The sequence below is a fragment of the Neoarius graeffei genome, chromosome 4 (genome assembly GCF_027579695.1).
Source record: "Neoarius graeffei isolate fNeoGra1 chromosome 4, fNeoGra1.pri, whole genome shotgun sequence".
Taxonomy (NCBI): domain Eukaryota; kingdom Metazoa; phylum Chordata; class Actinopteri; order Siluriformes; family Ariidae; genus Neoarius; species Neoarius graeffei.
Genome location: NC_083572.1, coordinates 46,873,713 through 46,982,165, shown reverse-complemented (window position 1 = coordinate 46,982,165; position 108,453 = coordinate 46,873,713). Strand labels below are relative to the sequence as shown.

General features: G+C 41.2%; 2 protein-coding genes across 3 annotated transcripts; one reads left to right on the top strand and one right to left on the bottom strand.

Moving 5' to 3' along the window:
• The first annotated feature begins 7,865 nt into the window (after nucleotides 1-7,865).
• Nucleotides 7,866-24,026, top strand: gnat1 (guanine nucleotide binding protein (G protein), alpha transducing activity polypeptide 1). Of its 2 annotated transcripts, XM_060918221.1 has the most exons (9): nucleotides 7,866-7,899; nucleotides 8,825-8,940; nucleotides 17,722-17,764; nucleotides 17,932-18,073; nucleotides 18,208-18,365; nucleotides 19,972-20,100; nucleotides 22,373-22,502; nucleotides 22,638-22,791; nucleotides 23,836-24,026. In XM_060918221.1, exons 3-9 carry the CDS (start codon nucleotides 17,760-17,762, stop codon nucleotides 24,024-24,026), a joined length of 909 nt encoding a protein of 302 aa, XP_060774204.1. In that variant the 5' UTR covers nucleotides 7,866-7,899; nucleotides 8,825-8,940; nucleotides 17,722-17,759. The 2 variants fall into 2 exon arrangements, with proteins under 2 accessions (XP_060774204.1, XP_060774203.1); XM_060918220.1 differs by lacking the exons at nucleotides 7,866-7,899; nucleotides 8,825-8,940 and adding an exon at nucleotides 16,286-16,391.
• A 4,864-nt stretch (nucleotides 24,027-28,890) lies between these two features.
• Nucleotides 28,891-105,972, bottom strand: edem1 (ER degradation enhancer, mannosidase alpha-like 1). Its single transcript, XM_060919281.1, has 12 exons — nucleotides 105,376-105,972; nucleotides 84,137-84,209; nucleotides 83,680-83,783; nucleotides 69,025-69,196; nucleotides 67,915-68,098; nucleotides 49,625-49,799; nucleotides 36,511-36,631; nucleotides 35,747-35,917; nucleotides 35,023-35,096; nucleotides 34,790-34,886; nucleotides 32,477-32,638; nucleotides 28,891-31,949 (listed from the first exon to the last, which is right to left on the bottom strand). Exons 1-12 carry the CDS (start codon nucleotides 105,828-105,830, stop codon nucleotides 31,860-31,862), a joined length of 1,878 nt encoding a protein of 625 aa, XP_060775264.1. The 5' UTR covers nucleotides 105,831-105,972; the 3' UTR covers nucleotides 28,891-31,859.
• Nucleotides 105,973-108,453: the final 2,481 nt, after the last annotated feature.

Genomic DNA, 108,453 nt, shown 5'->3' with positions numbered 1-108,453 from the left:
TATTCAGAAAATTGCTTTGTGCAATGGAATCGACCCCTAAGGTCTGGGAAAGAAGGATTTGTCATATGATCTCGAAAACTACCCTTCAGTCGAGTTCCCAGACATCTCGAACTATCTGGTGTTGCAGACATCCTTCTACACCGCAAAACAGATGAAAGCGTGGAAGAGTATGGAGGCTTACAACTTTTTTTTGTATGTGGCTGGGTAAAGGACCTCGGTATCAAGTCGCTGCCGAATGAATCCTGTATTGTTTTTGCCCGTGTAAGTATGTTTTTTTTAAGCTTTTCATTCACGTCTTTACAGCAAAGCGCTGCAAGTTGAAGTGTAAACAAACAACAGATCACTTGATTCTCACTTGTGTTTGTGCTTATCTCTCTGGTAAATCATTCACAAAGATCATCAGAAACCCATTTAAAGACCTGGATCTTAGTTAAACAAGACAGAGAAGTGATCATGGCACATTGTAACTGTATGGCTTCGTGACTAAAAAAAAGTACCATAAAATAACGACACATAGCAAGAAAAGTACTTGGAAAACACTAAGGACATAGCTGAGAGGGAGATACAAACCTTTCACGAAGTGATCACTGCAAACTCGAACATGCTTCAACTTGGCTCCCTTCGATTTCAGTGAGATGTTCAAAAGCCACCTTTCTCGACATCTTTTTGTGAAATCCTGTGTTTGTTCACCCTTTTTGATGAGTTCACGGGGAACCTTGAAGAAACTTTTATCAGTTTCACCGTTAGATCGATTCAAACAATTTAAAACATTGCAAGCGTAAGGCATTTTTCATGGAAGTTATGCACCTTCTTTGTACAAACACTTTGTCAATTGAGCTTTGGTAGACCACCAGCTAAAGTTTTGAATAACTAATGAGGCAGATGTGACACCATGTGAAACCCAAGAATCACAAAGCACAATTTACATACACATTTGCATACTCAATTGCACTTACAGAAAATTTAGAAGTTTAGAGGAAATTTACTAACATGTTTTTGGGAGGCGAGAGGAATATGGAGAACCCAAAGAAGAGAAAGTCAATCTCAAGAGTGAACCAGGAACTGTAATGTTATGAAGCCTCAACGTTAACTGCTATGCCACCACACCAAACCATATATAGCTCTGGAAAAATGTTAAGAGACCACTTCAATTGCTTCTTAAATCAGCATCTCAATGCATGGTAGCCATTTCGTTTCTGTGCTGGAATTCCAACACAAGCACACCTTAATTTACTTAATGAGGTACTGATTAGGTGATCACCTGAACCAAATCTTATTTAACAAGGAAAAGTATAAAAACCACTGCTGTGGTCATCACTATCCTCTTGCAATAGGACAAGTTTGGATGGCAAAAACAGTGCTAGTAATACCTTAAATTTAATTGGAATACAAAAATATCAATTCAATATGCAAAAAGAGTTAAAAAGAAATGTTTTGAGTGACAAAAAGAAGGGATCAGTTCTGGCTTTACTGGCAGAGGGATACAGTGAGGGTCAGGTTGCTTCCATCCTCAAAATTTCAAAGACGGCAGTTCATAAAAACAAGATCAAGCAGCAGACATTGGGGACAACAAAGTTACTGACTGGCAGAGAATGAAAACAACTCTTGACTGACCGGGATGATCATCAGCTCTTTCAAATGTTGCTCAACAACTGTAGGATGACATCAAGTGACCTACAAAAAGAATGGCAATTGGCAGCTAGGGTTAAGTGCATGGCAAAGACAGTTCAAAACAGGCTCCTCTGGGCAGGGCTGAAGTCATGCAAAGCTAGAAAAAAAAAAGCCCTTTGTCAATGAGAAGCAAAGAAGAGCCAGGCTGAGGTTTACTAAAGACCATAAGGATTGGACAGTAGAGGACTGGAGTAAGGTCATCTTCTCTGGTGAATCCAATTTTCAGCTTTTCCCATCACCTCATTGTCTAATGGCTAGACAGAGATCTGGAGAGGCCTACAAGCCACAGTATCTTGCGCTTATTGTGAAATTTGGTGGAGGATCGGTGATGATCTGGGGGTGCTTCAACAAGGCTAGAATGGGGCAGATTTTTGTTTGTGAAGGGCCTGTGAATCAAGTCATATAAAAGGTTATCCTGGAAGAAAACTTGCTTCCTTCTGCTCTGACAGTGTTCCCTAACTCTGAGGATTGGGCTTTCCAGCAGGACAATGCTCCATACCACACAGTCAGGTCAATCAAGGTGTGGATGGAGGACCACAAGATCAAGACCCTGTTATGGCCAGCCTATTCTCCAGACTTGAACCCCATTGAAAACCTCTGGAATGTGACCAAGAGGAAGATGGATGGTCACAAGCCACCAAACAAAGCTGGGCTGATTGAATTTTTGCACCAGGATTGACATAAAGTCACCCAAGAGCAACATGAAAGACTGGTGGCGAGCATGCCAAGATGCATGAAAGCTGTGATTAAATGTCAGGGTTATTCCACCAAATCTTGATTTCTGAACTCATCCTAAGTTCAAACATTAGTGTTGGGTTGTTTAAAATTGAATATGATCTTGATTTCTATGCATTCTTCAAGGTCTGAAAACACTTCATCTTTTTTGTTTTTTTGACCAGTTGTCATTTTCTGCAATGAAATGCTCTAAGTGATAATATTTTTTGTGTGGAATTTGGGGAAAATGTTGTCAGTAGTTTATGGAATAAAACAAAAATGTTCATGTTCCCCAAACACATACAGTACCTATAAATAGTAAAACCAGAGAAACTGATAATTTTGCAATGGTCACTTAATTTTTTCCAGAGCTCTCTGTGTGTGTGTGTATGTATGTATATATAAATATGGTGGCACGGTGGTGTAGTGGTTAGCGCTGTCACCTCACAGCAAGAAGGTCCTGGGTTCAAGCCCCAGAGCCGGCGAGGGCCTTTCTGTGTGGAGTTTGCATGTTCTCCCCGTGTCCGCGTGGGTTTCCTCCGGGTGCTCCGGTTTCCCCCACAGTCCAAAGACATACAGGTTAGGCTAACTGGTGACTCTAAATTGACCGTAGGTGTGAATGGTTGTCTGTGTCTATGTGTCAGCCCTGTGATGACCTGGCGACTTGTCCAGGGTGTACCCCGCCTTTCGCCCGTAGTCAGCTGGGATAGGCTCTAGCTTGCCTGCGACCCTGTAGAAGGATAAATCAGCTAGAGATAATGAGATGATATATATATATATATAGGGGAGAGCGGGGTAAGATGAGCCAGGGGGTAAGATGAGCCACCCCCTGTTTCTAAGAAACAGTACACAAATGTGACCATGTGACCACATTCAAAGGGGGGCGGGACCATTTACTTACACTTGTGGAGAGGAGCACCACATGTCAAACTAGGTGAGGGAGATATTTATAAAAATGTGTTTTTGTGCTTTCTAAGTCAATTCCATGTTTGTCCACAGTGAAGATGATTTAGAGAAGACAAAAGTAGAATAATATTTAGACACATTAGGGTTAAGTTAGTGGCTTTCTAAGCTATGATATGAATGCTAATAAAAATAATTTTGATTAGCCTAATCCCCTTTATTAGCATTTTTCTACAAAATGGTGGCCACGGGGTAAGATGAGCCATTAGATGTGGGGCAAGTTGAGCCACTGGCTCAACTTACCCCATTGGTGGCTGAGCTTACCCAATATGGATGACACTTAAGTTTTCACATTTACTGGTCATATATGACAACAACATACATATATATATATATATATATATATATATATATATATATATATATATATATATACACATACATATATATATATATATATATATATATATATGTATGTGTATATATATATATATATATATATATATATATATATATATATACACACATATATATATATATATATGACATCAGATGAGGAAGACCAGTTGTTAGATGTGGGGGATTATGTTGTGGCAAAATTCACAGGGAAGAAGAAAGTGCATTTCTTCATTGGCCAGATAATCAAATTGGATGTCTTCGAAATAGAGGCAAGATTTCTCAAAAGAAGCCGGTCATGCCATGGCTCTGCAAGAAAGCCAACCTTTGTCTTCAAAGAGAAAGATGAGGCTGTCCTGTCAAGACAGGATATTGTGAAAAAATTGCCCCGCCCCTTTACTGTTGGGGGGACAGCACGGAGGGAGAGGCAAATGGTGTTCCCTTGCAATTTGAACGCTTGGAACATTGAATAATGATGAAATTATTATGGATGGAATGATTGCTGCATGTTTTAACTTACTGAAAGAAATAAGATTTTTTGGCACTGTTCTACTGTTTTAGTAATTTCTATAATATAGTACATCTCTCATTCCCTCTCTAACCATCCCTCTTTCTATCTATCTACGCATATCTCTCTCTCTATCCATCTATCTATCCCTCCCTATCCCATCTCGTTCTATCACCTCTCTCTTCATCTCCCCTTCTCTATGCAACGGCCCTATCCCCCACTTGATTGACTTGACTTGATTCACTGATTGCATTTCTAATAATAAAAGTTGTTTACTTTGTTAACCTAACATGTTTTGTGTTGGCTCAATTTACCCCACACAGTGGCTCATCTTACCCCGTGCATGGGGTAAGTTGAGCAACTTGACATTTTTTTTTCAAGAGGTAATATCACTCTAACCATAAGAGCTTATCAATTATTTTTTGCTCAGATAGTAACAGTACACTTTGAAATTTGGTATGGTGTGTAGACTGGAAGCAAAAATGACTTTAACATGTAGTTATGTTGAAAAATGTAAAAAGTGGCTCATCTTACCCCGCTCTCCCCTATATACCATAAAACCATATATTCACACGGCCTGACCAAAATACTTAAGAGCCTTTGACTGGATGATTACTCCAGCAATTAATATGCTTCAGCTGCCAACAATTCTTTTAACCCGAACTGATGCAGTGAGTAGCTTCTCATTTCTTTAACAGCTATGTTGGAAACGTATCACATGGTCTTGGAAAAGATGTTACTGTGTTTCAGAAGGATCAAATTATTGGCCTGGATCAAGCAAAGAAAACAAGTAAGGAGGTTGCTGAAGTTACTGGAATTGGGTTAAGAACTGTCCAACACATTATTAAAACCTGGAAGGATAGTGGTGGACCATCAACTTTGTGGAAGAAATGTTGTCGGAAAAAGATTTTGACAGACCGTTACTGGAGATCACTTAAACACTTGATGAAGTTGAATTGTAAAAAAATCAACAGTAGAACTCACGGCTATGTTTAATAGTGAAAGTAAGAGCATTTCCACATGCACAATGCAATAAGAACTCACAGGATTGGGACTAAACAGCTGTGTGATCAGAAGAAAACCACTTAATAGTTAAGTTAATTGGAAGAAAAGGCTTCAATTTGCTAGGGAGCATAATGATTGGACCCTGGAGCAATGGAAACAGGTCATGTGGCCTAATAAGTCCAGATTTACCCTGTTCCAGAGCAATGGGCATGTCAAGGTAAGAAGGGAAGCGTTTGAAGCGATGCACCCATCATGCATAGTAGCCACTGTACAAGCCTCTGGAGGCAGTGTTATGATCTGGGGTTGCTTCAGCTGGTCAGGTTGAGGCTCAGTAATGTTATGTGGGAATAAAATAAAGTACCTGAATGGACTGACTTACCTGAATAACCAGGTTATCCCATCAATGGAATTTTTCTTCCCTGATGGCATGGAAATAAAATTAAAGCTCAAATTGTGAAAAAGTGGTTCAAGAAGCATGAGGAATAATTTTCACACATGAATTGGCCACCAAAGAAGCCTGACCTTAAACCCATTCAAAGTCTTTGGGATGTTGGAGAAGATTTTACAGAGTGGTTTGACTCTCCCTTTTTCAATACAAGATTTCTGTGAAAAATTACCACAACTCTGGATGGAAATAAATGTTGTGACATGACATAAGATTGTTGAAACAATGCCATGAAGAATGTGCACCATGATCAAAGCTAATATGATCAAAGCTAATATGTACAATTGTGGTCAGAAGTTTACATACAGTGACATGAATGTCATCTTCGATATGAATGTCATGGCAATATTTGGGCTTTCAGTAATTTCTTTGAGCTGTTCTTTTTCTGTGGCAGAATGATTGTACAGTATGCATCATAAATGTGACATGAATCTCATCTTCAAGATTAGCAGACATGATGCAAACAGTATCCTGTTTCTAGGCAGTTGCCATTGTAGTTCAATTGCAACATTATCTAGTGATTTTTAGAGCACTCAGTGTGATAGATATAATAGACCTAAAATAGTACTCGTATATAAGAAAATAATGAATAATGTTTTGGAAAATCAAAAAGTCCTAAGTCACAGAAAGATTTTTTTTTGTTTTACAGACCACCAAATAGGTTTGGTTGAGACTTGCAAACTAAAGGGTTGTGTGATTCTAAGAAAAGAACATATGCATATCAGGGAGTTTGCTGCCTCTTTGTAGCTCACTGTGGGTGTGATGATCTTGCTGCAGCGCCAGGTTCCCTGAGCACATTCTGATCTTCCATTCACAACACTAACCCTCTCCCCTTTAACCCTTGTAAGGTCTTCAGGTCGGTGTTGACCCGTTTTCAGTTTTCATCTTAAGAAAAATGATACAAATAAATATTTTTTCAAACTGAGATTCATTGGCCTTGGCTCATTTTCTGTGAGGAACATAAATCAGGAAAAAAAATAATTGACCCCCCACACACACCCCCTTCACATTTGTATTACATACAGGGTCTTCGGGTCCACTGGACCCAGGGCTAGTTAAAGTGTGGAAATCATAGGTCCTGTGTACCCTCATTTCCCCTACCTCCTTTCTGGGCCTTTCTGTGTGTGTGTGTGTGTGTGTGTGTGTGTGTGTGTGAGAGAGAGGGGGAGGGAGAGAGTGTGTGTGAGAGAGGGGGAGGGAGAGAGTAAAGCAGGTGAATGATGAGCTTAGTGTGAGCCACCAGTGCTGTTCCCACACTAGGTTGCAACATTTCTTGCAACATTTCACCCTCTGCCCTGCGGGAAAGAATCTTGGGGAGACAGTATAAATATCTCGGTCAGTGTGGTTCCATACCACACAAGATGGCAAAGCGATTTTCAGTTCAAACTGCTTTGGAATTGATACTGGAAGAGACAGAAGGATTTGAAGATGATGCAGAGGAAGAAGTTTCAGAAAATGAGGATCATATTTCTGAAAATTCAGAGTCTGACACTGAGTTTGAAGAAGAGGATGAGCATCAGCCAGGTCCAAAAAGTAAAATAGCCTCAGGACCAGACCTTCAGCAGCCTGGACGATATGAGCGGCGAGGACAACCCTCTGAACAGTTGGCGCCAGGACCAGCCTGTGTGGAGCCAGCCGTAGGACCAGCCCGTCAGCCTGCATCAAAATGAAAGAGAACTTCAGGACCAGCCCGCCAGCAGGAAGTCACAAGATCAGTCACTGAGCAGCCAGGCATAGGATCAGACTGTCAGCAGCTTGAAAATGACAACATATGGATGTCAAAATATGCACACAGTGAAACTCTGCTCCTCATGTGTGGTATAGCCTGGCATGAAAATGGCCGTGTTCAAAGGGCCTAGCAGTCCCAGCATTTTTCTGTCTACCTAGAAGACCCACATAGGGGCCATTTGGCCCGACCGCTTTTCCCCAATACACTAATCACTCGTTTTGTTATGGTAATGAGGCTGTTAGTGGCAGTGTGTGGGGTGAGGGGGTCACATTTCTCACACTTCAGTGGTGAAGTCATGTTGGCTACTTCTGTGTGAATGTGAGAATGAGGAATAAAAACACATTCTATTCTAAAATGTGAACATGTGAATGTCCCATGTGACCATAACGACTCATGTGACTGCAACCAGACAATTGTTTGCAGACAAGTGCACATGGACTATTGCTTCAGTTCCCTCAAGAATTTTGTGGTGAAAGAAGCTCCTCTCCAAGGAACGAAGATGCAGAGATTCAACATTCAACAGGCATTGTAAGATTTCATTTCTAAGCTGTAAGGTAACTAACAGCCACATTTCCATAACAAAATGAATGTCTACAGGGAGGACTTGGGGCCAATTGGCCCTCTTGTGGGTTTTCTAGGTAAAAAGGCCAAATGGCCCCTCTCTGGGACTTCTAGTTTAAATGTTGTTCAGGCAGATATAGTGTAAACTGACCTGATAAGGTTAAATTTCTGATGAAATAGTTCTGGGCAAACTTGCTTAATTTGTCAATTTGTTGATAATTGTCAGTTGTGGCTGTTTTATGATGCAATTCCTTATGTTTTTACATTTTAATAAAAAAATAAACAAAAACGAGTAGCATTTCTATTCATAATCATATGATTTAACACAGGTGAAGGGAACAAATGTAACAAGTTTTGTTTATATTACTTGCAAATGGGATGAAGTAAACATCTGCTGAGTATTTTAACAAAAAAAGGTTTCAATAGGTTGAATTAAGGACCCAAAAATGCCATGGGCCAACCCGACCCAGCAGCTACCCCTGTGTAGCACAAAAACGAAGACCCTACAAGGGTTAAGGCCAAATAGTTTGAATTGAATAAAAGAGAATGAACTATGTATGCATTGCCCCTCTACATTTCTTCGCTTTAGGATAATGCCAAATTATCTTTCCAAACCAGACTTGCTTCCTTGAAGCCGCTCTTCAAAAAGGACTACCTACAGATCTCTACCTCCTCTGCCCTCCATCCAACAAGGGCTCATTTTCATCTCTGTGTTTTGCGGGCCCCTGTTGTTGGTGGCCCCTTAACCAAGCCTGGATCGTGCCGTGCTGCTGCTGTTGTCTGTGGCTTTTCTGGCCGAAGATGATGTGGCAGTGCCATGTCTCGGCCTCTGAGTGCCGCTGCTACAGGCTGAATGGCTTCTCACTGCTCAAACGCCTCCCTCTTTCAGCAGATGCTGCAGGAAGCCGGGTGCTAGAGCAGTCGGTGGGGGAGTGGCTGGAACACATGGGCTTTCCTCAGTATGAGAGTAAGCTGCTACTAAATGGATTTGATGACCTGTGCTTCATGGTGAGTCCCTCATGACCATTCCACCAGTTGAATAAATTAATTGAAAAGTCAGTTATGTTAATCTTGGTGAATGTTAGGCGGACTGTAATTCACTGTGCTTCTGAATTTTTCCACAGAATGCAAGAGGTAAATGCCTGTGAAATAGTTCAACAGTTAGACTAAATAAATGAAGTAATAATTAAATATTTTAATAGAGGAAGTCAGATAATTATAATGAAAATAATAGGATAATTTATATACAGTTGTGATCAGAAGTTCACATACAGTGACATGAATGTCATCTTGGATATGAATGTCATGGCAATATTTGGGCTTTCAGTAATTTCTTTGAACTATTCTTTTTCTGTGGCAGAATGATTGTACAGCATACATCTTTCATGAAAAAAAACCCCACTAGAATTTAGTGCACAAGTTTTAATTTTCTTTGGGTTTTCTTAAATCAACACAGGGTCAAAATTATACATACAGGTCAAATTTTACATCCACTCACTTAGATTATTAATTCAGAGGTGCTGAAACTTCCAAAATGTCTCTTATCTTGCCAAGGCCTAGGCCTCTTAACTCCCTGTTAGTGATTATGATTGACTACAGCTGGTAGCTTCTCTGTGCCTTCATAAAAAGGGTCTGTTTACAGCACTCATTGGATTGACCAACACACAGTAAAATGGGAAAGTCCAAGGAGCTCAGTGCAGATCTGAGAAAGAGGATCACAGATATACACAACTCCGGAATGTCTCTTGGAGCCATTTCTAAACAACTGCAAATTCCAAGATCAGTTCAAACAATTGTATCCAAGTTATTGTGAGGTGTAGTCACTTTGCCAAGCCACTTTGCTTCAAGAAAATCCAAACTGTCACCCTCAGCTGAAAGGAAATTGGTTTGGATGCTCAGGAACAACCTGGGAACCACCATGGCACGGCCCTGCCATGAACTGGAAGCTGATGGATAACTGTCTACAGTTTAGTGAGTTTTACATCACCATGGACGAAGCGGCTGCTATCCAAGAAATAACCCCCTGCTCCAAAATTCACACCTTCAGGCTTAACTGAAGTTTGAAGCTGACCACACACACAAAGAAAAAAGCCTTCTGGAGGAAAGCTGTATGGTCAGCTGAGACAAAGATTGAGTTGTTTGGCCACAAAGACCACCATGTACCAAGGGACACTGTACCAACTGATGGTAGGATCATCATGCTCTGGGGCTATTTTGCTACCAATGGAACTGGTTCATTGTACAAAGTGGATGGAATAATGAAGAAGGAGGACTACCTCAGAATTCTTCAACATAAACCATCAGAAGCTTGAACACAACTTGGGACTTGGGAGTTATAACAGGACAAGGAACCCAAACACGCATCAGAGCTGGTTGTGGAGGATAAAGCAGGCTCACATTAAGCTTAAAACAAGCCCTGACTTCAACCCTATTAAAAATATATGGACCGTGCTTATATGTCAAGTCCATGCCAAGAATTTTTTTTTTTAATTGAACTCTACCAATTCTACCATGAAGAGTTGTGAAATATCCAACCAGAATTCTGCCAGAAGCTTGTTCATGGTAAACAAAAATGTTTGGTCAAGGTGAATCTTGTGAAGAGACATTTTACCCAAATATTAGGTGTGCTGTATGTCACTAAAAGAGGTCATTGTTGAAGAATGGAAAAAGATTGATGTTGCAAAATGTCACCAACTTGTTCATTCCATGCCTAGAAGACTTGGTGCTGTCATTAAAAATCATGGAGGCCATACAAAGTACTAGATGTAGTAGTTTTTGTCGTGGGGTGTACTCATTTTTGCACCACCCTAATTTGAGTAAAATTGAAAAATGTGTAATCTAAGTTATATTATTAACCTTACTTTCACGTTATAAGTTAAACAGATGTTATATTAAACTTTGTCTTTTCAACATTTTGGAAATTGTTTGTGTTCATTGAGATATTGTTTAAAATGTTACTTTTCAAAGGGGGTGTACTCATTTACGCTGAGCACTGTATTACACAATAGTGTGAAGATATGAAGTTTATCTTTGAGTGATGAAAATATTTCACAAGTGAGCAAAGCAACACTTTATTTCAACACGAGAAGATAAAGTTCATATCTTTGTGCCACCATGTAATATCCTTTTTATAATATAGACACATCCTCAAAATAAAATACGCAAGTTAATCAAAAGAATTTTAATTCTAAAACGGTTCGCCATTTTGAAAACGTGAGTCTAGTTAGCGGGAAAACACTGGGAGTGATGTCATCGATATCCTCACGAGTGAAGATATCGGACATTATGTTACTCAGGTCCGGGATGTATTTCGTAAGAAAAATATGAGTTTTTCAACACAAAAAGATAAACTTCATATCTTCAAGCCAACATGTATTTTTCTTTATATTATATTTACACATTCACATATAAAAGGTATGCAAATTTATCAAAATAATTCTTTGATATCATCATGAGTGAGGATGTTGGAAAAGATGTTACTCATTGTCCTGGATGTAGTTTGAATGAAAAAGTGGCAAATTTCCCAGGAACACACTTGTGTCTATATAATAAACAAACAAACAAACACATACATACATACATACTGTACATACGTACTGCCTGGCCCAAGAAAAGTCACCATCTGGAAGAACCTTTGATTGGATAATTACTGCAGTGATTAATGCTTCACTGATGCAGTGAGTAGCTTCTCATTTCTTAAAAAATGTCAGAAGACATATCCCGTGATCATGGAAAAGATATTACTTTGTTTCAAAACGGTCAAATTATTGGCAAGAAATTCCATTAATGAACGTTTGACAAGGCACACTTGTTAACTGAAAAGCATTCCAGATGACTACCTCATGAAGTTGGTTAAGATAATGCCAATAGTGTGCTAAGCATCATCAAGGTAAACGCTGGCTACGCTGAAGAACCTAAAACAGGAAACATTTTTTTTAACACTTTTTTGTTTACCACATAATTCCAAATATTTTCCATATGCTATTTCATGGTTTTGATGTCTTCAGTATTGTTCTACAATGTAGAAAAATAGTCAAAATATAGAAAAACAGACGAATGAGTAGGTGTGTCCAAACTTTTCACTGGGTAGAATGTAAACACAACTGAAGTTGCTGGGAGCACTATTACATAAGCTTTGATGAAACTGGCTTTATAAATTTGATACGGCTTGATCAAAGTAGTGTGGTAGTTTGGTCAATGTGTATTTTTTTTTTCTTTGTTAAGATGAATGATAAGATAATGCCTATGTGTAGCCTGTACTAAAGTTGTAACATTTAGATAAAAAGATAGTGTGTCCATATGGTGTCAAATGCATATATATTTATACACGCGTACCTTGATTTGTCAAATGTATGCATAAATCTTGTGTTTATAGATTTTCATTGGGCCTGAAACACATCGGCAAAATGTGCCTTACATCATAACAGAGCCACATTTTTTTCCCTTTGTCACACACCTGGATATATAGTACAGTATATGGAAAACTTCTAGAGTAGTGCACAGATGGAGGAGGGTCTCCACCTGCTGGTTTTCTCTTTTAATTCTTGGAACACAGAGCAAGCCAGCACCCAAACACATAAAATGCATGGTTCCAAGCTCGTACTTCTGGTAAACAATGCAGTGCCAGGCCACATAAGTCTTTGTAAGTCAGTGACAGCAATTTGCCCATCCATCCATCCATCCATCCATTATCTGGAACCGCTTATCCTGTTCTACAGGGTCGCAGGCAAGCTGGAGCCTATCCCAGCTGACTATGGGCGAGAGGCGGGGTACACCCTGGACAAGTCGCCAGATCATTGCAGGGCTGACACAGAGACAATCAACCATTCACTCTCACATTCACACCTACGGTCAATTTAGAGTCACCAACTGACAGCAATTTGTAATCAATCAAATTTAATAAACTACTCATGGCTGAAACTGATCCTGATCTTACCTCATCTGTTTAAAAGGATTCCTGCAGTTTCTCTACCAAATAACTGCATATATCCACTACTGTTGCAGTGTTATATGTCATTGAGTAGAATGTGTCAGCACAAAAACACAAACACTCGGCTCCTAGAGGAGTTTCAGTATGACAAACACTACACCCAGTTTTTGGAAAATGAAACAGGACTATGATAATAAATATTTTGAATGGTTTGGTTTTAATGTACAACCCCGATTCCAAAAAAGTTGGAACAAAGTACAAATTGTAAATAAAAACGGAATGCTGTGGAATGATGTGGAAGTTTCAAAATTCCATATTTTATTCAGAATAGAACATAGATGACATATCAAATGTTTAAACTGAGAAAATGTATCATTTAAAGAGAAAAATTAGGTGATTTTAAATTTCATGACAACAACACATCTCAAAAAAGTTGGGACAAGGCCATGTTTACCACTGTGAGACATCCCCTTTTCCCTTTACAACAGTCTGTAAACGTCTGGGGACTGAGGAGACAAGTTGCTCAAGTTTAGGGATAGGAATGTTAACCCATTCTTGTCTAATGTAGGATTCTAGTTGCCCAACTGTCTGAGGTCTTTTTTGTCGTATCTTCCGTTTTATGATGCGCCAAATGTTTTCTATGGGTGAAAGATCTGGACTGCAGGCTGGCCAGTTCAGTACCCAGACCCTTCTTCTACGCAGCCATGACGCTGTAATTGATGCAGTATGTGGTTTGGCATTGTCATGTTGGAAAATGCAAGGTCTTCCCTGAAAGAGACGTCGTCTGGATGGGAGCATATGTTGCTCTAGAACCTAGATATACCTTTCAGCATTGATGGTGTCTTTCCAGATGTGTAAGCTGCCCATGCCACACGCACTAATGCAACCCCATACCATCAGAGATGCAGGCTTCTGAACTGAGCGCTGATAACAACTTGGGTCGTCCTTCTCCTCTTTAGTTTGAATGACACAGCGTCCCTGATTTCCATAAAGAACTTCAAATTTTGATTCGTCTGACCACAGAACAGTTTTCTACTTTGCCACAGTCCATTTTAAATGAGCTTTGGCCCAGAGAAGACATCTGCGCTTCTGGATCATGTTTAGATACGGCTTCTTCTTTGAACTATAGAGTTTTAGCTGGCAACGGCGGATGGCACGGTGAATTGTGTTCACAGATAATGTTCTCTGGAAATATTCCTGAGCCCATTTTGTGATTTCCAATACAGAAGCATGCCTGTATGTGATGCAGTGCCGTCTAAGGGCCCGAAGATCACGGGCACCCAGTATGGTTTTCCGGCCTTGACCCTTACGCACAGAGATTCTTCCAGATTCTATGAATCTTTTGATTATATTATGCACTGTAGATGATATGTTCAAACTCTTTGCAATTTTACACTGTCAAACTCATTTCTGATATTGCTCCACTATTTGTCGGCGCAGAATTAGGGGGATTGGTGATCCTCTTCCCATCTTTACCTCTGAGAGCCGCTGCCACTCCAAGATGCTCTTTTTATACCCAGTCATGTTAATGACCTATTGCCAATTGACCTAATGAGTTGCAATTTGGTCCTCCAGCTGTTCCTTTTTTATACCTTTAACTTTTCCAGCCTCTTATTGCCCCTGTCCCAACTTTTTTGAGATGTGTTGCTGTCATGAAATTTCAAATGAGCCAATTTGGCATGAAATTTCAAAATGTCTCACTTTCGACATTTGATATGTTGTCTATGTTCTATTGTGAATACAATATCAGTTTTTGAGATTTGTAAATTATTGGATTCCGTTTTTATTTACAATTTGTACTTTGTCCCAACTTTTTTGGAATCGGGGTTGTAAGTGTTATGCAGTGGGAGATGTGAAAAAATGAAAATTCACTTTTCCTTCACAAAATCAGCAAATACAGGATCACATTACATAGCAGACACACTTATGCAGAGCAACGTACAACATTCCCAGAGCAGCCTGGGGTTAGGTACCTTGCTCAAGGGCCTTTTAGCCATTTCTGCTGGTCCAGAGAATTGAACCGGCAACCTTTTGGTTCCAAAGCTGTTTCTCTAACCATTAGGCCATGACATACATGTATAAACATGTAATGTAAACAGATAATATTCTGTATAACATGAGAATAACATCTATCATTTTGGGGCACTTTTGTTTACAGTGTAATGCACATAAAGGAATAGTAAAATAATACAAAAATAGCAAAATAACTAAATCAAAATATCAGAGGAAAAGTTATAATGCAAGTTAGGAGCAGGTTTTCAAAAGCCAGATAGATAGCGAGGACCTGAACTGGTATTGAATATTCACTGTGATGACAGTTTAACAATGAGATAATTCACAGGTTGAATGAAAGCTGTTCAGATTCTCATAGGCCTTTTCCAGATTTTACTTATAAAAGAGATTTAAAGGTTTTTGTTGTCACAGATGTCTGAGCTGCTAGCTGTTAATCAGTTATTTTTTTTCCTTTCAAGGATATGAACAATAGTAAATAGTTACAAAATATCTTTCATGTAGAGAGATATACTTAATAAAGAAAGTAGTTAAAATGTCAGTGTAGGAGTGGCTGAGCATTACTGTAAATCCAAGAACTAAGTGTGCTATCCCATTCTTCAAATAGCCACTATATCAGACACATAGATGCACACACACACATGCACACACGCAGTATTTTTAGATTAAAGTTAATCTCTCAAATGAAACAGGACATGCATAAATAACAAGATGTTATTTGTGAAAGTGGTCTGTGATATTAAGAACCTGTTGATAGGGCTAAAGCGTAATGTTAAAATTAATGGCATCATTGGACATTTTAATAACCATTCATTTCATTTTTATAATGCTAATATTGATTCTTTGTGTGTATAAATTATATTGACATAATTTTCAATCAGAATGTAATTTTTTTGAATAAAATTCAGGATACTAGTTCTGCTACATCTTTATATAGGCCTGATTAAATTGCCCAATGACATGCTATGTTAGTGGATTTAGTTTTATTATTTTCCAAATATGATCCATCAAAGCTTCAATATTTATATAATCACTGTTACTAAGATTTGTGAACATGCAGAATGTATTAGCATACAGCATCTTATAGCCTCTCTTCAAGCAGCCTCAATGTGCCTGAGAACACAGTGCTCAGATTAGGACCTTTTGCTGACCACATCATATTCTACCTAAATCTCAGGTGACCTGTTGTCAATCTTCCCCCCAGTGTGTCTCCGTCCTTGTTCCTCATTGGCCATCCACCCCCAGGTGACCAACCACATCCCCAAAATCCAAAATCCCTCTAAGACTTGAAACAACTGGTCAACTCAGCACAGAGAGGGAGCCAGTGTAGGTGAGAACTGCATAGTTGACTGCACTTGGTGGGCCTTAGAGGCAAGTTAGTGGTTCTACATTCACACTAACTTTATATTGAACATGGGGGCTGGGGCAAGCGCTGAGGAAAAACACTCCCGTGAGCTAGAGAAGAAGCTGAAGGAAGATGCTGACAAGGACGCCAGGACTGTCAAACTACTGTTACTAGGTAAAGAGCACTGAGCCTATACAGTATGCATGAGCAAAGAACAGTCAGAGCCCGAGTTTATGAAGATGGACTGATATGTGTAAATATTATACTTACAGGCCTGTTAAATGGCATGACAACATTATGGAAACTAGACATATCTAGAGATTTCTACTGGTTGTTGATAAAACAGCAAGACTTGATCTTATAGTAATAACCTACAATGTATATGTATTGTAAAGATGGGCTTTATTGAAGGATCCATTTTAAAAGTGACTGAAGACAGATTTTCCCCCGTTTTTTGGTATTTCATAACTTCATTGAGTTTGACTTTGTGTTGGATCTGGGTCAGGGATAAGAAACTATGGGTTCTTGATCACATCAGCATTGAGAGGCTTAGTGCTAAAGTAATGATCCTCAAGCTTCTTATTCTAGTCCTGTTGGAGATATAGATACAAGGGAAGGACGAGGACTTTTCCGGATTGGAAGAATTCCAAATAGTAGCAGATTTCTTTCTTCAGTCATATAAAATGTTCCCTAATCACAGAGACCAGAGGAAGCTACATAGAACTTCATTAATATACATTAACTGCATGCAAACGGTGCATTTCTCTGTACAGGTACAGTTTACTAGATGATCATTGCTATGACCATCATAAAGTGACTTCCAATGTGAATAATATTATCTTTCTACTGTATATAAACAACGATGGGACATTAATGAATGAAAATGCCCTGCTACTACCTTTCTAGCTTATTTAATAGAAAGCTCAAACCTAATTATTTGTCATTTGATTAACGAATGATCACTGACTCTGGTGAATGTGAGGTACTTGATCAAATGAACCAGCAAATTCAAACATAGATGGATGTTGAAACTTGAACAGTATGAATGTGAGATGTGGAGTTTTTGGTCCAAATTTAAAATGGACAAATGACCTTGTTTTGTGTACCTGAGACATTTCAGGCCGTGACTCACAGTGTTTAAACAAACTGTAGTGTAAAATCAACAATGTTACCTTCTACACAGCTGCATTTAGTTCAACTCTTGAGATTAGTCCAACATTGGTGATTTTACAAAGTAGGTCTTGAATTATTTATGGAATTGATTAATATCTCATCAACAATGATTGTTTTCAAATAAAGCTCTGTACAAACACAACAATATTTTCTATAAACTACATACTGTATTTTTTTTTCTCGAAGCTGAAACACGGATTATCATTTGTGTGTGTGTGTCTCTCTCTCAAGAAAAAAATTATAAGAAAAAAATTCAATTAGCTTCAGTGAATCTGTTATTAAATGTATTAAATCCCAAATCCCTTCAGTGCTTTGTATTATATTTTCACAGGTGCCGGTGAGTCAGGGAAAAGCACAATTGTCAAACAGATGAAGTAAGTATTTTGGAAATATGACCAAAAATTTCTGGACACTAGAAATTTATAGTGAAACTACATCCACTATAATGTAACATCAGTATTTTTTTCACTACCTTAAAACGATCACACATTTCACTGTTTTAAATATGCCTCATTCAGCTAAGTGTCTGTTACCATTACAGAATTATCCACAAAGATGGTTACTCCCTAGAAGAGTGCCTGGAGTTCATTACTATCATCTACAGTAACACCTTGCAGTCGATCATGGCTATTGTAAAGGCTATGAACACGCTCAACATTGGCTATGGAGATGCTGCCCAGCAGGTATTGGCATGGATGTGTCTGAAGGTTTTCTCATTATGATTATACATATTTGTGATTATACATACAGTATGTTGAATATCCCTATGACTGTATATTGCATTACCAGCTGTGTGTGTATGGGTTTTGTTCTATAGGACAATGCCAGGAAACTGATGCACTTAGCTGACACTATTGAGGAGGGCACCATGCCCAAGGAGCTGTCTGACATCATTTTGCAATTGTGGAAAGACACTGGCATCCAAGCATGCTTCGACAGAGCCTCGGAATACCAGCTCAATGACTCTGCTGGATAGTATGTTTAAATGCCACTGTCTATCTTTTAAACAAATATACATAAACTGTCTTGCACTGTCTCAAACACTCTATGGCCAAAAGTTTGTGGACACCTAATTATCACACCTACACTCACCGGCCACTTTAATAGGGACATGTTTTTGGTTCTAAGATTCCTGTTCTTGGCTGGCAAGAGTGGAACCCAATGTGGTCTTCTGCTGTTGCATGCTGATATGCTTTTCTGCTCACCATGGTTGTAAAAAGTGATTATATGAGTTACTATACTCTTCCTGGCAGCTCGAACCATCCATCCATTATCTGTAGCTGCTTATCACAGGGTCACAGGCAAGCTGGAGCCTATTCCAGGTGACTATGGGTGAGAGGCGGGGTGCACCCTGGCCAAGTCACCAAGTCATCTCAGAGCTGACACATAGAGAAAAACAACCATTCACACCTACAGTCAATTTAGAACCAACAATTAGCCTAACCTGCACATCTTTGGACTGTGGGGGAAACCAGAGCACCCGGAGGAAACCCACGCAGACACAGGGAGAACATGCAAACTCCACACAGAAAGGCCCTTGTTGGCCGCTGGGCTTAAACCCAGGACCTTCTTGCTGTGAAGCGACAGTGCTAACCACTACACCACCACAGCTCGAACCAATCTGGCCATTTTCCTCTGACCTCTCTTATCAACAAGGCGTTTCCACCCACAGAACTGTCGCTCTCTCAATGTTTTTTGGGGTTTTTTTTTTGCACCATTCTGTGTAAACTTGAGAGAGTGTTGTGTGTGAAAACCCCAGGAGATCAGCAGTTTCTGAAATACTCAAACCAGTCCATCTGGCACCAACACCCATGCCACAGTGAAAGTCACAGCGATCACAATTTTTCCCATTCTGATGTTTGAAGTGAACATTAACTGAAGCTCTTGATTTGTATCTGCATGATTTTATGCATTGTGCTGCTGTCAAGGGATTGGCTGATTAGAGAACTGCATAAAACAGCAGGTGGATGGGTGTACCTAATAAAGTGTCCGGTGAGTGCATATGTGCTTTTTGAACATCCCATTCTAGATTTAGTCCACTTTTGCTGTTATATTAGCCTTCACTCTTCTGGGAAGGCTTTCCACTAGATGTTGGAGTGTGGCTGAGGGGATTTGTGCTCATTCAGCCACAAGAGCATTAGTGAGGTCAGGCACTGATGCCAAGTGAGGAGGCCTGGTGCACAGTCAGCGTTCTTGTTCAGCCTAAAAGTGTGTCAAGTTCTTCCACTCCAACCTTGGTAAACTCCATGTTTTCATGGAGTTCACTTTTTGCAGCACATTGTCATGCTGGAACATATTTGGGCCTTTTCGTTCTAGTCAAGGGAAATTGTAAATGCTCCAGCGTACAAAGATATTCTGTACAACTCTGTGCTTCCAACTTAGTGGCAACAGTTTAGGGAAGGCCTACATATGGGTGTGATAGTCAGGTGTCCACAAACTTTTGGCTATATAGTGTTTACTCTCCCTTACTTTGATTAAAGACACTTTAATGGGATACTTCAAATTTCAGTAGCAACTGTTTCCAAATGTCTACAAAAATGGTTATCAGTGATATAAAAACAAGTCTCCCTCTGCCCTTTAGCTATTTAAATGATTTGGAAAGGTTGATCCAGCCTGGCTATGTCCCCACTGAGCAGGATGTACTACGATCTCGAGTTAAGACAACTGGTATCATTGAGACCCAGTTTTCCTTCAAGGACCTCAACTTCAGGTACAAGCTAACAAAACACAGTATTAATTTAGCTTTTAACCATGCTAACAATGAAAAATAGGTCGAGGAGAGATGTTAGCATGGTCTTGTTTGTATAATGTTGTCATTTATTATTTGCAATGATAGCACTGGACATACAGTTAGGTCCATAAATATTTGGACAGAGACAACATTTTTCTAATTTTGGTTCTGTACATTACCACAATGAATTTTGAACAAAACAATTCAGATGCAGTTGAAGTTCAGACTTTCAGCTTTAATTCAGTGGGTTGAACAAAATGATTGCATAAAAATGTGAGGAACTAAAACATTTTTTAAACACAATCCCTTCATTTCAGGGGCTCAAAAGTAATTGGACAAATTAAATAATTGTAAATAAAATGTTCATTTCTAATACTTGGTTGAAAACCCTTTGTTGGCAATGACTGCCTGAACTCTTGAACTCATGGAGATCACCAGACGCTGTGTTTCCTCCTTTTTAATGCTCTGCCAGGCCTTTACTGCAGCGGTTTTCAGTTGCTGTTTGTTTGTGGGCCTTTCTGTCTGAAGTTTAGTCTTTAACAAGTGAAATGCATGCTCAATTGGGTTGAGATCAGGTGACTGACTTGGCCATTCAAGAACATTCCACTTCTTTGCTTTAATAAACTCCTGGGTTGCTTTGGCTTTATGTTTGGGTCATTGTCCATCTGTATTATGAAACGCCGACCAATCAGTTTGGCTGCATTTGCCTGGATTTGAGCACACAGTATTTTTCTGAATACCTCAGAATTCATCCAGCTGCTTCTGTCCTGTGTCACATCATCAATAAACACTAGTGACCCAGTGCCACTGGCAGCCATGCATGCCCAAGCCATCACACTGCCTCCGCTGTATTTTACAGATGATGTGGTATGCTTTGAATCATGAGCTGTACCATGCCTTCACCATACTTTTTTCTTTCCATCATTCTGGTAGAGGTTGATCTTGGTTTCATCTGTCCAAAGAATGTTCTTCCAGAACTGTGCTGGCTTTTTTAGATGTTTTTTAGCAAAGTCCAATCTAGCCTTTTTATTCTTGAGGCTTATGAGTGGCTTGCACCGTGCAGTGAACCCTCTGTATTTACTTTCATGCAGTCTTCTCTTTATGATAGATTTGGATATTGATACACCTACCTCCTGGAGAGTGTTGTTCACTTGGTTGGCTGTTGTGAAGGGGTTTCTCTTCATTCTGCGATCATCCACCACTGTTGTCTTCTGTGGGCGTCCAGGTCTTTTTGCACTGATGAGTTCACCAGTGCTTTTCTTTCTTTCTTTCTTTCTTTCTTTCTCAGGATGTACCAAACTGTAGATTTTGCCACTCCTAATACTGTAGCAATTTCTCGGATGGGTTTTTTCTGTTTTCGCAGCTTAAGGATGGCTTGTTTCACCTGCATGGAGAGCTCCTTTGACCGCATGTTTTCATCTCATTCTCATCTCATTATCTCTAGCCGCTTTATCCTTCTACAGGGTCGCAGGCAAGCTGGAGCCTATCCCAGCTAACTATGGGTGAAAGGCGGGGTACACCCTGGACAAGTTGCCAGGTCATCACAGGGCTGACACATAGACACAGACAATCATTCATACTCACATTCACACCTACGGTCAATTTAGAGTCACCAGTTAACCTAACCTGCATGTCTTTGGACTGTGGGGGAAACCGGAGCACCCGGAGGAAACCCACACGGACACAGGGAGAACATCCAAACTCCACACAGAAAGGCCCTCGCCGGCCACGGGGCTCGAACCCGGACCTTCTTGCTGTGAGGCGACAGCACTAACCACTACACCACCGTGCCGCCCCCGCATGTTTTCTTCACAGCAAAATCTTCCAAATGCGAGCACCACACCTCAAATCAACTCCAGGCCTTTTATCTGCTTAATTGAGAATGACATAACGAAGGAATTGCCCACACCTGCCCATGAAATAGCCTTTGAGTCAATTGTCCAATTACTTTTAGTCCGTTTAAAAACAGGGTGGCACATGTTAAGGAGCTGAAACTCCTAAACCCTTCATCCAATTTTAATGTGGATACCCTCAAATGAAAGCTGAAAGTCTGGACTTTATGTCCATGTCCATTATATAACTATAACCTGAATATGTTTCAGTAAACAGGTAAAAAAACAAAATTTGTGTCAGTGTCCAAATATATATGGACCTAACTGTAACTGAATAGCTTAATCAGACTATGTATTGAGAAGATGTCACTGACGAAAGAACATCTCCAAAACAATCACCTTATATCCTCTGTGTATAGGATGTTTGACGTTGGAGGCCAGCGCTCAGAGAGAAAGAAATGGATCCACTGCTTTGAAGGCGTTACCTGCATCATCTTCATTGCTGCTCTGAGTGCTTACGACATGGTGTTGGTTGAGGATGATGAAGTGGTGAGATTATGTGGTGCCATGCTAATGCTAGATAAGCTTCTGAGAATGCTATCTGATTTGTTCAAATTTCAGCTGGAACCGAGTAAGTCATGGCATTAGGTAAACAATTCCACTTTCTCCATTTGTCTCTTAAAGAACCGAATGCACGAGAGTCTCCACTTGTTCAACAGTATCTGCAACCACCGCTACTTTGCGACTACTTCCATTGTTCTCTTCCTCAACAAGAAAGATGTCTTCCTTGAGAAGATCAAGAAGGCTCATTTAAGCATGTGCTTCCCTGAATATGATGGTAATTCCAGAACACTTGAAAAAACAGTGTTTTCCAATCCATTCCTTTAGAACTACCAGATGATGCACATTTTTGCTCTAACCCTGCTTCCAGCATCTCCATATGCAGTACATTCAGTATTCACAATAGCTTGATTGAGTTGTATCAGAAACCAGTTATACAGCAAAATTTGGATGTAAAAACAATACAGAACAAAAAAGTCCTTCCTGTGTCAGCACCTGGAATTCCCAGGCAGTCTCCCATCCCAGGACTAACCAGGCCCTTAAGGTACATCAGGCAGTGCTGATCTCCGTTTCTATAGCCCTTGGCCTCTCGCTTATTACATAGCTAGGGTTACAGTGGTGGGCCAGTCCTCTGGTAACCGTGAGAGTTTGTACCACGAGAAATGTCAAAGCACTGGCCAAAAATTAACTCCTTGACAAGGCAAATAAAAATGGAGGTTTCTTCAAGTAACTAGTGTCACTAATAATAGTCTCATCTCATCTCATTATCTCTAGCCGCTTTATCCTTCTACAGGGTCGCAGGCAAGCTGGAGCCTATCCCAGCTGACTACGGGCGAAAGGCGGGGTACACCCTGGACAAGTCGCCAGGTCATCACAGGGCTGACACATAGACACAGACAACCATTCACACTCACATTCACACCTACGGTCAATTTAGAGTCACCAGTTAACCTAACCTGCATGTCTTTGGACTGTGGGGGAAACCGGAGCACCCGGAGGAAACCCACACGGACACGGGGAGAACATGCAAACTCCACACAGAAAGGCCCTCGCCGGCCACGGGGCTCGAACCCGGACCTTCTTGCTGTGAGGCGACAGCGCTAACCACTACACCACCGTGCCACCCACTAATAATAGTAATTTCAAATATTTTGTTGATAACATGACATACTTTTCTATGCTTCTTTCATAATGTAGCAGCTTCAAATCAGTATTTAATCTGATATTAGGTTTAACACAAATATGGTAAGATATTGGCCTAAACCTGAACACGTTCTAAAATTCAGACCTCTTTAAAAATGGTGGTTCTATTTCATTTTAGGACCAAACACATATGAAGATGCCGGTAATTACATCAAGGTGCAATTCTTGGACCTGAACATGCGGCGAGATGTCAAAGAAATCTACTCGCACATGACTTGTGCTACAGACACTGAAAACGTGAAGTTTGTGTTCGATGCCGTGACAGACATTATCATCAAAGAAAACCTCAAGGACTGTGGTCTCTTTTAAACATGTCCACTCTTGAGTAAAGGTAAGATGCTTCTAATCTACCACTATTAGGATATACAGTGGCCTCCATGATTATTGCAACCCTTGTAAAGATTAGTAAAAAGGATTAGAAAATAGGTGAAGTAGCTTCATCTCGCACTGAAAAAATGAGAAGCATCTAACCTTTAATTGAAATAAATTTACTCAAAGAAAAACAAATCCCTCATCAATAATTCATTATTTTCATCAAAAACACGTGCCACTATTATTGGCACCCCTGGAAATGATAGTGAGCACAATCTAACTGAAGCACATTTCCCATTTAAATTGTACATGTTTGAGTTGATTGGAGTATGTAGGAACTTTCAAGCTGTAATCCATAACTTCCTGATTAACTGGGGTACAAATATGAGGTGACGCAGAGGCCATATTCCCCTAGTCATCCATCAACATGGGAAAGATAATAGAACACACAAACAAAACCAAATGAGGGAGAAGTTTGTTGACCGTCATAAGTAAGGGAATTGTTGTATTTAAAAAAAAAAAAGGCTCCTCAACTTAAAATGTCAATTTCTACCATTAGGGTAATTATAAAAAAAAAAAGTGGACATCAACTGGAACTGTTACAAACTTACCTGGAAGAGGACCAAAGTTTATTTCTCCCCCACATACAGAAAGGAGGATGGTAAGAGAGGCAAAAATAAAATCCCCAAGGATCACTGTTGGTGAATTACAAGAAAAAGTAAAGTGTTGGGGTTTCCCAGTCTCCAAACCCACCATTAGATGCCGCCTCCATACCAACAGGTTATTTGGAAGATGTGCCAGAAAGAAACCCTTTTCTGTCAGTTAATCACAAATATAAGCATCTGGAGTTTGTAAAACACTACTGCAATTTTGACTGGGACTGTGTTCCATGGACTAATGAAACAAAAATGGAGCTTTTAAAGAGATAGATGAAAGATGGCTATAATGAAAAGAACCCTATCCCAACTTGAAATATGGTGGACGTTCTGCGATGTTTTGGGGTTGTTTTTCCTCCAAAGGCCCTGGAAACCTTGTTAAGGTCCATGGCATAATGGACTCCATGAAATACCAGGGCATTTTAAATCAAAATCTGGCTGCTTTTGTCATGAAAATGAAACTGGGTCGTCACTGGATCTTCCAGCAAGACCATGCGTTTTGTGTTGATTTGGACAAAGCATTTGTCCAAATTAACACAAAAATGGTTAGCTGAGCACAGACTCAAGTTTCTGCCATGGCCATCTCAGTCCCCTGATCTGAACCCCATTAAAAACCAGTGGGTTGAGCTAAAGAGGAAAGTGCAGCAGAGAGGGCCTTGGACCCTGGATGAGCTGGAGAGATTGTGTAAAGAGGAATGGTCTCAGATGCTCTGCTCTGTATCTCCAACCTTATAAAATGTTATAGTCGAGACTTGGTGCTGTTTTACTGGCAAAGGGAGGTTGTTACAAAGTGTTAAATGCAGAGGTGCCAATAGTAGTGGCACATGAGCATTTTTTTGAAAATAATTATTTCTTGATGAGGGATTTGTTTTTCTCTGAATAAATTTATTTCAGTTAAAGTTTGGATTTTTCTCTCTCTTTTTTTCCCCCAGTGTGACATGAAGCAACTTCATCCAAATGTGGGGCAATAATCATTGAGGGCTCTGTAACCAATATAGCAATATGATGTGGTAATGAGATTTAAAATAGCTGTCCTATTAATTCTAATTTTCAATATGATAATTATGTCACAAAAAGAACATTCTAGCTGTAACAAAGAGAATGCTCTCTTTCTCTCAAAGAACATTACAAACATAAGAGCAAAAAACATCGCTTTGGTATTGACAACTAAAGGTGATCTACCTAGCAAATGGGTATTAAAAAAAACAAAAAAAACAAATGGTTATATATTATTTAATGGTATGTTATGTGCTTTTACAATTTTAACCAGATTAATTAGTAAACAGATACTGTGATACTAAAAGCTTTTTTTTTTTTTTACTATTATTCAGAATTCAGTATATCCAGATATTCAATATAAAACCAACCAAACCGCATGAATAATAAATTCTTTCTTGTGTTGCCCAGATAATCTTTGAGCCCTATAATGATCTATCCATCCATGATGTATCAACATGATGTTTAAAGGCTTGTAAAATGTGAAGCTCAGGGAAGACTACAAATCTAAATCTTTTCTTCTTTCCTAGGCCTGAAGAACACCTATATTTTATCTTTCTCCAAGATGACAAAATTTCAAAAACACCTAGAACCTAGAAGAAGGAACTGGTATATACTGCTGCTAATGTCTTTTCTTATTCCAAAAGAATAACATACCCGTAGAAAGATACTGCACAGTCATGTGGTCCCAATAGCAACTTCCAGTAAAGGAGTGTAATTATCAGCTGCACAATGAGGCAGAAATGCTTTTTTTTTTTTAAATGTTAGCTTCTCTCAGATTATGCTGGGACTATGCGATTCAGCTGTTATAATTTCATGCAGTGTTCCACAGGTTAGTCTCTGATTTTGGTGCATGGTATCATTTAAAACACCTGCATATGCACTTCATAAAAAAAAACAATAAATCGAAAACATAGCTACATATGTTGTATCGCAAGCAGCATAGGTCATACTTTAAAGCTTGTGTTTTCCATTTTTCAATTATGTACTTGAATGCAATGCCTGTTGACCAGAATGACAAAAAAAAGAAAAAGAGATGAGCTTCAGATATAAAATATTATGTTCTTATGATGCTTTGCTCATTAAGAACCGTTTCATATTCCAGTGTAGCTTGAATTGAGTTGAGACACTGCACTGGATCTCATGGCTTTCCTTTTAGCTTTATAAAAATAAATACTGAAACAATGTGGACAAGAGCATAAGAAAGTATGGACGAACAATAAAGCTTCTGTAGACACTCATCTTGCAAAGAGAGTTTCCTCTGAGTATTATTTTGTGCATATCTAGCTACCTTTAACCCTTTGATGCAAAACATATGCACACCCCTTCTAATGCACAACATGGGTCAAAAATGACCTGCATTCATTTTCCAGGTTATTTCATGCTGAGTTTTTCTTTGCTCTATCTTTTGAAATCAATTTATTTTATGATTGAATATTCCAAGTATTCTTTAAATATCTTGTTTTTAATTACCACAAATCATTTATTAAATTTTTTCTTTCCTACTGTATGAACAAAAATACTTTTTATATTACTACACATGGGTCATCCAAGTGTGATTTAAAATTAAATGTCTTAATACTATAATAATTTGTTTCAAGTAATTACTTTAGCAGTGAATGGGGCCAGTTATTTATTTAACTATGTAGTTAGCTAAGCCAACTACAGTAAAATTAGCTAACTAAAGTAGAATATGTCAACAGCTCGGTAGCTAATCATAATTACTTGTAACTTTCTGACAAGTAATCTACTCACTCTCAAGGTAACCTAAACATAATCAATTTTTTTCTAAGGTAATGTTAGAACAATTGAAAAACATTACTTCCATGTATTAGATGGGCAAAGGGCGCTGTGCTGAGCTGTGAAATGTCTGACACAAGCACAATTTACAGTTCCCACCAAACGCTGGAGTAAATGCATGCGGGTCGGTTCTGACCCATGTGTGTAAACTTGATGTAGAATTACAAAAGCTGTGCTTGTTCATAACTTAAGAAAGGAAAAATAAAAATGACGATTTGTGCTAAACAAAAAGATATTTACTGCATATTTGGAAAAGGAAATGACAAAATGAATTTATTTCAAAAGTATATCATAGAAACACTCAGCCATCCATGAAATAACCTGGAAAATGAATGCAGGTCGTTTTTGACCCATGTTGTGCATTAGAAGGGTAGTGATACAAAAAGGGTTTTTATTCAAAAAGTAAGAAAGGAAAAAATAAAATAAGGACGTATGATGATCAAAAACAAGTTAATTGAGGAATACCTTGAATACTGAATGATGGAATTAATTTATTGCAAAGATATAGAAGATAAAAACTCAGCCGGGTCACTTTTCACCCATGTTTTGCATCAAAGGGTTAAAAGGTGTATAATGTGACAAAAATGCAAATCTGTAAACAAACAAACGAACAAAACCTACAGGGCTTGTGTTAAATTCTCCAAACCTTATTAAAATAAGTTGATTAACTTTTATCACATCCTGGTTTAACAGCAAACAAAATAGGCATTGTCCAATTTGGGTGAGTCTGTACCCATGATAGCCTCAGATTCCTTTTCTCGGCTGACAGGAGTGGAAACCAATGTGGTGGTCTGCAACACTGAACCTTGAAGTCCATCCACCTCAAAGTTCAATGTTTTGGGCATGTTGAGATGCTTTTCCGCTCACCACAGTTGTAAAAAGTGATCATTTGGTTTAATCTAGACTTCCTAGCAGCTCAGACCAGTCTAGCAATTCTCCTCTAATCTCTTATATCAACAAGGTGTTTCAGCCTGCAGACCCTTCATACACGGGTGTCTTTTTTTTGTGTGTGTTTTCGCACAGTTCTGTGTAAACTCTAGAGACTTGTGTGTGTGAAAACCCCAGATCAGCAGTTTCTGAAATGCTCAAAACAGCCCATCTGGTACCAACAACTATGCCACAGTTAAAGTAACTGAAATCACACTTTTTCTTCATTCTGCTGTTTGATCTGTATATTAATTGAAGCTCTTGACCTGTATCTACATGCTTTTATGAACTGTCCTGCTTCCACATGATAGAATGACTCGATAATTGCAAAAAAAAAAAAATGAGCAGGTGTACCAGTGTTCCTATAAAATGGATGGTGAGTGTATATGTTATTACATAACTGTACCATAATGATTTTCATCCCCAAGTAGCTAGAGCCTGACAGCTCTTCAAAAGAACAAATGTGCAACATGCAAATCAAATGTGTGCTGGAATGACGTTTATTTTACCACCTGCGACAACTGTTATAATCAGGCCAGCACTAAAGATTTCCCTGAGTCTTGTCAATAACAGAGTAAACAAACAGGGTGAACTCAAGATTTTTAACAACTTTAAGTCACTAAACAAAAGTTTGGGTCATGGAAAACAAAACAAAAAACACCCCTGTAAATTACACTTAAACCAAATCACATTCCATTGTTTTCAAACCTTTAATTGAAGTTTTTAAGAATCTACAAATTGCCATTCAATTCCAGCAAAAGTCCTGGCTCTTTAATATACAGACCGGTGACCTATTAAAGGCAAAACCAACCAAAAGGATGTTAGTAACGTATTGGGCCACCATCACAATAGATTCTACAAATCTCTGGAACTATACTAGAAGGATGAACAATTCTTTCTCAAGATAGATATTCTTTTAGCACTAACATTCCAGTCTAAAGTCTTTCATCAGTGTTCAACTGGCTTGAGATGATTGTGTGACTGTGGTAACTTAAGTCCCTAGCATGCGAGTTACTTAATTTTCATACTCATTAAACCATTTAATGAGCCCTCATGTCCTGTGCATGGGGACATCATTGTGGAAGACAACGCTCCCATCAGGAGAGAGATGTTTTATCACAAGTTGATCAGCCAGAATACCACCTTCATATACACTACCATTCAAAAGTTTGGGGTCACTTTGAAATGTCCTTATTTTTGAAAGAAAAGCACTGTTCTTTTCAATGAAGATCACTTTAAACTAATCAGAAATACACTCTATACATTGCTAATGTGGTAAATGACTATTCTAGCTGCAAATGTCTGGTTTTTGGTGCAATATCTCCATAGGTGTATAGAGGCCCATTTCCAGCAACTCTCACTCCAGTGTTCTAATGGTACAATGTGTTTGCTCATTGCCTCAGAAGGCTAATGGATGATTAGAAAACCCTTGTACAATCATGTTAGCACAGCTGAAAACAGTTGAGCTCTTTAGAGAAGCTATAAAACTGACCTTCCTTTGAGCAGATTGAGTTTCTGGAGCATCACATTTGTGGGGTCGATTAAATGCTCAAAATGGCCAGAAAAATGTCTTGACTATATTTTCTATTCATTTTACAACTTATGGTGGGAAATAAGTGTGACTTTTCATGGAAAACAAAATTGTCTGGGTGACCCCAAACTTTTAAACGGTAGTGTAGATTGACAGTGACCATCTCTATAAGCGGATGAGTAGATCCAAAACACCCTCCCAAATAAAAAGAGAAAAAAACAAAACCTTCTCATTTAGTCAACCTGTGTAAAAACAATCATTGTTCTATAGTTTTTTTTAAATTAATAGCATTAAAAAATAAAAATCATACCACTTTCAGGAACTCCTGAAGCCCTTAAAATCTCATTGCACATTTAATCAATTCAGTTTGAAACCTCACATATGAATTCCATCACACATTTTTCACATATATAATGCATCACACCATCCAGTAATGGTCACAGAATCATTACAATGAAATCAACCATTAAGTAAATCAAATAAAAATCAAGATAAAATTACATCTACAACATTAGAGAAGTTTGATTCTCTGAATAAGTGTTGATCGATAGCCCCTTAAGAAATCCCCGCATCCTGTTTTATGGCTTTGTTCTGAAAATCACAAATCTGTACAAAGTTTGATGTCTTTACCAATACCGATGGCTAGCTATCACACAGTTGCTACATTAGTCAACTTTCACATCAGTCTTTGATAGTAAATAGCACTGTATGAACACATGATGAAAAAAAGTTGATCCTGAGGATGATCCAGAGATTCCGAGTTGTATAAGGCACATGCTCGCTCCATGACATTGCTATTCCATCATCATGAATATAAATGAGACTTGACCAGGGGGGAGTCACAAAATTACCAGCAGCAGCGCAAAAGAAATATAAACTGAGGGAGGGTTAAAAGACACTTAATTGGCTGCAGTGGGGGGTTTCAGCTTGTCTGTGCAACACAATGCAAACTAAAAATCATCAGCAAGAGCATGGAAGAACAAGGTATTGCTGAGTGAATGAAGGTCTTGTAAACAGTTTCATTTGCTGCATGTTTTTGGAAGGCACATGGTGCAAGCTTTTCAGAACATCTGAACTGTCCAGGGTCCATTACAACAAGAAAATTTGGCACTGAAATACTGGTTATATATCACGGAATAAGAACACTGCTACTCCTAGAGCACCAGTCAGCCCTGAATAATTAAAAAAACAAAAAACCACAAATGTTGGAAAGAATCTTACAGAACTATGATGCTACAAATAATATTATTAATCACTCTCTCAGAGACTTCCCCTCATGAGTCAGAAGTGTACAACCTAAGTCACATGAGCTTCTTGCAGGACTCTTTACAGATCTATGTAAAGGGTCAGAGATCTTTCTAACTAGTTTGATTTGTCATTTTTGCATGTTTGAAAAAGAACAGTGGGTGAGTTGAAATCTATACTGATATTGAATGATGATCCCTCAAACTACATGAATGATGAAACGTCACTTGAGATAAATATATTAATAGCCCTTAAGAAGGTAACAGACAGGGAAATGGTAAGAGTGAAGTTGACAAAAAAAAAAAAAAAAAAAAAAAAAGAAGTGTGTTAAGTCGTGGAATGCAGCCTAATTTTTAAAATACCAACTGGTCAAATGTAATGCCAACTCATTCTTAATGATGTTAACATTACTGAGGAAATTAACTGATTTGCAAATCCCCTGAAGTATCTCTTTGTAAAAGAAGCTTGCACTAATGCAGCAATGTCAAGGTTGAACCAAACTAACCATTCAGCACAAGGCAAAGGTGCTGGACCATTGAGCTGCTGAATGATTCCTATGAGGTTCTTGTGCAAACAAACAATAATACAAAAAAAAAAGTTCTCAGTTTGGCCACACTGCTAAATCTCTCCAGAGGTTTGAGATTTTGTGCTAAACTCCAGCTGTCGGTGATGTGGTCATGAAAGGCCAACCATGTGGTCAATCTGTCTCATGTACACACTCTTCAAGGGAAGACCATAGCGACGCTCCTCTGGTATCCGGTCACACTACAAGAGACACATGTACACTTGTTATCTAATCATAAAAGTGCAGGAAACACTTCACGAGTGCCTGAACCCTTCGAATTTTTCCTCACACTTGATACACAACACTGTGAAGGTGATTTGAGCATGTAAATACTTTTTTTTTTAATGTATATACAGTATTACTAATAACTGAATCATTATATATCAGACACACCCCTGGAAAAATTTAAGAGACCACTGCAAAATTATCAGTTTCTTTGGTTTTACTATGCGTGTTTGAGGAATATGAACATTGTTTTAGTCCATAAACTACTGACGTTTTCCCCCAAATTCCACAAAAATAAATAAATAAACCACCCAAAAAAATTACTTAGAACATTTACTGGCAGAAAATGACAACTGGTCAAAATAACAAAAAAGGAAAGTGTTTTCAGACCTTGAATGGTGCATAAAAATCAAGATCGTATTCAATTTTAAACAAGAAAACTATCTTTAGAAGGGGTGCCAATAATCATGGAGAACTGTGTGTGTACACACACACTTCTTACATTACTGATGTTGGCTGGAGGTTCCTTGGTGAACTCCTGACATGGGACCTGTTCTTCCCAGGTTTTCTGCCTAAAGCTGGGGTTTATGGGCACTACGTGACCTTCAGTTGTGAAAATGTATTTGCTCCCAGACTTGTGCAGAGGGTTGTCTTCATCAAACAGCTATAAAAAGTCAACATAAATGAGTAAAGTAGCTGCAGACATGAAGGCTGTAAATCAGATTTAAACTGAGAATCTAATCATCTCCAATTCACTATAACTTATGGTTTTCTGAAAATGAAATCAGGTATAAATCAGAAAAATACAAAATGTGCTGATGGTACAGTCTGGAATCACTTTAGGCAGTTAAGAGTTGTAGGAAGGAAAGCACATCAGGATGAAAACTACTTTTTTTTTTCCTTCTCCTAGATTTTTGCTCTGTGAGGCTTTTACAACCCCGATTCCAAAAAAGTTGGGACAAAGTATAAATTGTAAATAAAAACAGAATGCAATAATTTACAAATCTCAAAAACTGATATTGTATTCACAATAGAACATAGACAACATATCAAATGTCGAAAGTGAGACATTTTGAAATTTCATGACAGCAATACATCTCAAAAAAGTTGGGACAGGGGCAATAAGAGGCTGGAAAAGTTAAAGGTACAAAAAAGGAACAGCTGGAGGACCAAATTGCAACTCATTAGGTCAATTGGCAATAGGTCATTAACATGACTGGGTATAAAAAGAGCATCTTGGAGTGGCAGCGGCTCTCAGAAGTAAAGATGGGAAGAGGATCACCAATCCCCCTAATTCTGCGCCGACAAATAGTGGAGCAATATCAGAAAGGAGTTCGACAGTGTAAAATTGCAGAGTTTGAACATATCATCTACAGTGCATAATATCATCAAAAGATTCAGAGAACCTGGAAGAATCTCTGTGCGTAAGGGTCAAAGCCGGAAAACCATACTGGGTGCCCGTGATCTTCGGGCCCTTAGACGGCACTGCATCACACACAGGCATGCTTCTGTATTGGAAATCACAAAATGGGCTCAGGAATATTTCCAGAGAACATTATCTGTGAACACAATTCACCGTCCCATCCGCCGTTGCCAGCTAAAACTCTATAGTTCAAAGAAGAAGCCGTATCTAAACATGATCCAGAAGCGCAGACGTCTTCTCTGGGCCAAGGCTCATTTAAAATGGACTGTGGCAAAGTGGAAAACTGTTCTGTGATCAGACGAATCAAAATTTGAAGTTCTTTATGGAAATCAGGGACGCCGTGTCATTCGGACTAAAGAGGAGAAGGACGACCCAAGTTGTTATCAGCGCTCAGTTCAGAAGCCTGCATCTCTGATGGTATGGGGTTGCATTAGTGCGTGTGGCATGGGCAGCTTACACATCTGGAAAGACACCATCAATGCTGAAAGGTATATCCAGGTTCTAGAGCAACATATGCTCCCATCCAGACGACGTCTCTTTCAGGGAAGACCTTGCATTTTCCAACATGACAATGCCAAACCACATACTGCATCAATTACAGCATCATGGCTGCGTAGAAGAAGGGTCCGGGTACTGAACTGGTCAGCCTGCAGTCCAGATCTTTCACCCATAGAAAACATTTGGCGCATCATAAAACAGAAGATACGACAAAAAAGACCTAAGACAGTTGAGCAACTAGAATCCTACATTAGACAAGAATGGGTTAACATTCCTATCCCTAAACTTGAGCAACTTGTCTCCTCAGTCCCCAGACGTTTACAGACTGTTGTAAAGAGAAAAGGGGATGTCTCACAGTGGTAAACATGGCCTTGTCCCAACTTTGAGATGTGGTGTCATGAAATTAAAAAAAAAAAATAATCACCTAATTTTTCTCTTTAAATGATACATTTTCTCAGTTTAAACATTTGATATGTCATCTATGTTCTATTCTGAATAAAATATGGAATTTTGAAACTTCCACATCATTGCATTCTGTTTTTATTTACAATTTGTACTTTTTCCCAACATTTTTGGAATCAGGGTTGTATAAAATTCCTTTTTTTTTTTTTTTTAAGGTTAGTTAGCCCAGTAGGAATGTACGAAAGCCATTTGTAGATAGTGTCATCACTTGTGATACACCTTTGTGTTAATGTCTATTCCACAGGTGCTGCTATGTTGAGAGTATGCTATGGGAAGAGGTTTTGTACCTTTGTGGACTAAATTTGCCATATGTTTTTAACGTTGATAAATTAAGATAGTAATTAAACCCAGATTTACAGAGTGTCTCAATGAATTTTCATTTTAAAATTGGGTTCAAAAAAGACAAATATATTGAGGCAAAGAGGTACATACCAGGTAAAGGTATTTGCAGGTTTCACTGAGAAAGAAACTTTCCATGCGGTCCTCCTTGGACTTATCTACAACATGATGGAGTGTGGCATAGCCACATCTGCAAGAAAACAATGAAGGAAAAAAAAAAAAAACATCCTATATATCCAGATGTGGCTCATTAGGAAAACCAGATTTAAGGTTACATCACAAGATCACTTGTGTTAATAAGATTCCCAATAACGCAGACAGCTTACTTGACTTTGGTATTCTCTTCAAGGCTCTGAAGTATGTCCATGCCGACATGTAAATAGAAAGGATTCTTGGTGGCCTGTCAGGGAAGAAAGAAAGAAAGAATGAATGAATGAATAAAAATTACCTTTCCTTTATCTTTACAAGTAACCTGAAAATTTACTCTTGTACTAAAACAACTGAAGCATTCTATTTTAATAACTGTGTTTTGCAGAATTGCCAGAATTTTCATTTTGTATTTCATTAAAACCTGTACTAAACTACAACTTCACCAACTCCTCCACAGGCCTCCCAAGTTCTAGTATACATCTCCACAGTTCCAACCTTCCACTCTCACTCATCTAGCTAACTATATTATAACTTTTTCTATCAATTTAATAGCTGTATTCTTACAAAACGTTCAAGGTAGCTCTAAAAGCTGGTGTTATTGATGCAGAGTTAGGGCTTATTTCTCATGAATGATCTGCATCTGTGTTGAAACAGGGTGTGCCATATTCAGATAATATGCAAATAAAAGGCTGAATATTTCCACATGGCCAAACAACAGATTCACCATCCATGTTCATATCACTACTTATTTTAACCTCTTGTGATATTTTAGGGCTTTAGGAAAAAAAGAAAAAAAAAAAAAAAAAACTCGTACATTGTTACCAGAGCTACAGTAGAATCTACTATTTTTAGGGCTTACAGACAAACAAGCAAAGAGAAAATGAAAGCATGCATTTGTACCTGATATAACAGGTATGTAGACTCCACTAGTTCAGGTCTTAAAGGGTAAAAGAGCACATCTGGAGCTTGCAGCTGCCAGTTGTACCTTTCTGGCAATGCCCCAAAACGCCTCCAAATTGCATAGTAGAAGGCATGGAGACAAATGGCATTTTCCACATCTCCATTTAAAACCTAAAAATAAAAATAAAAAACATTAACAAGTTGGGGCATATAGAGGATGCTTATGAGAACCTTTTTGAACTTCTAAATACATGTACTGGGACATCCTGCAGCACTACAGACATCCTGGGTACATGCAAATGAATATCCCAAGACTACAAGTGCACCAAACCAACAATAAACAAATGATCTGCCTACAAGATATCCAACGTTGCCAGATTCCAGTCAGTTACAAATCCCAGTTTACCGTGAAACAGCACCAAAATGTAACTGTAAAAAACTACAAAATACTAACTCAAGGTGATTTGTTTTACTCATGAAGATAAAATAGAGCCCCACTGTGGGGATTTGTGCTTAATTTGGGAAGTCTGAATACTGTTGAAGCTGGTTAGAATGTCAGCAATTTCGGTGCAGAAGAGATAAGAACAGATGAAAGAAAAACAGCTTTTCTTAAAGCACTATCTCCAATCCTCAGTGTAAATAAAACTGAAGACTTCAGTTAATTAAATTTCAATTTTGGGCAAAAAGGTCAGTGAAGGTTTTCAGTAAAATTTCAATGCATCCATAGTATGCCTGAAATGAAAGAGAGAATCAGATTGACACACCTGCAGGCCAGGAAAAAATGCCTGAAGAGAGTCGATCCAGGTGTTCATGATCTGTCCGTTAAACATGTTCACATTTACATAAAGAGGAGGGTCACCTTCCCCTTCATTGCAAGCTTCTCTCCTGTACAAAATGAAAAACACACAATCAGTGGCAGCTCCTGAATTTTTTTTTCAGGGGGAGCAATTTTCCCCCGTTATGTCTACACGGACCATAAATGTCCACACGGACCATAAATGTCCACAGGACTGAAGTAAATTGACCTAGGTAGCAAGTCAACTGTTCTACAGAATGTTCTGTAAATAGATTTTGTACTTCAAACTCCATGACCAGCAAGAATTTTACAGACTGTGCAACTTAAGGACAAACAGGAAAGTGCACTTACTGTAACAAAACATTGTAAATAGTTGGCTAACATAACAATAGCAGTTGAATAAATAGATGAGTGGATCTTTAGATCTTGCAATTACTGGTATTTACCAAGGATATTACCAAAGTGCTAACTCTCAGAGCAAAGTGTGGCAAATATAAAAATGCACATTGAAAACATCAAAAGTGAACTGATTGCGTGTGTGAGAGAGAGAGAGAGTCACGAAGTCAACCAAACCCAGAAAAACACCACGGTGACTGGAGCCCTCAGTTTCGTCTTTGCCTCGTAGAGCTAACTCGAACACTCCACAAAATTTCACGCATTGGATGAGCCGGTTTAATATGTGCCTGTTCTTGCTCACCTCATCGTTGTGGCGGTGAACTGCTAGCCTGTAGCCCTCATCCAGCTGTGTAGCGATGTTCACTCTCCCAAAAGCTGAAAATTTCAGGCAGCTGCCCATGTGAATCTTTGATGACTCATGTTTTTTTATTTTCTCCGACAAATGATGCATGTCCGAAACGCCAGTGACCGTCCAAGCAGTGTTGTCCGTGGAGCCACCTCCAGGGTGGAAAAGTAAGCAGGGGGAGCAGAAAACCGCTGAGGCGTCCTCGCAGCCAGCTCGCCAGGATTTGCGCTGGGACCATGTTGAAGTAAAACCTCGAGTATATGATTTCCCCCCCTTGTCGAAATTTGTTTTATGTTTAGATTTGGTCGAGGGGGGTCCAGTTTGTTTTGTTGCCAATTTAGCTCGATTTGATCGCTGACTAAATGGAACTTCTTTTAAGAACCGAACTGAATTGCTTTCTGCATCCATCTCACCTCAGAAACTGAGCGGATCGAACGCAACTTTGCCGCGCTTCGCAGTGACGTAAGCATGTTAGGGCAAGCCCCCCCGGAACCCATAGAGATTGCATTGAAGTGTCAGTCAGGAGAAAAAAAAAATATTAACATGGGACTCTATCAGTGAACTCTTGGGCGATTTTCAGCGTGACTGAAATCGCCCCAAAAGAGGCGGCACTCTAGAAGCAAGACCACCCTGATTGGACAATGATACCCAGAGACAGATTAAAACAGCCTCGAGCAGCGCTGGTGAAAGTTTGTTTTAACCTCCTAAGGCCCAAGCTGTTTTTTACATGCATTTTTTTATTTCTCTTTGCTATTTGGGCTTATTAGAACCTCATTCTCATTCATCTCATTATCTCTAGCCGCTTTATCCTTCTACAGGGTCGCAGGCAAGCTGGAGCCTATCCCAGCTGACTACGGGCGAAAGGCGGGGTACACCCTGGACAAGTCGCCAGGTCATCACAGGGCTGACACAGACACAGACAACCATTCATACTCACACCTACGGTCAATTTAGAGTCACCAGTCAACCTAACCTGCATGTCTTTGGACTGTGGGGGAAACCGGAGCACCCGGAGGAAACCCACACGGACACGGGGAGAACATGCAAACTCCGCACAGAAAGGCCCTCGCCGGCCCCGGGGCTCGAACCCAGGACCTTCTTGCTGTGAGGCGACAGCGCTAACCACTACACCACCGTGCCGCCCCTTATTAGAACCTGATTAGAATAAAAACTAAGCATCATCTTTTGATAAGATGTACTTTTAGAGAAAAAGTATGTCCACATACAGTGCAATGCAATAATGAGTACACCCTCTTTGAAAAGTAACATTTCACACAATATGACAAGGAACACAAAGATATATTTCCAAAATGTTCCCAGACTAAATTAAACACAGGTTCTGTTGAGCTTTTGAACTCAAAACAAAGGCTAATAATATAACTTAAATGATTTTTATTTCAGTTTTAGTGAAATTTGTGTGGTGCAGAAATGAGTACACCCCACTGAAGGGCTCTGAGTAAAGCAACTTTTTAGGCTACCAATGTGGACCTGAACAAACAATTAACCACAGGTGAGTCTAATTAGTCATTACACAGGTGTTAATTAGACAGTTGGCTACAAAAGGCTGTTACCTAAAGCAAACCACCCTTTCCCATTTCCTGCTGTCAGCAATGGCACCTCATGGCCAGGAAATGTCTCTGGATCTGAGAAAGCGGATTATTGCTTTACACAAGAGAGGTGAGAGCTATAAGAAGATCAGTAAAGCCTTACTTATCAGTAAGAACACAGTTGCAAAAGTGATCCAAAAATTCAAGACAGATGGAACTGCAGCCAAAGTACAGAGACGTACAGGCCGGCCAAGAAAATTAACACCCAGGCAGGAGCGGCTTGTAATGAGAAAAGTTGAGGAAAATCGGCATGCAAGTGCACAACAGGTATCTAAGGAAGTAGAGACTGAAATTGGAGTGAATGTGTCACGTGACACAATATGCCGTACAGTGCAGCGGAATGGCATGCATGGGTGTCGTCCCCGAAGGAAGCCTCTCCTAAAGCCCAGTCACAAAAAAGCCCGTCTAGAGTTCGCCAGGGCACATGCTGAAAAGGATGAAGGCTACTGGGACTCTATACTCTGGAGTGATGAGACCAAAATCAATCTTTTTGGAACTGATGGCTTCAAAACAGTCTGGCGTTGCAAGGGTGAGGAGTACAAGGAAAAATGCATGGTGCCCACAGTGAAACATGGAGGGGGTAGTGTTCTTATGTGGGGTTGCATGAGTGCTGCGGGTGTTGGAGAACTGCATTTCATTGATGGCATCATGAATTCTCAAATGTACTGCTCTATACTGAAAGCTAAGATGCTTCCATCACTTCGGGCCGTTGGTCGTCGTGCCATTTTTCAACATGACAATGACCCAAAACACACATCTAAGGCCACTGCTGACTTTCTGAAGAGGAACAGGGTGAGAGTGATTCCATGGCCAAGTATATCACCTGATCTGAACCTTATAGAGCATCTTTGGGGAATACTGAAGAGGCAGGTTGAGCATCACTCTCCATCCAACATCCAGGCTCTGAAAGATGTCATCCTTGAAGAATGGAAAAAGATTGATGTAGCTAAATGTTGTCAACTTGTGCACTCCATGCCAAGGTGACTTGGGGCTGTCATTGCAAATAATGGAGGCCATACAAAGTACTAAATGTACTGGATGTAATTGAGTTTGTTGTGGGGTGTACTCACTTTTGCTCCACCCCACTTTCACGGAAACAGAAAAATATGTAATTTAAGGCATCTTTTCACCTTTCTGCTTGAGTTATAATGTAAGAACATAGTGCAATAAACATCATCAAGGAACTGTTTGGGACATATTGTTTGTGTTCATTTTAATACTGTGAAAAATGTCGTTTTTCGGGGGGGGGGGGGGGGGGGTGTACTCATTATTGCATTGCACTGTACATTTACTAGGCCTGAAAATAAGTACATTAGGATTACTTGTAGATCTGGTTACACGAGTAGGTACAATAGGCTTAGGGAGAATGTCCGGATTTATATCTACAAGTCCATTAAGTGCTTTGAAAAAGAAAACTAAGTCCAGATATTCATGCCAGTAACATAGAGGTAGAAGTGACGTCAGAGTTAGGCGGTCTCTGTAGGACTCCGAGCATCTAAATGGCAGACATAAAATGAATTTTGTTGCCCTTCTTTGAACTCGTTCCACAGCCTGTGGTGCCCAGATCTGTGTGGCATACCCCATTGAAGAGCGCACAATTGAAAGGTAGAGTGTGCGGCGTGTGCACATGCTCTGAACCTCTGCAGCACTCCTACGCAGAAACCCTAGGAGCTTGTTAGCCTTAGAACAGCAGTCGAATACGTGTTTCGACCAGGTTAGATCACTCTTAATGGAAACTCCTAGATCTTTTTCGGTGTCAGTGACTTCCAGTTCTTTGCCATTGATAGTATAGTTAAACTCGATAGGGTTCCTTTTTCTTGTTATTCTTTGACACTTGCATTTGCTCTCATTAAATACAAGTCCTGATTCTTCAGACCAGCGCTCAAGACGAAGGAGATCTTCTTGTAAGCATTCAGGGTCAGAAGGAGAGTCAATACAATGATAGAGCTTAGTATCATCAGCGAAGCTTGCGACGCGAGATGACTTGACAACATCCGGTAGATCATTTACGTAGAGTAGAAATAGAACTGGTCCTAGCAGGGATCCTTGTGGAACTCCAGAAGTAACATGACGCTGGGATGACATAGCGCCAAGTACAGTTACACGCTGCTGACGATCGTGGAGATAACCTTTGAACCAGTTTAGCGCATTACCACTGATGTTAAACTGACGGAGTTTTGTTGCCAGAATACAGTGACTAACCGTGTCAAACGCCTTTGACATATCAAGATAAATCACATCAGTCTGCTTCCCTGAGTCTAGTTGGGAGCCAATACAGTCCAATACTTCTATTAGCTGCGTAACACACGAACGTCCCATAATAAAACCATGTTGTATACGGTTAATAAGACCCTTAAAATGGTCTCGCAACTGAACTAGTACACACCTCTCCAGGACTTTAGACACTATTGATAAGAGAGATATTGGTCGATAGTTTTCCACTTGAGATTTATTTCCCTTTTTGTAAACAGGTACTATATTAGCTAACTTCCACTCATCTGGTAGGTGGCCTTGTTGCACAGATATATTAAAAAGTTGTGCCAGGGAGGGTGCGATCTGCTCAGCGGTCTCCTTTAAAAGTCTTGCGGGGATTTCGTCTGCTCCATAGTGCAATAAACATCATCAAGGAACTGTTTGGGACATATTGTTTGTGTTCATTTTAATACTGTGAAAAATGTCGTTTTTCAGGGGGGTGTACTCATTATTGCATTGCACTGTATGTGGATTCTTGTTCCGAATGTCTAAAAAGTGCTGTCCACGCATGTGACCGCTAAGCCCTAGGAGGTTAAAAAAACCTTTTTTTTTTTCGTTTTGGCAGTGCGTCGCCCAATCGCCCTTATGCACCAGCCGCCCTTGCACACAATCCTCATCTTATTCATCTCATTATCTCTAGCCGCTTTATCCTGTTCTACAGGGTCGCAGGCAAGCTGGAGCCTATCCCAGCTGACTACAGGCGAAAGGCGGGGTACACCCTGGACAAGTCGCCAGGTCATCACAGGGCTGACACAGACAACCATTCTCACACACATTCACACCTATGGTCAATTTAGAGAGTCACCAGTTAACCTAACCTGCATGTCTTTGGACTGTGGGGGAAACCGGAGCACCCGGAGGAAACCCACGCAGACATGGGGAGAACATGCAAACTCCACACAGAAAGGCCCTCGCCGGCCATGGGGCTCAAACCCGGACCTTCTTGCTGTGAGGCGACAGCACTAACCACTACACCACCGTGCCACCCATACCTGAATATTTGTTGAGTAAATGCTTCAAAGCAAGTCTAATTCTAAACCTTCCCTGGGGTCAGTATGTGATACTGGCAACTACATCATCTCACAGATCACAGAGGCTGCTATGATATAAATGTACAATGTGGGTTTCATCCAAAATGTTTTACTCCATTAGCTTCTACAAGGTAAATATTCTGAGGAGGACTTGATTACATGATCAAAGTTCAAGTTCAAGTCAACTTTATTGTCAATAATGCCATATGTGCAGGACATACAGAGAATTGAAATTGCGTTTCCCTCTTATCCGCAGTGCAAACAGTAAGAAACATGAAATATAAAATATAGGTACAAGGTATAAACTATAAAAAGGAAAAAAGGGGGGAGAGGAAAAAAAAACGGGGGGGGGGGGGGGGGGGGGGTTACACACACAAGCTAAAGCTATCTAAGAAAAGACAAGACTGTGGCAATCCAGAAAGTGCAAATGTGGCAGTGTGAACAGAATTAACGGTATAAATTTAAATGTGACGAATGACAATATAAACAGAATGAACAATGTAAACAGGAACAGCAGTCTGACATTATAGTAATTATCAGTATAAATATAAATAAATAAATAAATAAATGGCAGTATGAGCAGAATTTTCAGTGTAAGTATAAATATGGCAGATATGACAGTAGGGTCATTCCATGCCAAATCAACAAATATCTGACAAATTTATGCTCGACCATCTCAGATTTCAATGAAATTTGGAGGGCTCAGAGATACTATTAAAAGAAGTTAATCCCCAAAACTTGAGCTTCCCATCTCCAATGGTTTCAGAGATACAGGCATTTGAATTTTTCGATTTTTTTGCATTTTGCTCAAAACATACATATTTCAAAGTGTAATATAATCTTTATTATGCAAGATAGAAACCTAAAATTTTGCACAGAGACTCAATGTCTTGTACTACAAGCTTCAACTTAGAATTTCAATGGTCATTATATATTAGATGGTGATTTTAACAAGGAAATTAAAAAAGACAAATTTGCATTTTTTGCATTTTTAACTCATTCTGGAAGCTTGCCTGTGGCAGTAATGCTTAAACTAAGAATGTTATTCAAATCTACACAGAAATATCTACCAATTTCAGTTTTACCAAGTCTCCACTATTCCTAGTTTGTCTGTAATAGGGTTTTGAAATTCACCGATTTCTAAAACATGCCATTTTCAGTAGCAAGAAATCCAATGTGGGATAGCAGTTAGGCACTTGTAAATTTATTTCAGTAATCCCCAAGACCCATATTTTATATTTCCAAATTTTTGTTCTGTGTCTCTCAAGTATTTTTAAACTACAGGGGTTTAAAAAATCCATTTTCACCAAATTCGAATTTATGTATTTTCATATAACTGATATTTGAGGGTTAATAAATGCTCAGTATAGTTTGGAGCAAATTTCATTAATTAATAAAATTTCATTTTAGAACGTAAAGTTTCTTCTACTCGTTGCAGCTTTGCTTTGCCATATGCAGCTTTCTGTTTGTGGCTATACTTGGCAATTTTCAGTGGAGAGCAACCAGTTGACACAAGGCTTTTGTCAAGTGATTCAACTACCTCACCAGTGTATGTTGGATCCACATCTACACACATGCTCTCTTGTTCTGATTCTGTAGAACCTGCTGAATCTGCTTATCTTAAATGTTCTTTCACTCTCTGTGAACATTTAGAACACGATTTTTGTCCAGGTTTAATATTTTTATTTATCAGTTTTGAAAGTGAATCTGCTGTTTCAGGAAGAATTGAATGTAATTCTGTTTTAATTTTTTTCTTGTGCCTTTCATATGGATCACAACAACTTTTCTGTAGCTCTTCATATTTCATCAGAAACAGTTTCTCATGATGCAGACATACTGTGTCTGTGCTTGAAATGTTCTCAAGTTCAGTTCTCTGTTTAATTAATTAAATTTGCTCCAAACTATACTGAGAGAGTGTATTTAACTTACAATTTCTGTCGTATGTTAGTTTATGGCAGTCAGAATCTTTCTTTAGTCCAATTCCTATAGAACAGGGAGGAAGTTCAGCCATTTCTAGATGTCTAACAACACACTCATTTATACTGATTTCAAACTGAAAGCAACTACAATTAAATTCCCTAGTCAACTATTCAAAATATCCAATCCTTGCAAAGAAACACATTCAGTTAATAACATTGGTAAATTTTCTCAGTGCTCTGTATTACAATGTATTTAATATAATCCAAGCAATATAATGTTATCTGAACAAGTATGCAGTTTACAGACTCTAAAACTATAAGATATGAGCCACCTGTTCTGGTATCAAAGGTCACCTATTGTGCTGTGTTGATATTGATAAGGCTGGCTGTTGACTGGTACAGAATAGCTGGTCATTGATTGCTAATGTTACACAGTCTTAGATTAAAATCAATTTACAAATAATTAATACTGAGCATTAATTGAAATTTTATTTAAAATTGAGGAAGAAACATGTCTCCTAACCTACTTGAGCCTTACTGAAGCATTTATTAACCCTCAAATATCAGTTATATGAAAATACATCAAAAATTCAAATTTGGTGAAAATGGATTTTTTAAACCCCTGTAGTTTAAAAATACTTGAGAGACACAGAACAAAAATTTGGAAATATAAAATATGGGTCTTGGGGATTACTGAAATAAATTTACAAGTTCCTAACTGCTATCCCACATTGGATTTCTTGCTACTGAAAATGGCATGTTTTAGAAATCGGCGAATTTCAAAACTCTATTACAGACAAACTAGGAATAGTGGAGACTTGGTAAAACTGAAATTGGTAGATATTTCTGTGTAGATTTGAATAACATTCTTAGTTTAAGCATTACTGCCACAGGCAAGCTTCCAGAATGAGTTAAAAATGCAAAAAATGCAAATTTGTCTTTTTAATTTCCTTGTTAAAATCACCATCTAATATACAATGACCATTGAAATTCTAAGTTGAAGCTTGTAGTACAAGACACTGAGTCTCTATGCAAAATTTTAGGTTTCTATCTTGCATAATAAAGATTATATTACACTTTGAAATATGTATGTTTTGAGCAAAATGCAAAAAAATTGAAAAATTCAAATGCCTGTATCTCTGAAACCGTTGGAGATAGGAAGCTCAAGTTTTGGGGATTAACTTCTTTTAATAGTATCTCTGAGCCCTCCAAATTTCATTGAAATCTGAGATGGTCGAGCATAACCTTTTGTTGATTTGGCATGGAATGACCCAGTATAAACAGTGTAGCAGTGAAGTCTATCAAAGATTAAAGATGTATAAAGTGTAAACAGTGTTGTAAACAGTTTTTATGTAGTGCAATTAACTATTTAAAAGAAAGGCAGTATGAGCATAATTTTCAGTGTAAGTATAAATATGGCAGATATGTGAAAAGTGTAAACAGTGTTCTAAACAGTTTCTATATAGTGCAATTAACAACAACAACAAAAAAAAGTGTAGACAGTATTGTAAACAGTTTTAACATAGTGCAATTGAATTCCGTTACAGTTCGTTAAAGTGGCTGGTGACATTTGGTTTGTGTATTAAGGGAAGGGGGTACTGGCCTGAGAGGGAGTTCAGCATCCTGACAGCTTGGTGGATGAAGCTGTCTCTCAGTCTGCTGGTTCTCGCCCGGAGGCTTCTCATTCTCCTCTCAGAAGGCAGGAGGCTGAAGTGGTGGTTGGGATGGGTGGAGTCGCCCGCAATGCTGAGTGCTCTGCGGGCCAGGCGTGTGTTGTAAATATCCTGAAGGGAGGGTAGGGGGACACCGATGATCATCTCAGCTGCTCTCACTATGCGCTGCAGGGTCTTCCGGCAGGATGCAGTACAGCCGCCGTACCACACAGTGATGCAGCTGGTCAGGATGCTCTCGATGGTTCCGCGGTAGAAGGTCTGCATGATAGGGGCTGGTGCTCTAGCTCTTTTCAGTCTGCGGAGGAAGTAGAGGTGCTGCTGAGCTTTCCTGGCCAGCGATGCAGTGTTGCTGCTCCAGGAGAGATCCTCGGTGAGGTACACACCCAGGAACTTGGTGCTGCTCACTCTCTCCACAGCGGCACCATTGATGGTCAGTGGAGGATGCAGGGTGGAGGCTCTCCAGAAGTCGACAACCATCTCCTTCGTCTTCTCCACATTAAGAGAGAGATTGTTGTCTCTGCACCACGCAGCCAGTTGGCTCACCTCGTCCCTGTAGTATGACTCATCATTGTTGTTAATGAGTCCCACCACAGTCGTGTCATCCGCAAACTTGATGAAGAGGTTGCTGTTGTGTGTTGGTGTGCAGTCATGGGTCAGCAGGGTGAAGAGAAGGGGGCTGAGCACACATCCTTGGGGGACCCGTGTTCAGAATGATGGTGCTGGATGTGTTGCTGCCGACCCGGACTGCCTGTGGTCTTCCGGTCAGGAAGTCCAGCAACCAGTTGCAGAGGGAGGTGTTTAGTCCTAGACAGTCCAGTTTCTGTATCAGCTGCTGGGGGATGATTGTGTTAAATGCTGAACTAAAGTCTAAGAACAGCATCTGCATGTAAGAGTCCTTAGTGTCCAGGCGAGTGAGAGCTGAGTGGAGAGCGGTGGAGATTGCATCATCAGTGGACCGATTGGCCCGATATGCAAATTGGTACGGGTCCATGGAGGGCAGGAGGATGGAGTTGATGTGCTGCATGACTAACCGCTCGAAGCACTTCATAATGATGGGGTCAGTGCCACAGGGCGGTAGTCGTTGAAGCAGGATGGAGAGGCCTTCTTTGGAACAGGGATGATGGTGGTGCTCTTGAAGCAGGTGGGAACAACAGCTTGGCTCAGGGAGGTGTTGAAGATGTCTGTGAGCACTTCTGTGAGCTCCTTTGCACAGTCCTTTAGCACACGACCTGGAATGTTGTCAGGTCCTACAGCTTTGCGGATGTTGATCCTGGAGAGGGATCGCCTCACACTGGCTGGAGACAAGGACAGCACCTGTTCATCCGGAAGGGGTGGTGTTTTCTGTGCAGGCATGCTGTTGTTGGCTTCAAACTGTCCAAAGAAGTTATTTAGACTGTTCAGCAGAGTGATATCCTTGTCACAGGTCTGTGGTTGAGGTTTATAGTCCATGATGGTCTGTATCCCCTGCCACAGGCTCCTTGTGTCTCTGCTGTCAGTGAAATGATGGGCTATCCTGCTACTCTGCTAGTCTGATGCCACGGGACAAGTTGGCTCTTGCTGATCTCAGACCAGCCTCATCACCTGCTCTGAAAGCAGTGTTCCAGGCTTTCAGTAACCGATAGACTTCCCCCGTCAGCCATGGTTTCTGGTTGGCCCGTACTGTGATGGTCTTAATGTCTGTGACATCATCAGTGCATTTACTAATGTAGGCTGTAACAGCGTCTGAATACTCCTGGATGTTGATCTGGTGGTTGTAAGTGGCTGCCTGCTTAAACATGTCCCAGTCTGTGATGTTAAAGCAGTCCTGAAGTGCTGAGGAAGCACCCTCTGGCCACACCCTTACCTGCTTCTGGACCGGTCTGGTGACTTTGACCTTCGGCCTGTATGCTGGCATTAGCATAACAGTGATGTGGTCTGAAGCACCGAGATGGGGAGGGGTGAGGCCTTGTATGCTCTTCTCAGTGCAGTGTAAACCTGGTCCAGTGTGTTGTTTCCCCGTGTTGCAAAGTCAGTGTGTTGATGTAACTGAGGAAACACTGTTTTGAGATTTGTGTGGTTGAAATCCCCAGCTACGATGAGAAGTCCCTCTGGATGGGCTGTCTGTTGGTCGCTGATGGTGCAGTACAGTTCACTCAGTGCCTTGTCCCTATCGTTGTTGTTGCAGCTGGGAGGAATGTAAACTGCAACAAGCAGGCTGGCAGAAAACTCCCTCGGTAGATACACTACCATTCAAAAGTTTGGGGTCACTTTGAAATTTTCTTATTTTTGAAAGAAAAGCACTGTTCTTTTCAATGAAGATCACTTTAAACTAATCAGAAACACACTCTATACATTGCTAATGTGGTAAATGACTATTCTAGCTAAATTCTACTAAATGTCTGGTTTTTGGTGCAATATCTCCATAGGTGTATAGAGGCCCATTTCCAGCAACTATCACTCCAGTGTTCTAATGGTACAATGTGTTTGCTCATTGCCTCAGAAGGCTAATGGATGATTAGAAAACCCTTGTACAATCATGTTCGCACAGCTGAAAACAGTTTAGCTCTTTAGAGAAGCTATAAAACTGACCTTCCTTTGAGCAGACTGAGTTTCTGGAGCATCACATTTGTGGGGTCGATTAAATACTCAAAATGGCCAGAAGAATGTCTTGACTATATTTTCTATTCATTTTACAACTTGTGGTGGTAAATAAAAGTGTGACTTTTCATGGAAAACACAAAATTGTCTGGGTGACCCCAAACCTTTGAACGGTAGTGTAGAAGGGCCGATATTTGATGATCATAAACTCCACAAGGAGTGAACAGTGTCTGCAAACTACCACAGTGTCCTGACACCAAGCATCCCTGATGTAAACACAGACCCCGCTGCCGCGGGTCTTACCTCCTTCAATGAGGGCTCTGTCTGCTCGATAGCGTGTTAGCCGGTCGAGCTGGATGGCGGAGTCCGGTATACTGTCGTTGAGCCATGTTTCCGTGAACACAAAAACACAGCACTCTCTCACAGCCTGCTGGGTCGCTCTCAAAAGGTGAATATAATCCAGTTTGTTATCCAAAGAGCGTACATTGGCAAGTACGATGGACGGTATAGCCGGCTTGTGTGGATTAGCCATTAGCCTGGCTCGGATACCCCTGCGCTTTCCCCGCTTCTGCTTCCTCTCGCACCGCCTACGGCGCTTCCTCTGCGGGTGTGCAGCAGTAGTGGGGGTCAATGTCAAAGCGGGCCGCCGGAGTAGGCCGAGGTCATGTAGCTCCTTAGCGTGTGCCGGGTTTAACTTACAGAAAAAAGTGTTGCCAATGTCAAAAAGAGTCCCACAGCTGTATGTGCGCCTCGGGACGGACAAACATGACGAAAACATACCGTCACTCGAGCACACCGACGAAGACAAACATGTAAACACCACATTATCGGGACAGAGAGGAGCCGCTGCATCTGCACACGCTGCCATTTTAGTGTTCTTGAAGGACAAGCATGACAAACAATATCTCAACATGCCAGACGTGATAGCTAGCCAATTGGCTGTAATGGTAACTAGCTCCAGTTTAACTAGTTTGCCTTCTGTTTACCATAAGAACCGGACAGGTCCATAACCACAAACTGCCATAGTAAATGACATCATAAGTCTCTAATACCATTTCAAAAATGTGCATGCGCGCGCACACACACACACACACACACACACACACACACACACACACCATTCTTTTCAGTAATTTCCTTAGTAGTTACTGTTTCCATAAATATCACCACATTTTCTGTTTTTCAACATTTTTTGCTTTTTAAAAATATTAAAACTCTTTGATATCTCTGGAGTTTCTTTAAAAATTGTGCTTGAGAAAATGAATGGAACACATACACACCCTCTCCTCAGGTGGCTTTGAATGCTCTCATAAGCAGCCATGAACATCTTGTAGTCTTCTTTTTCTCCAAAGAGGATGTAAGACTTCAGAAGGTATTCATAGAAAGAATCCATGCCTGCACCCAGGCCGCTTTGCTTCCCAACCCATTGGCCTGTCTGGATGTTCACCACATTCCCTGAAATGAAGAGAAGGTAAAAAGTGAAAACACGTACACCAAACAAATCCTTCCCAGCACTGCAAATTATAAATAGGCTTTCACTGGCTACCTTTATCAAGTACATCCACCCTGTACTTGCATTAACATGCCATTTTATTCAGATAAATCTACCATACAGGCACACTACAGATCCAGAAGGTTAGCAGTGAAAACTCATGCTACAAAAGGATTAGAGTGGGAGAGGGGTCACACAATCCCACCAGTCCCACGGTCTTAACATCCGAGCCTGCGACCCAGTGGCACAGGCAAGCCTGTGATGACCGGCAGGAGCGGGTGCTGCAGCATCATGCCAGAGCTCCGGTTTGTTGGAGCCTGCCTATGCTGTAATGCGCAGCAGGCTGAACAGAGATTTTTTGGCGGCTCCGACTTGCTAAGTATCACAGTCAATGAGATACAGAAGAACTTAATGAAGCAGGTGTTATCAGCACCTGCCCCGCCTTCTCTCGGATAGTGATACCGTCAGTTGGCTCATGACTGCTTATTTGCCATACCATAAGGTGCGACACTATTCGTAACTAGCCATACTATCGTATGGCCATTCCCCATTGCACCACCTGGGGACACACATGATCGGGAATTGCCCCTCACAATGGCAGAACTGCTGATTAATACATTCCTGTGGCAGCAGGGGTGTGGCTGTGTCGGTTTGTGAATGGATGGCAGGGCCAGGAAAGACGAGTGGCAAAAGTCATTGCAACTGTTGTCAATTAATGTTGTGTGCACATGTGCGTATACACAACGTGTGTGTGTTTGTTGTAGTGATGATTGAGGATAGAAAAGGAGAGAGACAGAATCTCTCTCCTGACCAAAGCACCCATGTGTGCACGCAAATGAGTGTATGAGTGAAAAGTAGTAGGAAAAAGAATTAAAATAAAAGTCCCTGGTAACATCAGTCCCCATCTACCATGCTTCAATATTCCCACCCACATCAGAAACATACTACAGTGGTGCCGAAAGCCGGGATACTGAAGGGAACCATGCCATGGAGTCCTCCCTGCTTAAAGACCTGATCCATGCCCTCGTTGCCACCCAATAGGACCAGCAGCAAGCACTGATCAGCCTCTGGAAGAAGCAGGAACAGTTCAAAGCCTTGCTGCTGGCCCAGCAGGGAGATTGCCAGGTGTTCTGACACCTGCTTGCGTCAGCAGGGTCCTCGACTGCCACCGCAGCGGAGCCATCCCATGTCACGCGAATGAAGATGGGCTGCACGACGATCCGGGGGTGTTCATCGCACTCTTCGAGCAAGCGACCGAAGCGTGGGGGTGGCCAGTCGAGCAATGAGCAGCCTGCTTACTACCACTGCTGACTGGAGAGGTGCAGCTCGCCACACAACAGCTCCCTGCTGACAGCCGGCTTTTCTACACAGAGTTGAAGCGAGCCATCCTGCTCCCCGGAACAGCACCACCAGCCCTTCCACACATTGACACTGGAGAAAGTCAGCTGGTCCTTCGCGTTCAGCTAACCACTCCAGGATGCCTGCCACTGGTGGCCGAGATCAGACAACTGTGACGCTGAGGGAGATCAGACAACTGTGATGCCGAGGGAGACCAGATGACATGGTGATGCTAGAACAGTTCATCACACACCTTTCAGAAGGAACAGCAGAGTGGGTTCAGTGCCACTGCCTGGCATCACTAGATCAAGCCATCGAGTTGATGGACAACCACTTGGCAGTGGTTCGTTTTCTCTCTCCTTCCTCCTCCTTCACCTCTTCCCATCCCTGCCCCATTCCCCCACCAGCCAGCTTGTTTCACTTGTGGTGTCCCCCTCCTGCATTCCCCTTCTGTGTCTTCTCCCCCCACAGGTGAGTGACTCCCATAATTGCTGGCGCAGAGGTGAAGCCTGGGCCAGTATGCTGGAGCTGCAGGGAACCCAGGCGTTTCCAGGGTCCGTGCTCTGGAGGTAGGAGCTGTAGTCCGGATCTCCGACACACCAGAGACTGCCCTCGATTGGGCTGGAGTGTATCGTATATCGATGAGTATTCAAGGGTATTCGTACCATGCATTGGTGGATTCCAGCTGTAATTAGACCTCAATCCACCAAAGCTTGGTGCAACCTGAGGCACTGGGGAGGGCACAAGTGGGGAAGGTTGTGTGCACACACAGGGATGTTCACGGATATCTGCTAATGTCTGTCCACATCCTATTTCGGGGGGAAAGCATAGTGTAAAGGTGGCAGTTGACCTGCGTCTCACCCACCCACTGATTCTGGGAACCGATTGGCAAGGTTTAGAGGCTTAATAGAGCATGGAGTAGTGGGCAGTCCTGCAGTAATACATGGGGGGGGGGGGGGGGGTCACAGTATGGCATTGACTGGGGAAGCTGTCTCAGAGCTGTCTACATCAGCACCATGTCAAGGCGATACAGGGAGTGGGAAGTAGCCCGCCTCTCCTCCCTCCCTTGAGGATTTCCCATTGGAACAGATGTGAGATGAGACCCTGTGTCATGTGTTTGACCAAGTGAGAGTAATCAATGGCCAAACCCTTCAGCCAAATGAGACACCCTCCTTCCCATATTTAACAATTATTAAAGATAGGCTGTACTAAGTGATACAGGGCACTCAAACCAGTGAACAGGAAACAACTGGGTTAATCCCAAAGAGCCATAGGGAATTCGTATTCCATGCAGCTCACTTTAATCCAATGGCCGGACGCTTCGGTCCGGATAAAACACGAGCCCAAATAATGGCCTGGTTCGATTGGCCAGGGACTTGTGGGGATGTCCGTCGGTGGTGTGTGGCATACCATGAATGCCAACTAGTAAATCCAGCGGCCACCCCAAAAGTGCCTTTGCGCCCTCTCCCTCTAATTGAGACCCCCGTTCAGAGATTTGGCATGGATCTTGTCAAGCCATTAGATTGGTTAGCATGGGGATATTGCTTTATTTTAGTCCTGTTGGACTATGCAACGTGATATCCAGAAGCAGTGCCTCTCTGCAACATTTGAGCATGCAGTATTGGAAGCACTTTTCTATGTTATCTCCTGAGTTGGGATTCCCAAAGAAATTAGTCAGGCGGTATTTGTTTATATTTAGAGGCTACTTTGCAAAATTTGCCAAGTCTTGTTTTTGGTAATAATATACAAGTTCAGATATAAATTCATAAATCTGGACTTCTTGTAATGTTTGTAGGCTGCTGTTTCATACTTAATTATGCAGGGGAATTTTGCACATAAAAAGAGCCCTGAAACCACATATAGGAAATTGGTAGAAAAGTATTACATCATTAATATGCAATTATTATATCCATAATAGGTATTATTTGTGGCACACAACCTTTTTATTCAGGCCAAAAGCATGGTTCATACATTAGATACCCATTTAACCCTAAAAGGACCTAAACTACTGAGTGGGATCAGTTAGAACTTCAGAGGTGGTGTGCTGCTCAGTCTATTCAACTGACATAACTTTTTGCTTTTAGGAGTTTGTTACTCTATAGATTCTTTATCTAAAAGTATGTTTGTTTCAAGACTGATGAAAAAAAAAAAAAGTGTTTAACAAGGTGACTGATTTTCTGTTGGGGTCCCATAACTCAGAGATTTGTTGCAAAAATATTTCAGCAAGTTAGTCGCTTCTTTGTGTGTCCATCTTTGCATATCTGTATGTTTGCATGCTTGTCTCAGATGTCTGCCATAATTAAGAATATAACTCTTTCTTACAAATTGTAGATAACTCGTGAATCTGTTATAGAGTTACTGAAATGTCTGATGCTTATTTGTCCATGCACTCTCCATACACAACCACATACCACAACAGATTTCTCATCCTTGCACCCATCCTGTAAATATGCTTTGTGCTAATATGCTAATGCTTAATAACAATGTGTCCACATACCAACTCTTCAATAAAAAGCTGGGACAAGTGATTCCTTCTTTGAAAAAAAGATTCTATAAGAAAATTTGAAACCTGCACATGTCAAATATAATATTTCGAATTAGAAGTATCATTTGTTTTTTACTTATTCATTAATATGGAATATCAAATGATGAGTTCATTGCATCATAAACATGTGGACACATCTGAAGGTAGCTTAATATGCATGGTCTTAGAAAATGCTCATTCTGCTTTATTTCTGGTCTTAATACGTGTTACCAATAACTGCTTTTATCTTCATGTTTTGTGTTTGAATCCTTAGGCAAAGCGTTACTTCTTGATGTAGTTTGGACATTAAAAAAAAAACAGAAACTGCTAGCAGCTTAGTAATAAATGTATCACAGAAATTTCTGAAATAAGAGATTGTGAGCCGAGTTCTGGAATGTAGATAAGCTATAAATATTCTCAAGTTCTGTAGCAACAGTGTAAAATATTTCTGGCTTTATGTTCTCTATGTACTTAAATGTCTCATTTTAAACTTAACTTGATAATATGTAAATATATGATTTCTATTCACACAGTTAGTAAACGGGTAATTTGTAAAAAAAAAATGTTATAATGGACTTAAGTGATACGGCTAAGGGTTAATACCGAGAAGACTTGGCAAATTTTGCAAAGTAGGTTACATATGCTCCCTGACTAAATCCTGACTGACCAAGGCACTATGTTTATGTCACGCACACTTCGTGAACTATATGGGTTATTGGGAATTAAATCCATCTGCACCAGCTTTTATCACCTACCAGTACAAACAGATGGCTTGGTAGAACAGTTCAAACAAATTCCAAAAATGTAATTTGGAAGTTTGTAAGCGAAGATGCACATAATCAGGATAAATGCTTGCGCCCGTTATTTGCAGTACGAGAGGTCCCACAGGATTTTTCCCCATTCAAATTGTTATATGGGCATCGTGGCATTTTGGATGTGCTGCGGGAAAATTGGGAGGAGGGACTTTCAACTAGTAAAAATGAAATTCAGTACGTTCTCGACCTGAGCGCAAAGCTCCACACCCTCACGCATTTAACCCAGGAGACTTCATGGCAGGCACAAGAACATCAAGCCTGGCTGTACAACAGGGGCACGTGCCTGAGAGAGTTCACCCCAGGAGATAAAGTACTTGCGTTATTGCCCACTTCAAGCTCCAAATTAGTTGCCAAGTGGCAAGGGCCCTTCAAGGTCTCATCTCATTATCTCTAGCCACTTTATCCTGTTCTACAGGGTCGCAGGCAAGTTGGAGCCTATCCCACCTGACTACGGGCGAAAGGCGGGGTACACCCTGGACAAGTCGCCAGGTCATCACAGGGCTGACACAGACACAGACAACCATTCACACTCACATTCACACCTACGGTCAATTTAGAGTCACCAGTTAAGCTAACCTGCATGTCTTTGGACTGTGGGGGAAACCGGAGCACCCGGAGGAAACCCACGTGGACATGGGGAGAACATGCAAACTCCACACAGAAAGGCCCTCGCTGGCCACGGGGCTTGAACCCGGACCTTCTTGCTGTGAGGCGACAGCGCAAACCACTACACCACCGTGCGCCGCCCTTCAAGGTCACACTGGAAATCGAGGGTGTGGACTATGAGGTGAACCGAATGGATGGGGCCGGGCACCACAAATATACCATCTCAACCTTTTAAAATGTTGGAACGGGGGGGTCCCCGTGGCACTGGTAGTTCCAGAGAAGATGGAGCTGGGGCCGGAAGTAAAAACAAAAATAACCAAACCGCTCCGGTCCCCTGTGGAGGCCACCTCTCACCGACCCAACTCACGGAGATTGCCAGGTTGCAAGCGGAGTTTTCCAATGTGTTCTCACTCCCTTCTCAGCTGCACCCACCTCATAGAACACCACACTGAGATGCCCCCAGGGGTGGTGGTGGTGTGTAGCCGCCCATACTGCTGGTCTGAACACAAAAAGGGGGTTTGAGACAAACTCCAGGCCATGCTCGAAATGGGCATAATCAACGAGTCCCACAGTGACTGGAGCAGCCTGGTGGTCCTGGTACCCAAGACCAATGGGTCCGTCCGGTTCTGTGTGGACTACAGAAAAGTCAAATGCGGTGTATAAATTCAACACGTACCCAATGCTTCGCATTGAGGAGTTGCTTGATCGATTAGGTGCTGCTTGCGTTTATTCAACACTGGATTTGACAAAGGGATATTAACAGATCCCCTTAACTCCACTATCCTGAAAGAAAGAAAACGGCCTTTTCCACACCATTTGGATTACACCAATTTGTCACATTTCCTTTCAGGTTATTTGGGGCTCCTGCTACATTCCAGCAGCTCATAGACAAGATCCTCTGCCTCCATGCCGCCTGTGCTGCGACCTACCCAGATGGCATTATTATATATAGCAATGATTGGCCGCAGCACCTAGAACACCTTTGGGCCATCCTGGAGTTGCCTAAGCGTTAGGGTCTCACAGCTAACCCGAAAAAGTGTACAATTGGGCGGGTGGAAGTACAGTATCTGGGTTTCCACTTGGGTCATGGGCAGGTGTGTCCCCAAATTGACAAGACTGCAGCGATTGCAGCCTGCCCAAGAGCAAAAAGGGAAGGAGACAGTTCCTGGGGCTGGCTGTCTATCATCACAGGTTCATACCTAACTACAGTGGGGCAAAAAAGTATTTAGTCAGCCACCAATTGTGCAAGTTCTCCCACTTAAAAAGATGAGAGAGGCCTGTAATTTTCATTATAGGTACACTTCAACTATGAGAGACAGAATGGGGGGAAAGAATCCAGGAAATCACATTGTAGGATTTTTAATGAATTAATTGGTAAATTCCTCGGTAAAATAAGTATTTGGTCACCTACAAACAAGCAAGATTTCTGGCTCTCACAGACCTGTAACAACTTCTTTAAGAGGCTCCTCTGTCCTCCACTCGTTACCTGTATTAATGGCACCTGTTTGAACTCATTTTCAGTATAAAAGACACCTGTCCACAACCTCAAACAGTCACACTCCAAACTCCACTATGGCCAAGACCAAAGAGCTGTCAAAGGACACCAGAAACAAAATTGTAGACCTGCACCAGGCTGGGAAGACTGAATCTGCAATAGGTAAGCAGCTTGGTGTGAAGAAATCAACTGTGGGAGCAATTATTAGAAAATGGAAGACATACAAGACCACTGATAATCTCCCTCGATCTGGGGCTCCATGCAAGATCTCACCCGTGGGGTCAAAATGATCACAAGAACGGTGAGCAAAAATCCCAGAACCACACAGGGGGACCTAGTGAATGACCTGCAGAGAGTTGAGACCAAAGTAACAAAGGCTACCATCAGTAACACACTATGCCGTCAGGGACTCAAATCCTGCAGTGCCAGACGTGTCCCCCTACTTAAGCCAGTACATGTTCAGGCCCATCTGAAGTTTGCTAGAATGCTGAGTTGCATCCAAAGAACACCATGCCTACTGTGAAGCATGGGGGTGGAAACATCATGCTTTGGGGCTGTTTTTCTGCAAAGGGACCAGGACAACTGATCTGTGTAAAGGAAATAATGAATGGGGCCATGTATCGTGAGATTTTGAGTGAAAACCTCCTTCCATCAGCAAGGGCATTGAAGATGAAACGTGGCTGGGTCTTTCAGCATGACAATGATCCCAAACACACTGCCCGGGCAACGAAGGAGTGGCTTCGTAAGAAGCATTTCAAGGTCCTGGAGTGGCCTAGCCAGTCTCCAGATCTCAACCCCATAGAAAATCTTTGGAGGGAGTTGAAAGTCCGTGTTGCCCAGCGACAGCCCCAAAACATCACTGCTCTAGAGGAGATCTGCATGGAGGAATGGGCCAAAATACCAGCAACAGTGTGTGAAAACCTTGTGAAGACTTACAGAAAACGTTTGACCTCTGTCATTGCCAACAAAGGGTATAACAACAAAGTATTGAGATGAACTTTTGTTATTGACCAAATACTTATTTTCCACCATAATTTGCAAATAAATTCTTTAAAAATCAATCAGACAATGTGATTTTCTGGATTTTTTTTCTCATTCTGTCTCTCATAGTTGAAGTGTACCTATGATGAAAATTACAGGCCTCTCTCATCTTTTTAAGTGGGAGAACTTGCACAATTGGTGACTGACTAAATACTTTTTTGCCCCACTGTACTCTGACGTCACCAGCCCACTGACTGAGCTCACTAAAAAAGGGAGCACCAGATCTGGTCCAGTGGAGACAGCAGTGCCAACAGGCCTTCACCAAGGTAAAAGCTGCACTGTGTGTGTGTGTGTGGGGGGGGGGCACTTTTACACTCCCCTAACTTCTCTCTCTGACATGTCGGACAGAGGGCTGGGGGCCGTTCTGTCCCAGAAGGTGGAGGGTAAGGAACATCCAGTGCTGTACATCGGTCGCAAGCTCTTGATGTGTGAAACTAAGTACAGCACCATTGAGAAGGAGTGCCTGGCCATCAAGTGGGTGGTCCTCACCCTCTGATACTACCTGCTGGGGTGTCCGTTCACCCTCTGTTCAGACTACGTGCCGCTCTAGTGGCTCCAGCGCATGGGGGATACCAATGAGTTGATCACCCACTGGTATCTCACCTTTTCAATTTGAGGTGGTCCACAGGCTAGGAGCGCAGATGGTGGTAGCGGACTTTCTGTCCCATTTGGGGGGGGGGGGGGGGGGGGGGGTCCGCTGCAGGCCAGACGGCTCCCCAGCCTGAATCAGGCGGTAGAGGTATGTGGCAGCGGGGGCATGGCCAAGCGTCGGTTTGTGAATGGAGACTGGGGCCAGGGAAGGTGAGTGGCAAAAACTCATTGCACCTGTTGCCGATTCATGTTGTGTGTTTTTGTTGCAGTGACTATGGAGGATAGAAAAGGAGGGAGAGAGCAAAGAGAGGGGATCTCTCTGCCGACCAAAGCACGCGCGCGTGTGTGTGTGTGTGTGTGTGTGTGAGAGAGAGAGAGAGAGAGAGAGAGTGAAAGAATGAGTGTAAGTAAAGCTGAAAAGCAGTAGGAAAAAGAATTAAAAGTCCCTGTTCACATCAGTCCCCATCTGCCACACTTCAGCATTCCACCCACATCAGGAACATACAACAACTACAATTACATACTATAACGCAGTGTTACGGAAAATTTATCACCACTCCACCTATCCATCAGTGGAAAGGGAATACCACGGGACCACCAATGACCAGACATTATGCTTTCAGCACAGCAGTAATGTGCACCTACTGTAATATACAGTGGTGCTTCAAAGTTTGTGAACCCTTTAGAATTGTCTATATTTCTGCATAAATATGATGTAAAGCATCATCAGATTCTCACACAAGTCCTAAAAGTAGATAGAGAGCCCAGTTAAACAAATGAGAGAAAAATATTATACTTGGTCATTTATTTATTGAGGAAAATGATCCAATATTACAGATCTGTGAGTGGCAAAAGTATGTGAACCTCGAGGATTAGCACTTAATTTGAAGGTGAAATTAGAGTCAGGTGTTTGTCATCCCATTGATTGAAATCAGGTGTGAGTGGGCACCCAGTTTTATTTAAAGAACAGGGATCTATCAAAGTCTGATCTTCACAACACGTTTGTGGAAGTGTATCATGGCACGAACAAAGGAGATTTCTGAGGACCTCAGAAAAAGTGTTGGTGATGCTCATCGGGCTGGAAAAGGTGACGAAACCATCCTGAAAAAGAGTTTGGACTCCACCAATCCACAGTCAGACAGATTGTGTACAAATGGAGGAAATTCAAGACCATTGTTACCCTCCCCAGGAGTGGTCGACCAACAACGATCACTCCAAGAGCAAGGCATGTAATAGTTGGCAAGGTCACAAAGGACCCCAGGGTAACTTCTAAGCAACTGAAGGCCTCTCTCACATTAACGTTAGCCAATGTTCATGAGTCCACCATCAGGAATAGAATAGAATATCTTTTATTGTCACTATACGCATGTACAATGAGATTAAAATCAACTCCAATCACAGTGCAAGCAGCATAAAAATATGCAATATAAACACAGAACAAAAAATATAGTGGAAGGAAAAAAAGGGGGTGCTATGTACAGTGTTGTGTTATACATTATGGAGTGGGGTATTGCACATTATAAGTATTGCACACAGAGAGAGTCCAGGTATTGCACATTCTAAGTATTGCACAGGGAGAGTCCGGAGGCGGGGGGGGGGGGGGGGGGGGTTAGACTATAAAGTCAGTGCATATTCGAGTTCAGGGTGGTTATGGCTTTTGGAAAGGAGAACACTGAACAACAAATGGTGTGCATGGCAGGGTTGCAAGGAGAAAGCCACTGCTCTCTAAAACGAACATTGCTGCTCATCTGAAGTTTGCTAAAGATCACGTGGACAAGCCAGAAGGCTATTGGAAAAATGTTTTGTGGATAGATGAGACCAAAATAGAACTTTTTGGTTTAAATGAGAAGTGTTATGTTTGGAGAAAGGAAAACACTGCATTCCAGCATAAGAACCTTATCCCATCTGTGAAAGATGGTGGTGGTAGGATCACGGTTTGGGCCTGTTTTGCTGCATCTGGGCCGGGACGGCTTGCCATCATTGATGGAACAATGAATTCTGAATTATACCAGTGAATTCTAAAGGAAAATGTCAGGGCATCTGTCCATGAACTGAATCTCAAGAGAAGGTGGGTCATGCAGCAAGACAACGACCCTAAGCACACAAGTCGTTCTACCAAAGAATGGTTAAAGGAGAATAAAGTTAATGTTTTGGAATGGCCAAGTCAAAGTCCTGACCTTATTCCAATCGAAATGTTGTGGAAGGACCTGAAGCGAGCAGTTCATGTGAGGACACACACCAACATCCCAGAGTTGAAGCTGTTCTGTACGGAGGAATGGGCTAAAATTCCTCCAAGCTGGTGTGCAGGACTGATCAACAGTTACTGGAAATGCTTAGTTGCAGTTATTGCTGCACAAGGGGGTCACACCAGATACTGAAGGCAAAGGTTCACATACTTTTGCCACTCACATATGTAATATTGGGTCATTTTCCTCAATAAATAAATTACCAAGTATAATATATTTTTGTCTCATTTGTTTAACTGGGTTCTCTTTATCCGCTTTTAAGACTTGTGTGAAAATCTGATGATGTTTTAGGTCATATTTAGGCAGAAATATAGAAAATTCTAAAGGGTTCACAAACTTTCAAGCACCACTGTACAGCTATAAAATGGACCAAAAATTTAGGTTTGTAATAACATGACCAATAATAATATATAGCGCCTGGGGGCTCCTGAGTGGAGCAACTAGTGTTCAGGCCCTGGTCACACAACAGTTCGCGATGGGTTTGCAAATTCTTGGCAATGAAAAATTGGTAGCATCACCCCCAATTGTGTGATGCATGGTGAATGTTCTCTGAGTTTCACAAGTTATTGTTTTTTTGGTGTGTCTCCAACTCATGAGTGGCCAAAAATTTCAATGCATGTACTTAAATTTGGTGGCAATGTTTTTGTTGGCAAACTAAGGGGCCAATTCTTGGCTTGAGAATACTTTCCGAATCTCAGGGATCATCGTCTTATTTTAGGACCCATCCTCTTTTTACCTTCAATTTTTTTTTTTTTTTTTTTTACAGATGGTGTGACGTCTGCTTCCAGAATTTGCTGGTATTTATTTGAATCCATGCTTCCCTCGACCAGTGAAATGTGCCCTGTGCCACTGGCTGCAACACAACCCCAAAGCATGATCGATCCACACCCATACTTCAGGAGTTGGAGAGGTGTTCTTTTCCTGGAATTTGGCACCCTTTTTTCTCCAAGCATACCTTTGCACATTGTGGCCAAAAAGTTCTATTTTGATTTCAACAGTCCACGGGACTTGTTTCCAAAATGCATCAGGCTTATTTAGATGCTCATTTGCAAACTTCAGACGCTGAATTTTGTGGCTTGGACGCAGGAAAGGTTTTCTTCTGATGACTCTCCCATGAAGGTCATATTTGTTCAGGTGCCGCTGCATAGTAGAACAGTGCACCACCACTCCAGGGTCTGCTAAATCTTTCTGAAGGTCTTTTGCAATCAAACAGGGTTTTTATTTGCCTTTCTAGCAATCCAACGAGCAGTTCTTTCAGAAAGTTTTCTTCATCTTCCAGACCTCACCTTGATCTCCACTGTTTCTGTTAACTGCCATTTCTTAATAACATTACGATCTGAGGAAACAGCTACCTGAAAACACTTTGCTACGTTCTTGTAGCCTTCTCCTGCTTTGTGAGCATCAATTATTTTATTATTCAGAATGTGAGGGAGCTGCTTAGAGGAGCCCATGGCTGTTGATTTTAGGGACAAGTTTGAGGAGTCAGAGAATTTATACAGCTTTGAAATCTGCATCATCTGACCTTTCCTAACGAAGAATTTGAACAAGCCACAGCTCAATAAGCTAATTAAGGTCTGGAACCTTGGTAAAAGTTACCCGAGAACTCAAATGTATTGGGGTGCCCCAACTTTTGCATGGTGCTCCTTTTCTTTTGTCACTCTCCAATTGTACAAAACAAAAATACACAAATCTTGCAGAAAACGCTGAAAAGAAATGTGCCGTCTTTATGCCTTTTGGTGATCAGTTCATCTTCTGCTCACTTAACTATTCACAGTAACAGACATTTTCAGTAAGGGTGCCCAAACTTTTGCATGCCACTGTATGCAGTGGTCAACAGATCTCAGTGCTGGAAGTGTGTTTATCACCGGGCATCATATTTACTAAAATAAAACGCGAGGCAAGGTCAGAGTGTAACAAAACAAACGAAAATGGAACCCCTCCTAGAACTGCCACCTTATTGTGGTGGAGGAGTTTGTGTGCTTGAATGATCCTAGGAGCTATGTTGTTGGGGGCATTATGCCCCTGTCAGGGTTTCCCAAGGCAGACAGGTCCTAGGTGACAGGCCAGACCAAGAGCAGTTCACCAAAACCCCTATGGAGAAAAAACAGAGGACCATGACGTCGCCCGGTATGACGCAGCCGGGGCCCCACCCTGGAGCCAGGCCCGGGGTTGGGGCTCGTATGCGAGCGCTTGGTGGCCGGGCCTTTGCCCATGGGGCCCGGCCGGGCTCAGCCGGAAGAGGTGACGTGGGCCCGACCTCCTGTGGGTTCACCACCCACAGAGGTAGCAGTAGGGGACTGGTGCAGTGTGGATTGGGTGGCGGTCGAAGGCAGGGGCCTCGACGACCTGATCCCCGGACACAGCGGCTGGCTGTTGGGACATGGAATGTCACTTCACTGGGGGGGAAGAGCCTGAGCTTGTGCAGGAGGTTGAGAGGTACCGGCTGGAGATAGTTGGGCTCACCTCCACGCATAGCTTGGGCTCTGGAACCCAGCTCCTCGAGAGGGGCTGGACTCTCCACTTCTCTGGAGTCGCCCGTGGTGAGCGGCGGCGGGCTGGTGTGGGCTTGCTTATAGCTCCCCAGCTCAGCCGCCATGTGTTGGAGTTTATCCCAGTGAACGAGAGGGTCGCCTCTCTGCGCCTTCGGACTGGGGAGAGGGCTCTTGCTGTTGTTTGTGCCTACAGCCCAAATAGCAGTATAGAGTATCCGGCCTTCTTGGAGTCCCTGGGAGAGATACTGAGGGGTGCTCAGACTGGGGACTCCATTGTGCTACCGGGGGACTTCAATGCTCACGTGGGCGACGACAGTGACACCTGGAGGGGCGTGGTTGGGAGGAACAGCCTCCCCGATCTGAACCCGAGTGGTTTTTTGTTATTGGACTTCTGTGCTAGTCACGGTTTGTCCATAACGAACACCATGTTTGAGCATAGGGGGTGTCCATAAGTGCACGTGGCACCAGGACACCTTAGGTCGGAGGTCGATGATAGACTTTGTAGTCGTTTCATCTGATCTCTGGCCCTATGTCTTGGACACTTGGGTGAAGAGAGGGGCTGAGCTGTCAACTGATCACCACCTGGTGGTGAGTTGGATCCGCTGGCGGAGGAGGAAGCCGGACAGACCTGGCAGGCCCAAACGTATGGTGAGGGTCTGCTGGGAACGTCTGGCCAAGCACTCTGTTGGGGAGGTCTTTAACTCCCACCTCCGGGAGAGCTTTTCCCAGCTTCTGAGGGAGGCGGGGGACATTGAGTCTGAGTGGACCATGTTCTCTACCTCCATTGTGGATGCAGCTGTTCGGAGCTGTGGCCGCAAGGTCTCCGGTGCCTGTCGTGGTGGCAATCCTCGAACCCGGTGGTGGACACCGGAAGTAAGGGATGCCGTCAAGCTGAAGAAGGAGTCCTATCAGGCCATGTTGACCTCCAGGACTCCTGAGGCAGCTGACGGGTATCGGCAGGCCAGGCGTGCTGCAGCTCAGGCAGTTGCGGAGGCAAAAACTAGGAACTGGGAGGAGTTCAGGGAGGCCATGGAGAAGGACTATCGGTCAGCCTCGAAGAAATTTTGGCAAACCGTCCGGTGCCTCAGGAGGGGGAAGCAGTACTCTGCCAACACTGTTTACAGTGCAGGTGGGGAACTGTTGACCTCGACTGGGGACATTGTCGGGTGGTGGAAGGAATACTTTGAGGATCTCCTCAATCCCACTGTCATGTCTTCCACTGAGGAGACGACTCAGAGGTGGACTCGTCCATTACCCAAGCCGAAGTCACTGAGGTGGTTTGCAAGCTCCTCGGTGGCAAGGCACCGGGGGTGGATGAGATCTGCCCTGAGTATCTCAAGTCTCTGGATGTTGTGGGGCTGCCTTGGTTGACACGCCTCTGCAACATCGCGTGGCGGTCGGGGACAGTGCCTCTGGAGTGGCAGACTGGGGTGGTGGTCCCTCTTTTTAAGAAAGGGGACCGGAGAGTGTGCTCCAATTATAGGGGAATCACACTTCTCAGCCTCCCAGGGAAGGTTTACTCCAGAGTACTGGAGAGGAGAATTCGACCAATAGTCGAACCTCGGATCCAGGAGGAACAATGCGGTTTTCGTCCTGGTCACGGAACACTGGACCAGCTCTATACCCTTCATAGGGTGCTCGAGGGTTCATGGGAGTTTGCCCAACCAGTCCTGATGTCCTCCTGTTGGACTCCGGCAGGGCTGCCTTTTGTCACCGGTTCTGTTCATAATTTTTATGGACAGAATTTCTAGGCGCAGCCAGGGGCCGGAAGGAATCCTGTTTGGGAACCACAGGATTTCATCTCTGCTTTTTGCGGATGTTGTTGTCCTGTTGGCTTCTTCAAACCAGGACCTTCAGCATGCACTGGGGCGGTTTGCAGTCAAGTGTGAAGCGGCTGGGATGAGAATCAGCACCTCCAAGTCCGAGGCCATGGTTCTCGACCGGAAAAGGGTGGCTTGTCCTCTCCAGGTTGGTGGAGAAGTCCTGCCTCAAGTGGAGGAGTTTAAGTATCTCGGAATCTTGTTCACGAGTGAGGGAAGGATGGAGCGCGAGATCGACAGGCAGATCGGTGCAGCCTCCGCAGTGATGCGGTCGCTTTACAGGTCCGTCGTGGTGAAGAAGGAGCTGAGCCAAAAGGCGAAGCTCTCAATTTAACGGTCGATCTATGTTCCGATTCTCACCTATGGTCATGAGCTTTGGGTAATGACCGAAAGAACAGGATCGCGGATACAAGTGGCCGAAATGAGTTTCCTTCGCAGGGTGGCTGGGCGCTTCCTTAGAGATAGGGTGAGAAGCACAGTCACTCGGGAGGAGCTCGGAGTAGAGCCGCTGCTCCTCCACATCGAGAGGAATCAGCTGAGGTGGCTCGGGCATCTTTTTCGGATGCCTCCTGGACGCCTCTCTGGGGAGGTGTTCCAGGCATGTCCCCCCGGGAGGAGGCCCCAGGGAAGACCCAGGACACGCTGGAGGGACTATGTCTCTCGGCTGGCCTGGGAACGCCTCGGTGTTCTTCCCGAGGAGCTGGCCGAGGTGTCTTGGGAAAGGGAAGTTTGGGCTTCCCTGCTTAGACTGCTGCCTCCACGACCCGGTCCCGGATAAAGCGGAAGAAGACGAGACGAGATGAAAATAGAAAGCAGAGGCAAACATTGCCAGAAACAAACATGACCGTGATAATATTTTGCAAAGTCTCTGTGAAAACAGCATCCTTATATGCATGTGCTGATTGCACTCAAATCAGCATCAGGTGTTTCCCACAATGACTGGGTCCCAAAAGCGCGCACAACACACTCCGTGAGCGAGCATGGCTGCTCAAGCTGCGCCAGGCTCTATTGCACGAAGGCATGACAAGTGTTTGCCTGCTGTGTGACCACAACTTTTAACTTGCCTATACATTGCCACGCATCGCCACCAGAACGGCTCATTTTCATTGATAATCCATCATAAAGCATCATGAGCTGTAGTGTGACTGTAGCTGTAGGGAGATCTTGATGATGCCACAGATATCAGTGAACAAGAGTTAAGAGAGCAAAAAACAATTGGCCATGTTTTCTGGATGAGAGGGATGGCATCACTCATGTTCCTCATCAATCACAGTGACACTAGCCAATCATAGGAATCTGTGAGATCATACATGTAGACAATGGCCAGGACTGTGAAATAGAAATGACAAAATCCGAGGAAACAATTTTAGCAGGGGGTCTGGGGGGCGCAGCTCCCCAGGAGCCATGGGCCTGGGGGCCGCAGGGCCCCAGAAGCTGAACAGATTTTGTGTATATTGATAGATTTGAAGCATCTCCTGAAAGCAAATATTTTCTCAACCATGCCATTTAATTTGAACTGTTATTATTATGTTGAAATAATACAATTTGAACTGATTTACATTTTAACTGATAAGGGTTCACTTGAGGAATGAAAATATATCAGTAACATACCTCATATTGTAAATTCACTCATTCTTGTGTCGATTTGTATCAATTCATTGGGTACCATAATGTTTTTTCCAGGGGGGAAATTCTAGACTGACTATTAAATAATAGTCACTAATGTTCTTGTTTTTGAACTGATTCAATACCAAAATGTCTTTCTTGTTCATGTTAGACAGATTCTAGTCAAAAACTATATACAACTATTTACAAGTCAATATTTATATTTATTTCCTTTTCTTTGTTAGCAGTTTCTTCAGCTTAGAAAGCCTACTCTTTTCTTTCTGACTTTCTATATGGCTTTTCCTTGCTCTTTTGGTCTCTCTTTCATTACATATTCATGATAACAATGAACATTATGAACAATAACATAAGTTAAAACTACATAAATAATAAATGTGAACAAGATGGTCTACCTGGTAATCTATAGTTCAACAGCTTCAATTTCACCAATTCCGCATGTTTTTTTCCTTTAACATGGTCAACCAAACATGTTCTTCCACCAGAACCGTACTTCACATCCTGATGGCACAAGATGCAGTAAGCTTTCCCCGGTTCTTTTATCTTCCATATGTGCTCATGGAGATATTCACTACCGGCTTTAAACTCCAGCCATCGTCAATTCCATGGATTTTTGATGCCGTTTTCCTTGTCAATGTTTTTGACATTGTCGGTCTCACCGTCCTCCCTCTGAACGATGTCCCTTCGTGACGCGGACATACCGCGAAATTCTCCTTTTCAAAACCGTTGATATCGAAAGCGTGTTTAAAGAGCACAATGGTAAAACGAAAAGAACACAAGATTCGCTGCCATGGTTTGTAAGCATGGCACAAATGCCATAAACTGGTCTGTCATTGTCGCAAAAGAAAAAAAGATACCACAAAAATTACAAATGTCGTTACAGAAAGAACAATTTGCGGTAGGCTCTTTCCCAGACTCGCCGGCTCGGTGACACTCGCTGTACGAGACTACTAGCGGTCGGTAGACAACAACCCCTACCCCCCCAATTTGTTATTGCAAAATTAGGTGATTTACTAAAATTATATTTTTGGCGGCCAAATTCGCGGAATTCCGCGGATTTTTCACAGCCCTGAATGGCAGACAGCGCTTTCCACCAAGTGTGTTGCACTTGTCTTCCAGAAAGCATGCTAGCCTTTACTCTCCCTGGTTCCTAGCGGTCATATGATAGGAGGAAGTGTTATCTAGTGGATGTGAATTGGCATGACCAAACGGGGGGGGGGATATAGTGCTTCAAAACTCGAACAATTCAGCTGTGCTTGATACCCTCATACCAGCAACACACAGAGCTCTCTAATTTGATATTTTTGGCACAAATGAGTACACAAACCCCTAAAAGGCAATCTGCCTTTTTTGATCAGTGTTTGTCAGAAAACTGTCTCAAGGTCCACTCTATCTTGTCCCAAATATGATAGGAAAAGAAAAAAAAATACTGGAAAAAAAAATTGAATGAGAATTCTGAAAATCATATAGCCTACACTTGGCCTTACCTAGCAGCCCTGTGTGGTTGCTCCTCAGGTTCCAGAGAGCTCGGACAGCCCTCCTTGCCACCCACTCAAATGTGGAGTCGCCAAGCAGACGGCTTAGAATGCCAAACTCAACCAGAAGAGAGCCTGCACCTGCTGTGCATGTCTCATTTATGCTGTCAGGAGGCACACCGCTTTTCAGATTCACCTATTTAAAAATCAATCATTTTGCATTGAAAGGATTAAAATCTCATTCACAAAACTGTCCATAATAATAATAATAATAATAATAATAATAATAACCACCCACAGATAAAGCCAGCTAAAGTTTGCTAAATTAATATTCCTCTGAACACTGAACTATACACTACCGTTCAAAAGTTTGAGGTCACTTTGAAATTTCCTTATTTTTGAAAGAAAAGCACTGTTCTTTTCAATGAAGATCACTTTAAACTAATCAGAAATCCACTCTATACATTGCTAATGTGGTAAATGACTATTCTAGCTGCAAATGTCTGGTTTTTGGTGCAATATCTCCATAGGTGTATAGAGGCCCATTTCCAGCAACTATCACTCCAGTGTTCTAATGGTACAATGTGTTTGCTCATTGCCTCAAAAGGCTAATGGATGATTAGAAAACCCTTGTACAATCATGTTAGCACAGCTGAAAACAGTTTAGCTCTTTAGAGAAGCTATAAAACTGACCTTCCTTTTGCAGATTGAGTTTCTGGAGCATCACATTTGTGGGGTCGATTAAATGCTCAAAATGGCCAGAAAAATGTCTTGACTATATTTTCTATTCATTTTACAACTTATGGTGGGAAATAAAAGTGTGACTTTTCATGGAAAACACAAAATTGTCTGGGTGACCCCAAACTTTTGAACGGTAGTGTATGCTCTTTACACATTGATAAATGATACAGTCTGCACACTACTAAGAATAATAGCCAAAACAAGGGGAGGAGGAATGAGAACAAAAAAAGACCCACATGAGAAAAGACCAATTTTTTTAAAAAATTATTAAAAAAAAAAAACACACAAAGAAATAGCTCCAAAGTGTACCCACACAACCAGTGTTAAAAATACTGACACTAAACTGATCTACATAAGCTAACAGTGAACAAAGGGTCTGACCCTGGGGTAGGGGATGCCAGTGCTGGTGTTCTCGAAGGCAGGTAGCAGCCGCACAGCAAGGTCATGAGCCAAATGGAGCAGCTCATTGTCATAATCTTCCAGCCCCACATCTCCGAACGGGTGCCGCGGATCGGTCAGAAGAATGTGAGCCGAGATCAGACTGCCAAGGATTCTGAGGGACAAATTGAAGACCACCTCAGTCGAACCATATAATAAAAACACTGGTTTGTGAAGCGATAGATCAGTATTTGTTGTAACAAATGTGTAACACTATAACTCAATAACTTAGAGTTATCAGACTTATCAGATATTCCTTTCAGAGTGGTTTTGCACCATACATGCTTAAATGCACTGCCAAAAAAAATTACACATCTGCAGACAGAACAGAACAGCCTTCCCTGCCACCCACTCAAACGTGAGTAAGAGCTCACACCTAGTAAAGCAGGACGACATTTATGTACAGACTCTACTAGCAGTTGTTCATACAGGAGGAATGGAAAGCTTTTACCACAGCCTGATCTCAAAGTCTGGGTGAGAATCTTGGGAGACAGGAAAAGACTAAACCAGCTTTGAAACCACAGTTCAAAATTATTACTTTTGAAATAAAATAAATGAGTACACTTATGAGAAGCGATGCAATGCCAAATAAATTGACCAGATTTTCAATGAAATGACATGGTGTGAGCAAAACTGGTTGAAGAAATCCAACTAAATGGCTTAACATTATAATATTTGAACCTCTTTCATCATTTATGAACAAGATCAACTGTGAGCTACTACTCACTTGCATATACCCCTGCTCTCACTTAGATCAGAATGCAAGCAATCGAAGGAATAGGACACTTATTATGAATGTTGACTTCAACAAATAATTAACCTTGAAACAAGTAAAGAGCAGTGTCTCTCCCCAGGGATTTCAAATAGCATCCTGGTAAACTGTCATTTTGAAATAGCATTTTGCTTCTTGAAATAGCGTCAAAATCCACCCTGTGTTTCTCGGAAATATATTCAGTCGGTAAACATGAAGTTGATGTGCGACAGACCTGAAAAAGGTATACACGGTATAGAACCCCAAGCTGAAGTTTGGTACCAAGTGGCTACAGTATGACTTGCGGTTGCTGAGAAAAAGGGCGTTTCGGACGGACGTAGATATGGCTGGATGGATAGAGGTAATCCAGTATACCAGTGTGTGTGTGTGTGTGTGTGTGTGTGTGTATATATATATATATATATATATATATATATATATATATATATATATATAAAAACGGGCGAGTATAAAAACATTATTGTGAATGATTGTGTCCTCCTTCATGTATAAAAATTACATAATCTGTGTCATTGGAGTCATCATTACAACACAGAGACAGGAACATGCATAAACAAGCTCACACACTCCAACATGTGATTTTTAAAAAGCCTCTTCAATTCTTGAGAGTAGAAAATTATGACTCATTCTAACATTCTAACATTCATAATAAGTGTCCTATTCCTTCGATTGCTTGCATTCTGATCTAAGTGAGAGCAGGGGTATATGCAAGTGAGTAGTAGCTCACAGTTGATCTTGTTCATAAATGATGAAAAAGGTTCAAATATTATAATGTTAAGCCATTTAGTTGGATTTCTTCAACCAGTTTTGCTCACACCATGTCATGACTCATGACATGATATTTAACCAGGGACCTCTTCCTGCCTTTCAGGTACAACCATGAATTCACACCACACGCATTGTATAAATGTTATTGTTCAGGCCTGTTGTGACTGTTCATTCTCACTCATGTTCCACATATGTTACCTACATGACTGAGTGCTTCTTTTTCATTCAGGAAAACTAGAGAGAAAATGTACAACCACATCAATGAAACAGGGGGACATTAATTTGGGACAGAACAATACAGTGCAATAAAAAACATGATTTGGGACAATCGGGCACTGCATAAGAGAGATGTTCACAAGCAGTAAAATGCAAGTCCGGGTCAAAGCCCCGCAAAGCCCATGACAATCACTATTTGGTCTTGACATATTGTAAGATTTCAGGAACAATGAAATAGTGAAATGGATTCTAAGTGCATAACTGTTAGTCTTGCAAAAAAATGAAAGGTAGATTTAGATGTTTAGTTTTAGTGTTAAACGTAGCATACAAGTCAAGTCTTTGATAAATACGCCATGAATATACCATGGTAAATACTTGCAAATGTACATGCAAGACACTATTTTTATGGAATAAAAACATGTATTCTATTCCCTTCTAGCAGGTTCCATTTATTTGGTTTGATAGCATATCGCTTATCCTACGTGTATCACGTCACTCTTCCCAATGGAGAATGAGCGTTGAATATGGTTTACGATATTGTATGGTTGTCAAGACATGGCGTCACACGTCGGAGACGTAAAACTTCCACGCTAGCGAGCAACTGTAACAATTTGTAAGCAAACATGGCTGCCAGGTTTGCTTTGATAAATACGCAATATTTTGAGAGAATTTTGAAAGAGAAAGAGGCATTGAACACCCAAAAGGAATGTGTAATAATATTGGCTGGCTTTTTTTCATGGTATATCAGATATATTCCATTCAGCTAGCACTATATTGAACGAGTCGAAGACTCGTTCAATATCGTGCTAGCTGAATGGAATACAGTGGTGCTTGAAAGTTTGTGAACCCTTTAGAATTTTCTGTATTTCTGCAGAAATATGACCAAAAACATCAGATTTTCACACAAGTCCTAAAAGTAGATAAAGAGAACCCAGTTAAACAAATGAGACAAAAAATAGTATACCTGGTCATTTATTTATTGAGGAAAATGATCCAATATTACATATCTGTGAGTGGCAAAAGTATGTGAACCTTTGCTTTCAGTATCTGGTGCGACCCCCCCCCTTGTGCAGCAATAACTGCAACTAAACGTTTCCGGTAACTGTTGATCAGTCCTGCACACGGGCTTGGAGGAATTTTATCCCATTCCTCTGTACAGAACAGCTTCAACTCTGGGATGTTGGTGGGTTTCCTCACATGAACTGCTTGCTTCAGGTCCTTCCACAACATTTCAATTGGATTAAGGTCAGGACTTTGACTTGGCCATTCCAAACATTAACTTTATTCTTCCTTAACCATTCTTTGGTAGAACGACTTGTGTGCTTATGGTTGTTGTCTTGCTGCATGAACCACCTTCTCTTGAGATTCAGTTCATGGACCGATGTCCTGACATTTTCCTTTAGAATTCGCTGGTATAATTCAGAATTCATTGTTCCATCAATCATGGCAAGCCGTCCTGGCCCAGATGCAGCAAAACAGGCCCAAACCATGATACGACCACCACCATGTTTCACAGATGGGATAAGGTTCTTATGCTGGAATGCAGTGTTTTCCTTTCTCCAAACATAACACTTCTCATTTAAACCAAAAAGTTCTATTTTGGTCTCATCTGTCCACAAAACATTTTTCCAATAGCCTTCTGGCTTGTCCACGTGATCTTTGCTGCTCATCTGCAGTTTGCTAATGTTCTTTTTGGAGAGCAGTGGCTTTCTCCTTGCAACCCTGCCATGCACACCATTGTTGTTCAGTGTTCTCCTGATGGTGGACTCAAGAACATTAACATTAGCCAATGTGAGAGAGGCCTTCAGTTGCTTAGAAGTTACCCTGGGGTCCTTTGTGACCTCACAGACTATTACACACCTTGCTCTTGGAGTGATCTTTGTTGGTCGACCACTCCTGGGGAGGGAAACAGTGGTCTTGAATTTCCTCCATTTGTACAGAATCTGTCTGACTGTGGATTGGTGGAGTCCAAACTCTTTAGAGATGGTTTTGTAACCTTTTCCAGCCTGATGAGCATCAACAACGCTTTTTCTGAGGTCCTCAGAAATCTCCTTTGTTTGTGCCATGAGACACTTCCACAAACATGTGTTGTGAAGATCAGACTTTGATAGATCCCTGTTCTTTAAATAAAACAGGGTGCCCACTCACACCTGATTGTCATCCCATTGAAAACACCTGACTCTAATTTCACCTTCAAATTAACTGCTAATCCTAGAGGTTCACATACTTTTGCCACTCACAGATATGTAATATTGGATCATTTTCCTCAATAAATAAATGACCAAGTATAATATTTTTGTCGCATTTGTTTAACTGGGTTCTCTTTATCTACTTTTAGGACTTGTGTGAAAATCTGATGATGTTTTAGGTCATATTTATGCAGAAATATAGACAATTCTAAAGGGTTCACAAACTTTCAAGTACCACTGTAATACAGTTAGGTCCATAAATATTTGGACAGAGGCAACATTTTTCTAATTTTGGTTCTCTACATTACCACAATGAATTTTGAACAAGAGCAATTCCAGCGTTATGGACGTGACACTTGAACTCAAAATGGCAACAAATGACCCAGTGCATGTTTTATTGTCTCCCAGTATTTAAACAGGTGTTGCATATTTTAAGGCTGTACCATACTGGAGAAGTGATAGAGCAAGAACAATTCCCATAGTACATCTAGGGCATGCCAGAAAATGCCAATAAAAGATGCGTTATGGATGTGACAGAAAAAGTATCACTTTTCTTGGGTGACTGTACATTTTTATCAAACTCTGTGAAATTGTAAACCTAATGTCGAAATGGAGATATCAATTTGATAGAGGGGTCCAAGGTGAATATTAAAAAATCTTTGTTTAAAATATTTTGTATTTCATGCAGAGTTTCGGAAGGAAAAGTCAGCGTTATGGATGTGACGAAATTCCGTTATGGATGTGACGCGTCTGAAATAGACATGGCATATGTTTAGAAAATCAGCAATTTAACCACCATAACCCTTTGAAAAGCTCTCTAAATATCAGCTAAAACTATCAAAGTTCTTAAATAATATTTAGGATGGCTATTGTTTTGCTGTTTTGTGGATTTTAGCATACATTTCTGTGGCTTGTGGCAATAATATAGAATTGTACATGATCAAAGTTGATTTTAGCTTGGGGTTTACATTATAAGAAAGAAAGACTGACATATTAAGGCGAAGGGAACAATTCTTGTGACAAATTGGTTCAACTTATTCACATCTGTAAAATACAGGCCTAGGTGATATCTCTGGGAGTGGTTTTGATGTATTACATGTTGCTTTATTTTTGCATGGTGAGGTTGACATTTACATGGAATTGCCCCCAAAACAATTCAGATGCAGTTGAAGTTCAGACTTTCAGCTTTAATTCAGTGGGTTGAACAAAATGATTGCATAAAAATGTGAGGAACTAAAGCATTTTTAAACACAATCCCTTCATTTCAGGGGCTCAAAAGTAATTGGACAAATTAAATAATTGTCAATAAAATGTTCATTTCTAATACTTGGTTGAAAACCCTTTGTTGGCAATGACTGCCTGAAGTCTTGAACTCATGATGTTTTAGGTCATATTTATGCAGAAATAGAAAATCTAAAGGGTTCACAAACTTTCAAGCAACATTGTATATTGGATACACCACTCAATGCCAGCCAATAAGGTTAAAGTGTTTTTTTTTGTTTTTGTTTTTTTAAATTTGTCACTTCAATGATATACAGTTGGTACAGTACAGAAGTAAAACAAAATGTTTCTCCAGGACCATGGTGCCACATTAATCATCAGAGGACTACAATCAACAATACAACAAAGTACAAGTGCGACACTGCAGACAATAAATGACACAACAGACAGACAATAAACGACAAACAACATAAAGTGCAGACACAAACACCACAAGGTGCAGAGTTGAGCATACATATCGAGGTCGTATATGAAAAGGGAATAAATAAAATGTAAACCTTGCTGTGTGAGACACTGTAAACACTGTAAAGCAATAGTGCATGATTGTCCACTGTGAAAAGATTGCAGTGCGAGTGGTGTGTTCAACAGTCCGTGAGAATCAGTCCAGTCCCTCAGAGTTGAGGAGTCTAATAGCAGGTGGGAAGAATATAATTAACCATTATTCACCTCGCCTTCGGCGAATATCAGTGAATAATAGAGACAAAGTTGCGGTTATTATTCATCTATCTTCACTGAGCCTGAGGCAGGTAATTGTTTTAGTATAAACATACAGGTGATTTAAAAAAAAAATATTTCAATCTTCAAACGTGGCGTGCAAATGTAACGTTGACGGACTTGTGTCACTTATGAAAACATCCGTTTAGTCAAGCTTTTTGTTAATATGAAGTAAAGGAGTCGATCTGGAGGGTCCTCAGACAGAATGTTTTGGTAAACTGGGATGTATGGATGCTGTCAGTCCCCTACTCACTCGCTCACTCGGGTTTGTTGACAGTGTAGTGGCTGGCTGCTTTATGTCCCGGGGCGCCCTCATGCCCGTTTTATCTTCTGGCTCTCCCCTTTTAGTTGTGCTGTCATAGTTAGTTTTGCTGGAGTCCCTGCTTGCACTCAGCACAAAATGTATACTGTTGCTAATCATCAGGTGACACTGGGCATACCTAACAACCTGTGTTTTCTCTCTCTCCCATCTGTCCCTCTGGGTTACATGTCAATCCTGAGATCGAGGTGCTGACCTGTTCTGCTCCTCAGACCTGCCTGATCCATCCTGATGCCCTACGTCTGGCTGGAGTCTCATCACATCGCTCCTGTGGAGGACGGCCCCATATGGACAGTTGAAAGTCACACTTGGAAGACGCTCTGGACTCTTACAGTAATGCTTTTATGGCTGAGGACTACAGTTGACTTGCTAACTTTCGGACTGCAGTTGTCATGAACAGTTTTGCACTCAAGTTTCCATCAATGAGAGAGTTATAACATCAACGAAACTGACTTCATGTTAAAACTGTCATAAATCACACTGTCTTATCACCCAAATGAGGATGGGTTCTCTTTTGAGTCTGGTTCCTCTCGAGGTTTCTCCCTCATGTCGTCTGAGGGAGTTTTTCCTTGCCACTGTCGCCACAGCCTTGCTCATTGGGGATAAAATTAGCTCATGTTTAAAGTCATTACAATTCTGTAAAGCTGCTTTGCGACAATGTCTATTGTTAAAGTGCATATTCTGGACCAATTTCGTGGGTTTTTTTATATGAAAGTATGTCCCTTTACACACTCATCCAGAAGGGTAATTTTGCACAAGGCCATCTGTCTACAGCAGAAAAAAATAAAACGTGTCTGGAAAAATCCCAAGGGAGTCTGGAGCCAGATTTGTGACGTTACCTGCGGAAGCGCCAGCAGGCTGCGCGAGCTTTGCACGGTTTCAGTGCACAGCCTGTGTAGACCAAGCGCTCCCATTTCTCTCTCATTGTCCGGTCTTTTGGAAAACGATGAGTGCTAATCCCATCATGATTGGTGTTGCTACACCCTCCTACGATACATCTGTTAACCATTTTAATAATTACGCGATAACGTTGAAGAAATTTGCAGAAAACCACCAGGTCCTTTTCTCATAAACAAACCAGCGCTGACGTAGGATTCAGAAGAAGGCGTCCCGCAGATGACGTCATGAAAATCAATGTTGGCCGGGAAATTCAAATGGCAAGTTTTTTCAGAGGCGGACCAATTCACCTCAAATGGCTTGATTTCAACTGAATTTTTCTGGTATTGCGCAAGGTAAAAAAAATTGCAGAGAATGCAGAATGTTACAGATATTTGACCAAAGTTTAATATAAAATAGGAGAATTACATTGATCTGCTCCTGAATTTACCCGTGATATGCACTTTAAAAGCGCTATAGAAATAAACTTGACTTATTAATGATGAATCAAATACTTTGTTTTGAAATAGATAAAATAAGTCACAATTCCACCTTACCTTTAAATAGTTTTAGACCAAACTTCATAGCATCTTTAGTGCTTTTAGGAACAGCATTTTCTTTCATAATTTGTAATTCTTCCTCATTTACAGTAACGACGCGATTGGCCGCCGTTTTGCTGAGTCACTGGAGGTGAATATCAAGAAATAAGCCGAAACTCTCGACCAATCAGTGTGCACGATTTCCTATAAATCGCCTGCATATTCATACTAAATGCTAATATTTGCTGATGTGAACAGAGGGGTGTCTTGTTAACAGCAACATCACTTTGATGCTAAGGCAAACTAAAAGAATCTGTCTGGGTACGTTTTCAGGTGTTTTATGAAGTTTGATGTCATCGAACCAGTGTCTAATTTTCTTCCCACATTCTTTGCAGGTTTCAATGCTTCTGTAATATGCAAGGATTTTGAAATCTCTATAATGGCAGGTTACCACGTACCGCGCTCCTGCTGAAGCCATGATGCACTGCTCCGATTATACTGGTGCTAGCAGGTGCATTTTGTGATGCGTCAGTATAATGGGGTGCAGCCAGAAGGGGGTGTAATTTGGGGGGAGGATGAAATAAAGCAACTACATGCCTAAAAATAATTTTTCTGGGCTTTTCGCACACTGTGTTTGAGGGAAAAAAAAAAAAAACAGAAGAATTCATCTGTTCGCATAGAACTATTGACAAGTCAAAGTCAAGTTAGGAGTCATAAAGGACAAGTGGCAAGTCAAGTCTGAAGTCAATTTTTTATGCAACTTGCAGTACCAGTCATTAATTTGGACACACCTAATTCGTATATTTTTTCTTTAGTTTTATTAACTACAAAACACTTCATGTCTTAAAGTAATGATGGAAGTCATTTCTCTTTACTTAGTTGAGCGGTTCTCGACATATGGATTAATACAGTTGTGGAATAGGGCAATTTACCGTATTTTTATTATTTACTATTTGATCTCCAACTCATTACAAAGGCAAGAAATTGCACTAATCAACTTTTGACGAGGCACCTGTTAATTGAAAAGCATTCCAGGTGACTCCCTCATGAAGCTGGTTAAGATAATGCCAATAGTGTACGAAGCGTCATCAAGGTAAACGCTGGCTACTTTGAAGAATCTAAAATATGAATCATATTTTGTTTGTTAACACTTTGTTCACCACATAATTCCATTTTTTTTTTTTGCGGTCCGGTTTCCATCAAATCCTGCGTTCTGATTGGCTGGCGAGCGGGTCCGTATCCTATGATACGGACCCCAGTTACGGACCTCTGGCGACTCACTCGCTCACAACAACAAACATCATAGCAATTTGTGTCAACATTTATTTTCGCATTTCTCAGGAGAATAGCATTAATTTTACAGCATGGATAGTGATAACGACAGTGTTCACAGTGAAAGCGAGTTTTACTACCCTGAGGAAGAAGAAATAAAACATTTCAGGAGAAAGCTAAAAACCTCTAACTGTTGCTAACGCCAAGCAAAAACATGGCTGACTCCTGAATGACTCAATTTTGTATAAATAGGGGACTACATAGGTGGCAAAATGTAGTTTTTTTTTCCCGCCATGGAAGTGCACTTGTATACCAAGGAGGAAGCCATTTGCATTACAGCCGTGAATGAGGATTCAAAATGGCGGCTCGCCTCGGCTCGGTTTTCCCTTTCGGGCGCTCTCGTTTTCTGTTACAATTTGGTAAAGAAAAAAATAAATATATTATTTACCAGCTTAAGGTCGGTCCATATGGTGAAATACCGTGACCTCAGCTTTGAAAACTGACCTCGAGGCCCTCTGGGCCGCTCAGTACTTTCAAGACCTCGGTCACGGTATTTGACCATACGGACCTCCCAGCTGGTAAATAACATTTTGGGTGCTGGTCATATAATTAGAATATCATGAAAAAGTTTATTTATTTCAGTAATTCCATTCAAAAAGTGAAACTTGTATAAAATATATACATTCATTACACGCAGACTGATATATTTCAAGTGTTTATTTCTTTTAATTTTGATGATTATAACTGACAACTAATGAAAACCCCAAATTCAGTATCTCAGAAAATTAGAACATTGTGAAAAGGTTCAATATTGAAGACACCTGGTGCCACACTCTAATCAGCTAATTAACTCAAAACACGGTGGCACGGTGGTGTAGTGGTTAGTGCTGTCGCCTCACAGCAAGAAGGTCCGGGTTCGAGCCCCGTGGCCGGCGAGGGCCTTTCTGTGCGGAGTTTGCATGTTCTCCCCATGTCCGCATGGGTTTCCTCCGGGTGCTCCGGTTTCCCCCACAGTCCAAAGACATGCAGGTTAGGCTAACTGGTGACTCTAAATTGACCGTAGGTGTGAATGTGAGTGTGAATGGTTGTCTGTGTCTCTGTGTCAGCCTTGTGATGACCTGGCGACTTGTCCAGGGTGTACCCCACCTTTCGCCCGTAGTCAGCTGGGATAGGCTCCAGCTTGCCTGCGACCCTGTAGAACAGCATAAAGCGGCTAGAGATAACGAGATGAACTCAAAACACCTGCAAAGGCCTTTAAATGGTCTCTCAGTCTCGTTCTGTAGGCGACACAACCATGGGGAAGACTGCTCACTTGACAGTTGTCCAAAAGACGACCATTGACACCTTGCACAAGGAGGGCAAGACACAAAAGGTCATTGCTAAAGAGGCTGGCTGTTCACAAAGCTCTGTGTCCAAGCACATTAAGAGAGAGGCAAAGGGAAGGAAAAGAAGTGGTAGAAAAAAAAAGTGTATAAGCAATAGAGATAACCGCACCCTAGAGAGGATTGTGAAACAAAACCCATTCAAAAATGTGGGGGAGATTCACAAAGAGTGGACTGCAGCTGGAGTCAGTGCTTCAAGAACCACCACGCACAGACGTATGCAAGACATGGGTTTCAGCTGTCGCATTCCTTGCGTCAAGCCACTCTTGAACAAGAGACAGCGTCAGAAGCGTCTCGCCTGGGCTAAAGACAAAAAGGACTGGACTGCTGCTGAGTGGTCCAAAGTTATGTTCTCTGATGAAAGTAAATTTTGCATTTCCTTTGGAAATCAAGGTCCCAGAGTCTGGAGGAAGAGAGGAGAGGCACAGAATCCACGTTGCTTGAGGTCCAGTGCAAAGTTTCCACAGTCAGTGATGGTTTGGGGTGCCATGTCATCTGCTGGTGTTGGTCCACTGTGTTTTCTGAGGTCCAAGGTCAACGCAGCCGTCTACCAGGAAGTTTTAGAGCACTTCATGCTTCCTGCTGACCAACTTTATGGAGATGCAGATTTCATTTTCCAACAGGACTTGGCACCTGCACACAGTGCCAAAGCTACCAGTACCTGGTTTAAGGACCATGGTATCCCTGTTCTTAATTGGCCAGCAAACTCGTCTGACCTTAACCCCATAGAAAATCTATGGGGTATTGTCAAGAGGAAGATGAGAAACACCCGACCCAAAAATACAGGCGAGATGAAGGCCGTAATCAAAGCAACATGGGCTTCAGTAACACCTCAGCAGTGCCATAGGCTGATCGCCTCCATGCCTCGCCACATTGATGCAGTAATTCATGGTAAAGGAGCTCCAACCAAGTACTGAGTGTATAAATTACCATACTTTTCATGTTCATACTTTTCCAGAGATGCCAACCTTTTGTGAAATCAATGTGTACGTGCATGCATACAAGCGGAGCGCCCGCATGATTTTCTCATGAGTGATACTCATAACTCACCACATTCACACAAAGTAAAGACTTCTCTGGTAATTTGTATACAATCAACTTTCAAACAGTGAATATTATTTTCTTAACTTTACTACACAAATGCAGATTACATACCATCAATATTTATAGATAACATACTGGAACACTCAATATTAGCAAATACTCAAATAGTTTACTAAACAAATGCAGATTACATGCCATCAATGTTTATAGAGAATATGCTGGAACACTCAATTAGCAATACTCAAATAGTTGTACTGGAACATGTCTATTTCCTTTTTATTCCCATGATTAATGTCAAGTCACTTTGACTACTTTTAATTTTTATCAACTTCCTTTCACTTTTAATCTCATCAATATCAAGTCAGATTACTTATTCGGTTCTGATTGATTTACTTCAGAAGATGACTGTTTCAGTTCCAACAGTGTTTCGTTTCTTTTTGCGAATATATCGTGAAATGTTCATTGCATATTCGGAACATGGTGTTTTGGGTGGATGACAACCCTGATTTCATGTTTTGAGCGATAGTCTGTGAGGTTACAACACCCCGACAGCCCCTCAATACCTAGTGACATGGGCTGCTCAACATTCCATCCCGGCATCGATAATTAATTCGCGCATGCGCAGAACGCTTGTCAACAAAGATGGCGGCGCCCATCGAAGCAAACTTTGACCATAAATACAGTCAAAATATTGAATTATCAAGCGATAATTGGCCTCAAATGTACCAAACACCGACAAAATATCGTGAACCCTTATAGATTCACACGTTTCGAACCGCATCCATGCTAAAATTGTATGAATCCCATATAAACTGAATAGACGGTCGTAGCCTCGTAGTACCACTGTCAAAAACGTAGTGACTACGCACGAATCGTAGTGATTGGCATCTCTGCTTTTCAGTTGGCCAACATTTCTAAAAATCCTTTTTTTGTATTGGTCTTAAGTAATATTCTAATTTTCTGAGATACTGAATTTGGGATTTTCATTAGTTGTCAGTTATAATCATCAAAATTAAAAGAAATAAACATTTGAAATACATCAGTCTGTGTGTAATGAATGAAAATAATATACAAGTTTCACTTTTTGAATGGAATTACAGAAATAAATCAACTTTTTCATGATATTCTAATTATATGACCAGCACCTCGCTCTCTTTTATTTATATATATATATATATATATATATATATATATATATATATATATATATACACACACACACACACACAACCCCGATTCCAAAAAAGTTGGGACAAAGTACAAATTGTAAATAAAAACAGAATGCAATAATTTACAAATCTCAAAAACTGATATTGTATTCACAGTAGAACATAGACAACATATCAAATGTCGAAAGTGAGACATTTTGAAATTTCATGACAGCAACACATCTCAAAAAAGTTGGGACAGGGGCAATAAGAGGCTGGAAAAGTTAAAGGTACAAAAAAGGAACAGCTGGAGGACCAAATTGCAACTCATTAGGTCAATTGGCAATAGGTCATTAACATGACTGGGTATAAAAAGAGCATCAAGGAGTGGCAGCGGCTCTCAGAAGTAAAGATGGGAAGAGGATTACCAATCCCCCTAATTCTGCGCCGACAAATAGTGGAGCAATATCAGAAAGGAGTTCGACAGTGTAAAATTGCAAAGACTTTGAACATATCATCATCTACAGTGCATAATATCATCAAAAGATTCAGAGAATCTGGAAGAATCTCTGTGCGTAAGGGTCAAGGCCGGAAAACCATACTGGGTGCCCGTGATCTTCGGGCCCTTAGACGGCACTGCATCACATACAGGCATGCTTCTGTATTGGAAATCACAAAATGGGCTCAGGAATATTTCCAGAGAACATTATCTGTGAACACAATTCACCGTGCCATCCGCCGTTGCCAGCTAAAACTCTATAGTTCAAAGAAGAAGTCGTATCTAAACATGATCCAGAAGCGCAGACGTCTTCTCTGGGCCAAGGCTCATTTAAAATGGACTGTGGCAAAGTGGAAAACTGTTCTGTGGTCAGACGAATCAAAATTTGAAGTTCTTTATGGAAATCAGGGACGCCGTGTCATTCGGACTAAAGAGGAGAAGGACGACCCAAGTTGTTATCAGCGCTCAGTTCAGAAGCCTGCATCTCTGATGGTATGGGGTTGCATTAGTGCGTGTGGCATGGGCAGCTTACACATCTGGAAAGACACCATCAATGCTGAAAGGTATATCCAGGTTCTAGAGCAACATATGCTCCCATCCAGACAACGTCTCTTTCAGGGAAGACCTTGCATTTTCCAACATGACAATGCCAAACCACATACTGCATCAATTACAGCATCATGGCTGCATAGAAGAAGGGTCCGGGTACTGAACTGGCCAGCCTGCAGTCCAGATCTTTCACCCATAGAAAACATTTGGTGCATCATAAAACGGAAGATACGACAAAAAGACCTAAGACAGTTGAGCAACTAGAATCCTACATTACACAAGAATGGGTTCATATTCCTATCCCTAAACTTGAGCAACTTGTCTCCTCAGTCCCCAGGCGTTTACAGACTGTTGTAAAGAGAAAAGGGGATGTCTCACAGTGGTAAACATGGCCTTGTCCCAACTTTGAGATGTGTTGTTGTCATGAAATTTAAAAATCACCTAATTTTTCTCTTTAAATGATACATTTTCTCAATTTAAACATTTGATATGTCATCTATGTTCTATTCTAAATAAAATATGGAATTTTGAAACTTCCACATCATTGCATTCCGTTTTTATTTACAATTTGTACTATTCAGACTCAAGTCGCAAATTCCAGTGCCCATCTCTGATGTATAAACAGTCTATTTTTTGGTTATCCATGAGCATCATTACAGTACAAGCAGTGTACTAGCTGCAGGTTGCACAATCATGATACTTTTGTAGATTATGATTTTAAATAACATTCACATCAAATTGTGATTGTATGATTTCAGTGGGTATCTGTTGAGCTCACAAGTCAAGTCAATGCAGAAGCAGGGAAAATAAAATTTAGACAGCTTGATGAAGCTGATGTGGCTTGAAGCACTTGTTAAAAGTCAACAGTAACTACTACATGACGCTTCTTTCACGTTTATTAAAAAAAAAAAAATCCATGATGAAATTACCTTATGACCTCTGTGCAGTGCATCTTTGTCGCCACGTTTGCTCTTCAGCAGATTGTGCTGAGAAAATAAAAGTGAACAAAGCAGGTACATAAAACGCTCACCTGATGTTGGCCTCAAACACCTGCACTGTGGAATCCTTGTCAAAGCTGACAGTGTCGATAACCAGTTTGACAGCACGATGAAACTCAGACACATTCCCAAGCACCTGTAGAAAGAATAGAATCCCAACCATGTCGCTCACAGCACACTTGAGCACAATTTTGCATTAAAATCAGAAAATAAACAAAATATTGTTTTAGACATCGTAACATTTCATCGTCATTTAATTGTGTCATAGCTCAAACTTTTATGAAGCTTTCAAAACACATCTCTTAGGATCAGTGATCAACAGAGCATAATATGGTGAAGAAATTTCTTGAACGGTATACTATGGTAAGATTGGTCAAAATGATCATCTGTAGACCTCAGACCTACAGAACTTTAATAAGGATAACAACAGTAGCCTACATTTAAAGCCCTCTGTATCAAATTTCACTTTGCTTCATGACCTCAACTTACCAAGAGAGTATCAAGAGTGTCAATCAGTGTCAGGGAGTAGTTGCCAAGCACGTCATTGATGTTGATGTTTGACCTAAAACGAAAGCACCGCATATCAGTGAAAGCGATCTCGTCCAGATAATGAATCATGTGACTGAATATCAAGTGTTTTCCTATTTCAAGTTTTTAAAAGGCAGGGAGAGACAGCCATGTTCTGCAGATCAACACAATGTCTTCTAGATACATGATAGATAGATAGATAGATAGATAGATAGATAGATAGATAGATAGATAGATAGATAGATAGATAGATAGATAGATAGATAGATAGATAGATAGATAGATCAAAAACCTTTAAAAAAAAATCAATCAACTCTCTGCAAAACATATTAATAAGAACAATAAGGAGTGACAAAAACGTCGTTTTGCAAAGTCCCAGGGCACGTCATGGTCTAAATCATTTAGTGGGTTTTCCGCTTTAACACTTGTGTCCGGATCATTCTGAGCACGCCTCATCCAACCTTCAGAATGATGCAGATCCAGGGTTGGTTAATAAGTTATGAGAAATCACCAAGTGCTGTAAGCCAGAGAGAGTGGCAGCTCAGCCGGAAGAACGTGAAGGTAACAGGTTTTAATCCCAGACGAGCCATCACATGTAAGAGCAGAGAAAAACACAAACATGTAAAACTGGGAAACAGTGTCTTATACCGCATTCACCATATACCTCAAAACGGCAAAGTCAAAACGTTAATCTATTCCCTGGCGACCCAGGAACATTGAGCGTAATCTTTATCCATGGCTGCAGAGGGAATCAGAACCATCAGAATTGTGTGTTGTGATCGGTTGTGATGTAGCTGTCGGTGGCTTAAATGATGATGCCGTGATATTGCTATAGTACTGCTTATACTGCTTCAATGTAAAGCAACTGGCAGCAAACTCAAAAGCAAAGAAAATAGCATCTCATCTCATTATCTGTAGCCGCTTTATCCTTCTACAGGGTCGCAGGCAAACTGGAGCCTATCCCAGCTGACTACGGGCGAAAGGCGGGGTACACCCTGGACAAGTCGCCAGGTCATCACAGGGCTGACACATAGACACAGACAACCATTCACACTCACACCTACGGTCAATTTAGAGTCACCAGTTAACCTAACCTGCATGTCTTTGGACTGTGGGGGAAACCGGAGCACCCGGAGGAAACCCACGCGGACACATGCAAACCCCGCACAGAAAGGCCCTCGCCGGCCACAGGGCTCGAACCCAGACCTTCTTGCTATGAGGCGACAGCACTAACCACTACACCACCGTGCTGCCCAAGAAAATATCAGAAAAGAGAGAAAAAAAAAAAGGTGTTATAAACAGCCTTTGCTTGAACAAAACAAATGTTCAAAAAAAGGAAGAGAACTCCCTCACCAGAGATGTGATGCAGCTCAACTGGTGCCATGTTGCAACCTAGCGAATGTCTCAGCTTGGGCTTTTCACAACAGTGGACTTGCTGCCTCATGAATTACATGCCATATCTGGTCTCGCGTGTTTTACGTCTCGTGGAGGTTTGCACTTTGTAGTATTCCATTAAATACAGTCAGGTTTGAAGACACGATATCCATTACTTTTCCGTTACGGAAGACTGAATGGGAATGAAAATGTATGTATTGTGTGTTCTTTTTAACCTCATACAATAAAAGGATTTTGTATGCAAAAGGGGTTGCAGCAGGCCAACAATTACCTCAGAGTTGCCCTGAAACTGTGATGCACTGCCTTTGTCTCTTGCTCAACACTGCACACGAGCCCGAATGGGTAGAAAAAAGGTTATGGAAATACGAGAGAAATCAATTTATTTCTAAGAAAAATTAAAAGCCTTAAAACTAGACAGCCTTTTGATTTCATAAAATCTGTGAAATTTAGTTTCCTCTGAAATTTGGTCATTGTGGCGTTTATTTCTGCAATATCTTAAAAAAAATCCAGGCCATTCTGTGGCTGGGAAGTTATTTAATTTGAGGGGATTCCCTAGCAAATAACATGCATGAAATCGCTCGCTTCGTGCAGTCAGAGGAAGTCTGGTGTGCGCATGCAAAAACTATAAGAAGTGCTGTACTTCCTGCACCTCTCACTGATCAAAATCAAAGAGTCTTTCCCACACCATGTGGCGCCTAGGGCAGTGCCAATCTCCGTTTCCGTTAGCCTGGCTAACGCGACTTCAAAGCTCTCCGAGCATTTGGTCTGGCCAAGCTATTAAGCCAAACCGTTTCCCAGAGCCCGTGGTTGACCCGCCTCCCTGAAATGCCTCAGTTTGCTACTGGTCGAAGCCAGAAAAGGCTGTGACGAAGCTTAAACCAATCACATCACTCTTTCCTCTGACGTATGTGACATGACGGGGCTAACTGGTAGATTAAACTCTTACCGAAGCCGGTCGAGAGCAAGGCGAAAACGTCCTTCCTTTCAATAAATACCTCCAGGGCTGCTCTTTGCTCCGTTTTCAATGAGAACTTCCCGTTGAATGCTTTCAATACAGCATCTACCGCTGTGTTAAAGGCTTGCCGCTGCTCCATGTTCGTGATGTGAATGAAGCGCTTCTGGCATAGATTCTGTAAACAACCTATGGCTTCCGGTCACAGTTCTACTACGTCACTGCCTTGAACACGCCTCTACCCAGGGCCGTTGGAGATGCTCAAAGTTGATTAGTTCCCGATTTTTCGGGAGTTTGGAAATGCTGTAGATAGCCTGCCTGGCCAGACTAAGCTCGGAACAGGCCCTCGTGTTGCGTCACGCTTAGGATGGGCGGGCCCAGGCTACGTTTCCGTAGCCCTCGGCCTCTCGCCTATTACATAGCTAGGGTTACAATGGGGGGCTAGTCCTCTGGTAACCGCGAGAGTTTTACTTCCCACTCGCATCTGGACTGCAGCGTGCCTTGCCAGACAGCAGTAGGTACCATTTTTATGATGGTCTTTGGTAATGACATAACCGCGAGTAGAACTCGCGATCTCCCGATTGAGAGGCGGACACGCTAACCACTAGGCCAACTCGCAGTGACCTCTCACTGAACTTGGATGTAAATACACTACCGTTCAAAAGTTTGGGGTCACCCAGACAATTTTGTGTTTTCCATGAAAAAAGTCACACTTCTATTTCCCACCATAAGTTGTAAAATGAATAGAAAATATAGTCAAGACATTTTTCTGGCCATTTTGAGCATTTAATCGACCCCACAAATGTGATGCTCCAGAAACTCAATCTGCTCAAAGGAAGGTCAGTTTTATAGCTTCTCTAAAGAGCTAAACTGTTTTCAGCTGTGCTAACATGATTGTACAAGGGTTTTCTAATCATCCATTAGCCTTCTGAGGCAATGAGCAAACACATTGTACCATTAGAACACTGGAGTGATAGTTGCTGGAAATGGGCCTCTATACACCTATGGAGATATTGCACCAAAAAACAGACATTTGCAGCTAGAATAGTCATTTACCACATTAGCAATGGATAGAGTGTATTTCTGATTAGTTTAAAGTGATCTTCATTGAAAAGAACAGTGCTTTTCTTTCAAAAATAAGGACATTTCAAAGTGACCCCAAACTTTTGAACGGTAGTGTACCCTCAAATGATATGACACCCCTAACCTGAGTGTACAAGAACTTTTAAGCAGTTGTGGCTATAAAAGATAGCTACACAGCTGAAAATGCCCATATCTACTGTTAGGGCAATAATTAGGAGACTTTATAACACTCAGAGCTGTAATGAATCAGTAATAGATTTTGCAGAAGACTAGCATTTTAAGGTCAAAAATCCTTCAATGCAACAATTAAGTCACACCTCTACACCAAAGGTGCTTGAAAGTTTATGAACCCTTTTGAATTTTCTAAATTTCAGCATAAATTACCTAAAACATTATATTTTCATACAAGGCCTCAAAGTAGATAAAGTGAGCCCAATTAATCAAACATTTACTGAGAAAAAAGACCCAATATTACATATCTGTGAGTGACAAAAGTATGTGAACTTTTTCTTTCCAGTATGCAGTGATAAGTGACAATGCTTTCAGTCATATTTATTCAGAAATATAGAAAATTGCAAATACAGACTTTCAGACACAACTGTATTTGGAAGACATGCCGGAAGAAAGCTACGTCTTTCATCTAACCACAAACGCAAGCACCTGGAGTTTGGTAGACTCCACTGAAAGGATGTGTATACAGTACAGAAAGAGCGAAAGCCCTACTGGTGGATGATCTGTGATACTGTGGGGATGTTTTTTTTTCCTTCCAAAGGCACTGGTGTAAGACATGTATCCTTTCTCAAACATAGGATTTTTGATTTATTAGTACAGAGTTGCTTCATTTAAAGGTTAGATTTCGCTCACAATTTCAGTATGAGATTAACCATTCCATACTTCAATGGGTATAGAATTATTTAAATGATCAGAAACAATATGTTGAATTTAAAAATGTTTCATCTAAACAAGAAATCATTAAATGAGGGATTCTACAAGGGAGTATACAACCCCGATTCCAAAAAAGTTGGGACAAAGTACAAAGTATAAATAAAAACGGAATGCAATGATGTGGAAGTTTCAAAATTCCATATTTTATTCAGAATAGAACATAGATGACATATCAAATGTTTAAACTGAGAAAATGTATCATTTAAAGAGAAAAATTAGGTGATTTTAAATTTCATGACAACAACACATCTCAAAAAAGTTGGGACAAGGCCATGTTTACCACTGTGAGACATCCCCTTTTCTCTTTACAACAGTCTGTAAACGTCTGGGGACTGAGGAGACAAGTTGCTCAAGTTTAGGGATAGGAATGTTAACCCATTCTTGTCTAATGTAGGATTCTAGTTGCTCAACTGTCTTAGGTCTTTTTGTCGTATCTTCCGTTTTATGATGCGCCAAATGTTTTCTATGGGTGAAAGATCTGGACTGCAGGCTGGCCAGTTCAGTACCCGGACCCTTCTTCTATGCAGCCATGATGCTGCAATTGATGCAGTATGTGGTTTGGCATTGTCATGTTGGAAAATGCAAGGTCTTCCCTGAAAGAGACGTCGTCTGGATGGGAGCATACGTTCCATGTCCTGGCCCAGATGCAGCAAAACAGCCCCAAACCATGATACTACCACCACCATGTTTCACAGATGGGATAAGGTTCTTATGCTGGAATGCAGTGTTTTCCTTTCTCCAAACATAACACTTCTCATTTAAACCAAAAAGTTCTATTTTGGTCTCATCCACCCACAAAACATTTTTCCAGTAGCCTTCTGGCTTGTCCATGTGATCTTTAGCAAACTGCAGACGAGCAGCAATGTTCTTTTTGGAGAGCAGTGGCTTTCTCCTTGAAACTCTGCCATCCACACCACTGTTGTTCAGTGTTCTCCTGATGGTGGGCTCATGAACATTAACATTAGCCAATGTGAGAGAGGCCTTCAGTTGCTTAGAAGTTACCCTGGGGTCCTGTGTGACCTTGCCGACTATTACACGCCTTGCTCTTGGAGTGATCTTTGTTGGCTGACCACTCCTGGGGAGAGTAACAATGGCCCTGAATTTCCTCCATTTGTACACAATCTGTCTGACTGTGGATTGGTGGAGTCCAAACTCTTTAGAGATGGTTTTGTAACCTTTTCCAGCCTGATGAGCATCAACAACGCTTTTTCTGGGGTCCTCAGAAATCTCCTTTGTTCGTGCCATGATACACTTTCACAGAGGTGTTGTGAAGATCAGACTTTGATAGATCCCTGTTCTTTAAATAAAACAGGGTGCCCACTCACACCTGATTGTCATCCCATTGATTGAAAACACCTGACTCTAATTTCACCTTCAAATTAACTGTTAATCCTAGACGTTCACATACTTTTGCTACTCACAGATCTGTAATATTGGATCATTTTCCTCAATAAATAAATGACTAAGTATAGTATTTTTTTCTCATTTGTTTAACTGGGTTCTCTTTACTTTTAGGACTTGTATGAAAATCTGATAATGTTTTAGGTCATATTTATGCAGAAATATAAGTACCACTGTAATACAGTTAGGTCCATAAATATTTGGACAGAGGCAACATTTTTCTAATTTTGGTTCTGTACATTACCACGATGAATTTTGAACAAAACAATTCAGATGCAGTTGAAGTTCAGACTTTCAGCTTTAATTCAGTGGGTTGAAAAAATGATTGCATAAAAATGTGAGGAACTAAAGCATTTTTTAAACACAATCCCTTCATTTCAGGGGCTCAAAAGTAATTGGACAAATTAAATAATTGTAAATAAAATGTTCATTTCTAATACTTGGTTGAAAACCCTTTGTTGGCAATGACTGCCTGAAGTCTTGAACTCATGGACATCACCAGACGCTGTTTCTCCTCCTTTTTAATGCTCTGCCAGGCCTTTACTGCAGCGGTTTTCAGTTGCTGTTTGTTTGTGGGCCTTTCTGTCTGAAGTTTAGTCTTTAACAAGTGAAATGCATACTCAATTGGGTTGAGATCAGGTGACTGACTTGGCCATTCAAGAATATTCCACTTCTTTGCTTTAATAAACTCCTGGGTTGCTTTGGCTTTATGTTTTGGGTCATTGTCGATCTGTATTATGAAACGCCGACCAATCAGTTTGGCTGCATTTGGCTGGATTTGAGCACACAGTATGTCTCTGAATACCTCAGAATTCATCCGGCTGCTTCTGTCCTGTGTCACATCATCAATAAACACTAGTGACCCAGTGCCACTGGCAGCCATGCACGCCCAAGCCATCACACTGCCTCCGCCGTGTTTTACAGATGTGCTTTGGATAATGAGCTGTACCACGCCTTTGCCATACTTTTTTCTTTCCATCATTCTGGTAGAGGTTGATCTTGGTTTCATCTGTCCAAAGAATGTTCTTCCAGAACTGTGCTGGCTTTTTTAGATGTTTTTTAGCAAAGTCCAATCTAGCCTTTTTATTCTTGAGGCTTATGAGTGGCTTGCACCATGCAGTGAACCCTCTGTATTTACTTTCATGCAGTCTTCTCTTTATGGTAGATTTGGATATTGATACGCCTACCTCCTGGAGAGTGTTGTTCACTTGGTTGGCTGTTGTGAAGGGGTTTCTCTTCACCATGGAAATTATTCTGCGATCATCCACCACTGTTGTCTTCTGTGGGCGTCCAGGTCTTTTTGTACTGATCAGTTCACCAGTGCTTTCTTTCTCTCTCAGGATGTACCAAACTGTAGATTTTGCCACTCCTAATACTGTAGCAATTTCCCGGATGGGTTTTTTCTGTTTTCGCAGCTTAAGGATGGCTTGTTTCACCTGCATGGAGAGCTCCTTTGACCGCATGTTTTCTTCACAGCAAAATCTTCCAAATGCGAGCACCACACCTCAAATCAACTCCAGGCCTTTTATCTGCTTAATTGAGAATGACATAACGAAGGAATTGCCCACACCTGCCCATGAAATAGCCTTTGAGTCAATTGTCCAATTACTTTTGGTCCCTTTAAAAACAGGGTGGCACATGTTAAGGAGCTGAAACTCCTAAACCCTTCATCCAATTTTAACATGGATACCCTCAAATGAAAGCTGAAAGTCTGGACTTTATGTCCATGTCTATTATATAACTATAACCTGAATATGTTTCAGTAAACAGGAAAAAAAAAACAATTTGTGTCAGTGTCCAAATATATATGGACCTAACTGTATATTTCTATCTATCCACATTGACTGGATATGAGCAATCGTATGCTCTGATTGGCTACTCTACTACTAGGCTATCAGCTCATATACCATGAGGAGAGAAAAACAAAATGGCAGAGCGTGTTGCTGAACCAACCGAGGATGAAATAAAAACTCTACTTGAAAACACCCCCCCATACAAAAAGGCAACAATATATGGAGTAAACATATTTGATAAGATCATATCTTTTTTTAAATATATTTAAGAATTATTATTTTAGCATTTTTCACAAATTGCTGCTGTCATTTTGCCGGTTTGTTTACATTCCAAGCAAAAATGATTGTCAGACATTTTGTATCGTTTTTATTTACCAAATTTGTCTCATCTCATCTCATTATCTCTAGCCGCTTTATCCTGTTCTCCAGGGTCGCAGGCAAGCTGGAGCCTATCCCAGCTGACTACAGGCAAGAGGGAGAGAGAGGGCATCTCTGCGTCTGACTATGGGCGAGAGGCAGGGCACACCCTGGACAAGTCGCCAGGTTATTGCAGGGCTGATACAGAGACAAACAAGCATTTATTTATTTGACTTTGCCAAGTACATAATACACAAAAAAAAAAAAAATGCAAAAAAAATGTATAAAGAAAATAATAAATCACAAAAATATAATAGGCAGGACAGCCACAACAGCAAATGCCAATTACTGTGGCCCCTAACATGAAAAAGACAGTAGACAATTTAAAAAAAACGTAAACATTACACAAAATTAGAAACAACAAATTATTGGTCCAGCTAGACCTCGGGCATTATTGCATACTGGACAAATGGATCGCCATGTCCTCGGGTTTTCAGGATCAAAGAAATCTAAGGCCTGTTCATAATAGAGTTTAAGATAAACTTTAAAATCAGCTAGAGTAATTGTGCTTAGTCTAAGATGATCCGGAAGAGTGTTCCAAATTCTAGTAATTCTACTTATGTACGATCTTTGAAAGGTTACAGTTTTACATTTACTAGGCCTGAAAATAAGTACATTAGGATTACTTGTAGATCTGGTTACACGAGTAGGTACAATAGGCTTAGGGAGAATGTCCGGATTTATATCTACAAGTCCATTAAGTGCTTTGAAAAAGAAAACTAAGTCCAGATATTCATGCCAGTAACATAGAGGTAGAAGTGACGTCAGAGTTAGGCGGTCTCTGTAGGACTCCGAGCATCTAAATGGCAGACATAAAATGAATTTTGTTGCCCTTCTTTGAACTCGTTCCACCTTCCTCATCAGTTGAATAGCCTGTGGTGCCCAGATCTGTGTGGCATACCCCATTGAAGAGCGCACAATTGAAAGGTAGAGTGTGCGGCGTGTGCGCATGCTCTGAACCTCTGCAGCACTCCTACGCAGAAACCCTAGGAGCTTGTTAGCCTTAGAACAGCAGTCGAATACGTGTTTCGACCAGTTTAGATCACTCTTAATGGAAACTCCTAGATCTTTTTCGGTGTCAGTGACTTCCAGTTCTTTGCCATTGATAGTATAGTTAAACTTGATAGGGTTCCTTTTTCTTGTTATTCTTTGACACTTGCATTTGCTCTCATTAAATACAAGTCCTGATTCTTCAGACCAGCGCTCAAGACGAAGGAGATCTTCTTGTAAGCATTCAGGGTCAGAAGGAGAGTCAATACAATGATAGAGCTTAGTATCATCAGCGAAGCTTGCGACGCGAGATGACTTGACAACATCCGGTAGATCATTTACGTAGAGTAGAAATAGAACTGGTCCTAGCAGGGATCCTTGTGGAACTCCAGAAGTAACATGACGCTGGGATGACGTAGCGCCAAGTACAGTTACACGCTGCTGACGATCGTGGAGATAACCTTTGAACCAGTTTAGCGCATTACCACCGATGGTAAACTGACAGAGTTTTGTTGCCAGAATACAGTGACTAACCGTGTCAAACACCTTTGACATATCAAGATAAATCACATCAGTCTGCTTCCCTGAGTCTAGTTGGGAGACAATACAGTCCAATACTTCTATTAGCTGTGTAACACACGAACGTCCCGTAATAAAACCATGTTGTATACGGTTAATAAGACCCTTAAAATGGTCTCGCAACTGAACTAGTACACACCTCTCCAGGACTTTAGACACTATTGATAAGAGAGATATTGGTCGATAGTTTTCCACTTGAGATTTATTTCCCTTTTTGTAAACAGGTACTATATTAGCTAACTTCCACTCATCTGGTAGGTGGCCTTGTTGCACAGATATATTAATAAGTTGTGCCAGGGAGGGTGCGATCTGCTCAGCGGTCTCCTTTAAAAGTCTTGCGGGGATTTCGTCTGCTCCAGTAGCTTTATTGGTGTTAAGTGCTTTAAGAGCAGAAAGGACGCATTGGCTTGTAAAGTGGAGATTGTCTAAACAAGGACCAGAAACTGATGGCTGGACTGCGCAAGCGTTATTACCAACGTTGTCACTAAATACAGAAGTGAAATGGCGGTTGAACAACTCTGCAATTTTACTTGGGGTTTTGACGGTTATTGTTCCTTTCCCCGGCACGTCACTACCAGTGCAGTCCCCTAACTTCATTTCCAGTGGAACGCTGGCTGATTTACATTCATTAGCATTCACACCTCTTAGAGCATGTTTTTGGGGAAAACCGGAGCACCCGGAGGAAACCCACGCAGACACGGGGAGAACATGCAAACCCCACACAGAAAGGCCCTCGCTGGCCACTGGGCTCGAACCCAGGACCTTCTTGCTGTGAAGCAACAGTGCTAACCACTACATCACCCATATGTAACTATCTATCTATATGCATGGGTCCATCTCAGAAACTGGTCTCTCATTTGGGACATTATGGTCAAAAAAAAAATTTTCTAATTTTACTTTTTTTTTTTGCATTTACCTAACACTCAATGTTTCTTTTGTCATGTTTAATAAGAATAAAGATAGCATCTTGCTTTATCTGGCCTCCACTGTGGAATTTTTTTTTTATTACAATTCAAATGCTTTTGAAAAATTGATTTACATATAAAATAACTACATCATGAAGAATTAAAGCCCCTCCTTCACAGATGAGTGAAAATATTGAATAAATTTCCTCTTTTTGATTGCTTGGGTTAAAAATGCCAAGTTATGATGACAATATATATATATTATATATCTTAGTTATACGTGTATATTATGGTAATTGCATCAGAAACATTCTAAATCATTACAGTTATAGTAACACAGCAACTTATTGGTGGCAGGTCTTAGGTTCAGATCCCTTTGTGATCAACAGGAGGTCATGATGATCGATTCTCTTCATTGGATTGCATAAGATGAAGCAAACCACTGTTCATATTTTCATGCACATTTTTGTTACAACACTATGTGATCATAGATAATTAAGGGATCCCCGTAGATTTTCAATCTATCGTATACCTCAGTAATCTAGAACAAAACAGTTTAACTTACATGTTGAACTTTAAGGTGAAATTTCAAATGTGTATACATTAATACTATTTAGGTCAGAAATCATTGAAACACTGGTAAAATCTATCCTATAAATCGTGTGTCTAAAACCTCTTTAGAGACTCTGAAAATGCACCTGAGAGCATCTATTTTCAAAAAATTTTTGGGCACCCTGCATGGTTAGTATTTAGTAACACCCCCTTTGGCAAGTATCACAGCTTGTAAACACTTTTTGTCGCCAGCTAATAATCTTTCAGTTCTTACCTGGGGGATTTTCACACATTCGTCCTTGCAAAAGGCTTCCAGTTCGACAAGTTTCTTGGGGTGTCTTGCATGCACTGCTCTTTTGAGATCTATCCACAGATTTTCAATGATGTTTAGGTCAGGGGACTGTGAGGGCCCGGGCAAAACCTTCAGCCTGTGCCTCTTGAGGTATTCCATTGTAGATTTTGAGGTGTGTTTTAGATCATCATCTTATTGTAGGACCCATCCTCTTTTTAACTTCAACTTTTTTTTTACAGATGGTGTGATGTTTGCTTCCAGAGTTTGCTAGGATTTATTTGAATCCATGCTTCCCTCGACCAATGAAATGTGCCCTGTGCCACTGGCTGCAACACAATCCCAAAGCATGATCGATCCACACCCATGCTTCAGAGTTGGAGAGGTGTTCTTTTCCTGGAATTTGGCACCCTTTTTTCTCCAAACATACCTTTGCACATTGTGGCCAAAAAGTTCTACTTTGATTTCATCAGTCCACAGGCCTTGTTTCCAAAATGCATCAGGCTTGCTTAGATGTTCATTTGCAAACTTCAGACGCTGAATTTTGTGGCTAGGATGCAGGAAAGGTTTTCTTCTGATGACTCTCCCATGAAGGTCATATTTGTTCAGGTGTTGCTGCATAGTAGAACAGTGCACCACCACTCCAGGGTCTGCCAAGTCTTTCTGAAGGTCTTTTGCAGTCAAACGGGTTTTCATTTGCCTTTCTAGCAATTCAACGAGCAGTTCTTTCAGAAGGTTTTCTTCATCTTCCAGACCTCACCTTGATCTCCACTGTTTCTGTTAACTGACATTTCTTAACATTACAATCTGAGGAAACAGCTACCTGAAAACACTTTGCTACGTTCTTGTAGCCTTCTCCTGCTTTGTGAGCATCAATTATTTTATTATTCAGAATACGAGGGAATTGCTTAGAGAAGCCCATGGCTGTTGATTTTAGGGACAAGTTTGAGGAGTCAGAGAATTTATACAGCTTTGAAATCTGCATCATGTGACCTTTCCTAACGAAGAATTTGAACAAGCCACAGCTCAATAAGCTAATTAAGGGTCTGGAACCTTGGTAAAAGTTGCCTGAGAACTCAAATGTATTGGGGTGCCCAAACTTTTGCATGGTGTTCCTTTCCTTTTTTCACTCTCCAACTGTACAAAACAAAAATACACAAATCCTGCATAAAACGCTGAAAAGAAATGTCTCGTCTTTACCTTTATGCCTTTTGGTGATCAGTTCATCTTCTGCTCACTTAACCATTCACAGTCACAGACATTTTCAGCAAGGGTGCCCAAACTTTTGCATGCCACTGTACATATGCATGTACGCATAATCCATCCATCCACTACCACTTATCTAGATCCAGGTCGCAGGGGTAGCAGCCCAAGCAGAGCAGCCCAGACTTCCCTCTCCCCGGCTACCTCCACCAGCTCTTCCGCTGGAATACTGAGGTGTTCCCAGGCCAGCTGAGAGATGCAATCTCTCCAGCATGTCCTGGGTCTGCCCCAGGGTCTCCTCTTGGTGGGGCATGCCCGGAAAACCTCCCTTAGGAGGCATCCAGTAGGGTGCATCAGTTGCCCTCACTTTCATAAAATCTGATGCATGTTTGTTTGGGTGTTCCTTTTCACCAATAAAGACATCCTGTAAAATTTTTTGACCATATTCAAAAGTCTAATGGTGGCACCATGAGGTTCATTTTTTGCCAAAAAAAAAACCGCTCATTTTATGTTTTCGCATAAGGTTTAAATCACAATGTTGGACTCCATTTATTGATTTCTTGTGACCCTAAGATATTTGGTATACTCGATAAGGTGCCATAATGTTTCATGAAAAGTGATCGAAATTTTGTCATAAAAGTCATAAAATAGCAGCTTTTTCCATAACTTTGAGCTCCTGGTGCCACCATTAAACTTTTGAATTTTGTCAAAATATTTCACCCAGTGTGTTTTCTTACCAAAAGGAACAGAAAAACAAAAATGCATCATGATCGGAGGAACTTTTTATTTTTAGGGGGCAACTGATGCACCCTAGCGTCCAGGGGGCATCCTAACAGGGTGCCCGAACCACCTCAGCTGACTCCTTTCAATGTGGAGGAGCAGCGGTTCTACTCAGAGTCTCTCCCGAATGACCAAGCTTCTCACCCTGTCTCTAAGGGAGAGGCCAGCCACCCTGCAGCAAAAACTCATTTCTACCGCTTGTATCCGCGATCTCTTTCTTTCGGTCACTACTGTATATGGGTCCGTCTCAGAAACTGGTCTCTCATTTGGGATGTTATGTTAAAAAAAAAAAAAATGCATTTTCTAATTTTACTTTTTTTTTTTGCATTTACCTAAATTGATTTTTCATATAAAGTAACTACATCATGAAGAATTAAAGCCCCTCCTTCACAGATGAGTGAAAATATTGAATAAATTTCATCTTTTTGATTGCTTGGGTTAAAAATGCCAAGTTATGATGACTGAATTGATTATTCACTTAAATATGAATAATATGATACATTTTGGGGATTTGATATGGCGAAATAGGACACGATGGAAAAATCAAGAACACACCAGAAAGATGTGAATAACGACGGTGGTAAAAGAGCAGCGACTGTACCGGCTGAAAGTCGTGCGGGTCTCTGCTGCGGCGCGTGAGCAACGGGACATCACTACCGCACCGGACAGAGCGCAAAGGCGGGGGCGGGGCAAAATGACTGGCCGTAAATTCTATAAAAAGTTCGATCTAAATTGACCATGGTTGCAGAATATTGGCCAAAAATACGCAAACACTACGAAATATGAAAGTAAGATGAAAAAGAAACATTCTATTGCCTTATACTGCAAGACTAAAACAAAATAAAACTGTCAAAACCCACCTTTTCAGTGATAACGTCCGAACAGATCACCCGCGTAACAGAAAGACCGCAAATGGAAGCACGATCAACTTCTGCTGGAGTGAAAAATTCCATTCTACACATGCAAATTGTTGTGTGTCCTTCCCCGCACACAAATAACACGCTACAGTAAAAAATACTCATTTTATAGCTCAGAAATTCATACAAGACCAGCTACCATCATAACATATTCTGTAAGAAACATATTCTATACCTAACTTTCAGCTTTCGTTTAAAAAAACAAAAATCACAGATTTATAACTAAAGTTTTATATGGCGTAGTGATTTTAAAGGGTATATTCTCGACCAATTTCATTTTTTTTATATGAAACTATGTCCCTTTACACACTCATCCAGAAGGGTAATTTTGCACAAGGCCATCTGTCTACAGCAGAAAAAAATAAAATAAAACGCATCTGGAAAAATCCCAAGGGAGTCTGGAGCCAGATTCGTGACGTTACCTGCGGAAGCGCCAGCAGGCTGCGAGAGCTTTGCACGGTTTCAGTGCACAGCCTGTGTAGACCAAGCGCTCCCATTTCTCTCTCATTGTCCGGTCTTTTGGAAAACGATGAGTACTAATCCCATCAAGATTGGTGTTGCTACACCCTCCTACGATCCATCTGTTAACCATTTTAATAATTACGCGATAACGTTGAAGAAATTTGCAGAAAACCACCAGGTCCTTTTCTCATAAACAAACCAGTGCTGATGTAGGATTCAGAAGGAGGCGTCCCGCAGACGACGTCATGAAAATCAATGTTGGCCGGGAAATTCAAATGCCAAGTTTTTTCACAGGCGGACCAATTCGCCTCAAATGGCTTGATTTCAACTGAATTTTTCTGGTATTGCGCAAGGTCAAAATTTGCACAAAATGCAAAATGTGACAGATATTTGACCAAAGTTTAATATAAAATAGGAGAATTACATTTATCTTGCTCCTGAATTTACCCGTGATATGCACTTTAAGTTGCTACTTTTGGTGAGGTAGTGACCTTGACCCTGAGGCTTTCCGTTTAGATCAATACACACGATCGTATTGGTTTTGGGTCTGCGGAAAATGAAGTTACAACAGTGATCAAATATTTTGCATGATGTTTTATTACGGTTATGATTATTCTGTGAGCGCACCAATCCTTAGGTGTATAAAGTTACAACTTAAAATACAATTAGTGGTAACTGTAGACTTTTCAGTGGACGACAACCTTTTTAAGGGAATGCGATGGAGTCAACCATTTATCATGTCCCAGATCAAGCCAACATTTTTCCACAAATTTGCAGAATTTTTGCCAAATTCTGAATAGAGTATTCACATCAAAGATTTCGTTTTATCTGTATTATTTCTTTCATCATTTTATTTCAAATTAAAACCAACATCATTCAAAACCATATAGCTAGTTTACTGACTGAGTATATATATATATATATATATATATATATATATATATATATATATATAAAAAAAAAAAAAAAAAATCACACACACGTGTGTATTTTCACTTATACTACATCTTTTGGCTGCTCCCGATTAGGGGTCGCCACGGCGGATCTTGCGTCTCCATTGCTCCCTGTCTTCCACATCCTTCTCTACCACACCTGCCACTTTCATGTCCTCTCTCACCACATCCATGTATCTCCTCTTTGGCCTTCCTCGTTTTCGTGTGCCTGGCAGCTCCATCCTCAACATTCTCCTTCCAACATGCTCTGCATCTCTTCTCAGGATGTGCCCATACCATCTCAGTCTCATCTCTCTTAGCTTAATTCCCAAGCTCTCCACATGTGCTGTCCCTCTGATGTGCTCGTTCCTTATTCTGTCCAACCTCCCATCGCAAACCTTAACATCCTCAACTCCGCCACCTCCAACTTTGCCTCCTGTCTCTTCGTTAAGGGTACGGTCTCCAATCCATACATCACAGCTGGTCTCACTACTGTCCTACACATCATACCTTTCACTTTTGCTGGGACTTTCCTGTCACAAATGACTCCCGAAATCCTTCTCCAACTGCTCCACCCTGCCTGCACTCTCTCTCTCACCTCACTATTGCAGCCCCCATTTTCCTGCACAGTTGACCCCAGGTACTTGAATTCACCAAATTTCTTTACATCTACTCCTTGCATCTTCACTACACTCTCATCCCCATTCTCACTGATACACATGTATTCTGTTTTGCTCCTGCTCACCTTCATTCCTCTTCGTTCCAATGCATACCTCCATCTCTCCAAACCCAGCTCAACCTCCTTTCTACTTTCACCACATATCGCAATATCATCTGCAAACATCATGTTCCATGATGACTCTTGCCTCACTTCATCCGTCAAGCTATCCATCACTATGGCAAACAAGAAAGGACTCACAGCAGATCTTTGATAAAGTCTCACCTTCACCTTGAACCATTCAGTCGTTCCAACTGCACACCTCACTGCTGTTTCACTGTTCTCATACATGTCTTGCACCACTCTAATATACTTCTCATTCACTCCACTCTCTCATATAATACCATAACTCATCTCTCGGCACTCTATCGTATGCCTTCTCCAGGTCTACAAACACACAATGTAGCTTTCTCTGGCCTTCCCTGTACTTCTCTATTAACATTCTTAAAGCAAAAATTGCATCCGACGTGCTCTTCCTTGGCATAAACCTGTACTGCTGTTCACAGATTGCTACCGCTCTTCTCAGTCTCATCTCCAATACCCTTTCCTATAGCTTCATGGTGTGGCTCATCAATTTTATTCCTCTGTAATTACCACAGCTCTGTACATCTCCCTTATTCTTGTATATTGAGACTAGCACACTCTTTCTCCAATCGCATTAGGAACTCCACAGCCGTCTCAGCCAAACATCTCCAAGCCTCAATCGGGATACCATCCGGTCCGCCTGCTTTCCCAGTCTTCATTCTTTTCATGGCTGCCCTCACCTCATCCTTACTAACCAACTCTGCTTCCTGATTTGCTGTCTCCAACGAATCTGACCTTTTCTCTCTTGGATTCTCCTCATTTAATAAATCCTCAAAGTACTCTTTCCACCTTCTTAATACACTCTGCCAGCACATTTCCATTTTTCATCATGCTTACCTGCTGTACATCCCTCACTTCCCTGTTTCTCTGCCTAGCCAGTCTGTACAGGTCTTTCTCTCCTTCTTTGGTCTCCAGTCTTTTGTACAGTTCCTGGTATGCATCTGCTTTCGCCTTCACTACCACCCTTTTTGCCTTCTGTCTCGTCTCTCTGATCGTCCCAATTCTTCTTTGCTAGCCTCTTCTCTTTTATAATTTCCTGCACTTCTTCACTTACACATAATGAACTTTAATTCTATTTTTTTTAATTGTTGTTAATTATGCCTTAGAAATCATGGCACGGCTCGAAATTCGCGGTGGTCCTGTCGCCCGAGGCGACTTAATTTGTCACTTGGTGGGTAATTCCTGTCACTAGCCAGCCCAGCTGGGTAGTTGAAAATAAAAAATGTATATGAAGCGAAGATTCAGACACACCGTCAACTAAAGCTCCCACATATTAAGCGTGTGCCGTGTCTGTGTTAACTGACGTGTTTATCGGCAGGACGGAAAATACCGAAGAATTCTGAATCATATCGTGTACGAGTCAGGCTGTCGGTTTTTTCACTACTGCGCATGCATATTACCGCGATATTCAACGAGATGCGTTATCACGTTATCAAATTCAATAGATGTGGCCACATTATCGCCCATTTAAACATGTGTTTTTGTTGTTGTTTACATCTACATCTGTCAAAGCTACGTTGCGATGTGGAATTTTCTGAAAGGTGTACAGAAACCGCCAGAGACGGGGACAAAGCGACCTCGGTCTGAAGAGGAGAAAAAGGCCACCGATAAAGCGCACACTACGGCGCCGTTTACACATACCCGGGTATTTTTAAAAACGCAGACCTTTGCCTTCGTTTGTGCCTTTCGTTTATACACAAACGGAGTTTTTTCCTCTGAAAACGATTCTTTCTAAAAACCCCGGCAAAAGTGGAGATTTTTTGAAAACTCCGTTTTGCATTTGTGTGTAAAGAGACCAAAACGGAGTTTTAGGCAATCTTCGCGCCACAAAAGAGCGACCATTGTACATATGACAAGCATGGAAACACTCAGAGTAGCAGCATTTCTGTTATTAAGAGCTATATTCGCCTGTTTGCGTTTGAGAATAAAGCTCATAAAGCTCATTGACCAGCAGAGACGCATTAGGGCTTGGAGGGCAGCAATTGCGGAGCTTCTGGTGACCAAAAGAGCCCGACCGTACCACCGCCAGCGTCGGCGATTTTGGGTTCAACCTGGACGGACTGCTATCTGGTGGGAGAATTTCGAGAATGGCGTTGTCGTCCCGGAGGAACGACCCTGGCGCCATGTTTTCTTCTTTGAAAGGAACAGGAAGACGTTCGTGTCGGCGGTTCTCGATGAGGCTTCTGATTGGCTTGTGTGGAATTGTCATTCTTCTAAACACTGCCACTGACAGTCTTGGCGTAGTTTAACAGCTCTTGACAGCGTATTTAAGCGGATCAATATAAACGTAATTTAAAAAAAAAAAAAAAAAACGCAGCTGTGTGCACGCAGTTATTTTGGAAAACGGAGTTTAGAAAATATGCGTTTTTAAAAATACCCGGGTATGTGTAAACAGCGCATACCATTCAAAAGTTTGGGGTCACCCAGACAATGTTGTGTTTTCCATGAAAAGTCACACTTTTATTTCCCACCACAAGTTGTAAAATGAATAGAAAATATAGTCGAGACATTTTTCTGGCCATTTTGAGCATTTAATCGACCCCACAAATGTGATGCTCCAGAAACTCAATCTGCTCAAAGGAAGGTCAGTTTTATAGCTTCTCTAAAGAGCTCAACTGTTTTCAGCGGTGCTAACATGATTGTACAAGGGTTTTCTAATCATCCATTAGCCTTCTGAGGCAATGAGCAAACACATTGTACCATTAGAACACTGGAGTGATAGTTGCTGGAAATGGGCCTCGATACACCTATGGAGATATTGCACCAAAAACCAGACATTTGCAGCTAGAATAGTCATTTACCACATTAGCAATGTATAGAGTGGATTTCTGATTAGTTTAAAGTGAGCTTCATTGAAAAGAACAGTGCTTTTCTTTCAAAAATAAGGACATTTCAAAGTGACCCCAAACTTTTGAACGGTAGTGTACGAGATGGAGAAACGACAAAGGACTTATAAGCAAACGTGGGAGCAGGGTAGGCCTTGGCTGCGATATGATTTTTATGGAATAATTAATTTTTCAAGTTGATTCCTAGTCAATATGAAGCTCCTAACGCTTTCTCTCTCATAAATGGTTAAATACAGAAAGCATGTTGGACATATTTTGGGTGCTATAGTCATGATAGTAAGTAGATTTGTTTTCAATACTCATACGCAAAGTTATTATTTGTTATGGTGCCCTGTGTTGTTCTCATTTATGCATTTAACAACAGTATCAAAATACTCGGGTCTTGAAATAGTCATGAGCAATGGTAACTACTCTCTTTTGCGTTATTTTTGACAGAAGTAAAATTCATACATGAACAAATTTTGGCTAGTTGATTTTCTGTTTGGAGAGTTACTTTGGAAGGTAACTAGTCCGGCTGGCTGGTGAAAAAAAATATATGAATTTCTAGGCCTGGGTTGTAAATCTCATCATCTCTAGCCGCTTTATCCTGTCCTACAGGGTCGCAGGCAAGCTGGAGCCTATCCCAGCTGACTACGGCCGAAAGGCGGGGTACACCCTGGACAAGTCGCCAGGTCATCACAGGGCTGACACATAGACTACGTTCAGACTGCACCCTGAAACGACCCATATCCGATTTTTTTGCCCATATGCGACCTGTATCCGATTTGTTATTGACAATCTGAATGACACAGATCCGTTATTTTCACATGCGACTGCAGTCTGACCGGACAGGTCGCATTCATGCGACCTACACGTCATCAACAAGAGACAAACGTCACTATTCTGCGTTGGCTAATCCCGCCTCTTTGGTGGAAAACAACAACATTTGTACAGTTTTCAGAATTTAAATAGACTTTTATAGAATTGATCAAGCTAATGGTGGATTTGGTAGGGACCTGGATGTTAAATCATCCTGTATTACAAGATTATAAGATTGTTCTGGAAATTTCCAGTAATTTGACACCTTCGGTCTCAGTCTGCTGCCCACATTAATCAGATTATTGTGCGAGTTCCGCCGCCGCCACAAAAACCACATCGCCAGGTCTCGCCTCATCTCCATGCTTTACTTGCAAACTTGAAGAGTGCGCTTTTTTTTTTGTTTACGTATTACGTAGATGTGCTTATTACGTGTCAATTTGCGCATGCGGGACACTTTTGGGTCGTTTTCCGTTCATATTGGAGATCGCATACAAGTCTCGTATAATCGGTAATGTGAACGGCCTAACAAAAAAAAACAAAAAAATCGGATTTCACAACAAATCGGATATGGGTCGTTTCAGGTTGCAGTCTGAACGTAGTGATAGACACAGACAACCATTCACACTCGCATTCACACCTACGGTCAATTTGGTCACCAGTTAACCTAACCTGCATGTCTTTGGACTGTGGGGGAAACCGGAGCACCCGGAGGAAACCCACACGGACACGGGGAGAACATGCAAACTCCGCACAGAAAGGCCCTCGCCAGCCCTGGGGCTCGAACCCAGGACCTTCTTGCTGTGAGGCGACAGCGCTAACCACTACACCACCGTGCCACCATATATATACAGGTCCTTCACCAGCACCCGGAGGAAACCCACACGGACACGGGGAGAACATGCAAACTCCGCACAGAAAGGCCCTCGAACCCTGAACCTTCTTGCTGTGAGGCGACAGCGCTAACCACTACACCACGAAGATATTATTTCCCCATAACCTTTTTCACCCATCTTTCCCAAGGCCTGTGTACGGTATGTTATGGCTTTTAACCAGGCCACGGTGCAGGAGCACAGCTCGCCTCTCTGTGGAAGGTGGAGGTTGAAAAGCAAAGCCTGACAGCCCGAGTGAGCCACACAGGGGCTGGAGGATGTCAGCTTACGGGTTTAGGACGTCTGGTCCTCTGCCCTCACAGTCGATGGGGTTCAGCTCGTCTTCAGGAAAGGCGTATTTCATGTAGTTGTCATAGCCGAAGTAGAACATGTCCCTGGCCATCCCCTTCATTTTAATCTTGAGGGCGTCTGGAAACGAGCCGTACTTCCTGTCGTACTCGTCTCTGCTGGCCTTAAAGAAGCTCAGGTAAGACTCCTTCGGCGTGTTCTCGCTGATCTTGGAGCAGGTTCCAACCGGATGTTCCCTGTTCGCGTACACACGCTGTGACCAGCTGCTGCTCTGCTCGCCGTCTGCCGGAGGCTCTGTGTGTTTGTGCAGGTTGAAGCTGAACTGCAGCGGGAAGTGAAAGCCCCAGCTGGGTCCGAGTCCAAACGCCAGCCATATGATGCAGTTCAGGGCCAGCCGTAGCACAAGAAGACCCACTACTATTGACCTCCATTGCATCTTTGCTTGACGACGGCCGTCAGAGTCATAATTCACGCCAGCGGTGTTGAGTTTTCGACGTTTCGAAGCGCAAACTGGGCACCATAACCGAGCTTTACCTTCTCCTTCAAGCTTTTCAAACGGATCCTGTCAACATGCCGAGCCCTCCTCAACTGTCCGAGCTGATTGGTGCGCCGCGTCTGTTGTAACGACGGACAGTGATGATTGGTCGGTGTGAGTGTCAATCAAGCCCGAACTCACAGCACGGGTGTCATGACGTTGCTCAGTTTTGAGCCAAAGAGAACTGCACAAGTGGCTGAACGCCTCGCGAGATTGCACGAGAATGTGAAGATTTCCAAAATGTATGCTTGAAATACCGTCAGTTACGGAAGCCGAGAGAGGCCCTTCATATAATCTTTTTTTATTCACCTTGTTATTCCGAGATAACGACATAATTAATTCAGGATGTCGAGAAAACAACACAACTAATTCGAGATCTCGAGAAAACAAAACCGTTATTTCGAGATCTCTAGAAAACAAAACCGTTATTTCGAGATCGCGAGAAAACAACACAACTAATTCGAGATCTCTAGAAAACAAAACCATTATTTCGAGATCTCTAGAAAACAAAACCGTTATTTTGATATCTCGAGAAAACAACACAACTAATTCGAGATCTCGAGAAAACAACACAACTAATTCGAGATCTCGAGAAAACAAAACCGTTATTTTGAGATCTCGAGAAAACAACACAACTAATTCGAGATCTCGAGAAAACAACACAACTAATTCGAGATCTCGAGAAAACAAAACCGTTATTTCGAGATCTCTAGAAAACAAAACCGTTATTTCGAGATCGCGAGAAAACAACACAACTAATTCGAGATCTCTAGAAAACAAAACCGTTATTTCGAGATCTCGAGAAAACAAAACCGTTATTTCGAGATCTCGAGAAAACAACACAACTAATTCGAGATCTCGAGAAAACAACACAACTAATTGAGATCTCGAGAAAACAACACAACTAATTCGAGATCTCGAGAAAACAAAACCGTTATTTCGAGATCTCGAGAAAACAAAACCGTTATTTCGAGATTGCGAGAAAACAACACAACTAATTCGAGATCTCTAGAAAACAAAACCGTTATTTCGAGATTTCGAGAAAACAAAACCGTTATTTCGAGATCTCGAGAAAATAACACAACTAATTCGAGATCTCGAGAAAACAACACAACTAATTCGAGATCTCGAGAAAACAAAACCGTTATTTCGAGATCTCTAGAAAACAAAACCGTTATTTCGAGATTTCGAGAAAACAAAACCGTTATTTCGAGATCTCGAGAAAATAACACAACTAATTCGAGATCTCGAGAAAACAACACAACTAATTCGAGATCTCGAGAAAACAAAACCGTTATTTCGAGATCTCGAGAAAACAAAACCGTTATTTCGAGATCTCGAGAAAACAACACAACTAATTCGAGATCTCGAGAAAACAACACAACTAATTCGAGATCTCGAGAAAACAACACAACTAATTCGAGATCTCGAGAAAACAACACAACTAATTCGAGATCTCGAGAAAACAAAACCGTTATTTTGAGATCGCGAGAAAACAACACAACTAATTTGAGATCTCGAGAAAACAACACAACTAATTAGAGATCTTGAGAAAACAAAACCGTTATTTCAAGATCTCGAGAAAACAACACAACTAATTCGAGATCTCGAGAAAAGAAAACCATTATTTCGAGATCTCGAGAAAACAAAACAATTATTTCATGATCTCGAGTAAACAGCTGAGAAATGGTTCATTCAGGTACGCCAAGAGACTTGTGATATGCTGACTTTGGGGCTATTTCTCATTCTGTATAGACGCAACTTTGGTCATTAGAATGTCTGAAATAATCGATCACCTAATAAGGCAATATTCTCCCTGTATCAACCCCTGATCAAAATATTGCCTTATTAGGTGATTGATTATTTCAGACATTCTAATGACCAAAGTTGCGTCTATACAGAATGAGAAATAGCCCCAAAGTCAGCATATCACAAGTCTCTTGGCGTACCTGAATGAACCATTTCTCAGCTGTTTACTCGAGATCATGAAATAATTGTTTTGTTTTCTCGAGATCTCGAAATAACGGTTTTGTTTTCTCGAGATCTCAAATTAGTTGTGTTGTTTTCTCGAGATCCTGAATTAATTATGTCATTATCTCGGAATAACAAGGTGAATAAAAAAAAAGGATTATATGAAGGGCCTCTCTCGGCTTCCATAGAGAGTCTCTCTCTCTCTCTCTCTCTCTCTCTCTCTCTCTCTCTCTCTCTATATATATATATATATATATATATATATATATATATATATATAATGTGTATATATATATATATATATATATATATATATATATATATATATATATAATGTGTATATATATATATATATATATATATATATATATATATATATATATATATAATGTGTATATATATATGTGTGTATATATATATATATATATATATATATATATATATATATGTGTATATATACATATATATATATATATATATATATATATATATATATATATATATATATATACACATACTAGTGCATCTCAAAAAATTAGAATACCATGAAAAA

Excerpts from the sequence above, each read along its gene's own strand:
- gnat1 (XM_060918220.1), top strand. The coding sequence starts at position 16,286 with ATGGGGGCTGGGGCAAGCGCTGAGGAAAAACACTCCCGTGAGCTAGAG. Across the intron at positions 17,765-17,931 it reads ACAATTGTCAAACAGATGAA|AATTATCCACAAAGATGGTT; the intron begins GTAAGTATTTTG and ends TTACCATTACAG. Across the intron at positions 22,792-23,835 it reads GTGCTTCCCTGAATATGATG|GACCAAACACATATGAAGAT; the intron begins GTAATTCCAGAA and ends ATTTCATTTTAG.
- edem1 (XM_060919281.1), bottom strand. The coding sequence starts at position 105,830 with ATGCAATGGAGGTCAATAGTAGTGGGTCTTCTTGTGCTACGGCTGGCC. Across the intron at positions 35,097-35,746 it reads CTACATACCTGTTATATCAG|GCCACCAAGAATCCTTTCTA; the intron begins GTACAAATGCAT and ends CTTCCCTGACAG. Across the intron at positions 32,639-34,789 it reads CCTGCAAATACCTTTACCTG|CTGTTTGATGAAGACAACCC; the intron begins GTATGTACCTCT and ends GACTTTTTATAG.